Here is a 144,179-nt window from a genome sequence, read left to right as displayed (position 1 = left end):
ACTTTCTGATTTAAACCTTGTGAGTAATAAACTACAGTGGAAATTGGCCCTACCTCTACCTAAAACTTAGTGTCTCAATAAAATTGGTATACAAATGAGGCTGAAAGAATATGTATATAATGGTTGATTTCTTTTAGCAATGTTACCGTCAGGTTTTCAGCCAACTGTAAAAGGTAAGCTGGTACATTGCTGCTACAGGAAATACTAAAGCTATGAAAAGTAACTATTACACTGCTTAAATTAGTCCTGTCGATTTAGTGTAATTCTTTATTTCAAGTATTGTATATTACTTGGTGTTGCACTGAAAGTTACTGAGCTACCAAGTTGACAATTAGTACTTATCATAGGTAGAAAACATTATATCCTTTTATCTGACGAATGTTGCTAGACTTTTCTTCCCGAGTAGATAAAAATACACGTACATCAATATTTAACATGTCATCAACTTCAAAATCCAAAGGGTAAGAAGAAACAAACACATTCGGAATACATACTGTCATCAAATGTAGTCATGTTAGTGATGTCATGAATTAAATATATTGTTTAGATATCCTCAATCATCACCTAAAATGTCTCCAGATTTAAATATTCAGTCGTTGTATATTATTTCTATACAAGATGTGATTGATATGATGTTTATCAAACGTTTATTTTTTAAATAATATGTTATTGGCTTTTTTTACAGAACATCATTGCAATAAATTTGGCTTACTAATGGATTTAGCAGTAGGAAAAGCTTTACATCAACAAGGCGCTAGAGGCTGTGGTGGCAATTCATCCGATGCAGTTCTAATCAAACACTGTCAAGCGCCTTCATTTTCTAGATGGCAAAAAGGGTTGCAGGTTCACTACAATACATTTCGTACATTCATATATTAATGTGTTTATATCATTACTAAAAATGTATTAACTAAAATACCGAACTCCAAAGTAAATTCAAAAAGAGGAAGTCCATAAAAACTGATAGAATCAAACGATTCACTTTATCAACCCAACGGAACGAATGGAAAAACAACCGTGATATTCCTGACTTGGTACTTAGTCATTTATAATTTAACAATATCTAATTTTAAAAATTTAATACCTTATTTTGTTTGAAGTTTTTGATTACTCGTATGACTGATATCACATCAGAAAAAGGAACATAAACTACATGAAAATCATAAGTTAGACCGACGACAATCAATGTATAAAGGTTTATAAGGTGTTCAATACAGTTATTATACATTCATAAATATGTGCACGGATGACACATATTTTTTCATACTTAAGGTTATCAGCCACTGCAGTCAACTTAATCCGTATACACCTTTGGCTGCATTGGACAGCAACAGATTAACTGAAAACATTGGAGTAATGACGTCTTGTCAAAACGGCGTTATTGAGGTATGCTTAGAGTAAATACTATTTGCACTATTTCGACTCTTCATTTTATAGATTTTGTTGTTAAAAAACGCATTATGTGCCTTGTATCATTTGAAATGATTTAATAAGTTAAATTAAAACATTCCGACAAAATTTGCCGATATACAAAATAATCTGAGTAATTTAAAAATCGATTTGCACTAAATGAAGGTAATTTATCGCATCCATCCTTGTTTGTTTGGAAATATTGAAATATTGTAACATTTAAAGCCACTACATACATTAAAAGAGAGGCGAAGGATACCAAAGGGATATTCAAACTCATAAGCATAAAATAAACTGACAACGCCATGGCTAAACAACAAAAAGATAAACAGACAAATAACAGTACACAAAACAAACATAGAAAAACCAAAGACTGAGCAACACGAAACCCATCAAAAACTGGGGGTGATCTCAGGTGCTCCGGAATGCGCAGTGCGAATACAGCAGCGGTTAGAAAAAGGCATCAAGTCAGAAAAGGAAACAGCCTATAAAAATTTAAGAATTAAACGAGAGGAGACCTCAGCAGGAAAGAGTTTGCTTGTGTCATGAGTTAGAAATTATACGAGAGGAGAACTCATCCGCAAAGATTATGTTTGTGTCATGAGTTAGAAATACTAGCTTTAAAATAATTATGTTGTCTGAGTGTCAATAGTTTTAAGTTTTAAATGTGCTATTAAAATACTTAAAATGACTTACTCCGCCTATGTAAATTTCGATCTTAAATCCTAATAAAGAATGAGGTACGTTTTTTTCATTTAATTGACGTTATCGTATACTTTATTTTTGGCGCTGATGATACTTTAGGTACATGTATTTCGAAAAATAGAGATGCAAACGTAGCATTGGCGCAAACGGATTTCCTCCGATCAAGTCATAATAATGAATTTAGATGAAAAGACTTTTTGAGTTATCAATGGCAGTAAAAACATGTACGACAGAATGGCTGAAAGAAAAAAGTTAAGAATGTAATAAATATCATAGAAAACCTTCTGAAATTGATGATAGAATGTTGGTGCATAAAATGGATATCTCACAATGAAAAAGGGGACGTTGTTTCTTTTGCCATAACTTTAAGTTCCTAACCTGTCATCATTGTCGATATTCACAGCGAATGTCATGGTAATAACCAGCAATAGCGATATCTGAAATAGATGCGGTTAATATGGTCAACATAACTTAACTATTCAATAAGATAAAATCATCCCGATTACGTGAAAAGAGATAAGACTATGGTGGTTTTTTTACGTTGAAATATGACACGAATAGACAGTATTTTATAGAAGAGTTTATCTTAGAATGTCAACTGCCATCTGAAAAACATGCTTACCTAACAGTGGAGTTGTTTAAAAAAAAGTTTTATTGCAATGTTGAGTTAGAAATTACTTTTATTAGAAACATTGTGTCTTTTTTTTAAAAAGAATGTTTGATTATGTTTGTTTTTCCAGAATTCCGTGCTGAATAGATGAACATTACTTTTTTCTTTCTATAGTGGTATTGGTGGTAACGAATATTCAGTTCCGGAGGGTACTATCCTTTCCAAAACCATACTTGTTATTTGAATCATTTATATAGTGATGTACATTTTCCAATTCATAAAATTATGAATTAACATAAATGCGCTGAAACATGGGTTGCACTAACACACTTTGGTTTGTTTTATAAACTTTTTTTATATACTATATTTTTAATATGTTTCTGCATTGCAGATGATAGCTCAGTCATGTGGTAGCAAGATAAGCCTCCGTAGTATTACAAGTCCAGCATCCAAATCAGTTTATACAATTGATTGGACATAACTTATTTCATTATCAACACCCTTTTAAATGTATGAATAAATAATTTTGATTCAGTTTTCCTATATATATATCTTAAGATGAGCGAGTTTAAATAAAAGTTCGTATTGTGTCTGTATTCTGGGCAAAAGTTTGTCGGTCTATTTATTACAGTAATTTTTTGTTTGGTTAAGTTATGATTTGTGATTATTTACTATCAGCTGTGTTCGTCAATGCATTAATGTAGCATGATTGACTTCCTGCAAATGATTTTCGTCGAACCGGTGGTAATAGCTGTTTTAAAATTTCTGTGAGATGGGTGTGTTTGATTAATTTTGAAGACTACTATGACATGTATGACTTTGAAATGAAAAACAGCAATAAACGAACTGTTATGTTTGTGTTGGTTTTGAAGTGCGAGGTGTGTTTTGTGTAATAAATGAATCCCCAATATTATATATTCTTATTATCCCTGTGGCGATAGAGAGCAAGGGTCAATTAGAATGAATTCAGAAAATGATCAGAATTTAAATGCTATTAGCACAGACTATATATGCCTATTCGGCTCACTATTGTATATAAATTACAAGCAAAAATATATAATGTTACAATAACGAAACGGCGGTAAACATAACGTGCTGCATACCACCTATAGTCATTATTTTTGGAATCGTAATCAAGTTGGTCCTCAAAAACACTTTACAAAGGCAGCACAGAAAGAGCAGAAAGTTATCTCACTACAATAAAAGGGCCCCTCGATGGTCGATTAGTGCATCTACAGTATCACTAGCCTGTGAATGCTGAGGTTGTAAGTTCGAACCCCGTAAATGACAGGTGCGTTCGACTCCAATCTTATTTGTCTAATATTGCTTTTTTTCACACGCCGAACGTCGGTTTTTCTCTCCGACAATAAAAACTAGACGCCGAGATATAGACAATAGTGTTTAAAGTGGCGCTAAACACCAGATATCAATCATTCAATCTCTTCAATAAATGCAAACATGAATTAAACATTATTCTAAAATCAAAATTCAATCAAAGCGAAATAAACAGCAATATAAAATGTCTGCTTAAACATGTTAAAGAGGACAGTTCAGACTACGTTAGTTGATGAAATAGTAGTGTGTACAAGTCTCTCTGACAGGGCTCATTTGACAAAAACACTTGTCGTTTAGGTTTTGATGACTGTAAAAACTAGGTCTACTACGATTGGCTTACTGGTCATTTTACCCCGATTTCCACCTTACTCTAAGTATAAGGTCGATTATTATATTTACTTATAATGCAAACTAAGCTCTCCAAACAATATAGCGCAAACACTCGTGTTCATTCTATTTTATTATTGGTTTTTTGTTCACATCATGCAATAAATAGTTATACCAATGTCAATAGTTACAAGTTTTTTTACCAATTTGATTTATTTGTTTGTTGGTCAGAAATCTTACTCTACTGAAAAGACTTTTGGTTGTTGTGTCCTCTTAAGCTTAAATGTCAGAAAACAGTATATTGACAGTACACGTTATGCATAAATAATTACATTACATGTATATTTTATTATAATACGTTATTTTGATTGGCTAACAGCAATCTCGTGGCATTCTGAAATTAACCTTCATTTCAAAATGAAATGTAAAATTCGTGAATACACGAGCTTCCACAATAAATTTAAAGTGCACAGGTAAACAAAAGAAAACCTCGTGTTTTCATGATCCTAGAAAAAAATGTAATTATAAGTATTAAATGTTTCTTTTAGTAATTTCATAGGGTTGTTAAAGCGTTGACCGTGCGCACATTTTTAGAATGAAGCGCTTCCGTGCTTCATACAAAATGTACTTCGGTCAACGCTTTTACACTCCAATAAATTTACAAAAAGTAGCATTCAATTCTTAATTAAAACGAGATGTGGATATACGTCTATGAAACATCTAGAGAGTACAAATTTATCGACTTCCTTGTAAGCTATTGAAATATTACTTCAATATCTTTTACCATCTTATTATGCTAAATATCCAGTCCATCGGCAGTGGTATCATTCCAGTGCTAGTAAATGAAATAACTTCTCTACATTTCGTGCGTCCGAAACACCTTTCTTCATCTACCTTTATCAGGGACGCTCCAACAAAACTATTTTAAAACCAGGGATTTTTAAATACGCTGAAACGGTAGGAGCAAGATAACCAAAAAAGACAGAATAGCCAAATTCCAATTTTAACTTACACATGGTAAATTATATGATACATTTGAACTATAAAGTTGAAATTAAAAGCCAAAATGTGTCTTTTGAATCGAACCTCTACATAGGCACTTGATAGTTGCGAATGATACCCTAGGGACAAACTATTTTTAGGCAGCAGTACTACGCTTATGATAGTTTATAAACATATTAAAAAAGTAAAATAACAAAAATACCGAAGTACAAGGAAAATTCTAAACGGAAAGTCGTTTATCAAATGGCAAATCAGACGCTCAAACACATCAACCGAATGGAAAACAACTGCATACGCCTCCAGTTCAGTAGAAGGACTGCTTTGGAATCTATCCAAAAGTATGCTTCTGACTGGTAAGTATGAATGAATAAATAACACCTCTTTAAATGCCAACAACACGTATTTCTTGAATAATCTTCATTAGGGACTCTCGAGACCACATACTTTGAAATGAAGTCAAACATATACTGGGGTTCGTGTTGCTCAGTCTTTAGTTTGATCTTGATGAATAACTTGAGACCTTGGTTGACGGAGAAGGTCCGATTGTATAGGGAGACTATCAATAGTTTACTAGTGTCTCCTGGGCAACAAAGGAGTCTGACACTGGAACTGCCTCATATATTGCAATATCTTGGATAAAAGCAAATTGCGTAGGCATACATTTTCTCCCAAGATATTGTCACGGCATCCAAAGCAAAAGCTTGAGGATGTGGTATACATTAGCTAAAAACTATCGTCTGACGGTTCTCTGCCGAGGCAAATAAATCCATCAAAGGTTGGTCCCTTAAGAGAAAAAATTTCTATACAATTTGAGTTTTCAGTGACCACTCTGTATTAGGAATTTTGTTCCTGCTTAGGTGATCAGCAATTATGTTTTTCTTTCCCATTATATGAGCTGCTTCTAGGGTTATATTGGATTTAATTGGATTGAAGTCCAAAGTTTCCAGGTTTTGTAACACAACTGAACTGATTTTGGTCCCCAATGTTTGTTGATGTACTGGACCACTGTTGTGTTGTCTGATCTTATCAATACCGATTTCCCTATCAGATATTATAGACAATTTTTGATTGCAAGTGCTACTGTTTCCGATTCCAAGTTATGTATGTGTTTTTTGCAATCTGAAGCAGACCATTCACCTTGAAAAATGTGTATTTGTTCATTACACCCCATAATCTGTTTTTGAAGTATCTGTAGTTAAGGTGATACAAGTCTGTTGAAGTTGTTAAGAGTGGCCTTTCAGCGTTTTCGCTAAGTTTAGCCACCATATCAGATGAGATTTGGAATGTTGCGTAACTGGTGCTTGTTTTTTGAACTCTTGACATGCTGGTCTCCACAGAGCTTTGAAATGAAATGCTTGATTTTGAAGGTAAAGTCTTAGAAACTGGCAATGACTTGGACATATTGGGACATGTAAATTCGCATCGTTTAGGTCGAGCGTTAAGGCACAATCTCCTGGATTTACCATATTTAACACTTTGCTCAGTGAGTCTATCTTGAAATGTTTTTTTAAAGATACCCGTGGAGAGGTCTCAGAATTATAACTTGTCTCATTTTTGCCTATGGGATGGGGGAGACCAACCTGTTCTATTGCATCTTTTTCTATTAAGATATTTACCTCCTGAAGTAAATTTTACATATTTTTGTGAGATACTTTTGTTTGTTTTATTCCTTATGAAATCATAAAATTACCCGTATCTCTGAGTCAGCCGGACTGTTTCTTGGGGATACGAAAAGAACCTTAGGAACCTGTACCACTGTTTGAAGTCTTGGCATCTTTGTCTTTCTTGTCTTTATTTCCAAAACCAGCTCTTTGTAAAGACTTATTAAACGTATTTATAGTAAACTGTCTATTAAAAAACGGTTTCTTAAAATTATTTAAATTATAATAAGTGGAGTTTCTGCAAACTTTGATTGTTTATTACACCAATTATTACGACTATCATAGTCCAACTTTCTTTTGTTCCCTTTGTGAAATTCGGGTAACAAATTTTCATATTGTTCCCTTTTGTTCTTTTCTCTTCCCAAGACCTTGTCCAAAAACACCATCTTCAGAAAACGGTAGATAAAGTATCTAAGCTTATATATCATTTAGATTTTTTAAGCCTGGATTTGTTGCATCAAATTTCCTTCGAATCATATGATGAAAATATCCAGCTCTACCTATCTGGCCAAGTGATTTGGTTCACATAGCAAAAAAATCTTTCACTAATTGACAAATTTTTTCACTAGCATTGTCATTTTCTAAATTACCCAACCAAGTACCCTAGGTTAGTTGCATATAAGAAATAGAAATGATTCCTATTCTTGAAGCTACATTTCTTCTCAATTTGTTTCATGGGTTGAGACAATAACTGGTTTTACTTGTCCCAAGATTTCATAGTTTTATTACCATGAACACGTTTTATCATAGGTTTTAGCAAATCATCTAAACTTGGCACTTGTAACAAGGGTGAAAATTTTGCATATACAGGGAAACATGATTTATATTCTTCTATATATATATGAAGAAAAACGTTTAGGATGTTGAGTATCATCTAGAATTAAACCTACTGACCCATCACTGTTGTCACCTAGAAATTCACCCTTAAAAATCTTTGCTTGTCTAACAACGTTACTGTTGCATGTAATATTAATATTTATGTTATTGTTACCTGAAAAATTTTCATCAGCAGTAGATTTATTATTGATTTGTACATTTGAATCTAAGTATTTACTTAACCTGTCAGTTTTCTTTGAATTACTGTTTTATCAAGTAAATGATTATTCACTGGTTGAGTATCACTCTCTTCCTGGTCTGAAATCAGACCCAACAAATTTCGGCTCTCCCTACGATTTACTTGTAAAGATACTTCTGAGCGTTCATCAAAATCATTAATCATTCTTGGACTACCTAAATCTTCATTTAAGATCCACAATAATTAATGGTCTGCGTTCCCTCTGTACATGGCCGTTATCCATTCTCGTAACATCGTTCTGACCCACCAGTATGAGAACTATCTGCACTTTTAAAAGCTGCCTGAAGCAAGCCAAAAGTTTATCAAACCGCATTTCAAAGCCTTCTTTATGCTAAATGCTTCATTTCTAGTTCCGCCGTCTTGGACGAACGTTTTTTAGATTTATTTGTTGATTTATTGCCCGTTCTTGCCATTTTGGTATCATGAATTTGATTACCTGTGCTTTCGGTATTACCGGCAGAATCATCTTCTTATTCTTCTTCGGATATTGTATTAGTTTCTTCCAAATTCATAAAGTTATACAGTAATAGTCAATCTACAAATTCAATACGGCAGTGATGATGTCGAGTCTAATGATAACCTACTATTTATCGAAAAAGGACCACATTTACGCAAACCTAGAAACAATACGCCTTGAACGAGCCGTAACACATTTAACACAAACATTCTGACTTTGATATTGCCTCGATCAAGACCATTTATGATGTTAGAATGCAAACACAATTTCAAACATTGTATTGATAGATGTTTGACGTTTGTTTATCTAGAGAAAAGTATGTCCTTGTGGAAACCTAGCTCCTTGTATCTCCTTTACAATGCAGCACACTTAGTCATGCGCCGTAATTATGTAATTATTTATATACTGTTGTTCCGTGCTTTCCATGTCCTTCTTATCAAAATAATATAGTCCAAGGTGTGATCTTTAAAGTCTAGACGATGGTAAGCATACGCTTTAACAGACTATTCATAATGATATACATGCATGTTAATGAATTGTAATGATTATAGAACACTATTCCATTTAGATGAACGGAAATCTTAACTCATTGTATTAAAAACTGTAGCATTTTGCCATTCATGTCATTTTCTCAGCATGCCTACATATCTTGAAAGGATCTGTAACACAAAGATTTTAAAATTTTTGACCTTTATGATAATCGTATATTATTCATATTTTTCTTTAAAAAAAATAAGGAAAATACTATATATAAATTGTATGCGTCAAAAAGTCATTTCTGGGTATACCTTTATCATGAACATATAAAATTCCTGATACGTTATTAAAATCAAAAGCGGAAATGTCTATGAAAGCGATTTTAGGAAATGATAATCAACTGCACTTTGAAAACCTTAAATTCGAAGGCTATAACACAGTGGTAACTATAAACTGAACAATTCGGTTACCACTGAAACTAGGTGCGAAAATGCGTTCTCTAGAATGGTACAGATTTTTACCAAAATGCTAAATGTAATGAAACAAGAATACAATCTATAACGGAAGGAACCACCAAAAATGGAGTATGTAGCTGCACAAATTAACTTGTGTGGGTTTTTTTTGTGTGTGAGTATATACGTTTAAAATAACAGGTTATTTCGAAATATTAACTTCGTTGTGGATGATGTCCATTAGTGCAAAGACAACCACTAGGAATATCACCAGAATCGTAATCTTACACTCTATTTCAGTGCGCACAATATGTGACTTTATAACTTTATGAAATGCTCTAGAAAAAATGTGTACAAAGAAAACTGTATTTTGTATATAAGAATAGGAAGATGTGGTATGGCTGCAATGAGACAACTCTCCACCAAAGACCAAATGAGGTAGACGGTTAATAACTATAGGTCACCGTTTGGCATTCCACAATGAACAAAACCCATAGCCCAAAATAAGCTATAAAAGGCATCGAATAAGCCGGATTTCTAAACTTCGTGTTGTCATGGATATATAGAAGAAAACATCTTTCTTACTTTAAAATGATTTTTACTGCAGATTTACAATTCATACAAAAAATGATATTTTCTTTGTCGCAAAACGACTTACATGATTCAGTTATATGGTGTTGGTTTTTTTTTTGTATAGGCAAACTGAAATTGAATTATTAGCTCGGCCACCTATCAAAACGTCGTTATTCTAACATATTGTTCGTGTACTTGCGACACACGTCTGATGTTCAAAACTATGTGTTTAACTTCAGGATCATATATATATCTCAGTTCCAAAATGTGTGAATAATATGAGGTGGGTTGTACTATCTGCATGGGGACATTAACGTTCAATAGACACCAAGGACAAAATAATGTCAGACACTTGTTTATCCCCCTACATTCGAAAATCATTATCATTTCAAATCTGCCAAATGACATTTTTCAGATGTTAATAAGACATTAGACTATCTGTCGATACCTGTATCCTGGCATTGCACAATGTCATGTTTTTCTCTGACTGTTAATGACGTCTTTACCCTAAATCCATGGAATGTTGGATGATAAGGTAAGGGGAGGGTTGGCGCCTTCAAACTAGTTTAACCCCGCCACATTCTGTATGTGCCTTTCCCAAGTCAGGAGCCTGTAATTCAGTGATTGTCGTTTGTTGCTGTGTAACATAATTGTTTTTCGTTCATTATTTTGTACATAACTTAGGCCGTTATTTTTCTCGTTTGAATTGTTTTACATTTGTCCTTTCGGGGCCTTTTATAGCTGACTATGCGGTATGGGCTTTGCTTATTGTTGAAGGACGTAGGTTACCTAGATTTCTGTGTCATTTGGTCACTTGTGGAGAGTTTTATCATTGGCAATCTTCCTTTTTTTATATCACTCATCAGTATATATATTTTTGAATTTTGTCTTGCATATTTGCATTAGGATTTTAAACGTATTGCATTTGGTGAAAAACTGCAAAAACTGCTAAAATAGCCTCATCTGGAGATCTTGTCATCAATATTGAGATATGACACAAAAACTACATGTAAAATTTTATGTCAAATATGTCAATGCTGACATGTTTTTAACGTTATAGGGAAGTCACAAATTATCTTTCTGCACAAAAATGTCCACATTATATCAGCTTGTCCATTTATGAACGAAATTAATGTTGAAGGTTGGAACGAATTAACTATTTTTGTCATTTTAAGGGCCAAAGAATGGCTCTTTTTATACATCCTCCTTCGCAGATTATCATATGCTTCCTTATGTTGTTTGGGGGAATTCTTAAAAAAATCTTTCTTGCATTCTCAAACGAGATTTCGTCACAGTAAGTTTATCGCCGCCATGTTGTTGACGGCTTTTTATAGACAGTGGTATCTGTTTAAATAGACATTTCTTCTGTATGCTTTATTTATTTTGTCAGTATGCTTCCACTATTAAACATAAAATATGACGGCTATCTAGTTTTTTAGTTAATGTTGTACCCTAAACACGACCTGTATTATATCTTTTAAGTCGTTTATCATTTGTATTTTAGGCAAGGCTTTCTTGTCACTGGCTTGCACAAAGAGTAATAGTTGCACTTTGTTTTGTTCAATTCACTGTGTCGGAAGTTCACACTAGGACGTATTGTTATTTCTATCCAATTCATGGGGTAATACATAACTGGTATAATCAATACTATTTCCAACAACTTACACATAATGTCTATGGAACCAGCATCTTTGGTAAAAGATCTTATATTCATGAACTTTACTGCCAATATGCAGGACATTACTATAACTATGGCGGTAGACATTACATTCTGGTTTTCTGTCAAGTAAGTAAATTTCTAAATATTCGGGGTAAATAAAGGCAACAGTAGTAGACCGCTGTTCAATAGTCATCGATTTAAATCGATTTAACTGAAACAAATCCGGGTCACAAACCAAAACCGAGGGAAACACGTCAACTATAAGAAGAAAACAACGGAACAACATAAACACTGAACTGCTACAATAACAACGCCAACATACATAGAAACGGACTATTTGATCACAACTGCCATATTCTTGACTTGGTACAGGACATTTTAATGTATGTTGTAATACACTTTTAACAACGAACAACACAATGTTGTGTTTATTAAAATATAGTCATTAACAATGGGTATATGCCTTATTTGGTTTTTGTTTTCATTTTGTACCTAAAACAGTGAAATAACTCAAGTTATATCAAAATTAGAGAAAAAAGTAAAATAACAAATATACCGAACTCTAAGGAATATTCAAATCGGAAAGTCCTGTATTAAATGGCAAAATCAAAAGCTCAAACACATCAAACCCAACTATGTAAAATTATTTTAGCTTCGTAGAAACTGAATTGATTAGATTTTGAATTTCATATATTTTCTAACAGAATTAAGAAATATCAATAACAAATATTGAATCTAGGATAAAATGTCGCTTCAAGAGTAGATTTGTGTCACCAACTATACATTTATTTGATAAACTTAAAATAACAGACCGTCTACAATTGATATTTGACAATTCTACCAAGATCTGAATAAAAATAAAGGAATGTTTTAGATTAGACAGTATCAGACATTGCAAAAAATTTAAACGATATTATAAATGAAATTGTGAAGTCCATATACAGTTTATCAATGGAAATTGGGATACGCATCGAGAGGTAACATGCTGTACTTGAGTAGGGCAGTTTATTGATTCAATCACATGTCGGATGAACCCAATCGTTATAGAATGTACAATAACTACAAAATGTATGTTTATAAGCCCATATCGTTTTGGAATAATCAAGAAGACCAGCAGCATTTCAACCGCTACCTTCAATTTTTAATGTAGATCGTTTAAAACATCCTCTGAGAGTTGTGTTCTAGGAAACACTAAGTTATATAAAAATAAGGAGATGTGATGTGGTTGTCAATGAGACAGCTATCCCCTAAAGTTCAAATAAAGGGGATGTAAGCAATTATAGGCAATCGTACGGCTTTCAACAATGAGAAAAACAAATACTGTATAGTCGGCTATACAAGGCCTTTATATTAATTTGATATACAAGTGTTTTTTGTGATTATGTATATAAAGTTTGTCGCTGGACATATTTAATCCATGGTCTTTCAATAAAGAAATATAAAGGAAATGGTACTCGATATTTTAGACAAAAAGTCAATTAATATATAGATATAGGGGATGTGTAATAATTGCCAAATGAGACAATTATCTATTTGAGACCAAAGGATGAGGTTTCACACAACTATATGTCACTGTCAAGCCTTCAACAATCGGTAAAACCCATATCGTATAGTAAGCTTTAGAATGCACTGACATTACAAAATTTCAAACTATTCAAAAGAGATTAAAGAACATATTAATGCTTATACAATAACAATAAACGGAAAAACAGATATGACAGACAGTAAACACAGACAACCAATAAATAACAGGTTCCCAATTATTTATTCTCCCAACTTTATGTAGGTGTCCTTTTTAAAACCTTTATAACCTATGAAATTCAAAAGGATTTTCAATTCTAATATGACGTTCTTCAATCGCTTTGAATACACACCAGTGGTAAAATATGAATATATTGATATGTCAGGTGATCGTCAACGTCATGGATTGTTTTGGCTGTTCCAATCTTACTCCTACGTCGTTTCCTTTTATGAATGAATTACCCGAGGTCAGACGGTGTAAATGGCGTCATTGTACGATGACGTTAGAATATAAGCATTCTATGGGAAAATGCACGAATTTGACACTGAAAGTCGTCAAAACATGAAAACATAAACAAACAATGATGAGAATTTGTTGAAAGCCCATTTTCTTGAATAAAAGTAAGATAATCAATCAATTTCGTCCAAATCTGTCTTAGTATGTTATTGTAAATCAAGCATATCAGTTTTATTCGTATTTTACGTCAATATTAATAGTGTGTTCAATTATCGTTCGTGATAAAATATTTAGCATAAAGGGCCAAATCGTGGTAAAATCACAATAAATTCAAGCCCCCATGAATTATTTCTTAAATATATAAAATGAGAAAAAGGAAAGTTACGCAAAACTTTAAGAGGTTGGAGGTTAACTAATATTACAAACAGTTTACCAGTATTCCATTGATGTATTAATAGGGTGTAAAATAAATACATGATTTGTTTTATATGTCTTTCAGAACCCCGTTGGTATATGGGTAGATGTTACCGCAGGACATTGTGGGTCACAAGATTGTTGTCGTAAGTAGAATATGACCACATAATTGTGCAAATCTCTCATATTTTGTCTTAATCTATTGATGCGTGACCTCGATACTTTATTACATAATATCAAAACAATAAACGGTTTTAACGACTTTGGGTAGAGTAAACTCTTAAAAATCATTTATTCTTACGAACATTTTTTCTCCATCTGATTTTCGTTTTAATATGAAATACACGCAACGACAAAAAATTCATTTTAGACTCTATTGAAAATATACTAAGATGATTTGAAACTTTTCGATTATCAGTGTATTTGAACTGCTGTTTAAAAAATAGTAAGAAATATAAGTAAAATATCTATAACGAAAAAGGGAAAGAGGTTACAAAGAGCAAATAAAATAGTTAGTAATCATCATTTTGAAATCGTTGGATCAGATGGTTAGGCCTTATTTATGCAAATTATTTCTGTATTATCTATGATATTCACATATATCATCCCTGCATACTATTTGATTCCAATAGAATTAACCAACTGTATTAAGGTGAAAGGTATATAGTATGTATTATATTTGATTTTTAAATGTATTTAAAAACCAATACGATCTTTTGAGGGTAAAACTTTTAATAATCAACCATCGATCAAGGATTTAAATAATTTGTTTCAGTTTCTGTATTTTTTGCCCTGTACATTGAATTTTGCCAAAATGTTGATAGCTATATGAATTGATGCTTTAATATATGTTTTTAATCATTATAAAAATCGATCGCCATTTTGTTTATGGTCGGGATAGCTTACAGTAATTTTATTGCCTGTCTGACAAAAGAGAGGGGCTCACCTTTTTTTTCATGATGAAGTACTGTCCTCTTTATGAAACACAAAAAAAAATGTAATTTAATTGTAACCTTTGAATTAATTGTACTGCACGTAAAAATTCTAGTTATATGACCGCAGATGATATATGCCAAATACACGTTTCAATAGCGAAAAGCAAAATATCAAAAATACCGAACTCCGAGGAAAATTCAAAACGGAAAGTCCCTTATCAAATGGCAAAATCAAAAACTCAAACACATCAAACAAATAGAAAACAACTATCATATTTATGACTTGGTATAGGCATTTCCTTATGTAGAATTGGTGGATTTAACCTGGTTTTATAGCTAGCTAAGCGAGTTTTAGACTCTGTAATTTGACAACTATATAATTATGATTATGTAAAAATTCTTCAGATACAAGCCTTTGAAATTGTTTCGCCAGACGTGCAATTCCTCAAAACTAAACTTATCAGTGGCTCTCGAAGAATCAGTATGCATTTGAGGAAAATGTATTCCAAAAAAAGTAATTAAGATTAAACACAGAAAGTTTATGTCAATTACAAATATATTATTCTAACCGTTAATAGACAGTGGACAACATATGTACAATTACTGTGCGTCAAATCCATGCCAAAATGGGGGCAGCTGCTTAATCGAAAATACTGGATATATGTGTCATTGTCCGACTGGATCCCATGGAAGTAGATGTGAATATGGTAAGCTAAAACAAAGATTAAGTATTTTGTGTGGGTTGCTTAGCCTTTATCTGTGGTCTTCTATGAATAAAAAGAAAACGTCGTACTCCTGCATGTATTTTTTTACAAAACAGATCTTTCTTTTAAGCATACACTTTCTGTTTCATGAATTCATGACTCAAAATGTCGCATGTTGTTTACAAAACCTTAAACAAAAGGAGCGGTCTGTAATCGGTTTCGGTTTTTATAGCAGGAAAAGTTGGGCCTTGTGTATGAAAGCGTACTGTTGACTGGACTTTACGTCTGCAAGTTACAAATTATAACTGTTACAGTGATCTTACATATAACGGCATCGTTGCTAAAAAAATTGAAGTACAAGATTTTTAATAATTCAAATATCTAGGCCAGGATTGGGGTACATAAAAGCTATTTGTATCATAGTTTTTCGGTACTCATATGAATAGGGAAATTATGATATACTGGATACTTATGAAACATCAGAGATGACTGTTTCAAAATATGTGATTTAAGCAAATATAACAAAACAGATATTTTATTTCCGTTTGAAGGAAATGTCGATAAAAAAAAACGAGAAGAAACTTCAGTAAGGCCTTATCCATAATTTGCAAAACTTACTTTTCATGGCTTTTGTATAACTTGTACTTAATTGATGAATATAGCAACCTATGATCTGTGACCTGTGTTTTGGTACAGGGTACATGTAAGACTTAGATCGTTGACATTACACTTTTAAATGCTATGAAAAGTATTCTTGAATAATCATTCACCAAATACGCTCGACACCAAAAAAGCAAAAGGTCTAAATAAAACAGCAAAACCATCTTAGAAAAACATCATCATAGATAGATAGATACGATAATGGCATGCGTTTCGTCTAAGTAAGACTCTTCAGTTGCGTTCGAGTCAAAGCAGTAGGAAGGCCAAAATCTATAACGCGCATAGAAAACTTAAATTTCAACAAAACGTGATCTGGCTAAAACAATTAATGCATGATGGGAAGACCAGCATTGCCATTAGGCGTCATAATCGTAGCATAATGTAATCAAATTAGTTTCTGAATTTATAGAACAAATTGTCATACGAATAATACCAAAACCAAAGAATATTTACGAAGTCATTGTAATTTCCTTTGAATGCTCATAATACAGTGAAAGGACAATAATGTTTACAAAAAATAAATGCATATACGTTTGATTATGATAAAAGTAAAAATGTCAATTCCAGCCGCATACAGATGTCGCAAAGTTTTAATTCATTAATAAAGTTGTAGCAGTTTTGTGTTGGCTCCATGTTTAAATGGATGTGAGATGTACGTTACCCTACTTCCGTCCCGGTATTTTAACACGTGATTGTTTTTAATGAATGGCAAGACAAAGCGTATGTTAACAGAAAAATATTTGTGTTACTTTTTTATTAGTAGTTGGAATGATATTTCTTTCTTTTACAGTTGTGAATCGTAAGTAAATATTTATAATTCTATCTAAAAAATGTCCATAACAACAAACGTATCTTACAAATCTTCTGTATCAACATAAACCAATATTCTTAAATCAAAGATGTATAAAGTTTTGATTTGTACATTCAATTCATGTTATTGTTTAATGAATTCTATTCTATATCTAATCCAAAATAAGTGTAGACTAGTAGTTAACAATCACAAAAAAGCTGTATAATGAGATTCTAATCATTTGAGCTTATTTTATCCGCAAAAAAAAACAATAATGAAAATAATGTATATCATTTTTTTTTTTTTGGCAGATTGTGCAAGCAATCCTTGTATGCATGGGTTGTGTTCAAATAACGTTACTGGCTATACGTGTGCATGTGATGCAGGATATACGGGATATGATTGCGATATACACGTATGTAAGTAAATGTTAGAGACCCGATAACAACAAAATAATGTAATAGGCATAAGATTCTGGCACTGTATGATAGAAACGAAAACAGAAATCCTGTTAATATAAACTTGTGGCATTGTTAGTCAGGGATAGCTCAGATTAGGTAAAAAAACTCTTACATTGTGCTAAGAAAATTCCTAATTGAAATTATATTATGTCAGCCGTTCTAAAATAAATGAACAAGAAGTTTTTAAGGTACAATGTTTTTGAGTTGTCATGTGCGCATAAGTGATAACACTTAGCAAAACTTAATACTAAAGGTACTATGTACCGATATGTCCACCTCTCAATTCCTGAAACCAGAATCTGTCGAACATACATTTCTGAAACATACTTTATATGGGACGTGAAATCCAACGGGTCTGAGTGCAATTCCTAGCAACATTTCGGTGACATTTTCCTAGTTTGTTTTCCTTAGTATATGTTAAGGCTGAGTTTCAGAATATCGGTGATCATGCGTGCCAACCCTTATATAAAATGGTTGGTCGTTACTAAGAATTGTTCTTTTAATACACTCTAGCATATCGTTGACTTGTCGAAAGGGTGTACCGTATTTTGTATTCAAAGCAGAGATTTTCCTAAAGTTATGTTTTTCCTTTGTAATGTTTAGAGAACTGTTGTTTTTTTTGGCAAATTATTTATCACTAGTAAAACAATGTAAAAGATATATCGCTAAAAAAATTGAAATCATCGCAATCGCAGAGAATACGGAAGCCGTTCTAGCTGTTAGCTGTCCCGGGTAAATGCAGCGTTTTGTTGCAAGTATTGTGTAACTTGAAACATGCTAAGGCGCAGTTACATTTAAATCCAAAGAATAGCTGATATATGCGACATCATACTAGTACGAACAACTAAATGATGCATTGCTTTATCGATATCGTGGCGGAATTAAACTACAATTGAACTTTGCATAAACAAAACACAATTTTGAGTTCCTTCTTTGCTGAAAATGACTTATAAATTGCCTTAAATATTTGTAATGTATTTGATAAGATACAATTTACTTCTTTCCTTCAGTGATAGACCGTAAGTAAACCTATCTACTTCTACATTGTATAAGATGATTATACGACATAGGTCATAAATGTTGCTTTTTATAGTCAGAATTGTTCATAGACTTAATTGATAGTTCATTTAATATATATATATATATATATATATATAATTCAAATGTGAGCCTTTTTAAAGACATAGTTCATGCTCATTGAATATTTTTTTCTAAATTATAATGCAAAGGAGATAAGTTACATGTATTTGTCACATTCCAAATCAAGAACAAAGTATGATCATAAGTGTATACGAATTGAATAAAATTATTGAAGGTTAATGAGATTGATCATCAGTGCTCTACTGTCGCCAAGATTTTATCGAGGAGTATAGCATGTATGTATATATAAAAATATCTTTCCCGTACAATTATTTGTGTCCCTAGGTTGTGCAAAAGATCCATGCGTAAATGGTATATGTCAGAATGGTCTAACACAATTTTCTTGTGTATGCAACATTGGTTACATGGGTGAAACCTGCTCTCAACGTAAGTTGGAGATGGATTATGTTACCACTATTCAATAAATAGAATTTCTGCATTACCTCGTGTCAGTGACTCAATGTATATATATAGCATTCGAATATATTTTCGAAAAAATGTTATCATCCATTGAATACCGGTCTCTTATTGAAGAGGTTAGTAAGTCGGCTCATGTTCAAATTTTTGAAGGTAAAGATGTTTTCCGTGAGAAGTATGCTATACATACATTATATCGCTGCGCTTAGTTTAAGTTTAAGTATTATGTGTGTATTTGCAAAATGATGTTAAATGTACATGTGATAGTTTGATAAAAACAAAATTCAACTTTCAATCGCAAAACATGTTGAACACGCTTAATTCTGTTATTAATTAAAACTTGGCGACATAATATCAAACAATGATCAAAATCTTATATAAAAAAGCAAGCAGCACAATTCCTAATTTAGCCAAGCCATGATCTTCAGAGAAGCATTGAGAATACGGAATCAGGTAAAGCTGCTAACTGTTCCAGATCAACGCCGTAGATATTTGGTGCAAGTATTGTATGACTTGAAACTTACAAAAATTGTTAGTTACAATTAAATTCATTGAATAGCATATGCGACAGCATGCTCGTAAACAGAATAAAATGATAAACAGCTTTATTGATATCGTGGCGGAGTAACACTACAATTCGATTTATCATACTAAGTAAACAAAAACAAACGTTCATTCTGCGCAAATGATGACTTAGCCTTAAAAGTTTGTCATAAATTTGATAAGATGCAATTTACTTCTTTCTTTTAGTGATAGACCGTAAGTGAACCTATCTACTCTACATTGTATAAGTATTTTATTTTTTATTTTTAAGAAAACGTTGTGATTCATTAGTTTATAGTTACAACGTGATTTAGCTGTCTGCTTATGTCCTTTTTTGCCATATACTAGAAGCTCTTCGACTGTTTCAGTTGTTATACATCCTTGGCTTTCAAATATTCGGCTTTGGGCGTTCCTGGTGAAGGTAAATCTAAAAAAGCACTTCGTACGCATGAAATTTATAAAGCGTTGTTTTCATTTTTTTTTCTTAGATGACTCTTTTTGCATGTATCAATTTTTACTTACAGAAAGTGGTTATACGACATAGGTCATCATATCACTTTTTATTGTCAGAATTGATCATCTTCTTAAGTGATAGTTTTCTAACAAACTGACATGCATATACATAATTTTTTTCAAATGTTAGAGTTTCATAAAGAAATCTCATATTCATGTTCAGTTCAACTGTTTTTTTTCTAAATTAATGCAAAGAAGACAAGTTAAATGTATTTATCAAAATGTTACATTCTAAATCAATAACAAATTATAAACATAATTGTATACGGATTGAATTGAATTATTGAAGGTGTGACTCTCCTTAAGCGATTTAAGAGATTGAACATCGTTAAACTAGTGTCGACTTATTCAATAGGGTGGGGAGTAGAGTATATATTCATATATAATCATATATTTCCCGTATTATTATGTTTGTACCTAGATTGTGCAAAAGATCCATGCGTACATGGTATATGTAGGAATGGTCTAACACAATTTTCTTGCTTATGCTACAATGGTTACGTGGGTACAACCTGCTCTCAACGTAAGTCGAATATGGATTATGGTATTACTATTCAATAGATGGAGTTTCTGAATTACCTTGCATTTCTTAATGTATAGATATAGCCTTCGAATATGTTATTGAAAAAAATGCTTATTCTCTTCCAAATCCATTGAATATCGATATATTATTGAAGAGGGAAGAGGAATGTAAGTCGACTCGTGTTCAAATTTTATATGGTTAACAAAAAAAAGGAACCTGGAGCGTTCCAGATGAAGCTTTATCCAGAAAGGGCTTCTGATGCATGAAATTGAAAAGGTTGTTTTAATTATTTTTTTCTGAATAAATGAAACAGAATACCTGCATTACGATATATTCATGTATTTCACACAATAAACCAAAACAGATAATAAATACATGTGAAAATGTGTGAAGAACGTTTATGTTACCGAAATTGTAGCAAATAACTTGATTATTTAAATAGCCCCGATCTATTGTATTCATACTAAAAGTCATGAAATCGACAGACATGAAATAAAACCCACCAGAAACACCCTTCATTTAGAGTAATTTGTAAAAGTGATTTAAGCAGTACATCTCGGTTAAGGGAGTTTAAACTTTAAGTCAATAGTGTGTTTGTTATACTAGTAATAATTTCCATCATTTTTGTTTTGCACTTATGTGATACGGACGTTAAATCATCTGACTTTTATGTAAATTAACTTTGGCCTCGAGCATCACTGAAAATACATTACTTGTCGAAATGCGCTTCTGGTGCTATAATATTATTACTGTTAATGTTTTCCAAGTTATTTGTTTTTTGAAAAAACGTTTACATAAAAGTATCAATGATTGTTTTAGACTTATGCCCTCCCTTTAGGTCTATCTACTTAAATACGTTTCGTTTTTTTCTTCAAACAATATGTTTGTTTAAATGTGTAAAAAAAGATGATGGTTTCTTTTTAACATTTCATTATGAATTTTCTTACTATCAGTTATTTTATTGGTTAGAAACCTTGAATTAAGGCAACAGTAGTATACCGCTGTTCGAAATTCATAAATCGATTGAGAAAAAACAAATCCGGGTTACAAACTAAAACTGAGGGAAACACATCAAATATAAGAGGAGAACAAAGACACAACAGAAACACTAAAATGCAACACATACAGAAGCGAACTATAAGATAACAATAGCCATTTCCTGACTTGTTACAAGACATTTTAAGAAAAAATGGTGGGTTGAACCTGGTTTTGTGGCTAGCCAAACCTCCCGCTTTAATGGCAATCTTAAATATAACACTAAAATGACAACATTACATGACAGGACTAAAATACAAATAAATGGAAGAAAATACAGGACAGAGAAACACGCAAATACAATAGAACATAACGACAAGCTAATAGTTATCAAAGGTGCTAGGCCTAAAGATGAAGAGCACTGATGACCCAAAATCCCCAAAAGTTGTGCCAAATACGGCTAGGTTATCCGCCTGGGATAAGAAAATATTTAGTATTTAGAATAATTCACATTTTTGCAAACAGTAAATTAATTGACAGTTATATTTGGAAACTCTACTGCTTGACTAATGTTAACCTTAATTAGAAGGAAGTTTTGTAAATATTTGTATATGGGGTACATATATTATCGTAACTGTGGTACAGGCATAAACGAGAGGCGAAAGATACTAAAGGGACATTCAAACTCACAAGTCGAAAATTAACTGACAACGCCATGGCAAAAAAACAAAGAACCAACAGACAAACAACAGAACATAAAACACAAAATAGAAAACTAAAGGCTGAGCAACACGATCCCAATCAAAAACTTGGGGTGATCTCAGATGCTCCGGAAGGGTAAGCAGATCCTGCTCCACATGTGGCACCCGTCGTGTTGCTCATGTTAGTACAAACTCGGTGATAAGTCTATTTCGGTAGGTCACATTCGGTGAAAAGGGGACGGGAATGTAGTTACGACAATTGGAACATATCCGTTGTCATCTGTGAAACGGATATTACATAACGGTCAACCAATTCGTGATCGCGTCCGTAAAATTTACGAAGTGATGATTTCAACTTCACCGCTTGGAACTCTTGGTTTAATAGCTTCCTTAATCTTTGAATGAAGCAATAAGCAAAGGTAGTCCACTGTGTAAAAAAATATGCTTTAAGGAATGAATTGATGCTGCTATGGGTAATCTGATTCCTAAATGGTATGTATTGATTTTTTTTTTTCAAGCTATACAAACTACAACAGATGCATTACTCACTTCAACATACAGAAGTACACAAGCATTACTAACTACATCAAAGAGAAGTACACAACCATTACTAATTACAACACAAAGAAGTACACAAGTAATACTTACTGTGACAGCAAAACTATGTATGGATGATCAGTTATTTAACTGTCAGAATCCAGATATATGTAAATCACGATTCAGAGACAATTGTCCATTAAGTTGTGGAATATGTGGTATGAATTATTTCATTTTTTGATAAATTAGTTAAATAGAATTCAGAATGGAAACGGGGAAAGCTGTCCAGGAAAGTAGATGTTATATAAAATCTAAAAGGCTTATAAGAAATAACAGACAAAAATGCAATATTATCAGTTTACACGTACCTCACTGCATATCGCATATACCTTTACACAACCGATACGCTGTACTAGTACAACTTTTCTCGTTTCATCTAAACCAATTGTGCAACAAACAGTCTCCGGGTTTGATCTTACTTTTGATCCTTTTAGGTTTTATCATTTCTTCCACATTTTTATTAGGGTTTTGGATTTTTAAATATTTTGGCCTTGTACATCACTTCAAACATTAATTGTCTAAATGTGCATCTAGTGCAGTAAAAACTGGTACAGTTCGTGTTCTTTAACAACGATTAATGCGTTTTGGTATATTTTCATATATGACTTACCCTGAGGTTAGTTAATGAATTCGCACACGCTCAAAGAGGTTGTTATTTGCCCTATTCCTCAAATGTCAAAATTAAGACTAAGATCTAAAAATGGAATCATTGATGACGTTACAGATTTTGCAGATTTAAACCCTTTGTAATGACAAAAAGTATATGATACTACTTCAAAAGAAATCACAAAAACCACTTCACCAAACTAACGAAGAAGAACTAAACAACAGAAAGGGAACACACATTTACACAAAAAAGGTTTAATTAAAAAAACAATTTGGTTGGAAATAGTGAAAAAATGAGATAAAATACTTCTGATGAACTGTTCTCATATTTCAATAAGTTAGAAGCTGAAATAAGAGGTATGAAAAAAAGTCTCAAACGAAAATTTATCTAAATAAAATTGAGAATGAAAATGGGGAATATGTCAAAGAGACAACAACCCGACCAAAGCGCAGAAAACAGCCGAAGGCCACCAATGGGTCTTCAACGCAGCGAGAACATCCTGCACCCGGAGGTGGTCCTCAGCCGGCCCCTTTGTGTACTGGTTCAGTGAAGATGGACGTCACATTAAATTCCAACACATATAAAGAATGCATACGCAGTAAAAAGAGAGGGATGATGATATATAAAAAGAGACAACACCATGTCGATAAAGAAAAACAAACAAAAATAAACAAGAACAAAACACTTAACAGAAAAATAACGATTTAGCAACACTGACCCCGTCAAAAATCGGGTGTAAACCCGGATCATCTTGAAGAGTAAGCAGTTTCAACTCACATAGTTGTGCACTTTGTGTTACTCGTTGCAAGTAAAACAAATACGGCGATAAGTAACATAACTGTAAAAAAACGAGGAGAAAATGCAGCAACAGCATGAACAACGATGATGCGATTGACTTCTGCGGCGTCCATTTTTAAGTATTCAATAAAATCACAGAGAGTCAAGAGAAAAAACTAACAAAAACATCAAGAAAAACGTAAATGAAATCAAAACTTCAGATGTCAAAACATATCAACAAAAAACAATTCACAATTATAATAGAGAAAAAGACACTATCGACATTACAATAATACGTTATAACCAACACAAGCCTACGTATTGTACATAGTACTAGTAAGTGGTGTAGGATACAATGTGTTTTTTAAGACAAACCGACGTATGAATAGTAGTATTACCAATTTGAATTTCCAATATCGAGCGTGTCGCAGTATTTTAAAACATTTTACTAACAAATAGAGTTGAAGACCACTTGAACGTATGTGGAATACACAGATAATAGTATACTGTACATTCAAGTTCCAGATCCAGTTACAACCAAGAAGCCTTGCGTTGATAACATATTCTTGAATTGCCAAGACCAAAGCATTTGTTCTTCAAAGCTAAGCCAATATTGTCCTGTCTCCTGTGGCATTTGTGACGTTTATGGTATGCATTAATATCATGTACTTGAATTGCATTAGTTAAGCTGAAAAACTCGAACAAATTTTATAAAGTGATTAAAAAATGAGACATAATTTTATTTGAATTTAGGTTTGGTCGACACGGGTCGATATTTCTATTTACATTGCGAATGTAATATTTGCTTGCATAGGTTAAACACAACAAAGGAGGGGTATGATAAGAGCAATTATTAAGAACTTCAAATTGAAAAAATATAAGAATTATTCATGATTTTATTTATAAATAAACAGGTAAATACAATCTGGGCATTTTGATGTGGAAATGTCACGTGTAATATCACAGTGACGTTAGAAACATGCTGAAACTGACATATTTGACCAAAAGTCGCTATCTTATCCATAGTTTTTAGACAAAAAAAAATATAAGAGTGAATTTAAGTCTTTCCCTAAAAATAAGTTTTACACACATATATTTTTGACATATTTATAAAATACATCTTGTAGCGAAAAAACTTTTTTGTAAAGTCTTTACTCATATGAAGATATGAATGACAAGATCTGAAAATGAGTCCGCGTTACATAATTCGAAAAAAAAACCCTCAAACTATGAATACTGATATCTATCAGGCTAATGTTTTATGAACACAGATGTTATTTCATTTTGTAGATTTATTTTTTTATTTTGGAATGTATGGGGTCAAAAAAGTATTCTTTTACCTTCTCCTTTGTTCAAAATGTTCTCTAAATTCTTAAAACACATCGTAACACTTCTTTAGAATTTCTTTTTGTTTCATTTATATTTACGCGTTAATATATTTAAATTTTGGTATATAAAGATCTAAGACTGAGAAATCATGTCGATAATGAAACCGTACATATAGATTCTTACTTTAGTAAGTGGATTATTTGATTTATCTAACCAAGATATTTCAATTTTCGAATTCTAAAGTCTGAGCCTCTGTTTCACTAATGATTTTCAAATAAATTTTTGATAATCGAAAATCCCTTCGAGTGTCTTCCACATTCCTGATTTCTACGTCATACAAATAAAAAGCTGTCAATTTCGATTCATCCAGACAGGTAATAAAGGTTATGATAAATAAAGGCAATAGAAGTATACAGCTGTTCAATAGTCATAAATCGATTTAACTGAAACAAATCCGGGTCACAAACCAAAACTGAGGGAAACACATCAACTATAAGAGGAAACAAAACGGAACAACAGAAACACTTAACTGCTACAAAAACAAACGCCAACATACATAGAAACGGACTATGTGATAACAACTGCCATATTCCTGACTTGGTACAGGACATTTTAAGAAAAAATGGTGGGTTGAACTTATATAACCTCCCGTTTATATGGCAATGTTAAAAAAACCCGCTAAAATGACAACATTACGTGACAGGAATACAGTACAAATAAATGCAAGAACATTCAGGACAGAGAAATACATAATATATAAATAATATAATAGTACATTTTAACATGTAAACCACAAAATAACAACGAACACCTAAAATTAATTTAGGACAGAACACAAATATAGCACAATACAATAATGAACTGTGCGTCAAACGAATGTCCTTTTAACTAAGTTATTCATCTACTGAGATCATCGGCAACCACACGTGTTGATTAAAGTGTTTTTAAAGAATAGGTTCAGAAAGGGTTATATTGTCAAAGAATTAAAAAAAACAGATATATATATCGATTCGGTCAACTACTTTTGTGTTGGTAACGGTAAAATTTATGTAGTGTCGATTCAAGTCGTTCTGTTGGGGTGGGTTTTTTGAGTAAAGAGCATACCCCTGCAAGTATATATATATATATATATATATACAAGTCTAAATTGAAAACAACGTTCAAACCTATGATTGCGTTGGATAAAAACCGCAATTTTTATACGTGTGCATGCAAAACAAATTTCTTGGTAGAGGGGTCTAAATACAGCACAAACAACATTTTCCAAAAGACCAAATGAGTGAAAAAGTATATTTTAACCAAACGCATTTGACTAGCAGGTCGAACAACTGATGTTCTTAAACCCTGCTGACTGCCATTGGCGATTGTCAAATAAACGGATCACAAGATATATATATATACAAGGAAATCAATTCCTATATATAGATGTATGACTTGTAATTTACCTTTCTTAATTTTCTGGTCATAAATTTTTAAGAAACTAAGGCCCAACTCCCTCAGGCAAAGCGGACCTTAGATTGATTGGACTTTTGCAAAGCTCTTCGCGTGGTTCGGTACTTGGCTTTCGAATCATGGCTTTGAGCTTTTCTCAAACGTATTTGACGAACAAAATGTATATAGTGATATTTTCGTTATTTTTCGTAATGATAATAACGTTCTATCTTCTAATATTTTACAGTTGAAGGTTATTGTGATTTTACTGTACAGCAGCGTGTGTACGGGGTCAATATATTATTATGACAAATATATCCATGACAACGGCCCTGTTAAATCAGATCTTTGCTCGTGAAAGACGTATACAATGTACGGATTGTGTCACAGTTATACATACAAATTAGATAGATAAAAGACACGGGAAACGTGAAGCACATAAACATAAAAAATAATATCCTGCAAATACAATAAATAAAATTGTCCAACCAGTAAGACTTAACAAAATATAACTGAGGTCAGAAGAATCATGTAAATATATCAAAACGATAGAAGCGAAGACAAATACAATGATTAAGAAGAGGAAGCAATCTTATATCAGAGGAACAGTATGCAGATACATATATCGAGATAACTAAAGCTATATTACAAATATGCTTAGTCTAGTCAATATAATATATTCTGAAAAAGAGGCACCCGTTTTTCCTTCATAAATCTTTTTAATTGTTAAAAGCAGTGTCCTTTGTGTAGCAACATATTGAGTTACATTTGCAGAGCATATCAGATGTCTTTCACAAGGGAAAAGTAAACTGGTGCATTATTATAAGACATTTCAAATGATTTAAATTCTGTACATTTCAGTGTCTACTACAGCTGATGGTAAGGTGAATTAATCGATGAATAATGGATTCATTTGAAATATAGAACAGAAAACCTAGACAAAAAGGCGCTTACGATAATTCTAAAACCCGTTTTAAATCAACTTCGTGTTTGATTTGGCTTTCCATCTTTTTTTATTCAAGCACCACTGCTGAGCCTTATTAATCGAAACGCGCGTCTGGCGTAACAAATTATAAATCAGGTATCTTTGATGAGTTAAAATTAAAAAAAAAAACATATTCTGCAGATATTGATATATTACAACAAGGTTAAGTCATCTGCTCCAATTCTTTTTAGGGACGTTATCATGATTTGGTTTCCCGTGATAGAATATCTAACCACGGATATGTCCAACGTGTAACAGCTTGAATCCAGTCTTCTTTTCCGAAATCGCGACAACATCGAATGCAAGTCATTTCTGAATTGTTTTGCCATGAGAAATTAGACTCGTGCCATAAGTAGTGCAGAAGCTGCTTGCCGTCGCAGGGCAAATCACCAATTAGATAGGGTTCTTAATTATTGCTTAATGTTTAACACTTTGTGTACTACATTGTAGGATGTCGTTTTTCGTAATGCAGATTTTCCTTTTTGGTCATCGTAAAGCTTGTTTTGTTGGACTTATTGTCTGTGACATATATACTAAGCTGTGAAGACAATAAAAACATTGAAATTTGTGTAATAAGAAAAACGAAGTTTAGATAATGTCGATGTCTTACAATTATTTATTCTTGGTTTAAATTGTGAATTATTTGCCTCTTCTGTTGCACTACCCTAAGAATGCTACCAATGTCTTTCATATCATTTTTGTATCTATATTTGTTTAGCAACAACACAAAGACAAGATCACGGAGCTGTGCGTAAGCTAATTTACTTAAATAAATATAAAAAGTCGTTGCCATGGTTGCATTGAAAAAGTATCACATTGTTTTATTTGATTTTGTTTTTAATTTGATTGTTTTTAATTTAATTTTAATTCTAATTTTTGTATCAGTAATAATAAAATGGAGTTTGAAAATATATTTAAGCTATAAACTAATAATCAAATGTTTAGTCGAAAAGTCGGATCTATAATGATATTGAGCTTTTAACCTTTAAGTATTACCAAATTGAATGTCTTTTATATCATTTTTATAACTATATTTGCTTAGGTACAACTGAGAGCACAGAACGAGGGACAGTGCGTAAGTGCATGATTATAAATTAGTATACATATTTTTCGCCATAATAAAAATTTGAATCCTTTTTCTTTGATGTTTTATTTTTTTGCAGCAAAAACAATAGAAATATTTACATATGTTCAAGCCAAAGGGAAGAGGATAAAAAGGTAGCATATAATACCATGTCCATGAATAACAGATAACACCATGGCAAGGAATCAAAGAAAGGACAAACACCAGTCCAAAAACAACTACACAAAAAAAAAAGGATGAGAAACACGTACGCCACCGAAATTCGTGGTAAATCTCATATCTTTTGAAACTTAAACAGTTTCTGCTTTACTACGGACAGCCGTCCTGTTGTTCATCTTTTCGTCGTCTTTCGTTTTATGCCATGGGGTTGGCAGTTTCTCTTTACTTATGAGATTAAAAATTCCCCTTGGTTTCTTCCGCTTTTTTCAAAGACGGAATGCTAAGATTATTTCGGTAAGAAAATACAAAAACAAAATATTATAATTTATTGAAATAAATTGAGTAAGAATCAACCAATAAACATTAAAGCAGAGAAGTTAATTAAAAATTGGTGAGACAAATCGAATGTGAAAGCCTTGATTGTTTATCGATGACTACGAACTTTTTTGCAAGAACTATTCCGAAATCGACTTATCAATACATCACCCTGAATTGATTTTGTTTAAATAGAAATAAAAGTTATGGAACATCAATATCAAAAAGGACATAAAACAGTTGTTTAATTTACAACAACAAACAAAACATTTATAAACAAAACAATGTATTGCGTACATAATTCAAATGCTAAATGTTCTTCGATGGTGGTCAAATAGCAGCATCAGTTTCCTTGTGTTCATATTTAGAATAATGAATATTCATCGTGCACGCTATCAACACTTCTTATACCAACAACATAAATCATTATGTAACATCAAAAACAATTGAAATGATAGGTTTGTCTTGAATGTACCTTGTTTGCAAATATTTGATTGAACATACAGGGTTTGCAAGTTTACCAAGACGTAAAGATCGACATTTTTCTACCTTTTTGTCAAATATTGCTGGACTAGCTCGAGTAGATAGACAAATTATTTTGTTGGTACTAAAGTAAATACAAAACATAGCAATGCTCGAAAATGTTAAACATCTATTCGACTTTTTTGGACGAAATACATATCGTCATCAAGTTAATTCCTGTGTTAAATGTCTTCAATTAATAATGAGAGCCATCATTTGGTTCCATAAATTGAAAAACAAATGAAATTCAAACCTACTTTCGAAGTATTTAGTTCTATCTACTCTTGTATGATTATATGATTATGATGATATTACTGGACTCTTTTGTGTAAAGTTACCTTTAGTGATAAAACAAGTCAATATCAACATATTTATGACGTCATATTAACCCCACCACTGCAATTTATACAAATAGTTTGTGACTGACGGCTTTAAAACTTGTTTCATATCAAGCAAAACTACAAAATTGTCATAGAGGATGTTTGGAGAACTTTTTGTTAATATTTAGATATGAGCCAAGGTCTTGCCCTCATATATACATGATAAATTAAATTCGTATAAACGTCTTTGAATATATCTTTTAACCAAATATATATTGGGTAGAGACATGGCTAATTTCTAAGTATTGATAATATGTTATCAAAGGAATAAGGTATTAAAAATTAACCTGGAAACTCAAAATATACTCTGCATTATCAGTGATAATGAATATCTCTTTTACCAGCAATCAAAACCGAGCTCCATAGCTACTGTGAAATTCGTTCTTTAGGAGCGGTGTGAATCAGATGTGGATTCTAAATTCCAAAAACCTGTTACAAAAGATACATTCTAATTTCTTTTCAGGAAGAATGCATAATAGCTAGCATTATCTTTTGTCTTTTATCTTATGAGCTTCGTGTTGCTCAGTCCTTATTGTTTATGAAGTTTTCGAAGATAGTTGTCTTTTCGCCGTGGTTCGATATTTTTGCTAAGCGTTTTTCGGTCTCTTTCTGAGTTGTGAGTTTTGTTTCTGTCTTTGTGATCTTCCGCCTCTTTTTTTATGAAAGTGTTTCGCAGTTTTGCATTATTGATGAAAATACTGAGATACTCATTAGTCTGATAAATGGTTTCCATTTTCCAATTCGTGGGGCCAAAACTGCATTTAAATACTATCGCCACGTTTTACATATATGTAATCTTCTGTATATTTATAAGACTGACCGCAGAATGAAGATTTCTAAAGAGGTGATTAAAATAAGGTTTATTAATTATTTCCATCAATAATATATTTAGACTTTTTTATAGAGCATACTTGCAATAAATTTGGATTACTGATGGATCTTGCTGTGGGAAAAGCATTACACCACCAAAGCGCTAAAGACTGTGGAGGAAATTCATCAGACGCAGTAGTGATCAAACACTGTCAAGCTCCTTCGTTCTCAAAATGGAGAAAAGGGTTCGAGGTTCGGTACAATGCATTGCTTACTATCATGAAATAGTGTGTTTAATTGATATTTGATAAAGACAAAAAGCGAAACGTAAATATTTAACTTATTTTGAAAAACAAGAATGAAATACTTAGAAAGTTAAGTGTAGATACTTTTATTGCATTTTTCCATGTTTTGACTTGTTCACATATCTTATTGTTTTTGGTTTTGTAACTTTAGGTAACCAGCAATTGTAGTCACATTAACCATTATACACCAGTAGCTGAATTGAACAGCCAAGGATTTACCGATAACATTGGAGTGATAACTTTTTGTCACAGCGGTGTAATTGAGGTATGTTTGCAGCAAATACTAGTTTGCATGTTTATGATATCGCGGTTTGAAGATAAAGTTGTTAAAATATTATAATATACTTTGATATTTTGTATTATATGATTGATGTGTGTTTTTTTGTCAAGTCTGCGGAAGCGACACATAGCAATCTCACATTCCGTCGTCAAGGATTAGGTTAAGTTTTCAGTTAAAGTTTGTTTTTTTGACATCAATAACTTTGCCAGACCTTCATGGAATGACATTTAAAAATTATGGACCTATGGTAGCTAGAATTTATTTTGCTTGATTGAATGAAACTAATACAGCTGAAATATATCAAGAAGGGGAAGAAGATTGTTGACTTCTATATGGTATCTGAATATTTTGCTTTTGGGTTGCTGTCTCATAAAAGTATACCCTAAATCTGCTTTTATTGATTTTTACTTTTCTGACATGCTGAAAAAACTTATTTAAGCTATTGCTACATTCATATAACTAAATGTTTGATATTTTTTCTGTATTCCAGATGATGTCCCAAACATGTGGTGGCCAAATGATCCTTAAAAATATTACATCTCCAGCATCCAAGTCATTTTATACAGTTGACTGGGCTTAACTTTTTGTATTTCGAAATTGAATATTAAAAAAGTTCAATTTTGCAGTTTTAAATTCAATAGAACAAGACAGAGAGGGGTGTCAAATAATCTACATGGAAATGAGATGTGAGAAGGTTTATACAACTTCATACCCAATATGACTGATTTATCATGAGGTTTTTCCCTTAAACTGACATAATCACAAACTTAATAAATTGTTGATTTCAACATTGCACAAAAACAGCACTCATAAGATTTCCAAAACGCAGTCTCGGGCAATAAAAATAGAGGTACCTTGAGCAAAACTACCAAAATGTGAACTTCCATTCCACCATAAAGCAATGGCAATGACAGAGTGTCTATGATTTGCTTTGAATAACACAAAAATAATTCAGATAAATAACAAAATAGAAGTGCACAATAGCATCACATGATTCAGTTTCTCAGAATGTTTCATCAAATTCTAATAACGAAATAAGAGGACAAGTATATACAAATGTGTACTGTAGTGTGTGAATATGGTAGTATACAAATGTGTAGTGTAGTGTGTGAATATGGTAGTATACAAATGTGTACTGTAGTGTGTGAATATGGTAGTATACAAATGTGTAGTGTAGTGTGTGAATATGGCAAAGTCCATTTCATGCCAAAGTAAACCCAAAATCTTTGGGTGAAGAAATGAAATAGAAGGTGCAATATGAGCAAGATGCTGTGAAAGTTCCAAAAGTGGAAAACAGTCGGTTAGATGTATGAATGGACAAAAAGATACACCGCTTTAACTATATACCTCCTACTTCAAAAAGAAAGAGGGTATAACAAAATCTGTATCTAATAAACAGGTACTATAAGATGCTGTTTTTTCCCTAACATGAACAAGAAAATCATAAATAGAAAAAGAAAGTTTATTCTTGCTGCCTCTAACATACAATTACAAATAACAAAACAATTTGAAATGAAGAAAAAAAAAACTTAAGACATTAAAACATGTAATAGATGATTGAAATAAGCTAATTAAATTTGTATGAAATAATTTATGAAGATCAAAATATACAGCAATAAGGCAACAATTTTGAAATATTGCAATGAATCCTGATTAAAATGGAATGTATTGCATGGTGGTGTTCAATAAATCGTTAAACTGGATTTCTTAAAATGAGGATGAATAGACAGGATTATATGCCAAGGGGACAGCAACTCAATGGCATTAAAAAAACTAAGGTACTTATACAATCTGTATGAGTTAACTTATTCATTCGAAATGTCTGTACATGAAAACTTTAACCAATCCCAGCAATCAAAAGAATCTATAAATTCAAATGTTAAACTGATCAAGCAGTATAAATTCTTTCACCTTGTAAAATGCCCGTTTGATACTAAAGAGTATTTATGCAAAAAAAATATGTTTATGTATTAAGTCATCAAAATTCAGCAGCTAAAAATATCGCAACTAACCTGCAAACTCAGAATCTAACTTGTAAATTTATAAATGTGAACTTCTTACAACTGACATTAATGTACAGTTATCCAATGTAACTCCTGTGCATGTTTATCAATATTACTAGCATAAAATAATATTACCAGTATAATAGAAATTATTACTTACAGTAAGTCAGTCGGTAAAATATTCTCATTAATACACAATATCACTTTAGGTTCTAAATTAATAGAATCTGTTACATAAAATAAAATCTTGAATTTCAAAAATATAAATATAGCTATAAACCCCTATGTAAAATTTCTAAAAATAAGTACAGAATAGCATAAAGCTATAACAATGAGTAAACTTTGGAAAATAAGTTCTTTACATAAAATAAACAACATACATTTTTGTGGAAGTGTTCTAATGCACTTTAACCAAAAATAATTGCACAGAGTAAGCCTTCCTCTATTGCGATATCTCTTTTCTCTTTATTCAAATATAAATATAAAATTGAGAATGGAAATGGGGAATGTGTCAAAGAGACAACAACCCGACCATAGAGACTTTATTCAGGTTTTTAAATAAACGTTTGTCCAAGCAGGATATATACATGTATGTTAAATATTATTCAAATTGATTGTGGAAATTGCGAAAAAATCCATTTACATGTTTACATTTTCATGAAAGTGGGCAATTCTCTTTCAATTAGGTCAAGAGTAATTTAAATATTTATGGTTGAATCCAAAATTACTCAGGCAAACCTATATGTGAAATCTAAGCAATTGCAGTGTTCTCTTGACAGCATTGATTTCAATACATAACAATATAACAAAGAACTACTGATAAAATTCTAATTGACCTGGCCCTTTTCAAGGAAAATGGTTTACACATAATGGTTTTCTGTAACTACAAAAAAAGTATCAAGTCATGTAAATGACAACCTGAAATTTAACCCTGATAACACTTAACTATGATGTATACAATAAATATACACAAGATTATTCACACAACCATATCTTTAATGAGGTAAGTACTTTACACACTAGTAGGTGATGCAGGATTGGAAATACTGCAGATTAAGTGGACGGCTTGATCTTGCTACAAGCTTTCAAGTCAATCGTTGAACACCTATTAGTAATTGTGCAAATAGAGGACAGCAATTAATGGCTTGATTTCACCAAACAATAAGCAAAATAAAGCTGCTTGAATATTCCCATGTTTAGTTACTAAATGGCAAAATAAATATTTAAGCCTTGTTCACAAATTTAAAATAATCATACCTTAAGTGGTTTTGACTATATTTTAGACAAATGAAAAATTCCCTAGGAGGGAAAATAGTAAGTTGTAAACTTTCAATAGTGAAACATTTTGTTTTTTGCACAGTTTTTGCATTAATAATCAATCAAAATGCCTTTCTTTGAACATGTCTTATAGGTCTGCTTTGCACTCCAAAAAGTTCTAAATTTTCCTATTGAATCAAAAAGTCTCTCATGTCATGCTCTATGCACATTTTAACATGGGTTGGCATTATATTTGGCAAATTTCACACCTTTCAAATGCTGGATATATAGATATTGACATATATAAAGCTTACACATGTTAAAATGAGCATATAGTATGACATAAAATTAAATAATTATGTGGTCAATTATGATCTGGAAATCTTAAGTCAAGGAAAAAGATGATACTCTATAAACTGAAATCTCACTCATTCAAAACATTCAGATAAAATTTCATTCAGTCAAAAAAATCAACATCCTCTAATCATGTGACCAAAGTTTTAAAAATCATGTGATTTTGACAGGTTTTGTACAGAATCATGTGACAAGATAAGTCTTTGTAGGTTGTATTGACTTTTTCTTGATACTATTAATCAGCCAGTCCACTGTTACACATACTCCTTTGCCCTTTGTGCTTGGAGCCTGGAAATACATTACATAAGTTTTTAAGTCTACATAATGATATAGTTAAAATGTCAATAAGGAACTGTCATAAATTGTCACTGTTCATAATATTGCTATTATATGTTAGTTTCATGCACAATAAATGTAAATGAATTCACCACCCAACCATAAAATCTAGGAGAAACTGTAGTTCTGAAGTATGAACAATTATCTTTTTAACATGCAAACAATCTGCAAGTACTTATCCTACAAAGTTTCGAAATCTTGCATCTGTTTTATGGCCTTTAAAGAAGCATTAGCTATCAAATTCATGTTCACTGATTTGACACAAATTCTCATATTTGATATATAACATACTAAAATGTATATCCAAATTATAAAAAGTCTAAAATAAACAATTTACAATGCATGTACTCGATAATATGTATCAGCATTTCATGTGTATTTTAGTCTAGACGCCATCTAATCAACCATTGAAGTGACCTCCAAAGACTGCCGACGGTCATTTAACCTGATATAACAATAAATATAGATATAAATAGATAGCGAACATGTGTAATGGATTTTTCTAGGTATGTTTGATTTCATATTGAAGGTTAAAAAAATAAGTTAATCATCGTTTTTACCTGTAAAAGAATGAGTTTTTGTGGATCAAATCAGTCAACCAAATAGTTTACCCTGGTTTTACTTTCAATGTTGACATTCTTTTCCTTTTAATAGCTGAACACGCCTTGTTTATGCGTAACACATCCCTAGCTAAGGGGTTAAATTGAAGGTCACATGAATATGGATTCAATGAGGTCGAATTATTTACCTGCATGTGAATCTTTCATCAGAGATGTTTCTTAGCTTATTTTGACAAAATTGAACCAAACTGGCTGCTTAAAGCAAATTGTTATTTCACTATTTCACTTTCATTAATGATAGAACAAATACAAATCATATTTTAATTTTGTTTATATCTCGTAGCTAATTCCCCTTTAATCTGTATATAAACTGAAATTATATATGGTGAACCAATACCCTAAGAGGTGACTGTGTGGCAGGGTAAATTAAGGGTGGATACCTAAAGGTATTCACATTTATCTTTTAACAAGGTAAAACATGGTGAAACATGTAGACCAGAATTAACAATTGCTTGTGGTAATTTATGACGATTGTAATTGTCCTTAATGTCATGTTATCTATATATAAAGTAATTGGTTACTTATTTTGCATGCGTTTGGACATAAGATATCAACTGGTTATAAAATTGACTGTGCTATATAATGTTGATATATTTGGATTTTGATGACTTTAAATATTATTATAGCAACATAATCTCTTTCAAAAAATTACTTAACTTCAGGTACAAATGACAGCTGACCAGGTGATATTGTCTTGAAGATGATTGGAAAAATTTTTCCTCTAAAAGGATAGACCTGTTGCCTGTTACCTGCTAAATGTTCTAGAATAAAACTGTGTAAAGAGTTTCCTAAAACCCTGTGTCTTGCTTGTGACTATTGATGTCAGAGTAAAGTGTAAGTGTAACATTGACAAGTTAATAAATCTATTTTCAGTAAAATTTAGAAAAATCAAAAAAATTGCTTCGCCGAGCGCAGCTGGATACGACCACAGAGGTCCAACCCTGAACAGTTGGGGCAAAAATGGACACAATATTCGCGCTTGATACAGGTCTGAATCTGGATTGTAACTAAATAGGTTTCTGACAAAGAATAACTGTAGAATTTAGAATTGGTTATATGATTTGAATTTATATTCAATTTTTTGCTTTTGTGCAATACACTATGCTGTTGCAAATTGACCCCCCCCTCCCCCCCTAAAAAAAAAAAAAATTTTTTTTTCATAAGCCATAACCCCCCAAAGCCAATCCTAACCATCCCTTTGTGGTATGGAACCTTGTGGTCTAATTTCAGAGAGATTCATACACTGTTCCACAAGTTATTGTCTGGAAACTAGAAAAATGCTTATTTGGGCCCCTAATTCCTAAACTGTTAGGACTATAACCCCCATAATCAATCCCAACCTTCCTTTTGTGGTTATAAACCTTGTGTTTAAATTTCATAGATTTCTATTTACATTTACTAAAGTTATTGTCCGGAAACCAAATGTCTTCGAACGATGCTGACGACGACAACATGATACCAATAAAAATTTGTATAAAATCAAGAGGCGCTAAAAAGCCTGTGTCACTCACCTAGGTCTATGCGCACCTTCAACATTGTAGACTACTGTTTACAGTTTTTCTCTATCTTATTTAGTTTTTGCCCAAAACACAAAAGAGGGTAAAACAAAAATCGTCATTTAAGGGCAATAACTCCTATCTACTAACTTATTTTGCAGAATTTGACCTAATTGTAGATCTTGTCTTGCAAATCATTTTTTTTTATTTAAAGTTTCTATCTATCTTTTTATAGTTTTCAAGATAATAGGCAAAAACGCAAAAAATTGGTAAAAATCGTCAATAAAGAGCAATAACTTCAATAACGAGTCGTTTAGACTTATTTCTAGATTTTGTCTTGCTGATCACTATTGCTGTTTAAAGTTTTCTATCTATCTATTGTAGTTTTTAAGATTTTAGGCAAAAACGCCAAAAAAAATGGTAAAAATTGTCATTAAAGGGCAATAACTCTAATAAAGAGTGATTTACAATTTCCGCTATTATGAATTATTTGAAGATCTTGTCTTGTTGATCAATTTTGCTGTTTAAAGTTTCTCTCTATCTATTATAGTTTTCAAGATATTAGGCAAATGAAAAAAAAGTAGTAAAATTCATCATTTTAGGGCATTAACTCCAATAAGAAATTGACAGTTTTGAGGTGAATAGATAATAGGTAGAGCTCAAATTCTAACATTTCTGCCCCTGTCAGATTTTCTCTATCTATAGAGGTTTTCAGATTAATAGACAAAACTTACATTTTAACCCATATGTTCTCCTTTTAGCCATGTCAGCCATCTTGGTTGGCAAGGGTCATCTGACACATTTTTTAAACTAGATACCCCCAATGATGCTCGTGGCCAATTTTGGTAAAATTTGGCTCAGTAGTTTCGAGGAGATGATCTTTGTAAAAGACGACGAAGACGACAACAACGACAGATGACGGACACCAAGTGATTGGAAAAGCTCACATGGCCCTTTGGGCCAGATGAGCTAAACAGGCGCTATCCTTGTGTATCTGATTATGAAGAAGCCTCTGTACAAGTTTTGTAGAATTCTATGAAGGTTTTAAAATCTTTAGGCTCAGACTGCATCAAAAGGTTAACTGCCAAAAAACTAAGTCCATCAGTAAAATGCAGAAAAATGGTGAATTAGATATTTGCTTCAGATGCAGGCAAGCAAAAAATGTGATTTGAAAATTTTGCTTTGTGCTACAAATAATCCTAAAATATTTGATCATATCAATACAAACCATTCACAGCTGCACATGTTAATCTAAAACAGACTGGCTAAAACCAATTTATACTTGTAATATCTTCTATACAATATTTTCTTAATACAGAAGGAGGAAATTTAATGTTCATTGTTCTAGACTTACTATTACTTACAGTTTTTCCTGATTCTACTATGATGTGACTGGCTTTTTCAGCACTGTACTCTGGTACTACATCACCATCAAATCTTACATGTATTAAGGCAAAATATTGAATTAAAGTGTATTATATTGTAGAAAAGGTAATCTGTTAGATATTATTTGCAACAAAACATTGTATTATTAATTGTTGAGATAGTGTTGTATGTGAAAATTTGTCATAAATCTGACAGTTAAAAGTCCCATAACTCAAAAATTACAAATTTCAAAAAAAAAAATCAAAGCACCAAGGGCGCTATGGGCAGTTAATTATAAAACCAAAGGCAAACTTGGCAGATGTTAAGATGAATATTGTGGAAGAATTGGTGAAAATGTTTATCTCAGCTATTTCTCAAGTATCAAATAATGTTTGTATCGTAATGTTTCTGCTATCCAATCCTACCACTTTCGAAAGTTATTTCCAATTTATTTTTTAAAGATTCAATGTCTGAGATTATGCACATACACTGTCCCATATTAGGGAAGAGTTTTGTGCCAGCTAACATGTATAACCAGCCATATTCTGTATGCACCTGTCCATATTGAGAACCCAACCCACCACATTCTGTATGCACCTGTCCATAGTGAGGACCCAGGAGTTTGGTGATTGTTGATTGTTGCTGTATATACATGTATATATTTAATTTTCATAAATGCTTCGTACATTAATCAGGCTGCTTTAGTTTTATTGTTTTACATTTGTCATTTCTTGGTCGTTTATAGCTTACTATGCAGTATACATGTAGGTTTTGCTAATTGTTGCAGTCTGCATGGATGAATATTCTTATCAGAATAATAATTTCAATAAATGGTGTCCAACAGTGGTGTATGGTTTAATTCCACTATGTACATGTACTAGAGTTTGAATATGCCATATTAGTGGTTTTAGTTGAATCAGCTGGTGCCACTATGCACAATTATCTAATCATATCTGAAACTATCTGAATTGGTGTAATTTACAATAAATGCTGATGTTGTTATAATGGCCTAGCAATGATGCAACACATATTTTTGAAGGCTGTACGGTTGCCTATAATTGCTTACATCCAAGTCATTTGAATTTTGGTGGATAGTTGTCTCATTGGCAATCATACCACATCTTCTTATTTTTATAATAATTGTACTTGTCTAATCTATAATAAGCTGTTAACACAGAGACATGTTTTGCCTATTTGTTATTTTGATAATGCAAATGTTACAATTATAATAGAAATACATTAACATGTAAGCGATATTCAAAGACAATGAACCATGACTGATGGTACAGTGTGTATCAATCTCCATGGAAATGAGATGTGCCAATGCTTATACAACTGCTTACCAAATACCATTGACTTTTCATAAGTCGTTCCCTTTAAACAAACCTTAACACAAATTAAATTTCTAAGTCAATGAACCATAATGAGGGGTTGGGGTTATATAATATCCATGGAAATGAAACTTTTAAATACCAATACATCCTCATACCAAATAGCTTTGACTTAAGATTACTGGTAATCTTAAACTGGCATAATCATAATAATCACAAAATAATTCATGTAAACTAAGTAAAAGTTTCAAAGTCAATAGATCATGCATATGACTGAGGGGTAACGACCAAATATCCTCTATGGAAATGAGACGTACTATTGCTTCTACATCTGCAGGCCAATTATCATTAACCTTCCACTATTGGTTTCCCTAATACTAACCTTATCAAAAGCTAATAAATGAAATTTCAAAATAACGCATGTTTCCAAGTAAAAAGAGCATGATTGAGGGGGCGGGGGCAAATAATCTCAATGGAAATTAGAAATGACAAAGTTTATACAACTGCACACCAAATATCATTGACCTACCATTAGTGGTTCCCCCTAAACTGACCTAATCACAAACTTATACATGTAAGTAAAACTATGCAAAGTTTCAAAGTCAATAGACCATGACTAAGGGGGTGGGGCCAAATATTCTCCATGGTACCGTAATGAGATGTGCCTATGCTAACACAACTGCTTACCAAATATCATTGACCTACCATAAACTATACCTTATCTAACAAGAGTGCACACGCTGAAATGTCTCGCCTTCTTTACTAACCATTGATTTTATGTTTGATAGTCCTAAATATAAAGCTTTACTACAAGTAACACATAAACTTAACATGATCCAAGAAAATGAGGTCAAGGTCAGATAAACCAAACGAGAAATACATGTTCACCTTACAATCATTCAATAAACCAAACATAGTTGACCTATTGCTTATAGTTTCTAAGAAACAGTCTTAACCAGGTAAACTTAACATTGACCATTGAACCATGAAAATGAGGTCAAGGTCAGATGATAACTGCCAGACAGACATATACACCTTACAATCCTTCCATACAACAAATATAGTTGATCTATTGCTTATAGTTGAAGAAAAACAGACCAAAACACAAAACTTCACACTGAGAAATGAACCGTGAAAATGAGGTCAAGGTCAAATAAAACCTGCGAGACTGACATGTTCATCATAAAATATTTCCATACACCAAATATAGTTGACCTATTGCATATTGTATTAGAAAAAAAGACCAAAACTCAAAAACTTAACTTTGACCACTGAACCATGAAAATGAGGTCAAGGTCAGATGACACCTACCAGTTGGACATGTACACCTTACAATCATTCCATTTACCAAATATAGTAGACCTACTGCTTATATTATCTGATATATGGACTTGACCACGAAAACTTAACCTTGTTCACTGATCCATGAAATGAGGTCGAGGTCAAATGAAAATTGTCTGATGGGCATGAGGACCTTGCAAGGTACGCACATACTAAGTATAGTTATCCTATTACTCATAATAAGAAAAAAATTAACATTACAAAAAATGTTGACTTTTTTTCAAGTAGTCACTGAACCATGAAAATGAGGTCAAGGACAATGGACATATGACAGACGGAAACTTCGTAACATAAGGCATCTATATACAAAGTATGAAGCATCCAGGTCTTCTACCTTCTAAAATATAAAGCTTTTAAGAAGTTAGCTAATGCCGCCGCCTCTGCCGGATCACTATCCCTATGTCAAGCTTTCTGCGACAAAAGTCACATGCTAGACAAAAATCACAAACTAATACATTGTTGATGCCGCCAAAACAGCATGCATATATATATATATATATTTGCCTTCGGGTTTATATGATCCGTTCATCCAATTTTGACTCTTTCAAAATTCAAGAGTCTATCCTAAATTGAGGTAAATTATATGGCCTTCCAAATACCGTTTCGATTCCCAACATCACTGAAGAGACATTAATTGTCAAAATCGGGATATGGTGTACAAAATTTTGCACCTCATGTTTGCAGTATACTATCTTTTCCGCAAGTTTATTGTTTTCTGTTTGGTAATAAATTAATAATAAGATCTATGCTGTTACATCTTGTGATCTGTTTATTTGGCAATCGCCAATGGCAGTCAGCAGGGTTTAAGAACATCAGTTGTTCGACCTGCTAGTCAAATGCGTTTTGTTAAAATATACTTTTTCACTCATTTGGTCTGTTGGAAAATGTTGTTTGTGCTGTATTTAGACCCCTCTACCAAGAAATTTATTTTGCATGCACACGTATAAAAATTGCGGTTTTTATCCAACGCAATCATAGGTTTGAACGTTGTTTTCAATTTAGACTTGTATATATTTGTCTCTCTGTTTGACTCTGTCAAGGCAAGACAAAAATTGCAACAAATTTAATACAAATATTTTGTCCATCTTTTTTTAATATTTTCATATTCTTCATCTCTTAGATATATATATATATATATATATATATATCAATGCTGCGTTCACACATAATTCGATTTTGATTCGCATTAACTGATTTGAAATAGTTTAATATGCATTCGAAACAGTTAACATGTTTAATGTCCAAAAGTAAATTCTACTTCGAATTGCAATACGCGTCAATATCGCTTTACTGTCCAAATGATGTTAACTTTGAATTCAATTTATCAATTAATTTATTATAGTTTAATTCAAATTACAATTTAAAAAGTGTCCACACCAGAGTATTAACAAAAAGCATATTTCTAATGAGAATTCGATAATGCAAATTAGCCAATTTGAATTAGATTTGAATTAAAAAAACAAGCGTATGTGAAAAAGGGACGAAAGATACCAGAGGGACAGTCAAACTCATAGATCGAAAACAAACTGACAACGCTATGGCCAAAAATAAAAAGACAAACAGACAAATAATAGTACAGATGACACAACATAGAAAACTAAAGACTAAGCAACACGAACCTCACCAAAAACTGGGGGTGATCTCAGGTGCTCCGGAAAGGTAAGCAGATCCTGCTCCACATGTGGCACCCATCGTGTTGCTTGTGTAATTACAAATCGGGTAAATATTCTTATTCGGTAAGTCCCATTCATGAAAAGGGAAAGGTAGTGTAGTTACGACATAAGGAACATATCCGATATCATCTGTGAAACGGTTATTCCATAACGGTCAACCAACTCGTGATGGCGTCCGTAAAATTTACGAAGGGATTATTTCAACTTCATCATTTGGAACTCTTGGTTTAATAGCTTCCTTGTGAGCAGCAATCCTCTATCAAGAAAATCATGATAGGAAACATAAGCCCGGGAATATCGTATCAATTGGGAGGTATATACTCCGTATGCAGGCGCTGTTGGAATGTTGCTACATATAAATGGAAAGTTCACAATTGGGAAGCTGAAATCATCCTTTTGTCGTAAAGTTTTGTTTTCAACCGACCCTCATTGTCAATTTCTAGATGTAAGTCAAGATATGAGGCAGACTTAACTGTATCTGTAATATCCTTTATCTCTTGTTCGATGGGATAGATTCGTTCAACATAGTCACCAAATTTTGTATTATTTAGTAAGAGAACATCATCAATATAGCGGAACGTAAAGTTAAAGAATATTGCTAACTTCTTATCTTTCTTCCTAAGAAGTTCCTGTATGAAGTCAGCCTCATAATAATAAAGAAACAAGTCAGCAAGAAGAGGGGCACAATTAGTTCCCATTGGAATTCCGACAGTCTGTTGAAAAACACGTCCTCCAAACGTAACAAATATGTTGTCAATCAAGAAATCAAGCATCTTGATAATGTCAGTTTCAGAGAATTTTTTGTTTGAATCAGAGTGATTCTTTACAAAGTAGGATTTATCCCTATCCAAGACAAGATACTTTTATCTACGTTCGCCATTCTTTTTAATGAAACAAAGTAATACCAACTCTTTCAATTTGTCTTTTAGTTTGGAATGGGGAATACTTGTGTAATGTGTAGAAAAGTCAAATGTTTTAATACTATTGCAAGATGAGAGAGTCTTAGATTGTATGTACTCTAAAAGATCTTTGGAATTTTTTAGTATCCACATCTGAACGCGATTAGTGAACTCGATTTGCATTAGACTTTGGATTCAATTCGAAATAAAATAAAGAAGATTGTGTGAACTCGGTTTCGCATTCAATTCAAATTAAACATATGTGTGAACAAGGCATTAAACAAGTGACAAATATGCATTCAGTAAATAATAAAATTGAAAAGAATCCACAATCAAAATACTGCTGTGTAATTATGGTAATAAGTAATTCTCCTTGGTACAATTTAACCTAACTCTTGGACTGTTAATTAGAATATAAATTAAACTAAAATATTTCATGTGTACAATGCATCAATATCATGAATTCCAACTATCTTTATATAACTTCATGCAAAAAGTTTCTGATAACTTGGCATACTTCTTAGTGCACAATAATATATATCTCCTTTTGTAGTAACAGTTACACAGAATCTGACATATCATGATCATAGTTCTGAAAGTATCATTAAACAGTCTCTAAAAATTGCTAGACCGATAGGCACACTTAATAACAAATAATTTTCATGTGTTGTAACTGCTGGCAAGTTTATAATATTTCCTGTCAGAAAGCTGAACCAAAACTTGTCGGACTAGTCAACATGATGAGACCTGGCATAAACAATCTTCAAAATTGATCATATACCGGTATGTAGATATACATGTAAATATCTTCATAACATCATAGTAGTCTAGAGTTTCATTGCTATTATGGAATTATTGTGGTGAATAGACAATCCAGTTGCTACAGATAATCATGTATTACACATGTACATGCATGCCTTGCCTCTTCTAGTATTAGCCATTCCTAAAGATTGGAATAAAGCTGAAATAAAAACAAATACAAATAAATAAATAATGTTTAAACTTGTTGAAAACGTTAAGACTAAGTCTAAAATACAACGTTTGTATACCTTGCCGACTATAAATACAGCTTATTTATCATTTATTTACAATGGTACCTTTGATAACTATTTGCTGAAAGATGCATCGAAATGATTCTAGAACACTTTACGAGTGTTTAAATATGAAAAAATCACAAGAAGAAACACCAGAAATATGAAAAATCATTGTAAATCAAAAACAATTACGGTGTGAGACGCGTCACAAATTCGTACTTAATATTTTACAAAAATATGCGACTTTGGAAGTTAAATAATGCCGTCCTATAGCAAATTATTGATAAAGTATTAATCTAAATATTGTTTGAAGCACCTTTAGCTAAATCAAAGCACATGTAGCAGTCTGTAACACCAAAGCCTGAATTAAAAACACAAAGGAAACCATCTTGAAATGACCTTGACATCGACCAATCAGATCTCTAGTTTGATTTCATTCATAAATAACAACTTGTTTTGACGAACAAGAATACAAATGAGCATATATTTAATTAAGATGATTTTAATAATCACACTAATCTAAAATAAAAATATTAGTAATAATTACCCGTGTATTATCAGAATCCACCAAATTTAAAACGTCCTTGATTTACGTTTTGTCGACGAAGTTAAAATTACCGCCAACCGAGACTTTGTGTCATATTTGTCCCAGCCGTTATACAATATTCCTGCGCTTTTTGCAATTTGTCAAATGTAAACGACTTGTATTTAGAGATTTTCGGCGATGAAATAATTCATACAATTGTTCTTTGACAACTTAGCCAAAAGCACAGGGGATAATAAACTTCATAAGTATTTCTATTGTGCACTTCTTCCTATGTGCAACTTCAAAACTTTTGGGTGATTCGACGATCATTTAAGGTTTTTCTGCTCATATTTTTTGTAATCCAGAATTAAAAGTATGAAAAAAGTGTTTAATTAGTTATAAATAACATAATAGCCAGCTAGATAATAATGATGGCACGTATTTCAGCATTTATTGGGTAGAACACAAATCTAGGGTGCTCGCATAAAGCAGCTTAACTGCTTAAAAATTGAAAGTAACCTTTCTGCCACCATTTCAAATATTCCATGCAAGCTTCATGAAATTTAATCAAAGCGCTCTTCAATCTCTTGTATAATGTGTGGCCCGACGGACTGACAAGGATTATTACTTTGTAATAATGGCAGGGGACAACAAAAATGTTACATGGTAGTAAATTATATACCACTTCAGGTAAATTATATATAAAACAAAGGATGTTCTTTCTCCTGTTTTTAGTGCCGTTTTTCCTTAAACAGTAACAATACTTGAGTTATCTAAGACATGCTCAACCCTTCATTGGCTTTCTTTATATTGAAAAGGATACCCAATAACAAATCTCTTTAATATTCTGTAATCTTTGATCTTCTCTGGGATACAAATCTTTGCTCCATTAAAAACGTCAGGTAAACTCTGTAACCATGTATCATATATGTTTCAAATATAATGAAAAAGTTATTACACATTTTGTAATTATTGATTGATTAATGAGTGCTTTCTGTCTCTAATGTCCGGGCAAAATGGTTTCAATGAGATAAAATTGCATTATATCAGAGGACACACTACATCAGATTCATAACTTACTAGACATTCAATCAGTTAGTCTTTCCTTTTACTCCCAAATGTCATGTGCTTGGTGTAAAAGCAGCAAATACAAATGTAATGTCTAAGTTTTGAATGGGTTGGCAATCAAACTTAAGACTTCCAATTGCAAGTACTGTTACACATGACCACTGAAGTTTTTAAGAGGTTGAAAGTGCTGTACATTTTCTGTGCTGGGTATAGTTAAATCAGCCCTTTAACTACAGATTTCTACCATTGTATTCTATTGTACTGTGGATTCATTATTATTCATGGAATACCATTCTTTTTGGATTTCCTGGCTATAGGTAAACCAGAAATTTAAATAATCAACAAAATACAATCTTCTATAGGATTTTATTCAGACTTTACCAAAAACATGAAATCAAATATCCACAAATATACAATTTTTCCTCAATTCATGAAAATTAATGCCCACAAAATTTATAAATAAATCCACAGAATACAAGACATCAATGTTTCATCCATCTTTCCATTACATCTAGAATGAGCATTGTGATAAATTTATATAAAAGATACACATCTGGTTTGATAAGAGACGTTAAATCAGATGCCCCAAGTAGGGTGAGTGGGACAATATTGTTTATAAGTTGAACAATTTTCTGTGGGTCAGTATGTTGACAGCTGCAAGGCAAAAGTTCTGTCCCTTTCCAAATCCCTCATTTTCCAATGACAGTCCGGACGTCCTGCCTATCACCCAAATCCACCTACCTTGCTGAACCTACATTGCCTTAATAAGTACTTCTTGTCCTTAAATATGCAGGAAATATTTGCCACTGGACATTTAGCAAGTCAATCATTACAAATGATAAATGCCAAAAAAGGTTATGATATTGTCCTTTTAAAATTATAATCTTCCTTTTTGTCAATTTATTTAATTAATGTCTTCCTTCTAATTCTTTCCAAACTAATATTGGGATATACAAATATCAATTTATTAATTGCATTTCTAGCAATATAAAAGACAGTATGTTTGTATCAATGGCATAAAATCATACAGTAAAGTCAGCAAAACTTCAAATATATAAAAAAAGACATTACTAAACAACTGCTTCAGAAAGTTTTCTTTTAGGCTATCGTAGTCAATACAGATATTGGCTTTTGTAACATATGTTTTTCATTCACAATTGAAAGATAATCTCAGGCTTTTCATTTAAATGGAAGAAAATGACTGTCTTTTTATAAATTTGCCTTCTTCAAATTAAAAATTGATCGAAATATCCTTTCTTTGGTGATTTTTTTTACTATTGAGCAAAAAGGTGAATGGGGTATGTCTTCTCACATATGGATCAATGTCTCATGCCTGTTATTTACTTACCTTTTTAGGATGATAAAACTTCTCTAAATGGTCTGGATTCTTTTGGTAACAGTAATCACCATAGTTACATAATGCATTCACCTGAAAACACAAAATCCGACATTTTTGGTTGCAAATACAATAATTTAATTTACAGTATAAAAAAAACAAAAAAATGCATATAAATTAGCATTTAGCTGTTAATTAAATCATTTGATATGAAACGTCTGACAATATACATATTTTAATGTGGTTAATTTTTTTTTTAATATTTACTTCCTGTGGATACATATATTCTCATGGATATCAATTGTTGCAGATTGAGGAAATAATAAAAAATTAAAAATCCAAATATTTAATTTGCGGTCAATCCAATAAGGTTCAGTAACTTTTCAAGCAATCAATATTAATAGTTATACAAAGGAATATGACTATACTTAAAACTTTCTGTAAATAGACTGTCCAGAACTAATATCTACAAATTGCAAGTCAACCTTCTGAACATTACTGTTTTCATATATGTGAAAATTTTCAAAACTTATGCAAGGATTGAATAAGATTTAAAGGGGCATTAGCTACGATTTTGACAAAAAAATAAATTATGATTCTTTATGTTTCAAGTATTAATAAAAGCTGAATTTTGAAATAATATTTCGTTATAAGCAGTCAGTTTGGCCCAAATTTGTCAAAATAAACTCAAAAAATTGCTGGTGTACTCATACAATCCGTATTCATGTGACCTTTAATCTAACCCCTTAGCTGAAGATGAGTTACCCATGTACTAGGCTTGTTCATCTTTAAAAGAAAAAGAATGTCAACAAAGAAAGTGAAATAAGTATGAACAATTTACACACGAAATGCTGATACATATTATCGAGTCCATTCATTGTTAATTGTTTATTTAAGACTTTTTGAAATTTTGATATACGTTTTAGTATGTTATAAATCAAATGTTGGAATTTCAGTCAAATCGGTGAACATGAATTTGACAGCTAATACCCTTTAATGACCTTAAGATTGATTTGGCTATTCTTTTTCTGTCTCTGTTGGCCCTTTAGCTCCTGCTTAAGTATTCCTCATTCATGGTTTTCAATGTTTTTGGTTTGAGTTTTCCTGATGAAGGTATATCTGTAAAAGTGCTTCAGACACAGAAAATATTAACTATAAGTTTCATCTATTGACTAATGACTTGTATATTTAACTTTAAAAGTTTCCATACCTTGCTCTTCTTAGCTGATGATGGTTTATGTTCTCTCTCATCATCAACATCTGAGGCTTGACGTTTAATAGGTGATTTCCCTTTAGTGGGAGAGGCCTTTTGGGGTGTTATTATCACATTATCATCTGAGATATCTTGTTTCATGATTAATTTCCCTTTAGTGGGTGTGGCTGCAAGGAATTTCCCTTTAGTGGGTGTGGCTGGAGGGGTCTCATTGCTGTTATTATTCCCATCATCCTCAGTTGAACTACCGCTATCATCATCATCATCTCCAATTTTCGTCTTTTTTGGTGTGGCTGCAGGGGATTTCCCTTTCTTTGGAGGAAACATGTCTGATGTCTCTTTGGACTTTTTAAACAAAATCTGAAATGAATATTAATATGTAATTAGACATTTTCTACACTTATGCCAAAATACATTGTTAGATAAGTCTCATTTTTCAATTGACAAGATTCAATCACAAAATATGTCATGAAAAATGTAAAACAGAAATGTGAAAGATTGCAGAAAAAAGAGATCACTAAAAATATGTACCACACACACCTTCAGTTTAGATATAAAATAACAAAGATCAAATCAATAGCAGCTTAGAACAAATGCTAACAAAATATATGAAGATTTTAATTAATATTTACAATTTATAACTGTCTATTCCAGAATTTTTTTTTTTTTTATAAAACTGACCTTTAACCTTGGAACATCAGTAGCATTCTCCCAAGTTTTATCATCTCTGACTTTAGCGATTCTTGGGAATCTTATTGATATCCCGTCAGCTGTATGGGCAGAAGACTGACTAAACTCTGCTCCCATGATTTCCCAGATTGGTGACTTTTTGGGATCTTTGACCACAAAGTCTGGGATTAAGGTCTTGTTCACATTCAACCAATTTGGGACTTTTAAAGCATCTTTGCTGATTTTGACAACATCAAGTTCCTTCTGCAATTCTTCTAACGTCTTGTCATCAAAACCACTGTGGCATTTTGTTACTGTGCAGAATTTCTTAGTATGGGGGTCATATGCTCCAAGTAGAAATATGGACATAATGCCACCTGCCATGAAAGAATGAAACTACAGGTTTTAAACAAAATATAGTATATAAAATTGCTTTTATCACTAATGTTGCTACATTTGTATTTCTCATTATATTATAAAATTGAAAAAAATTATACTTTCAAACTCATAGGAAAATTTGGGTATCTGTCTAAAATAACTTCTTTTTTTCAATATACAGATGCATAGAAAAATAAAATATTTTCCTGGTTTGTCTTATAGTTGTCTTTTGGTTTTGCAATGGCCTTGTCAGTTTCTCCTAACTTTTGAATATCACCTTTGTATCTTCTGTTTATTTTTTTTCTTTTATGAAATAAAAATATTTGCAAGCCAAAATTGTCTTGGTCTTATTGAAATTTTGTATTAAAATGAGGAGATGCAAAATCTACTGTGGATTCAACATTATTCATCGAGTTCTTATTTTCATTGATCACATGTGAAAATGCAAATTTTCTAAAGGCATGTATGCAGCGGCCTGCTGTGCATGAATAAGCTATAAAAATTTATAATTCTCTTTTAAAGAGATTATTTGTTAAAAGTTTGACTTATCTTATAAATCTGATTTTTATTTATGACTGTCCTTTTTGTTTTTTTCTGCTAATTTTCTGTGGACAACAGCACTAAAACTCTAATGTTAAGCTTCAATTAAATCCATTTCAGAATAACTACTTTTGATAGACCATTGATATTGCATGTTTATACTTATTCATAAAAAAAAACCCAATGTGAAGTAAAAATTAATTGAATTCTTTTCTTACCTTTGTTCCCTGTACCATAATAAGCTCCAAGAACAATTAAATCTGCCGAGTCAGCCATTGTGCCTTCTTGTAAATAATCTTTCTTCACTTTCAACCAATGCCTCTTTCCAGGGGCATATACACTCTGTAAATGTAAGGTATATATAAAATAAGCAGATGTGGTATGATTGCTAATGAGACAACTCTCCACAAGAGACCGAATGACACAAAAATTAACAACTATAGGTCACGGTATAGTCTTCAACAATGAGCAAAGCCGATACCGCATAGTCAGCTATAAAAGGCCCCGAAATGACAAATGTAAAACAATTCAAATGAGAAAACTAACGGCCTGATTTATGAACAAAATAATGAACGAAAAACAAATATGATATCCAGCAACAAACGACAACCACTGAATAACAGGCTCCTTACTTGGGACAGGCACATACAGAATGTGGCAGGGTTAAACATGTAAGGGGGCGCCCAATGCTACCCTAACCTTGGACAGTGGTGTAACAGTACAACATATGAACAAACTATAAAAATCAGTTGAAAAGGGCTTAACTCATCAGATAGATACAAAGCACAAAAACATGAAAAAAAATTACTGTACTAAATACAAAACAGTAAAGAACATTAAAGAAAAGTTTATAAAAAGAGCAATAAATGAAATTGTAAATATACAAGAAATCAGAGATACCTGTTTTATTTCAGTTTAATACAAATTCAAATACTGAGGGGATGTTATACGTATATTACATAAACTATATATGTCAGTTATATAGGGATATCTAACCAAACAAAAATCACCAAAACTGGTCAAGCACTCTTAGCCTTCATATTTTTAAGTCAAGTAGTAAATACTGGATGCAGAGGTATAACATTTCTTACTTTTAAATCTTTTAACACCAGTCCTTCCAATCCTTGTCTAAATACATCATTCATCATATCCTGCAAGTCTTCTGGGTCCTGAAAATTATTAATGGAATGTTTTTGCTACATTCATTTGGTTGTTAAAAGACAATATACTTTCACTCAGTTTTGTACAATCATCTTTTAGTTTTTGTTCTTTTTTAACTATATTTGACTATGAAAAAATTTGTAATGTACAGTACCTGATCATGTACAAGCCCCTTTAAAGGGCTGTAGGGATATATATGGTAACAATGCTCTTTAAATGGCCATGGGTTATTTTCAAGTATCTGGGATACTATACAATTACTGTCTTTTGATGGGGTAAATGTGTTGGGTTATTCACTTTTGAAAAACTAACATTCACGGAGTCCAACTGGTGAAGTTTTTACATTATTTTATGGCATAAAATTATATAAAATTTATAAAAATACATGTAGTTCATGCTTCTTTAGTGATTTAAAATGATTCTTCTGGGTAGTTTTATAATAAACTTACCTATATTTATATTTAAAAATAATTATAAATAAGAAGATGTGGTATGAGTGCCAATGAGACAACTCTCCATCCAAGTCACAATGTATAAAAAGTTAACAATTATAGGTCAAAGTACGGCCTTCAACACGGAGCCTTGGCTCACACCAAACAGCAAGCTATAAAGGGCTCCAAAATGACTAGTGTAAATCAATTCAAACAGAAAAACCAACGGTCTAATCTATATAAAAAACGAGAAATGAGAAACACTTATGAACCACTGAACAACAGGCTCCTGACTTAGGACAGGTTACTTGTTTAAGTTATGCCCTCGACTGCCTACTGTTGAAGACTGTATGTTGACCTCTAGATGCTGTTCAGGTAATTGTGTTTTTGGGTTGCTGTCTCAATTACCTTTACCATCATCTCCTTTTATTCCTACTTCGCATTATTTTTTTTAAAAGAATGAAAATGGGTATTTAAACAGAATTTCTTCATAAACACAGATCACAGAGCTCCAGAACTTACTTACTATTGTATTGACCTTTATACATGTCATCACTTACTTTAATTAATTTCATCTCTGAAAACATAATTCTGTTTTTAATCTCCTTCATTTCATCATGTAGAACTTTACGCCTTTCTTTGATCGGTCTGGAAATACAGTAAAACCTCTTGTCAATTTATCTTAAAGATTTAAATCAGTCAGCTGTTTCATTTACATGACAGACTAATAAATTGAATTTGAAATGTTTATAGACACACTTTTATGAATACCATATATATTTTATATATTACTGCTCTTGCTACAACATTTTTTCTTTTGAAGCCATTTAAGCTGATAAATATTTCTAATGCAGTAGTTGTTCTTTTACAGTAGACAATAGCTGACAAAAGTGCTATCATAAAGATGTTTATTCATGGAATATAAAAAATAAAAATAACAAAAATATCAAACTCCAAGGAAAATTCAAAACAGAAAGTTCCTATCAAATGGCAAAATCAAAAGCTCAAACGAATGGAAAACAACTGTCATATTCAATATAAACAAGTGAAATTGCAAGCTACTGCTCACTGATGATACCCCCGCCACAAGTGGATAATTTTAATAGTGTAAAAATATGTAAGTGTTTGGTAAACAGGGAGTTGTTAAGTGATGAATCTGAAAACGCATCATACGGTATAGCTGACTTATATAAACCCTGAAACCAAATTTCAGAAATCCTTATGATGTAGTTCCTGAGACAGATGTGACGAAAAATATTCATTGGACGGACTGACGGATGGACTGACGGACGGATGGAAGGACAGACGGACAGGCAGAGGTAAAACAGTATATCCCCACTTTTTTAAAGCTGGGGTATAATTACTCACACTAATCTATATACATATTGATAATCATATATCTTCTCATACTATTTATAGACTCACTTTTGCATTATATTTTCCCCATTTAAATGCAGACAATCAAATATAAACAAACACACTTGTGCATCCTGGAACTTAGCTTTCTGTAAAATATAAACTGGATATATACCTTTAGAAGATAAGCAAGTTATAAACCTAAGGTATAAATGAGTAAATAGCATTAGCTATCTAATAATTCAGCAGGCTGTAAAACAGGATCTCTTAGTCATCACTTGTAAGCAAAAGGTTTTTAAACAGTCAGTCGTTACCATTTTAGAAAAGAAATATAGTATCTGGTTTTTTTTCAGAACTAAGAATTCTCTTTGAAAATCATGTTTTCAAATGCAACTTAACAAACCAATATGAAGATTTCTTTAACAAATCAAAATTTCCCTAAAAGATATTTTATATAAATAAAGGTAGTGTATTTTTCATATTATCTGCTCACTGTTAATTGAGCCGAAATATTCCTGAAAGTCTATTTTTTTAATTTTGCAAATCAACCAAATAGCATCACATTAATGGTGTCACAGTTATGTTGCGACGGCTAGCCTTAACTAATTTCACCATTTAAATATAAGCTACATTCTACATGGATATAGTTGTTTTATTGGCAATAAAACCACAATCTCCTTATTTTCATACTGAAGATACATGAATAATGGTATCATACAAAATTAAATTTTTGGTAAATTCACAGGCCATATGAAGCCACAAATGTACTTCACCTTCAAGTTCTTAATTTTCTTCTAGTATTCAGATAACTTATTTTTTCATAAAACAACTGACCATACCTTTATTATACAGAAAAACTAAACAATATTATAATATGATATATTATAAGGTGAGTAATAAAATTGACAGTTCTAATACCTTATGCACTCCTAAAGAACCAAAAGGTAGAGGCTTGCTGGTTTTTGTATCCACCAATAAAACTTCAGCATCCAGAATGAGGTCATCTCCTGATGGAAATGCTTTTGGAATGTACTCAGAAAAATGCTGCACCTGAAAAACAGATATATATATATATATAACAGAAGACATAAGTAGGATAAAGATTAGCTTTGACCCTTTAATGATGCTGAGCCTAACTAACTATAAATAAAAGGAGAAAGGCTTTGAGCAGAACACACAAATTCATACTTATTACAAATTTTGAACAAACAAACAGACAAACAAATATGTACACAAAAAGATATACTCTCAATTTCATTATTAAACAAAGGGCAGTGCATTAATATATCATTTTGATGTTCATTATCTATAAATAAGGTTGAGTCCTTGCTTTTTAAATTTGCTATATTTTGAAACATAAAATATATACATAGAGTAATATGTATGTACATTCATTCTTCCTACAAAAATGTACCTTGTGAGGCTGTACTGGTTTCAAGCTTCTACTGAAATAGGAGAATTTATCTCCCTTTTTATGCAGTTGAACTCGTTCTCCATCATACTTTATCTCAGCATACATTCCATTTGGACATTTTTTCATGGCATACTCCACAGATCTACAAGCTTCTGCCTACAAGAATAGTTATCTAGTCAACAAGTGAACTGTAAGCTATTGATTGCTCCCAAATATATGGCCACTATAGGAATTCTGTAAACAGGAAGTTCATGAGAAATAAATGTGACAATGCATTATAAGGTATAGCATGCTCATGGGAAGCTTGATTTCAAATTTCAGAAATACCTGATTTGTAGTTCCGGAGAAAAATGTGACACAAATTGTATAGGATGAATGGAGAGACTGCTAATAAAGACACTGACAGACAAGATGATTGTAAATGAGTGGGGGTAAAATACATGATTCCATTATGGATCAGAGAATGAAAACTGATGTTAGAAATTGTGTCACTGAGTCTGACTATATTCAACTTGAGAAATTGTAATGGGATTATCTAAATATTTATGTAATCTGTAGGTGCAGGTACTTTAAAAGCACTAAATTGTAGTATTGTTTAGTGCATAAATTATATTCTTCTTCTAAGCATCAACTGTTTTATTTTAAATTGTATCCCAATTTGAAAGAAAGAGCATTATGAAACTTCTCTAAATCCAACACTGAGATTTTATGTAAATAATGCAATCTCAGTAACCTACCAACATTGGTAGTACAGGAGTCATAAGTGATGCTCGTACACTGAGTTTTTTACTCATTCCTGGTTTGGAGCCCTCTCTTCCTTCCATTACTCTCTCTACAACATCCTTCAGATCCCTAGAAGCTTGGAAAGCAGCATAAGCATTTTCATCTAATCCATCTAAACTAATATAAAAAGAAAAAAACATCTTTATAAGATGACAGATAATCTTGTATCTCTATTGCAGATATGCTTCATATTTATGCAATACTGAAGTGTTTATTTGATTGTACCCATAATCTTTTCACTTAAATGACTGACACATAACGTTTGTCCTTGCATATGTTGTTATAGGGATTTTCAACATTTTTATGCTCATATTTGGTTTGTACCACCAGAAGATGTTTGATGTGTGGTATACATCAACGAGACAGCAACCCAATGGTTTGTAACACCAGAAGATGTTTGATGTGTGGTATACATCAATGAGACAGCAACCCAATGGTTTGTACCACCAGAAGATGTTTGATGTGTGGTATACATCAATGAGACAGCAACCCAATGACATCAATAACCTAATTACATCAATAACCTAATGACATCTAGAGACTAGATGTCTACATACAGTCTTTTACCATACATGTATTGGTTATTTTTATTAACTTTGTCATAGTGAATATAAAAATGACCTTACATATGTTTTGCTCCTGCATTTATTCTCAAGTCATGTTTAATCAACCTCACAAACATCTTTAAATCATTGGATGAACATCTGAAAAGAAATTTTAAAATTCATGAAAATCAATTTATTCTAAACTAGTACAAGTTTTTGAAAAATATGTGTATTCCACCAATGACCAAAGTTTTGCAGCTAGATTGAACAATTAAAACTTAATTTTGGCTGTGAAAGAAATATCAGATAAATCTCAAACTTTTCTAAGATTTGAATCTAAGGGCTGTTCCAGAAAATACTATGTCACCCCCAGGGAAGGCAATTTTTTTTTAATTTTGTGTGGGTGGTTGTATTTGAAATACCAAAATGCAAAAGGAGTGTTGTTCTAATTTATTTTTATTTCTGTGGGTGGTGGGGGTTTAAAAAAGTGCCGTCCCTGGGGGCGGGGGGGGGGGGGGGGGGGGGGGGGGGGGGGGGGGCATAGTATTTTCTGGAACAGCCCTAATAGAAAATCTTTAAAGAAATAATTAACCAACATTTATTATTAATAAACTGGCTTTTTGTGTACTTTAACAGGCTTATCATAAAAACATGTTAAACTGCATTGAGTTTAATATGTATGCATCACGAAGCCTTAGAAGTTGAAACAACCAACCTAATATGACATAAAATTTTGATAATTTCTTTCAAAATTTTTTTAGGCAATTTCCTTTTTTTTCTACAATGCACTATCATTTGAAAAAAAATTAAGAAAAAGCAATTCAACTTAATTCTATTTGCAAATATGTATTCGAAAAATGTATAATGCATTTGCAATTGGGGCTTTGATGTTTTATGAATCACAATTGTCTTCATTGTACGAGACAAAATCTATTAAAGTTGCCTTTATGTTTTTTCGTTGGTGTTTAAAGGGAAACTTCGCAAAAAAATGAAAAATTGATATTATGATCCTTTTTCATAAACAAATATAAATTTAAGAATATTAAGATTTTATTTGGCTGGATAAGTGAGCAAAATTGATTTTTAATCTGACTACCGATTCCAGACTGTTTGCCATTTTGGCGGCATCTCGGGTGCAAATAATCACTTAATATCTTATTACCACAAAGTCCCAAAACCAGCATGACATACAGTTGGTCATCAATCAGTATCGGTATGATTTGCAGACATGAGAGTGAAAACAGATTGTGCAATTCCATAACTGACACCGACTTTAGATCCGTGATTGACAAGAAAGGATGGAGACATGTCACTTAAATATTTTCCTCTGCGATGACAAGCATTTAATGTTTTTTTTTCTATTAATCTATAATATTTTCTTTTGCCTCTAAACAAGGATTTGTGGTGTAAAATCTTACTATACTATTCTTAAGTCTAAATGCTATTTTTTGGGTCTGCATTTTGGAATGAAAATATTATTAAATGCTTCTTTATTCGCAAAACAAATATTTTTTTGCGATGACTTAAAATATCTTCTTGCGTTGAAACATTGAAATATATTCAAACTCCCAACTGTAATGAAAAGCGAATCTTGTTCCATGATTTTCTAACTTGATAGCATATATGGATGGTTCAAATAAGGTAAAGACACCTGTCAATCAATTTACAAGTGTGGATACTCAAAGATTAACGTATTGCATGATTGGTTGTCTGTAATGCAGGTCAATCATCGCACACCTGCTATTATATACAATTCTTAACTCGGGGTCATATCAAGGTACTATGAGGGTTGCCATGATTATGTACTTTAATGATCCCCCAAAAATCCTATTTCAAGAAATAATGAAACTTCATTTCGGACAGACTGATAGTTGAATATTAACGTCTTATCTGCTAAAAGGGTGTCAGATGTTTTTTTCAGGTAGACTTTCCAAGTTAATTGATAAATTTATTCAGTAAACTTTTGGGGGAATAAATCATTCCCGAAATAGTATTTAAGCAAAAAGGAGAGTAATAAGAGAAAAGAATTTTTTTTAAAGTGCATAAATTTAGCATATTTCTGTACATAAAAGGAACGGGTAAACTCATGAAAATTGTATATGTGCTGCAGTTGCATAGCACACACCATAAATCTATTTCAAGTTTATTTTCCTGTCATTTTTATGGGCTAACTCAGAGACATGTATATATCTCTGGCCAAGGATTGTATAGTGAGGAATCCTTGCTCTGGCTAACAAAAATAAAATACTTAAATATTTAAACTTGATGGGACTTACCGTTCATCTCTTTTTTTTTTCTTTTTTTTTTGGGGGAGTATAAATTGTTTGATTCTAGAGTCAGTTTATGATTCTAACTTTACTAAACAAGCATTGGCCCAAAAGGGAATTTAAAAATTAACTCACTTCTATCGAAATTTACAGAAGGAAAACGTTGATTTATGAATTTACAAAAATAATTTTGTTCCTGGATGTATTTTTTAAAACAGCTAGATTTTAGTTAAGTGATTTTATTGAGAGAAAAAAAATATTGTCTAGTCAGAATTTAAACCATTCCCCCACCCATGACCCCTCTTAAAACATGAATGGTCATGCTTTAATCGTGAAAATTTCTTTGACATGGTACATTCTGTATATGTAGTGATTTACCTTGACATTTTCGGGTATTACGGAGCTACATGTATATTACCTGTATATGGTAAGGTGCCGTCCCATGACGTCTAATGTATACAGGTTCATATTTATAATGGCGTTCAATACCTTTTGTCGGCTATTTGTGATGTAACAAAGTTTTATGACATTCACACTTCTGCATGTTCTGTGTACTAAATATATATTTTATTTTCGGACTGAATGAGGGTATGTAAATTTTCAAGGAAATATATTGAGTATCGAATTAATTTTGGTGTTTTTTACAAAGTATCAAATCACAGAAATTTTAAAATATGGCTTGTCTGCTAAGAACTCTAGCTGATATTTAGGAGTATTCTTGTCTGTTTAGAGTGGGAATAATGTGTCCAACTAAAGAATGTGAATGACAAGTCTGGAAAAGGACAGCAATACATTGCAAGATACAGAGGACATTAAAGTTCGATTCCTATGGTCTGTCATTTTAATACAAATCACTAACGTTTTCTTGCACTGAATAATGTATGATTAAAACATTCCATGTGAACTTAAAACATTTATAATTACCGCCCCTTTACAGTTTTATTTTCTATATATATATTCGAGACTTAAAATTGAATAAGTATCAAATCTTACCACTTCGAATCATGAAACTTCCCTTTTTTATTACAAAAGTATCTCCTCATTTAGAATTTGATTGTAATACAGTCACAATGGTTTTTTCGTTAACAATGAATATTTAACAATTTTGAATAATAAACGATTTTCTAAATCAAAAACTTTTTGTTCTATTGGGGAAAAAATGGAAGATCATTAGCTGAAGTAGCATGAAGAACTGTTACACTGTAGCAAACGTATTAAAAATATTCCATTGCGATCTATGTATTTTCTCTGTTCCATTCTGCATAGGCGAAGTTGATCTTAGATGTTTTCCGGTATTGATTCAACACCTTTAGGCCAATAAGCGCATCCCCAGCTTTCAAATATATAGATTTGGGTGGTACCATTTATTTTTAACCATATGAGCTGAATCAAATGGGCTTTTAATTAGATAAACCAATTTTATGAAATTCTGTTTTTTTTTATGTGAGTGAAATGATAAGTGTTTATACTCTTGTTATAACACTTGGGTATAACTTTCCAGATATTATTTCAAAGTTTTTAAAGTGATAAAATAAAAAAGAATCATTTGGATTTTAATATCTTTCCTTTAGATTTAGTATTAACATTGTTTATCATTTTTATTACATCCTACATGTAAGTGAAATAAATGTTTAATATCCGGATTAAGTTTCAACAGACCTAACCCCAAATATAATTAAAAATTCCACAGCGATCTATTTGTATTTGCCACCACCTTGAATATGTATTTAACTTTGTGTATTAAACTCGACCTTCTGTCTTATATACCATTCGAATTGACAGTCACACCTGGCACGGTGTGCCCTAGAGGCCCGGCTAATTGCCGATCTGTAAATTACCTTATACCTTTTTACAAGCCGTCCACGAGTATTGCCAGAGAATAATATACACATCGTATATACCTAGTCCTAGCGTAGATAGTATAAGGTCAATAAGCGTACGCCTATATATTGTCCTTACAGTTTAAATTATATACTTTAATTTGTTCACCATATCCGTCAGAAAAAGCAAATATTAAAAAAAATTAAAAGATTTACTTTATGTGCTGTCAACAAAAATAAATCGAAATATATACGGTAAATATAGAAATTTTTATCTCCTGAATGTAAAAAGTTGTACGTCTGTTCGTTTTATTTTCTTACTATTGGATAATAATTAGCTATCACAATTAGCTTTAGATTACTTTAAAATATGATTAAAGACCAAGACTTTAAATGATTGTACTTTAAATCCCGGCATGCAATACTAGGAGAAAACGTCACATACTACAGGAAGTAGTCAATAAAAAAATTAACTATTCATGATTTTCTTTTTTATTACTTTACATATAGCAATAAAACTTTGTGAATATGTATTTTATGTTATAATGAACATATTTAAACAATAAGAAAAAAATCGTGAATTTTCCCTTTAAGGTCACTTTCGGTGACCGTGGCAAATTAATGGCAGCAAATTTTTATTGCTGAAGGCGCGGTAGTACACACATAAATCCAATGGCTTACAGCTGGAAAACTAAAAATCCTTGTCAGTTAAGATCGGATATAATCTCAGAGTTAGTGATCACTGCAAATAAGCTATTAAGATCACTATGCCACGTAGGCCTTGTCGTTCAATTGTTACACTGAAATCATTATTATGGGTTTCATACTTCTTGCACTGAAATTTAATACAAACTTTTATGCTTAAATCTTTTCTGCACAAAAGTTATTTATGAATTATCAAATATTAAAACTTTAGCAGTTGTGGTATCAATTTCTTAATTGTACAAATTCAAAATACCTTTTTGCAACTTTCTTCAAAACTCTTAACTGGTCATCTTCTTTTGTGACATTGGAAAGATCCTCCAAATACTGGTCAACCTGTAAAAATAGAAAAGGGTCACTATATATGTTCATAGGGAAATATTTTTGTTATTTTATAAGATCATTTCAAATAAAACCCCAGGTCAGCATTCACATGTAAATCTGTTTCCTGATTGGCTTTCAAACCAATGCTATGTTTAACATAAAAACTTATGTTGCTTGTGATGCCTATTTAAATATATTGGAACACAATCAAAAATACTGTACTTGGTCCAATCAGAAATAATATCATTTCTTTTTTATTTTTGGAAATAAATTAAGGATATTTACTCATCATGAATAACCCAATAGTAAAGCAAGAACTGCTTACCCTTCTAAGCCTCTGATTTCTGTATCTATTATAAGAATCAAAAAGTTGTCATAGAACTCAAATTTAGCAGTTTTGAGTAAAATATGGGGAGGGGGTCCTATTTACAAGAAAATAAATATTAACTATGTTGCATATATCAATACACAGAATACAAAGCTAGAAATACTATGTGTACATCAATTTTCATCTTTTAAAACTAAACACGAAAAAGAGAAGAAATATAAGTTTCAATGAAATAAATCTCTGACCATGGAACCATTTTCCTACCTCCTTTAATAAAAGAGTACTTTTCTTTTGTGGCTGTACTGTATCACTTTGTTCAAAGAAAATTCTCACTGTTTCTGCTACATCTCCCTTTAACATAAAAAAAACATTATTTACACATGGCATGATTGATGCATTAAACAGATGGAAATAACACACAGGAATTTTTTTTTCACTTGTAGTCTACTTTGAATATCATTTTTGTGTCTATAAATGACAGAGATTTTAGAATGTAGGCTATTGTGTTACAAACCAGGATAATATACTCATACAGAAATTGATTTACTTTGACCACACTGCAGATTCATTAAAACTGCATCTTTTTTTTACCTCCTAGTTAAACTTTAACATGAAACGCAAATGTAAACCTTTATCAATAAGAAAATAAAAATTGGACCCTTGGTTAAGGTGGTACCTTACACTACAGGGAGATAACTCTGTAAAAATCAGCTAAACGTTTTAATCACGTTGTTTTGTTAAGGAAATATTAAGCTTCTCAATGATCAAAATTAGTGTTTGTCAAACTGCTATATAACCAATGAAATTTTTCTGATAAAGTGGTTGGTTCAAATTTTTTGAAATTTTTATATTTATGTTAAAGGGTCAAAGTAAACATTTTGTCAAAATTTTATGAAAATTAAACGAGCCAAATTAATATTAGTCAAGGTGTTGGGTACCACCTTAAATCATAACAATTTCCTTTTATTCAATAAGAAATGTTTTATTTTAGTTCTTGATAAAAGTTTTACCTGATTAAGATCTTCAACCATTTCTTCTTGAGAAGTATTAAAAATCTGAAAATAAGCTTAGATAATATAGTCTGACCTTTACAGGACAAGCTATGAGCTAACTGGTGGCAAAAATATAAGAAAATCTGAGGAAAAACAACAAATAACTGAAATTATATTATGATGGGCATAATAAGACGTGCAATGAGAAATAATAAAAAAAAACAATCCTATTTTATACTTTTTTTTTAATTTATGGGGAACAAGACAGATTAATCATCTCTTTGAAATATGCTGTCAGGGGAGTTAAGATTTTCCCCCTAATTGTTATCTTTCCCTTTTCTGTCTATAATAGTAATAAGCGTATTTGCTGTCTACATAAAGGCATGCATAACACTTGTATCTTATGTCTCTTTGCTGTCTATATAAAAGGCATGCATAAAACTTGTATCTTATTTCTCCTTGTACTCAATGTAAAAGATTGTTGTTTCTTTTGTTTCAAGATCAACATGATAAATAAGACATGAAAATATATCTAATTAATATTATCAGACAAGCATTTGTATTCAACAATTTTCACAAACTAAAAGATAAAAATTTGAATGGAGAAAAAACAGAAGCACTCACACAAGGTGTAGAGTACTTTTTCTTTGGTTTAATGGATTAAACAAATTCAAAATTTCAAATGAATATTTTGTAAATAGGTTTCATTACCTGACTAAATAATTTAACTAACTGCTTACTCTTCACGTTATAAACCCGCTTCACAAATCCAGGTAACAATAACTTCAACCACAGGAAGGCATCACCTTTAAACCCATCTATAAAAATATGTATGAATATGGGTTTTTAAAGTTATTTTTACTTTATCTTAATTTTTATTATTTACATGTACATGTGGACAGGTTAACCTTTGAGTGCTTATCTGTCAACCAGCTTACATCCATAAGGCTGTCTGTCAGTACCTTCAATGTATATTCCAAGTGAAAAAAAATCAAATAGATGATATTTGAATTTTTTACTAAATAGGGAGGGGGTCATTTGGGACACTTTAAAATAGTAGACTGCAAAGGGCATCCTGTCCACACATTCCTTTGGTTCTTAAAACACATTTTTCCATTCATTTTTTTATAGGGGAAAAGAACCTGTCACTCTTTGAAATTCTAATAAATTCTAATAAATTATGAACTAGTTATTTGTTCAATTTTAGCAATATTCATCCTAACCCACTATTAGAAAAGTTTTTCAGATAATATAGTAATGATACGCCAGGGTTCAAAATTGAACCCAACTACTATCTTCTGCAAAAGCTTAGGGCTGTTCCAGATCTAAACGCATATGGGATGGGGGATGGAAGGCACTTTTTTTAGACCACAAGCACCCATAATATGAAAATGTTCATTTTAATAAATGTAAATTCAGAAATTATTGCTTGCATTTATTATTGAGATTTTAGAATGGACAAAAATCCATAATTAATTATTACGATTTCAAGTAATCTGCATACAGATATATGTATCAGATAGCAGAATGTGAGTTCTTATTATTGCAATTCTCAACCAGAACTTTGCATTATTCACAATAATAAAAACCTAGCAATAATTTCTGAATTTACAGTTTATTTCTTACAAAATTCTTAAGAATATACAACCACACACAATTTATTAATTTGAGTGCCTCCCATCCCCCCATGCAATTAAATCTGGAACATCTCTTACAGAACTAGCATTGCAGCATAAAGGAATGATCATACTTTTTGTTGAATATAAATTTGTTTGTACTATAAAACTGTAAGCCTCACATTTCTATAAATAAATGTTATAGTCAGAAATAGTGTAGGGTATTCCCTAGGTATACCTCCATTTGGCCCGTTTTTTAAGAACTTGGATACTTTCTGTGTTTTTAACAGGTAGCTACTCTCGGCTGCAATATCTGCACACAATTTCCTGTAGTTCCTAAAGTTATCACCAGAATCACCTTTCTTACTGGTACTTGCTTCTGAAGGAAGAACATAAAAATGTTTAGGATTATTTCACATATGGGATACTTCTTACTGGAAATTTATTTCACTATCTTATATTCAAGGTATTCAAAAATTGTTAAATCTAATATGACATTTACTTTTGCTTGTAAACAAAGCCATGTTCTAATTCAAATTGAACATAGGGTTCACATGCACGACATAAAAAAATTGTAACGTTAGTTGTATTTTGAACAAATCTAACGATTAAAATGGACATTTTTTGTTGGTGTTAAAAATGGGCATAGAGCATGGCATGAAAGCTTTATTTCTTAAACAGTGTATTTATCAATTAATACCACCTTTAGAGAATACTTTTTTGCATGTTTAGCCATTTTTTGCGGACTTCACAAAACTTTCTGTTGTAATTTTTTAACTTTAGTGATTATTCGTATAAGAGAAGATACAAGTTTCACATAATCACCACAGTTTATTTTTGTAATTTCTTTTTTTTATTTAGGTTTAGTACTTTTAAAGTTGAGACATTTTTAGTTTCGCACTATTAAAGTTCAGAAATTTTTGGTTATAGCACTCTTAAAGCCCAGAATATTCCTTTATATGTAGTCTACATGTATGTAAAATATTATTCAAATTTAAACTATTTTACCTACCTACCTACTCTCTTTTTTTCTACCAGAAGGCAGGAAACAAGTATATATTTTTTTGGCCTTAAATATCCTGCATTATATACAGCTTTAAAATTCTAAGTTCAAATAATTCTTATCTGAAACAAATACAATTGAACAAATTATGTTTGAATCAAACCTTCGTCACTATCAGCAGTTGATGGTCCTGCCTTTGGAGAAGCTGCTGATTTCGTTGGTGAAGACTTTGGTGGGGATTTTGAAGGTGAAAATGGCAGCTTTGCTTGTGCAGTGGCTTTTGGTGTCCTTTTTGGAGTTTTTGCAGGAGACTTTGAGTTGGCTTGGGAATCTGAAATAGAATAATTGTGAAAATTGCAACAACCATGACAACTAAAAGATTCTTATGATTTTTGTTTTCAAATTTAGAAAACTTAAGTTTAAAAAAGTTCCAATAAAATAAGACTTTCTTGGTAATCTGCTTTCTTCTAATTAACTTAACTATTTATAAACAAGATAAACTCATTGATTATTAATTTTGAAGAACATTTTTCATGCTATCGGAAATTAAATATTAGCTCATGATATATAATGTACATACATAAATAAGGTAAGAGTAATATAGAGATAATGAAGAAATTGCAAATAATTTTTCATGTATTTATTTATCATACACAGAATTTTAAGAATATATAAGCAAACTTAAAAAGATGCAAAAACATCAAATTTTTGCAAAGGCAGTCAAATGCATAACCAAATTAAGATTACAGATAATTATTTTGCAATATCTTATGTTTTGTTTGAATAGATACCATCAATCATTTTATTAAGACGATCTTTATCTTCTTGTTGAAGATCTCCAAACCCATCCATATCCTCTCCTTCTTCGATCTTCTTTGTTGTTGCTCTTGCTCGTTTGAAAGTTTCAAACATACAATCTGGATGATACCATTGTTTCATATCACCCCCTTCATCAGAGAATGGATTAGTTGTAACTTTGCCTATTCTCAGGGCACCTTTTTCAATCTTAGTTTTACATTTCTTACAACTTGATGTTCCTAGTTTGGCATACCCAACAATATACTTATTATCAGCCATCTTCACAGACGTGTTAGCACAAGGTATACAGATGTTCCAATGTGGTTATTGTATGGTTGTCTAATAAAATCTGGGATCCTTTATTTACTGGTAAAAGACAAGTTAACAACCTAGAAATTTGGTAGGCATGGGTTCCCACTCAAAGTAGTGTCATAACTGCAGAAGGGGCATTTAACTTCATACATTCTATCTAGAGTCAATCAGAACATTGGAACACATATAAATCTGAAAAAGTTAAAAAAAAAAAACATAAATGACTTTTAGTTTTCTGACAAGTACACATGGTACATAATCAGCATAAATTGAGCCACACATTACCAGTGCCATTTTACATGTAAACAGTCAAAAGGTCAAAATCCATTGTTTTATTGATACATGTATAAAAATGTCATGGAAGGTTCAGTATCAAATAATAATACGAAGATATTTCATTGATAAATTTCTTGAAATAATCATTGATAGGAAATATAGAAAGTTATGTTCAATGCACTATCTTGTTTTTTATCTCGAAAGTACATGTAGTAGTAAAGGAGATGGAGAATGGATAACTATCTCCAGCTCCATAGGGGTTCTGAGTACATGATTGCAATCTTTAACCTAACAAATCACTCTTGGTATTGATCTTCATGATAATGATGATAATACATAGATCTAGATATGTTGAACATTGAATTGAAATTGTTCTAAGTTTTCTTTTAGTGTTCTTGTAATCATTTGGGTGGATGTTCATATTGTTCATGAGGACAATAATTTTCATTGAATAAATATTTTCAAAGATGTTTGAAACTGTCTAATTTTCAGCTTTGTTCATTTACTTAAATACCCCTCAGAAATAATCAGGTATCTAGTAAACTTTCTGACCCTGTTGTAAAATTTTATCCTATTAACATGATTAATAATACACTAGCATGACTACACTGTAGTCAATATTAATACCAATAACCTCTAAAAAAATTTTGGGTAACCCGGAAAGTAAATTTATACAATTGTATCTCCAAAAATGGGATAATATTCCAAATGAATTATTGTATCCCATCAGGATTTAGAAGTGGTTCAAACCCAAATGTTTCTGTCATATGAAACTTCTAATGCAATCAAGATGATTCATTTGTATCAAGAATTTTAACTGGATAATGTGCAGCAATAAAAAACAGCAATCTACCTTCTGTAACTTAGGGAAACTGCCATTTTGAATAATTGAAATTTATTGAAATGTGATTTTTTTCAACAGTCTTGACAGTTTTATTCTATACTGACATGACTAAAGTGTAACATTTAGTATGCCTGCGACTTTTTTAAATGTTTGTAATAGATGTTTTAAGATTTCTTTTAAGGAAACAATATAGTTTGTATAAAAAATTTGTGATAATCGTGTATCCATTTCATTTTGAAGAATGATGACTAAGGAAACAGATCTTTTATCTCAGTTAATGATGTATTATGAAGGTTCATCTTCACTATAATCACTATTTGACAGAAATAGTTGTGTCGACAGCACAAAAGTACTTGGAGATCAGACAAATCTGTGCAACTGGAAAAGTTTTTTAAAGCCTGACAACACCTTGATATGTTAAAGTGAAACATGTTAAAGGCAATTTAGGTTTAAGAAAGTTGGGTATTAATTCCATTTATGAGCATTTTACCCAAAACAGTTGTCAGTGTTCAGTGATAAAAATATAAACTATGGATTTCAAGATATTTCAGGTTAATGACAACATTTTGCCCAAAGACACCATGACTGAAACATTATCTGGATAAAAGTTAATAGCCTTGAAAAAGTAGGATTTTTGTATACAGTTCTCATGTGAACTTTGGTCTTAAAAGAAAAAAAATGCCATTGTATATATGTATGTAACATTGTACATAGATCTTTCGATTATTCAGAGCACCCTGCGAGAGCTGCGGGGGTACAGTAGAATCTGTGTACATTCCCTATTAGGATAAATGGAGATGTGTCACTAACTTATATACATTTATTTATTTACCTTAAGGGAAATCCCCAACCCAACAAAAAAGGAGTGTTAAGACACCAGGAAGTCTGTTATTATGGTGGAGGAAGCTGAAGTACTCGGAGAGAACCACAAGGCTCCTCAAAGGGAACAGATGACTGAAGAGATACATGTATCTGCAGATTGATCTCCAGGTCAAAGTCGGGGGTCACTTTGACCAACCAAGGCCCCTGAAGTGCCCATTCTAGTTTCAACTCTGGGCTGGGTACCAGAGATGTGTGTGGGAGGGTGAAAATCACCCTACATATACTAATGTACTGAAAATTCCAGTGCTCATTTTATATGAATATTTGCACTATGACAGTCATTATGTTGAAATACAAAATTTGACTTTTTATCACTGTAAATTGATACCCGAATTTTTAGTATAATACCCATAAATGGGGATAGAACAGCTGTGTTTGGGCTGGTACCAGAGATGTGTGTGTGGGCCTTTTCTCAAGAGTTGTCCAACTTAGTGTTTGCAGCATTTCAGTGACTGAGCTGGTGTTGTGGTATCTGTTGCATGTGTACCTAGCTGCTCAGCACTGGACCATCTCAAAGTTTGTGTGTTTGTGATTTGTTATTTGGTATGTGGGTCCCAGACACAGCTGCTGTATTCTAGCTTTGGTCTTAAAAGTGCTGTATATGCTTTTTCTTTTACTGTTTTTGAATTGACCTTTAAATTTATCTTAATGAAGTTTAGCTTTAAGTTTGTGTGGCTGCAGGTGTGATATTATTTAGGCAGTGTCAGGCATGAAACATGAAATTTACACGGAAATTATTGCAATTTGTGAATAAATTGATTAATACTCAGAAGTTTTATAAATATTCATATAGTAAATGAACAGTTTTTCTCAGTTAATAAATAGTCTTTGTTGTTTGTTGGTGTGGTTCATAAGTGCTTCTCGTTTCTCGTTTTCGTTTGAATTGTTTTACACTAGTCTTTTTGGGGCCCTTTGTAGCCTGCTGTTTGATGTGAGCCAAGGCTCCGTGTTGAAGGCCGTACTTTCACCTATAATTGTTTACTTTTTACACATTGTGACTTGGTTGGATAGTTGTCTCATTGGCACTCATACTGTCATGAAATAGAAGTTCCTTCATAATATTAGTTCCAAATGGAAAAAATATTCTGGAATATTATTTCCACTGGAATAAATATTACAGTATATGTTCCTAAGGGAATAAATGGTATGGAATATTTGTTCCAACAGGAACAGATATTATGACATTGTTTATAACAAAGTTTCCAGTGGAACTTCTGTTAAGCGGAACAAATATACGTTGACAATACCACATCTTCTTATTTATATTAAAATGGAAGAGTGTGATATATACATGATATAGGTGGGAACGACATTTAAGAGTTATAATGAATTGAAACAATTTGTACAAAATTACTAAAATTGGTTTATCATGTATAATTATCATCAGCATCTATTTTTATACACATTGAATTTGATCTTATTACTTGCTTCTTTAATTTATGTATACACTCAAGCTTTATCATGTTTATTTTTAGAATTTATTTTTAGTTGTTTTAGATATTTTAAAATTTTGGTTTCTGTTTTGCATTTTACTAGAAATTATTTTCACACTTGAGTTTTCACATATCTTTTTTTCAAATTCTGTATAATTTGATTCTTTAAATGTGCATTTACATTCAATTTCTAATTTTTATCATATTTTCTTTTACAGGGACTTTACAGTTTCATTCCTTTAGTGTGCATCTAACATTGTCTAATTTGCAATGTTTTTTATGTATTTTTAGATAATAAATACAAATCGAAAAACATTAATTGCCCTTCTTTTCACTGAATTAACAAAATCCGCATATTACCGATAATTTCCGTTCATATTTCATGTTTCATTCCCCATGTTCCTGGTCCAATGACATTTTGTTATAAAACTTGATGCGGTTACGCAAAGCCTACGAAGGCCAATTTGGCTACTCGTCCCCACATGCGTGGTCACGCAGACACTGCCTATTATTTACATGTTTGTTCCATTTTAGGTCAGTTTGTATTGTTACGACAAGATATTTTTGTGGATGTTTCTTTTAGCAGTACATGTTGGTGAAGAGTAAAGTCAAATTTCAATGGGTTTTTCTTGGTTGTTATCTGAAGGACTGAGCACTTGTCTGCATGGAACGACATGAGCCAGTCCTTCTCCCATTTTGCTGCTGATGTAAGGTCTTGCAGTTTTTGTGTGTCTATTGTAAGCATACTTTCATTCCGCCGTGTATTTATTCCGGGTAACTGTTTTTCACTAGAGAATAATGGATGTAAATAGTGTGAAAGCGTCGAACCTGATATCTTTGTTTTGTTTATATTAGACTGGTTTATTGTTTACACAAATAAATGGGTTAAAATTAAAATGATTTTCAAGAAACCGGTTTAATTAATCTGAGTCAATCTAGTAAATGATATTGATGATAACATGGATAATGAGGAGGATGTTTTTATAACTCAAAATACTTTATCAATGACCAGAACATTGAACTTGATATAAACCAAATTTAAAGAGCAGATTTGTTCTTACATAAAGTTTCAATTATAGAAGCGTCCTTTGATATTGACATAGAAGATATGATTTTATATCCAAGTCGACCGAAAAGCAAATACACAGAAAAACTTCGGCAATCCAATAAATATAAATATTACAATTAGTGACAATTTAAAAGCATATGATTTTATAGAATTGCATAGAAAAATTATAGCATTATTGTGTTATCGTGTGTTCAAAATGAGTACTAATCACCTCATCAATGTATGGATTTAAAGCACTAGTGTAATTAATCCCGGTATAAAATAACTAGTGCAATCATTCCGGTACAAAATCACTAGTGTAATCATTCCTTCTTTAAAAACACTAGTGTGAACTATTCCTTGGATGAAAACTCTCCACTTTTTACATAAATAAACTATGCAAGTTTCAAATATACTAAAAAATATAAAGCTACATTTTATACACGTTTCCCCTTCAAAAAACCCTTTTTAGAACCTTATAATGACTGGTGGATGTTTTACACTGGACCCGGATAGAAAAACCTAGTGATTTTTTGTTGGTGGATAAAAATCACTGGGGATTTTCTTCCTCCGGATAAAGTACACTGGCGGAATCAAACCACTGTTTCACTATCTGACTCAAATCATCTGACTTCGAATTCATTTTGCACAAACTTTTTGCAAGAGTGCAATGGTGCATACAGGATGACACGCTCGTAGTTGACAGCTAAAAAAACATTTTTCTTTCTTACTAGAAGCTTCAACACAACACCAAACAATTTTGCAGAGGTTTGCGATTTTTCAAAACAATGTAAACAGACAAATTTATCTTCAAAAAGAAGAGCGAAAAGTTAAAAAAAACCTGAGTGCAATCCCGAGAACCTACCCAATTCTAACAAGATTCCAATGGTTATTTACAGAGTTTTGGCATCACTGCTATACATTTAAAACGTAATTTCTACTAAGTAGAATGATTACATCTTAACTTTACATTTTGATGAGCAGGGTTTTGATATGACAAATATATTTTATATAATCTGGAAATGAAATTTTGTGAAACTGGACAGTACCAATTGCAAGATGCAATCGATCAGTCCATTTAACAGAATGTTATTTAATAGTTCTAGGCTGGTTGTGATATATAAAAAAGGCACAGATACTGTTAAATCGCAAAAAAATTGTCATTGATTTCAGCCATGTTGACTTTTCGTTTCACTAAATTTTTCCATTGTATTTTAGACTAAGTTAATTTATCAAATAAATACATTTATTGATCATCAATTTCATATTTCAAGAAGACAGCTTTGATAGCAATATAAACCAGCTATTACTTTTTGTTGTTGTAATTCCTAGATGTCTTTAATATACAATTTCCCACTCCGTTAATGAGATGCAGTTAGCTCACCAACTCTGTATATACTACCAAATAAGATAAGTGCCTATTTGTGTACAACTGCCTCTGCAGGTAGTAAACCAGATATTATGTAAATTGCTGGATCTGCTACATTTACCGGTAATGATGGAATTTGTTTAATTATCCTTTTATATTGTTTTGACTATGATTTTTCCATTTGGCAGTAAACCATAGAACATAATTGAAAATAGATTTGTTTGTAGCAGACTTATGGCAGTCAAGGTGTCTAAACAATTATCTCCATGTAATCTTATATGCATCAAACTTTATGATCCTCTGGCTTTTTCAGGTTTCATCAATTGTATGTCCTGCTGTATCTTTAGGACCCAGTAGATAATGGAAGACAACTACAGATGCCAAGTGATGTCAATTGCTCACAAGTAATCAAAAAGTTATTTTATTAGGTAGGTCAAATGATAAATTATTATCAATAAGATTATAAAGTGAATAAACGTTCCATTTTATACATTGAAATTTAAAAATGAAAGGAGTTTGTCCTGGGAAAGTGTTTTTGTTATTTCATTGATTGCTACTGTTAATGGCAATGACATGTCTGCTATGATCATAAAATGTGAAATACAAATTGACTTTAGAAACCTAATTAACAACTTTTTAATTGGACAAAAATGTATTCAAAAACTTATCAGTTTGTATAATTATATATAAGAATATATATTTGTGATGAGATATAAAATCAGGTATCAAATATGAACTTGAATTCTTTTATAATCAATTTTTGAAGATTTAAAGGGGTCCAATGAACAATACCAAGAAATGACAATTATTACTTCCATAAAAAAACCAAATTGAAATGTGAGATATTTCTCACAAATGATACCATCGATATAATCATTCGGTAAACAGGAAGATGATGAGCAATGGATGTGAAAACGCATCACACTGTAAAGCATGCTTACTTGGAAGCTTGATTCCATATTTCAGAAAGCCCTGATTCAAAATTCCTGAGAAAAATGCAACAACAAAAAAAAAAAACAGACAAGGGGAAGGAAGGACAGACATATGTAAACTATTAAAAGTCTGATTAACAAAACATTTACCTGATTAGTATTTTTCTAATGAATTTACATTAAAAAAATTAAATCTGGTTGAAAAAAAATTGCATGATATATATATGTACATGTATCATGTGTATGATACAGATTTCAGTACACGCAACAGGTATTTTGGAACAATTATCATCAGGGATTCCTAAGACAAGTACCAGTAGTTTTAGAGTCGAATAATAATTATTAACTTGCAATAAAAATAACTAATTCCAAATATGACAATTACTAAAATGACCCATTCAGTCAGCTGATTCAACATTAAAATAAGATTTTTCATATTTTTTTTTATTATTGGTTATCAATTCCAATATAAAATCACCCAAATAAGTATTCATCTTTCATAACAAACTGTCCATTTTTCCATTTAAAGTTCAACCAAGCATTCTGCAAAGCAGAGCTGTTCACAGTTCTTTGTCTCTTGTACTAAAATGTCACCACAAAAATCTACATTTTCAAGCTCATTTCTGATGTGGCTGGACTAGTGCCATCACTTTCCCTATCATCCAATGCCGTTCTAGCAAACATGTTTCTCACTATTGACAGTGGCATCATAAGTTAGGCTATTATATTTTTGTAGAAGTGTCTATGAGGGTTTCCCTTTATTTGGGGTTACTATGTCGGATGCTTCTTTAGATTTCTTAAACAGATCCTGAAATAAATGTGTATAATTATAGGTAAAATCTCACATGTAAAATATATTACAGCTATTAAAAGTATTTATAGAGTAATTCAATTTTTATGCCCCTGCCGTAGTGACGGGGGCATTAAGTTTTACCCTTGTCCGTCTGTACGTCTGTACGTCCGTCCGTACGTCCCTTAATTGGTTTCCGTTCTCTAACTTGAGTTTGCCTCAACCAAATGTTATGAAACTTATTCACAATGCTTATTACCACAAAACACAGATCAAGTTTGAATTTTGGTGGCGTCACTTTAACCGTTCTAGAGTAATGCCTCTTTATAAATGGAAAAATTGCAAAACTTTTAGTTTCCGTTCTCTAACTTAAGTTTGCCTCAACCAAATGTTATGAAACTTAAACACAATGCTTATTACCACAAAACACAGATCAAGTTTGAATTTTGGTGGCGTCACTTTAACCATTCTAGAGTTATGCCCCTTTATAAATGGAATAATTGCAAAATTTTTAGTTTCCGTTCTCTAACTTAAGTTTGCCTCAACAAAATGTTATGAAACTTATACACAATGCTTATTACCACAAAACACAGATCAAATTTGTATTTTGGTGGTGTCACTTTAACTGTTCTAGAGTTATGCCTCTTTATAAATGGAATAATTGCAAAATGTTTAGTTTCCGTTCTCTAAACTTTAGTTTGCCTCAACAAAATGTTATGAAACTTATACACAATGCTTATTACCACAAAACACAGATCAAGTTTGAATTTTGGTGTCGTCACTTTTACCGTTCTAGAGTTATGTCCCTTTATAAATGGAAAAATTGCAAAATTTTTATTTTCTTCTAAATATCAAGTAATTTTTAAAATTGGAGTTATCTTCCTTTGTCCATGATTATAGTTGAATCAACTACAATCAATGCTTTATACAATGCAATGTTTAATTTTGACTTCCACTGATAAAACACAGATCAAGTTGAATTTGGGTAGTGTCACTTTAACCATTATTGAGTTATGCCCCTTTAAAATCGAAAGATTGCAAAATATTTAGTTTCCATTCTGTAACTTAAGTTTGCCCCAACCAAACATTATGAAACCTATACACATTTTTCATTACCACAAAACTAAGATCAAGTACAAATTTTTGTTTCTGTTTTCTAACTTTAGTTTGCCTCAACCAAATGTTAGGAAACTTATACACAATGCTTAATACTACATAATACAGATTAAGTACGAAATTTGGTGGTGACACTTTTACAATTCTTGAGTTATGTCCCTTTATAAACATAAAAATTTCTGAATTTTTCGTTTCTGTTCTCTAACTTTATTTATTAGTTTTTAGAAATAAAATGGTCAAACAGAGTTTTCATTTATTTTTACTGTAAAGTAGCTTATTTTTGCTGAGTCTATATTTCTAATTTCTGAGGCCAAACCAGTTTGAGTGATTTTGGTTTTTTTTTTTTGTCTTATCCTGATTTCAGTTTTTTTTTTATTTGTCTTATCCTGATTTGTCTTTCCTCATATGAGGTTCAGATTTAGTCAAAAATGTTGTTTTTGAGGAGCTCCTGAAATATTTCTGGAGCTCCACAAAAAATCAGTCAAAATTGCTATATTTCAGGGTATCCTTCATATTGATGGATCTTCATAATTATATACTTCAGGACCTACAAAATTCAATTTCAGGATATCCTTAAATATTTAAGGAGGTTCATAATTCTTAAATCTAATTGTGGTGGTCCTGAAATAATTATGGACCTAATCACTAATTTAATATAAAGCTCTGAACATACACAGCATAGTTAAAGCCTGCGTTTGTTTTGTCAAGCATCTCCAAGTTTTATTAGTTTTTTTTCATGTTTTTTCTTCAGTACTAGAGGCAAACATAAAATAAGTTATAGAACGTGTCTATTTCTTTTGAAAGCTTTTCTATACCTGTAGCATTGGAACATCAGTAGCATATTCCCATGTTTTATCATCTCTAACATCAGCAATCCTGGGGAATCGTATTGATATACCATCAGCCGTATGGGCTGGTGATTTACTAAACTCAGCTCCAATAATTTCCCAGATTGGAGATTCTTTCGGGTCCTTGACAACGAAATCAGGTATGAGGGACTTATTGACATGTAACCAGTTTGGTACTTTGGTGACGTCTTTGTTGATTTTTACCACTTCAAGCTGGAACTGTAGTTCTTCTAAAGTCTTATCATCAAGACCTGAACTGCATTTTGTAACAGTGCAAAACTTGTTTGTATGAGGATTGTATGCTCCCATTAAAAATATTGACATGATTCCACCTAAAATGAAGAGTAGAAAAATTATCTTCATGCTAAATACAAAATCTTTTTTTCATTATAATCATGAATAATTTTGCACTTTTCTGGTATTAAAGTACGTTTGTCACTTCAATATTCAATCAAGTTTATTCAATCTATATGTTTAAAATTGAAAAACATGAAATTGTACAAATAAAAAAAACAAGTTCACTCAACACCGTGAATAAAACATTTTTTAAGGAATTGTATTTTTATACTTGCTGATATTGAGTCCTCCATCAATGCAATAGCAAACCAAAAAAAAACCAAAGATATTTGCAATTGTAAGCAAGTATCAAAATTCATTCCAATTAGTCTTATTCTAATGCAATATTTAAAAGTGTGCCTGTTAAACTACTATTTAAATAAACTGTAACATCGTCTGTGATTAAACAAAATATTGTGACAGGTAAACCATGGATTTTACCTCCTCAAAATACACGATCTTGTCAAATCAAAATCAGCAATACAAAAGAATAGCATTTGAACATTCAGTAGCATATTTGTTGTTTGGCATATATATTCTATCAAATTCAGTGAAACTAATTTACAAAATATACTCCTACACCATTGTTTCAGGTTAGGGGAGGGTTGAGCATTAGAAAACATGTTTAACCTTGCCACATTCTGTATGTGCCTGTTTGAAGTAATTGTGTTCATGCTCACTCTTTCTGAGCTTCATTTTCTGTCCAGTATCAATCTTGCAGTAAAAATTCTAATTTGCTGAGTCAGCAATTGTGTCCTAATGAAGTTAACCTTACTAACCTTTATTCCCTGTACCATAATAAGCTCCAAGAACAATTAAATCTGCCGAGTCTGCCATTGTGCCTTCTTGTAAGTAATCTTTCTTCACTTTCAACCAATGTCTCTTTCCTGGTGAATAAACACCCTGAAATCATTGATTTTATATGATTTCAAGAAATCAACAAAAAAGAAATCAACTGTTATAAACATGTTTAACCCTCCACATTCTTTATGTGTCTGTCCCAAGTCAGGAGCATGTAAACATACAGTGGTTGTAGTTGATCATATTTCTTTTTCGTAAATTGTATTGTATAAATTAGGTCGTTTGTTTTCTCATTTGAATTGTTTCACATTTTCTTATGTTGGGGCCTTTTATAGCTGACTACTGGTATAGAGTTTGAGTTTTTCTTATTGTTGAAGGCTGTTTAGTGACCTATAATTGCTTTTATATCTGTCATTTGAACTCTGGTGGATAGTTGTTTAACTGGCAATCATATCACATCTCCTTATTTTTATATGAACTAAATAACTATATCAAAATTTTAATTTATCATATGTAAAATATTTGTTGTGATACATGGAAACAGCAGGTCACTGCTTCTCAAATAGCAAAGAGTAATGACTGATATTTCTATTAATAACTTACATTTATATCTTTCAAAACAAGGCCTTCTAATCCTTGACCAAAAACATCATCCATCATATCTTGTAGGTCCTCTGGATCCTGTAAGTAAAGATTGACAGGAAAATTACAGAAGCACAAAGGGTTCATTATCTAAGTTGCAATGTTCATGGATTTGTAGTAGAAGTAACAGTTTTTTGTGTCAGGTAATGTCATTTAGTACTGGTGAAAAGACTAACGTCTGCTGACAATTCATGTCAAATGATGAAAAACCAAAACAATTGCATAAATTTTAATGTATTTATTGTTGTGAACTTGACCTCAAAATGAATAAGGGTCTTTTTCAACCCAAGGTGCATTTTTCACTAAACACAAGTAAAGATATGATTTATAGCTCATAAGCAAAAGAGGGGTTAGGTTCTTTAGATTTTTTAGAACATATTTTAGTAAACTGTACAAGTTGTGAAATGTACTTGCAATAGGATGGGGTAAGTTGAATATGCTTGATCAAACAACTGATAGTAATTTTATAAGTAATAACTCACTTTAATCAACCTCATCTCAGAAAACATAACCCTATTCTTAATCTCTGTCATCTCATCTTGTAAAATATTCCTTCTTTCTTTAATAGGTCTACAATATAAAGTTACAAAAATTCAATAAAATACTAAAGTTTTTTTTCCGGCAAAATAAAAGAAAGTTAATAGGGTAATAGTCCACTTACATGTATCAGTAAAATATGGGAAAATGTTTTAAAATCTTACTCTGGTTACTGTCTTTTCATCATAAAAAATCTTCTGTCCAAGTTTCAGTCAATTCCTAGAAGATTGTCAAGGTTATTGATGTCTAAAAATACTTTAACCACAGACTGAACCTAAGTGTTGATGATGCAATATATGGAATGTAGGATTGATATGTCACACTTCCAAGACAAGATGTTGCAGGCTTGACAAATATCAATGTTCAAATGGTCTGATTTACTTTGTAACATAAAGAAACCATGTAGAAAAAATGAAGATTTTGAGTGACATACTGTATATCAATTTTTATTTGTGGGATACCAATCTTTGGGGACTTTCTAGGTATACATGGTATATGTAAACCAGACATTAAAATGTTCAACAAAGTTAAAATTAATCATAGGCTTGTATGCCAACTTTGGCAAAACCTCGAAATTAAATATCCATGAAATTACAATTTTTCATTAATCCACAAAAATAAATGAGTCCAGAGTAATTCTAAGTCTTTACTCACTTGTGCATGATGTTTTCTCCATTAATATGCAGACAGTCAAATATAAATAAACATACTTGGGCATCCTTAAATTCAGCTTTCTGCAATATGCAAATAAAATCTATAAACATTTAGACAGTAAAAAACAAAGTAAAAGTAGTTCTTGATAAATATTAGAAAAAAAAAAAAAATTTGATGTAAAAAATGTCGTTAGGGCTATTCCATTAAAATGTATGTGGGAGGGTAGGAAGGGACTTTCAAAATATCAAGAACCATTTTTAGATAATTTTGCATAATGGTAATAGATGCATACTGAAAAAAGACCCATGACCCACATTCAATAATTAAACTTCCCTTCCTACCCTCCCACATACTTTTTAATGGAATAGCCCTTATATATGTCATTTATAATTATTGAAAATGTTTGATGATAATAATTTTGAACATTCTTTAATATAGTCAAACATAATTATAATCATGCCTTCTGCAGAAGATCACTATCTAAATTTCTAGTTTCTTTCAATTAATCCCCATACCTATTTCTTTTCTTATAATTAATAGTTTTTACTTTCTGTTGACTTTTCTTTTCTTATTAGCAATAGCATCAAAAAAGGAAAGAATACAAAATCCCAAAGTGTCATTAGACTATTTAAATTTTTCGCTATATACTAAACAAACATCTTTATACATAACCTTATGAACTCCTAAGTTACCAAATGGAAGAGGCTTGTTAGTTTCATTATCAACCAATACAACTTCAGCATCTAATATCAGATCATCTCCTGATGGGAAGGCTTGAGGGATGTACTCAGAAAAATGCTTCACCTGAAATAACAAGAGTGCACATGTTTTACTGCATGATTGAATTTTACATAAAAGCCTTTAAAGCCATCGTTACCCAAAAAAAATGACTACTACTCATTTCTGTATCCACAACACATTTCTGGAATAAAAAATTCTATTAAACCTTGCTGAATCTAAAAAAGAAATGGGTACATTTAATTATTGTGATTTAAACAGCAATATCTGAATCCATTCCCAAATTAAAAAAAAATATTTTCTGGATTTGGGAAGGCATTTAAATATATAAGTTTTGGAGAAATTAAAGAAAGATTTATGTTGTTTACTGAGAAATGTGAGAAAAAAATAGAAACACATGCTTAAATTGCTTCCAAATATCCAACTTTCAAGATTTTGCCTGAGATCATATAAATTACCTTGTTGTATGGGGGGGGAGGTGGGGGGGGGGGAATATTTCCCTTGAAACGTGGAAGAATTTTGAACACGATTTGCATTTTACTGTGCATCCATTTTAAGGCAGGTACTTTTATTTCAATTCTACATTGCCATAGTTTTTTTTTATCAATGATCATATTTATCAAAGCATCTGAAAATAAAAGATTTTAAAAGTGTAATTTAAAAATATTAATTCAGTAAATAGTAGTAATTATTCCAAAATATACAATCAAAGTCAAAATAATCTATATATACATAGTGGAAATTTAAATAAAATGTTCTCCACTCCTTTACTCAAAATGCACTTTAATATTTTTACTTGGTTAAAGGTACAACAGAATAACAATAATATTACCAAATACACTCCTTTGACTACATTTGCATGATGATTTTCCATAGTAAAATTATACAACAGCAAAAATTACTGCTGGTGGATGGTTCTAGAACACTGACCTACCTTGTGATCCAGAACAGGTTTCAAATTTCTACTGAAGTAGGAAAAGTTATCTCCCTTTTTATGAACTTGAACTCTTTCTCCATCATATTTCATCTCTGCATACATTCCATCAGGACATTTTTTAATTGCTTGTTTAATAGATCTGCAAGGTTGAGCCTGTAAATAGCAAAAGAATATATAATAAAGATTTCCTGCCAACATTTGTAATATACTGTAGAGTCATTGTTATTCTTGGAGTACTCATTTTTGGGGGTTTCATGATATAGGTGAACCAAGAATTTTAATAGCAAATTTCCAATAAACATGTATACAGAATTAGTGAAAACCAAGAAATCAAGTATCCACAAAATACAATTTTTCTGAATTAACAAAAATAAATGAATCTAAAGTTATCCTTTTTTGAGAATTAATTTTAGTGAGGAGTAAGGAAAATTTTGGTACAAGTATTCACAAGTTTAGAAGGATAAGGGATTGTGTTATAGGGGTGTGCTGGCATTTATCTTTCTTTTTTTTTACGGTTTAAAGAATCAGGTTTTCATTGTCCATTTCTTTCTCCATTGTTTTCAATCTTGATGATAAACATAGCTACTTTCTTTAGAAATCTGATGCAAGTATGGTTACAAACATGGAAAGATCTAGTGTCATTATCAATCTTGCTATGAAATCAGTACTCCAAAAGAAATTTCACATAAAATCCAAGCATAGACTAATTTTTATAAAGCGTCCTGACTTTGGAAAGAGCAAATGAAATTACACAGCAATACCTTTGTAAAAACAGAAATTTTACAGAGTAAAACTTCACCCTTAAATGATAACCTACCAACATAGGTAGCACTGGTGTCATTAACAATGTCCTGATATTGAGAGGTTTACTGTTTCCTGGTTTGGACCCTCTATTCATAGCTCTCTGTACAACATCCTTCAAATCCCTAGAAGCTTGGAAGGCATCGTAAGCATTCTTATCTAGTCCATTCAATCTGAAATATGTAAAAACTCATATAAAGATTCCTATTTCTAATTTTATGTAGGGGACAAACATTTGATAGAAAAATGAATATAATAGTGAATTTAAAATCATAATCTTTCTACTTTTGGTAGTTTTTTTATGGCATTGGTGCACATGCAGTAATCCTTTATGTTTTCGCTAGATTCTTGCAGCCATCTTGTTGATATAACAACTGAGCATTGCTTAAGTCAAAGGAAAGTTTTTTAACAGTTTCAAATGCAAATTTTGCAATCCTTTTCGATCCATGGGTTTGTACTACTGTTTTTCTGATTAATACCAAAATGAATAATGGCAATACAAAAATAATACTAGATTTGGAACTGTGAGCAATAGCGGATTGCCAGGGTAACGTGCCTTCCAAAGCCAAGAACCTGTTATCTAGTGGTTATCATTGGCTGCTGTCCATCATATTTGTTTTTCATTCATTTTTGAAGCCTAAATCAGGCCATTGGGGTTTTCTCTTTTGAAATAGTTCTCATTTTGTCACACTGGGGCCTTTTATAGCTCATTGTTGGAACCATACAGTGACCAGTTATGGCTCACATCTAACAATGTTATCTTTCAAGAGATATATTTACAGAGCAGCTGCTAATACTAAGTTAAGGAAGTGTTGTTATTGTGAAATTGTTGTGAATTCCTGCCAATTAACCCTTTTTGTAACTTACATAGTCTTTGCACCCGCATTCATTTTTAAATCCCTTGTAATCAATCTCACAAACATCTTTATATCATCAGCTGTACATCTGTTAAAAAAAAGATACCACATTAATATATTGTCCCTATATAAAGATCATAGTATCACTATTTACATAGAAGTAAATACAATTATTTTCTACGAGAAGTATCATGTCCACAATTGGTCACATGTAAATATTTGGTTTTCTATTTACGATTGTTTGTTCTTCCAAAAATCGACGTCGTTCTTCAAAGACTAGCAAAACAGACATTCATATGGGCAAAAAAATGTTTTGAAGAAAACTTAAACTTGTTATACCTTTTTGTTACTTCTTGAAGAATTTTCATCTGATCGTCCTCTTTTCTGACCTTTGTGAGTTCCTCTAAATACTGATCAATCTTGAAAAGAGTTATAGTGTTTAGTCAGAAATTGTTCTGAAAATGTGATAGGATATAATCATCAAAATGTGCAAGTTTTACCTGGATGATATGTGTTGCATGCATCCTCTTAATTATGTAAGCAAATTCAAGTCCATAATTTGGTACAAAGAAAGTATAAAAATCACTCAGATTAAAAATTAGAATAGCAGTTGAAAAACTTCAAGAATATGAGCAAGATTTGTAGAATTTTCTCAAGCTGTTTTCATGGAGTTGGAGATTAACAAAGCGTGACCTGGATTCTAATGCACAGTGACAATGCAAGATGAGAGAAATGATCGCTAGGTGTCGCTACAACTTCACTGTCAGACAACACAAATAATACTAAATTTTGTCTGATTTTCTTTAATTCTGTTAAAATCGTTTTTAAGAGAGTTGCAGATTAACAAAATTTGAATAGGATGCTGCTGATGTCAACAGGACCAATGGACCAGGAAAGTGATCACTATGTGTTGCTACAGTTTTCTTGCCAGAAGACTCAATAATAATGTATAAAACGATGTTCTTCTACCACAAAAACAGCAATGTTCAGATGGATATGAATAGCAAACAGACACAGTAGCAAAAAAACAGTATGATGCACATTTCGATCCAAACATTGCTGTTTAATGGCTATACTGTAACATCACATAAATGCTTTAAAATACAGTAGTCCCCTTTTGCTTAAGAGTGTCTGTGTTGACAGAAGCCTAACAGCCTAATGTTGTTTTTTTAATGTACCTATAAATCCTGCTAAATGAACATTTTTAATATTCCTTTTTATGAAATCAATTTGAGAGTGTGATTATTTCTCATTTTCTAAACATACAGATTAGACCTGGGTTTCACAAAAAATCTTAAAACAAAAATTGATGATAAATTTAAGTTGTAAGATTTTTTGTGAAACACAGGCCAGGACATATAAAGAAATATGAAAGTTTAATCCACAAATAGTTCCTCTTTAACCATTTCATGAAAGTCCCTCTTTTGAATTTCTGAGTGCTCAGTGCACTTTGAAATTTTTCCTAAAAGAGAACTATCTATCACTTAACTTTTTTATATGCAATATAAAAGCCTTACCCTAATTATTCCTTTCCTACCTCTTTTAACATAAGAGTACTTCTCCTCTGGGGTAGTACCATATGGCTTTGTTCAAAGAAAGTTTTGATTGTTTCTGCTACATCTCCCTGCAATAAAAAACTGATACAAGAATTCCAAAATTGTAATGAATGATAATAAATCACTGAATAAAAATGTGAAATTATTAACAGGGAAACCTGGATTATGGGAGATAACTCTTTAAAGTAGCAATGTTCTATATGCAGTTTAATCAAAATATGTAAGCTCTCATGTGAAATAGGATACTAATAAGTAGAACTGTGAGCTCACTGATGAAACCTTTGCTTTAAGTATCCGGGAAACAGGAAGTTGAAGAAAAATGAATATGAAAATGCATTACACTTAAAGCATGCTCACATGTACCGGTAGCCTGATAACAAATTTCAGGAAGCTTTTATTTGTAACTCAAATATGACAAAAATTTTTATACAAGGCCAGTATGTGTTTGAATAATTTATAAATATTGGGTAAATAGGAAGTTGATGAGCTATGAATCTGAAACTGTGTCACACGGAATAGCATGCTGACATGATGCCTGATAACAAATTTCAGAAAGCTTTGGTTTGTTGTTCACTAGAAATTGCAACAAAAAATTCATACATGGGCATTATGTTTAGAATATAAAAGTATGCAGTAAACAGGAAATTGATGAGCAATAAATCTGAAACCATGTCACACTGTACAGCATGTTGATGTGTAGCCAGATGATAACAAATTTCATGAAGCTATTATTTGTAGTTCATGAGAAATATGAGACGGAAATTTAATGGGACAAGCTGACATATAAATGGACATAAAGATAGATGGACATACAAAGAGGAGGACAGACAGAATTAAAATTTAAATAAATGGAGAATGTGTCCATGGAACACAGATGATGCCCCTGCTTGCATATAATGTTATAAAGGGGCATAACACAATAACGGTAATAGAAATGCCACTCAAATTTAAACTTGATCTGTATTTTGTGGTAATAAGCATTGTGTTTAAGTTTCATAACATTTGGTTGAGGTAAACTAAAGTTAGAGAACTGATGGACGGACTTACAAATGGAGAAGGGTAACACTTAATGCCCCCTCCGGACACCGGGGGCATACAAACCTTATTTTATATACCTGTATACACGTATTTGTACCATGAAAAAACTCATTATCAAAGTAAAATATTACCTGATTTAGATCTTCAACCATATCTTCATAAGAAGTGTCAAAAATCTAAAATAAGATGAAAATAGAATTTGAAAAACCACCTATATTATTATTTTTATATTTGCATTACACATCATGCTGTATGTAGTTTAACTGGCAAGGAGAGAAGAGCCAGTGGTTTCAGAAATGGACATCCCAAATTGATGGTGGCAACTCTTCAAACCAAGGATCCGGAAATTTTTCCAGACAATTTCGGTCGTTTTGAGATGTTTGAAAAGTTGGTGCCCCTTTTCAAATTGTCGATATCAACTTGACTATATTCATAGCTTCAACGAACTTGACGAACTTGTATTGCTGTTTCATCTCATTTACTAAGTAAATGTCTTACCATTAACATGAAGGACAGTTTAGGGAAGGCAACAGTCTAAAATTGAAATGATTTTAATGACTCAAAATGGTTAATTTCTCAGACATTGCTTACGTTTCTTTCGATTTGACAAAAGTTAAAACCGGAAGTCTGCGATATTTTAAAGTTAGAATAATTTCGGATTCATTTCCGGGATTTGTTTTGTTTATCAAATTGACAGGAAATCACTGGCTTTTATATATTTTATTACCTTTAAAAGTGTTTGCATATAACAGATAATAGTTGCACTCGTTTAATTTAGCATGAAATCAATTTGCATTTTACGATTAAATATTAAATTTGCTGAAGACAATTTCACGCATGCGTATTACATAGTAAATAAAGCACATGTGTTACTCATGAAAAAATACTTTTTCTACGTAAATTTAGATTTAATTTTTAAATCAGAATTGATGACTGTCTTTGATGAAAAGTAAATAAATAATGAATACACTTGTCAGGGAACTTTGATGTTTTAAAGATATTATTCTGAGCTTGTGATCACTGTCAAGTGTGAATTAAAACCACAGGTAAAAAGTGATTAGCGATCATTAGCCAATGTTTCCCGGAGGCATTGATATAGATATTAGGAGGGCCCTCAGGATTATCAAACTACTGTAGTGGCAGTTTTATTACAGGAAAGGGATTATAAACAAAAACAAGTGATCACAAGTACAAAATGGCGATTAAGAAATCCGATTTTAAACATTGAGTCAATGAAATGACCGAAATTACTTCTGTAAAAAAATAAAATTTGTCCAAAATCCCATTACTCGTTTAGGACAAATAGTTTCATCTTAGGACATGACTGGCAAATATGACCGTTTCTGGACCCTTGCTACAAACTCTGTACTGTTATTTCTATTCTTATATATGTCATAGTCAGAAAATGTTCAAGATAAAACATTTGAAATAACAAGGAAACTGTGATTGCACAACCTTGTTGCCAATAACTCAGAGCATGGAATGAAAGGCAGACATCGTCCAATCAAAAGTTGTGTTACACATCATATTGCATGACAATTAAGTTTAAATACCCAGTAGGTTTTCTGCATGTGTACTCAAGTACTGTTTAAATGTTTAAATCAATAAGATTTTTTAAAACTATTCTCATCTCATCATAGTGATTTCAAATGGACCATCTAAATCTCAATTTTCAAATCAGAATAAATAAAAGGAGATAATAGGTAAATGTATATGAGACAGCAACCCAACAAAACAAGCATTCTATATCTTACCCGACTGAATAACTTTACCAGTTGTTTACTCTTGAGGTTATAAACACGCTTCACAAATCCTGGTAACAACAACTTCAACCACAGGTAGGCATCAGCTTTAAATCCATCTATAAAACAAATCAATCTAAAGAATGAAATAGTGTGAAAAAAAAGTAGTAATATCGATACATCATGCATGTACAAAAATCAACATTGCATCTTGAGATATGTATTTATACTGACAGAGAAAAAAGAGGACACACCTTTTCAATTTTTTCTTATTAGATCTTTATTTGAAATTGATTAATTGCAGCATTATGTGATATACATGTGTAATAAACATGATAAAAGAAAAGGGCATCAAATTGATGATAATTGTTTTTACCTTGAAGTAACTTTTGTTACATCAAACCAATCAAAATGCTTTTATTTTGAAGGATAACCAAAGAGTTGGACACTAATAACAAGCAAGACTTATGTTCCACTTATTTCTGCATACCTAATTTTCTAAAGTCATTGAGATACAGTTGCAAAAAAGGGCATGCACCTATTTTCATATTTTTGTCCTGGTTGTCAACTCTCTATACTTAGGGACTGTGTCTTATTGAAGATAAATTCAACACACGATAAGGCTGTACAGTGATCTAAAGTTGCTTAAATCCAAGTCATTTGGATAGTTGTCTTTAATATTGGGAATCATACCACATCTCCTTATTCTATATGTATATCCTTTAATTATAACACTTTAAACAACATTGGTAGGAAAACTGGCTAGTCAATTAAGATAGTTGAAAGCAACAGCCATGAACCCTAATAAAAACTTCATATTTTTCATTTCCTCATCTCTATGACATATGACAATTGTAACTGTGGACACCAACCCTCACCCACTGAAATTTTGGTTGAAAAGTAAAGAATATGGTATATAAAGAATGTTTCAGCAAAAACAGTTGCCAAATTATGCAAAATTTCAAGTTTTAACGAAAATTACCTACATCCGTCACAAATACACCACTGATGAAATAATTGGTGAAAATTTTCTTTAACCGAAACAATTGATCATTTAAAAATTTTCAAATGTTTACAGCCTTGATATCGTGAAATTCAAACAATAAAAAAAATACACTTTCAGTATAAGATAAAGTGAGTGGTGCATGATAATACCTCCATGTGGACCCTCCTTTAACAAAGTGGAAACTTTCTGTGTTTTTACCAGATAGCTTTTTTCTGCTGCAATGTCTTCACATAACTTCCTGAAATTCTCTAAGGAATCCCCAGGATTCACTATATTACTGTAAAGTGGTTCTGCAATTATAAATAAACAATGATCAGTGTAATTTATGTCTGATACATAACGAAAAGTTTTGTAAAAAGTGTAAAGAGTAACAAAGATTGTTAAGCTTCTAAATTTTTTCTCTAATTCTTACCTCTGTTAAACTTTTCCGGAATCTATATATATATATATACATGTATATCTGATTGTCACACATAATTTAAAAAAAGGCAAACATTGACTCTGAAAGAGATATTGTATGTTCATGACTATAATTTTTAAAACAAGTAAAATGCTAGCACTGCAAACTGATTCTCCCAGAACTACCCATTTTTATTTCAATGGTTAAAAATACTAGTTTTGGAGGGGCATATAAACATATACTATTTTTGGTAGTTTTTAACCTGTATAAATGTGTTACAATTTATAGGGGGATATCATCCTGAAACTAACTAAATTATACATATCTTAAGTAACAGTGACCTTGACCTTTGACCTATTGGCCCCAAAATCAATAGGCTCCTCCTTCCCTATATCTTTTGTCTGTGTACATATTATTCCAAGCAATCAAGGGAAACTCATGCTACGATCCAAAAACCAACATGTAGCCCATTTGTGAAAAGTCAGTCAACTCGCAAACATGTAAAAGGCAAACTTGACCTAAAAGTCATTATCATACACAAATTAACAAAAAATCATCAGATCAATAAATGCTGACAAAAAAAAGACCACTGTTTGCTATCAGAAGGACTAACATGGGTAACCCTATATACTTTCACATAAAAATCTGAAATTTTTTAAATGTACATTTTGTAAATCTAAATCAAACCTTCATCTCTATCAGAAGTTGATAATTCTATGTTAGCTGCCAGTAAGTCTGTTGGAGAGGAGGAAGAAGAAACAGTGTTTGAGACTTTGGGAGACAATTGTGTAGGCTTAAATGTCTTCTTTTTCTTAAATGCACTATTTATGGTTTTCAAACTTTCTGTTTTCTTGAGTGAAGACTTGGATTCTGAAACAACAATAAAATATAACTCAAATTACAAATCAATAACTTTTCTTCATTAGTTCATTCTAGAATTCATAAGAAAAAAATAGTGTCCAGCATTTTTTTTTTTATTAAAGCTGATTTGGTTAAGTTTTTAAAGTGTCATCCCTACTGAAATGAATTTGCATTAAAAAAAATGAATTTACCACATGGTTAATACAATGGTTGAAATAAACTGTGTGTGTTTTTTTGCTCTGTATATACTGATTTTGTGTCATGGATGGATACCCCATATCCTTTGTTTTTCTATTGAATATATATCAATGTATAAGTATGTTCATTTCATTTTCATTAGGTTTTTTAATGTAATAAATTTTACCTGATTGGAAATGGCTTAATATCATGCATATGTTAGGAAACTATCAAAGCACCTTCTACATTTATGTGGGAAATGGTAATCTGTACAGTACACTCATGTCACAAGGGGGATTTGGTTAAAAATCACTCTATGTATTGACTTTCACAGTGAATGCTTGTGAATGTAGGTGATACATTGTGACGTACAGTTCTGTACAATCCATATGTAATATTTGACAGGGTTATATATCATTGTTTTATCCTCCTAAAATCACCAGCAATCCCTCAGGCCTGTGATTCACTCAACATCAGAATGAGTGATTTTTACCTGAATCACATTGTCATGATTGTGTATACTGTATGTCATGCTTTACAAGTGTTGATGACCTTTATAACATATTTCAATATTAACTCGATGAATAGAAATCAGTTTAGCCATTTACCTTTAGAAAAACTGTCCTAAAATATGAAGCTGTTTAATACCATGTTTCATTGTGTTTTCTGAAGATTATTTTGGCAAAACTTTCTTATTTTATTGTTATACCTGTTTTATGTTTAAGACTCGTACCGTTTATCATTTTATTAAGGTTATCTTTATCCTCCTGTTCAAGGTCACCAAATCCTTCCATCTTTTGTATCATTGTTGTAGTTAGTTTAAATGTTTCAACCATACACCTTGGATGATACCACAGCTTCATATCTCCTACTCCTTTGGACAATGGATTGGTCACTTCTTTACCAACTCTTAAATCCCCTTTCTCTATCTTGGATTTACATTTTTTGCATTTGGTTGTCCCTTCTTTGGCATAACTGACAATATATTTGTTATTCCATTTTACGGGTGTGTGGAAATTATGCACAAATTTGAAAAGAAAATATTGGAATCTCACATGATGGGAAATCTGTGATTCTAAAGGTAATCTTAACTCCCTGAATAGCCTTTGTTGTTCATTGTTTGATGCACACCAGCTAAAGTTTACATCTCTCCTCAAAATACATCTAGAAATTTGTTTTCTTGGCACAGTTTTTCCATTTATACAAGTAGTTCTCAGGAGGGTTTTAATCATTTAATTCGCATATAAAACTGAAAAAAAGAAAAACATGTTCTGTACTCTTTGTTCTAAAATCAATAGATAACAAAGGAAGGATGAGAACATATAACAAAACTTTTGAAAAGTTCAATCATATTTTTTTACCTGAAAAACTGTAGCTGTCACTGTGTAATTCTATCTATATATTTTGTCCTCAATACAGGGATGCTTAATAGGTTCAAAAACTGTTTAGACTTAGGACAATCTTATATCTTCTGTCTAGACTGAGGACAATTTGATATATAATGTCTAAACTTTGGATATTTTGATATCTTCTGACTAGACTGAGGGCAATCTATATCATCTGTCTAGACTAAGAACAATTTGATATATTATTTCTAGACTGAAGACCATTTTATATTTAAGTCTAGATTGGGAACAATTTGGTATCTTCTGTCTAGAATTAGGACAATTTGATATAATATGTTTAGACTTAAGACAATTTTATATCTTCTGTCTAGACTTAGGACAGTTTGATATCTTATATCTAGACTGATAGACTTAGGACAATTTGATATCATAAGCATAGACTTAGACCAACTTAATACCTGCTGTCTAGCCTGAGGACAATTTGATACCTTCTGTCTAGACTCAGGAAAATTTGATATATTCTGTTTACAACTAGTACAATTTGATATCTTCTATTTAGACTTAGGACAGTTCTATATATGTTGTTCAGATTTAGGAAAATTTTGATATGTTCTGTCTGGACTTGGGACAATTTGATATCTTTATGTCTAGACTTACATGACTTAGGACAATTTGATATCTTCTGTCTTGACTTGGATATTTTGATATCTTCTTTCTAGACTTCCAACAATTTGATATCTTATATCTAGATTTAGGACAATTTGATATCTTCTGTCTAGACTTAGGACAGTTTGATATCATATGTTTAGACTTAGACCAATCTAATACCTTCTGTCTAGCCCGAGGACAATTTGATACCTTATGTCTAGATTAGGACAATTTGATACCTTCTGTCTAGACTTAGGAAAATTTGATATCTTCTGTTTACACTTTGGACAATTTGATATCTTCTATTTAGACTTAGGACAGTTCTATATATGTTTTGTCTGGACTTGGGACAATTTGATATCTTTATGTCTAGACTTACATGATTTAGGACAATTTGATGTCTTCTGTCTAGACTTACAACAATTTGATATCTTGTGTCTAGACTTAGGACAATTTGATATCTTATGTTTAGACTTAGGACAATTTGTTATCTTATAACTAGACTTACGACATTTGATATCATCTGTCTGGACTTGGGGCAGTTTGAATTCTTTTGTTTAATTTATTCACAACTTCTTTTCCCAGATTGATTTAGCGCTTGACATATTATAAAGACACATATGCAGTGTTCTAGCTAGGATTTCGAAAGGGCAGGGAGCCAATCATGAAAAGGGCACTTTAGCACGATGATTGATTTTCAAAAAGGGCATGTCAAACATTGTCCTATGTAAACTGCAGGGATTTCAGCTCGGAGTTTTGAGAGGGTTTAGTCACTTTGACGCTAGATGAAAATCAACTTTATTTTGGGTAACAGTAAGGGACCAAGGATGTATATTACTAGCTATACATATGCCCTAGTCCTGCAAGGACAAGGATCTTAGACGGCCTTAGGCATGCTACAATGTAGGCAGTCATGGTATGATTCTACTGGTGTAATGCTTAAATATGAAGATAAGAAAAAGGATCCAGAAACTTAGTTCACAATATCAGTTATTTTGAGGGGACATCCTGATCAGCAAAAGTCGGGTTCCTCTTTTTCAAAGCAAGGAATTACAGCATAAATGAAATTGTAACGACTATTTCACTGCATAATCAATATCCCTGTGAAACGTTTTAAAATCGATATTTGAAATTCATTTTAATGAGCTTGGAATGATTAAAAAGACTGTCTATTTTAAATATATCAAGAGAAGATCATGTTTACATTACTTTCGATTTTTAAGCGAAATGAAAACAGGAAGTGACAAGAGGATAATAAATTTAGATTGAATAGGGATTTATCTACGGATTGGTTCATGTTTAATGTCAAGGCATGAAATTATCGTTTTTTTAAATTCAGTTGCTCAGTAAAAAATATATTTGTCTATCTGGTTAATTTGATACTAAACGATTTTGTATTTTACATTTAAGTGTCTATTTATATAGATACGTTCACGCATGCATGTTTCATGATAAAGAAAGCACATGTTTGAATCGTGAAAATATTATTGAAGTTTTCTTTATAATCGAAATTGTCAAAAGATTTCAATGAAAAATTTTATAAAATGTGACGAAAATACGTTCAAAAGACGAATTTACGTCAACCGAGCTGGAATAAGTTATCGTTTGAGAAATTATGAAATTTATTAAAAATGAACAATTTTGAAAAATGACGAAACTACAAAAACATCTTAGTATGGATAAATGAACTGCAAATTGTGGTCTTTTGAGAAATATTAAAATTGAAATGCTGACTGACCGAATTTAATGGGAAAATAATTACAATGGTCAATTATAAGGTTTAATTAACGGATTAATGACCCATCGATGGCGATAAGAGGATTATCTGTAATCACAACTTATTACCGTAGATACTCGCCTAATAGTCGATCCTACTATAAGTCGGGGTCCCTTTTCAGCTCCAAATTCTAAGGATTTAGTCTTGACCCTCGTATAAGTCGGACAAAATTTGGGCATTTTTTTTTCAGCTGACAGTAACTGAACGCCGGTAAAACCAATGCAAATCCAGGAATAATATTCATTTCTGCATTAATGTTTGTTTGGTTTGAATTTAGTTGATGCTCATCATGATAATTTATATTGCTGTTAATAATAAAGATGTATTCATTTCTCTTGTTTTGTTCACTGTTCAAATGTTAGATTAGCCATGTGTTGTTTACGTAATGCATCAATGATTTTGTAGGGTATGACTAACAACCTATTGTTTGAGAAAAGCGAATATAAACCAATATGAACCTGAAAAATTTAAAGTCAATCAACACTTGATGAAAATATTTTTCACAGCATACAAAACTCGGTGTTAAATGAGCATGTACACTTCATAATTCTTATTATATTGTGATGATTAAAGGATTAAAAAAATTAAGTGAAGCTAATCAATATATTAAAATAACTAACTCCAACTCATTAGTGTCATCTGTTTACCTATCACTGATAGTTTTCACACCTTTAGTGAATACAACTCTTTGTCTCTTAATTGGGGTTATCAATGGATTATATTGGCTTGTCAATCAATTTTGTAATTTTTGTTTACCTGAGACACTATAATGAATAATATTTTGATTTTGGGAATGAATCTTAAAATTATTTTTTGATTATTATATGATTTATAAGCATTGAATTGATATCATGATATCACAATAATGACACAATAACTCCGCTGAAAACATCCTTTCACATATTTGGTACATTGTTATCTCCTTTTCATTTTTGGTTCTTGGCTCTTCTTTTGGGTTTATAGGAAAACCATGTGACCATGAAAATCAATACACAAACCGGAAACAGTAGAATTTCAACACGAATTTGCAGAAAATGTTTACCAAAGAACAAATAAAACACAAAGACAGTATTGAAGTCATTTATTTTCAACAAAAAACTTTTTATTTATTGATTTATGTAGGTTTGGCAATCAAAAACGTAGTTTTGACCAGGAAATTCACTCCTGACCACTTTTCTCAAGCTTGGATTTTTCCTCTGGTCGCTAGATCTCGTCTATTAGTCGGCCCCCCTCTCTGGATTATGAATTTTACTCCCAATTTTCCGACTAATAAGCGAGTAGGAACGGTACACCTGCTGTAAATGTTTTAATTAGCTGAAGGTAATAAACCTGTCACCAATATGAAAACAGGTAGAATAATAGTATTTTCATCAAAATATTACGACAATAAAGGTATGGACTTGAGAAAAAGGGCACAGGGTGGCACTCAGGAAAGGGCAGGCGGACCGCCCTGTGAAAATGACCTAGCTTGAACACTGATATGTAATATAGAAAAAGTGGGTTAAATGTCCGTAATAGTTTATTCCATATTGGTATTATTTTAGTAGGCTTCTATATATGGATTGGATATTGAATAAAACAGCATATTCACCTAGGGAAAAGTGATATTCACCCTGCTAAATGTCATGCACGTTTACATGTAACGTTATCATGGTTATGGTAAATTTTTTGATGTACAATTGGTTTTGGTAAATATTTGTCATTAAATATATTGTTTTTTTCTCGGAATATGCAACAAAACAATTACTGTCTTTGGATCGGTAAATATGTGGTTTAATTGACATCAGCCTCTGTGAATATTAGACAGTTATTAAAAGGTCAATAAAACTGCAAATTTTTCAAAAGACAGTAATTGCATAATATCCATGTCAAGAAACTTATTTTGGGAATCATTCATTTTACTCTTAAAAGAATAATTTAAGCTGGTTATTTCCCTAGTCTGGAGGTAGAACTGCTTGGCAAAATGAAGCTCAAAGAAGAGTCAACTATAAGCAGTTTTTAATCTATGTTGATGTACAGATATTTAGTTTATATAAATATAAAATTATTGAATGTCTTTTGCCTTTCAACGTTCTTTTTTGTAATTAAACTTGAGTATTTTAAAGTTGGAAATGTTTCTACATTAAAGTAACACAATGTTTTCTATTTACTTCTCATCATTTCTCTCCACTGCAGCCCACCAGTATTTGTACCAGTAATACTTCCCAACAAAAGAAATAATTTGTATTCCATAGTAATATAAAAATCAGATTCAGGCTTTTAGGAAGTGAATTTCTAGAATGTCCTATATATATAAATCAGACAAAATAATTTTTTATTAAAGAACATCTTAGAGGTTAACATACAGGTAACAGTAGATGAGTGGTATCAAGTCAATGAAAAATTCATAGAAAAATTATAATTTGGAAGGTCTCCTTTAGGCTATGAAAATCGAGGATGTCATCAAGCAATGATGTCATGTCCACAGATATCGGGTCCGTTTGCTTCCAATACAAGTTCACACCCTACACGTTTGCACCCAACACGTTCGACCCCTATTTCAATTCAAATACTGGTTGAACCATTATATGCTTTTTACTGATGTATTTATCAAAATATCTAAATTTTCATTAATAAAAATTCTGGAATTTTCAAATGAAGTATTTTTTTTTTGTGGTTTGTCAGTGTTTGATGACTTATTATTAAATGTTAATTATGTATGATTACTGTTAATTGGTATTTACAAAGCCAAATTTGGTATTATTGTTCTGTGTTTGAAAATCATGACTGTTGTTATAACTAGCTTTGAAGTAAATACTGCATGTACTGCTTTGTATGAATAAACTCAATGAAGATTTGGTATCCTCCGTCTTTCTTTCTAGTACAAGTCTTAGATGAATGAACTTTGCCTTAATCTTCATGACAATCTTTTATTCATGAATGATTTGTTTCGTCAAAATGATTTATAAAACACTAAATGAAACCTGTTTACATTTTGAGAACATCATTTTATTTTGAGGAAACAGTAAAAAAAAAACTGATTTATAGCAATACAATTATACATATACTTAAACATATTAATCAGGATTAAAAATGTATTCAACACAAAACCAATAAAAAGGGTGTGAACCGAACCAGGGTGCAAACGTGTGGCGTGTGAACGAGAAAGGGGGTGAACATGAATGGGAGCAAACGTGATTTTGGACGAATGGACCCAGATTCATGTCCACACAAATCTTCCCAAGGCTCGTTTAATTTACAGAAAATTCAGCATTTTTCCATCATAATCAGATCAAATAAAACAGAATTTTTTACAAATAAAGTAAATATTTGTCTGAAGAAATCAGCAGTCTGCTGTGTTTACGCAACACTTCAGTTATTAGATAAAACGGCAGGTTACTGTATGTCATTATTATATATTTACCAAGTAAAGTTTGCGTTACATAAACTTGAAATAGTCTGTTTGCCTTTTTCTTTGGATACTAACGAGGAAGGGGAAGGAAATGAGCATATACATTTCAATTGCCCTCTTTATAACTAGCTTACTCCTATACATAGGTGAACCGCACCAGAGGTCGCCCTTACAAAAAAACTTTTTGTAGCTCCAAAGCTACTAGTTTGAAGAGTAGGGACAAATTTAGTTATTTTCCGTAAACTGTAGGTCATTTCACAACACGAAATTGTACTTTTTACAAGTACAATATTTTTGTAATTAATAAATTGGTTGGTTACAGAGAAGACAGGATAAATATATATATGACATATATGATCTTTGAAGAAAAATACACTTCAAAACCATATACTGGTTAAATTTTTTTCATTTGTTGACAGAAATTGCAAATTTAGACATTTTTCAAAAGAATTGAAAGAAACCCCTTTTTTGTATAAATATTCTCTGATTAATACACTTTGGTATGCTTGTTTTACTTTTGGCTTTATAAAAAAGGGAAATATAGAAAATACTAATAATGTTTCAAGAGCAGAATGCTTAATTTTAGAAGAATAGATAATTTTTACAGATTATTTAAAGTGCATTTTTCCTGGATTATCTCCATTTGTACCATAAATCAATATTATGACATCAGATGTAATTATACTATGATAAATGTTACTTTGACCAATATAATTCTTTTGACAAAGTAACACTTTACATTTCCAAAAAATTATCTTTAGATAAATGATTCATTGAGAGAAATTGTAAATTTAAGTATTTCTAATCTTTATGAGAGTTTTAGAAAGTACTAAAATAAGAGCCAACAAATTGTACCAGTTAACATGTATTATTAACCCTTTCACTTACAATAACAAATGGAGTTATGTTTACATTTTTAGTTGATAAGCCCGAGTTGCGAGTTACAAAGTCGAGTTGCGAGTTACGAAAGTCGAGTTAGGGGTTACGAAAGTCGAGTTGGGAGTTGCGAAAGTCGAGTTGCGAGTTACGAAGATCGAGTTGCGAGTTACGAAGGTCGAGTTGCGAGTTACAAAAATATTATGTTTCTCTAATTTCTTAAGAATTATATACTAGTATATATAAACTGTCGTATATATAAACGGTCGTGTCGTCTCATTTTTGAAACAGAATTTTCAGGTTTACTTTGCATTTAATAAACAAAGCATACATGTATCCGAACTAAGTTATACACTGCATGAAGAAGGGTCCCGGTATTTTGATTACAGGATTAGAAAGAGTGATGTGATACTTATTTTTTAGAGTCTATAATATTTATAATTTTTTCTACGCCAGACGCACGTTTCGTATATACAAGACTCATCAGTGACGCTTGAATAAAGGATATTCATTAGCATACCAAGTGCTAACTCTTCGTCTTTCGCAAAGGTTTAGGTTGATATAGGCACAATTGCACATTTAACTTAGGAAAATATCTCATGAATTAGTCAGAAATGTGATATGCTATGTGCTTTATGTGATAAATTAAATAATTTTGAACTTTGTTAACTTTGCGATTCAACCCCAAGCGCGGAGAGTGTACATATACATACCAAATAGTTAACAACCGAGTTGTTCAATGTATGTATATCTGAATACTACAACGCAAAAATAAGCATGCTACAGATGTCTTTCTATGGCATAATGGTAAATTCTTGGCATAGGAGATCATAATATGGATTTTTTTTATTTGGGAAGACGTTATTCTACAATAAGCTATACCGCTGTTACAAAAAATAAAGGAAAAGTTTTAAGGAATGTTATGGCGTGTGTTTTTACGGTATGAACACGGAAGCCTTGTCTGTCACAAGTTTACTTTTTTACCTGCATGCAGCCTTGATACAAATGTTGTAGTTTCAGATATCAGCTGGGTATTGTACATTTTTGTATGATTAACCCGGTTTTTAGAAAGAAATAACATATTCCAAAACTGCGTCTTTTGTCTCTTTTACAAAAGTATCTTTGACAGCTTCATGTATAGAATAAAGAATGGAAACGGGAAATGTGTCAAAGAGACAACAACTCAACCAAAATACACAAGTCAACCCAAGGCCACCAACGAGTCTTCAACACAGCGAGAAATCCCACACCCAGAGGTAGCCCCGAGCAGGCCCAGAAACACAATGTACACTAGATCAAGAAAATGGACGCCATTCTATGCTCCGAAACATATAGATGAACCAAAATTAAAAATATACAAGACCAACAAAGGCTGGAGGTTCCTGACTTAGGACAGACGCAAAAATGCGGCGGGGTTAAACAGGTTTTATGAGCGCTCAACCTCCCCCCTTCACCACTATAGCCAATGTAGACATATATAGCTTAAACGTCCACAATTTTGAGTGTCACTGCCAAAGAATAAATTTTGGGGTCCCTAACAAATATTGCCTCTGCAGCTGCACCAAAGTGTCCACTCTTAACGAAATCTGCAGAAGGGGTCTTTTATTCTGTTGTTAGTCCCCACTTCGGTTTTATCATGTATATCTATTATATAGTCATTTTATAAAATTTACTGTTTGCAAAATTATAAATTATTCTATATAATAAGGATGTTCTTGTCCCAGGCAGAAAACCCTGGCCGTGTTGGGCGCAACTTTTTGGAAGTTTTGGTCCTCGGTGCTCTTCGGCTTTGTACTTGTTTTGGCTTTCAAGCTTTTTTCATCTGAGCGTCACTGGATGGTCTTGTGTGGACGAGACGCACGTCTGGCGTATTGAATTTTAAGCCTAGTACCTTTTGTTAGCTATTATTCGTGTGTTTCTTTGTCCTATATGTTCTCCCATTTATTTGTATTGTGGTCCTGTCATGTGATGTTGTCGTTTTGGTGTTGTGTTTGACGTTGCCATTAAAGCGGGAGGTTTGGCATGCCACAAAACCAGGTTCAACCCACCATTTTTTTCTTAAAATGTCCTGTACCAAGTCAGGAAAATGACCATTGTTATATTATAGTTCGTTTCTGTGTGTGTTACATTTTTAATGTCGTGTTTTTGTTGTGTCGTTGTTCTCCTCTTATATTTGATGCGTTTCTCTCAGTTTTAGTTTGTAACCCGGATTTGTTTTTATCTCTATCGATTTATGAGTTTCGAACAGCGGTATACTACTGTTGCCTTTATTTACATATACCATGTACTATAGTTTAGTTGCTATCTCCCTTTACGTTTATTATGACGGTGCTAGCTATGAAATTTAATAATGATTTAAAATCTACAAGCCATCCGCTGTATTTCAAAAGGCTATCTGTTTCTTCAGAAAATAACCATACTTTGCGAAGTGATTATGTAAGCAATCCATTCATTTTTTACACGAGACTCAGATGAAGTCCAAACAATAAAAAGAATCAACAATACTGTATACAATTCTATAAGTAATCATCATTCAAAAATGTTAACGAGGTACACCAAAATATTAAAATAGTTTTCCCCCATTTTCTCGCAAATCTAATTTCGTAACTCGCAACTCGACTTTCGTAACTCGCAACTCGACCTTCGTAACTCGCAACTCGACTTTCGTAACTCGCAACTCGACTTTCGTAACTAGCAACTCGACTTTTGTAACTCGCAACTCGATACTCGACAACAAGTGAGAAACAAATGAAAATGGTAAACAGAATATTATTAATATGTTATTTTCCAACTTTTTGTGGATAAAGAAAACAAAAGGTTGCCTGAATCTCAAATGACCTTGAACTTTTTTGTGTAACACAGAGACTACATGTACTCAGATTTTATAAGTTCCCACAGTCCCTTCTTCAAAAGGGATCGGAGTAATCTTTAGACTCAATCTTTTTTGTTCGTCCATTTTTTTTTTAAGAAAATACATTTTTAAATGCTTGACAAAATGACAAAATACTAAATAAATAAGCAATCACTGGCGACAGGAGCTTGAGGAATGGACTCCCCCTTTTTTCTAAATATTGTTGTGTGTGTGTTTTTTTTATAGATATTCTGTAATATTTTTAACCTATTTAATGTGTCCTGCTTTTTTATCTTTATTGATCATACCTCATATATACACACTACAATTATTATATACACAATATCCAATACATAAACACACTTTTATATACATTATTATCACAGCTCTAAACCACTCGGCCACCTAGACTGAACAAAATTCAGCTTTCGGTATCCTAGTGTTACCTTTCCTCGTCAGTAGAATCTAGAGTTGTAACACAGTACATGATATATAAGGCATGAAGATGGAATTGATTGCAGATTAGCTAAATTATCTATCGTACAAGATCGTTAGTATCACAATATTTTATTTTAAAGTATTCATTATCAGGTAACATCTTAACGAGTAAAGGTGTGGTCAGTTGTACATATGTGTAAATAGGCGCAAGACATATGAGCTAAATCAAAAGCGTGACTACGGGAGCATTCGGGTAATAAAATTTGGAGTCAAGTTTACATTTGAGCTAATTATCTTTTAACCTATATTAAATGGGAAGAGAATACCAGGCTATACAAAAATATGGTCATTGGAAAACAAGGATAGTTTGAAAAATAAAGAAGATTAAGTTTTATTCATTTAATTGACAATCAGCCAGGATCACAGTATCACAAGATTACAGCTTTTAAAGGCGTTAGATTTAAATTTAGGACCAAAACTAATATGCTAAACAAGGGTTTCGAGCCAAATTTCGATCGTGCGAGCAGGGCATGGTCACGCCTGGTAAACCATCAAATCTCAACCATATGGTTAAACGAGAAAAAAGTTTACTAGCACTCCCTGTTGATATTGATAAACTCACTATCATTTTGTCAAAAACTCACTGAGGTGGCCGCACTAAGAAAGACAAAAGTCAACCTACCCTATCTATATTTTTGATATTTTGTACCAGAAAAGCTCAACAGCAGGGTTTAAGCTAGGATTTTGAGGGCTTTAGTCACTTTTGCGCGAGATGAAAATCAACATTATTTTGGGTAACAGCAAGGGATCAAGGATGTATGTATATTACTAGCTATACATCTTCGTCAGACTTTGAAGGACTAAGGCATCAATTTACTAGGCAGTAATTGCATGATTTGACTGATGTGTCACTTAAATATGAAGATTAGGATATAAGATCTGAAAATCTAGTTCAAAATTTTACTTCAGTTAGTTTCAGGGGACATTCCTGATCAACAAAAGTTGGGTTCCTTTTTTTAATACCAGGAATCACAGTATAAATTATAGTCCAAATAATTATGACGTCTTGCAAGGCTATTTTAATTTCATAACGAGGCGCTCTTTAATTATATAATCTTAAAACGGCGTCCCAGAAAAAAATTAAAATAGCCTTGCAAGACGTCATAATTCTTATATGATTTGCATATTAGAGAATACGTTGATATGATCGGTTGAGAGGACTTCCGGTAGTTGTTCTTGACGTTGTTTATTTTTCGATAGACGACGTTGACCGAACTTCTTTTCGTAACCAATGTAAACAAGATAGCGACGATAATGACACAATCCGGATCGACGTTAACAAAATTTATTTTCAATTCGCGTTAATATGTCTTAATAGTTAAATTAAATAATAAACACAAAACATTCGTTTGCATGATAATAAGAGTTTTTGTGGTTATTTTTTTATCAGATTGCAAATTTCATGGAGTACATATTTTTGCGCCGGTTAACCAGCAAATATATTCATGCGCCAGGCTATTCAATGACACAAATATACAATTTACGTGTGATAGAGGTCTCGAGTGTGGAAAAATAAATTCTTTATCTCCAATTTTAAAGAATTATAAGGATTAAACGCCTTTTTAAAGGAATTCATTGGTGTATAAACTGTACATATCATAAAAGTCCTTCGGACTTTTATTTGTTTGTGAGTGAATTGGTCGAGTTTATACACCAATAAATTCCTTTAAAAAGGCGTTTAATCCTATAATAATTATTTGGACTAAGTATAAATGAACTTGTTGAACTTTGTAAGACTATTACACTGCATAATCATTATCCTTATAAGACGTTTAAATCGATATTTTGAATTAATTTCTATAAAGTTGGAACCAAGGATTTGTACTGAGTCAACAGGAAGTGCCAGTAAACTTTTTTCTCGCTTAACAATTTGGTTGAGATTTGATGGTTTTAATACCAGGCGTGATGGTGTCCAATGGATACATATTCTTGTTTAAATTTGTTTTGCGTTAAGTAACATTTTGAAAACCCAATAGCAACAAAAAAGCAAGGAAGAAAAACATACACAAAACACACCCATATTAACTTTAACATGCATATAATTTGATACAATTTTTTTATCATACAAAAATGAGTTTTTCCACATTCAAAAGATAATTTATTTTTAATCCCAAACCACCAAAAACCCACAAAAAAACTGATGCCAAACAAAACAAAGCACAACTTCGGGCTAGTCCATCGTTGAATAACTAATCGTTTATTTTGGTGAACTTGTGTCAATGTTAGTTTTCTGTCTCATCGAATGTTACCCTTAATATATCTTTTTTTTCTATTTATACCAGTAGACATAAATGCAGAAATTATTCAACTCATAATATTAAGCATCCCAGTTATTTTAAATCTCGAAATGAAGCTGTAATCCCGGTGTATGCATGTGTTTCTGTAGGAACCACAAGGTTATATGACGACAACTAATAACATCGATGCTCTGTATTTTCACTACTGCTTGCATTGATCCTGATTTCATGTGAGTGAAACAAATACAATCACGTATGCAGGGGAAAGTTTTCATACATCTATCTTTCCTTTATTTCAGTTTCCCACGAGTAATGCTTAAACATAATGATGACAAACTTTGACGTAAATTTGCACCGCAATGGCAAAATTAATCGGCATTCTTAAACCATACAATTCTGGCGACATGTTTAACTAAATAAAAAATCAAAACAACACCTATAAATGCCATGCATCCGAAGCGCTTTTCTGGATTTACCTAGTCATCATGAACGCCCAAAGCCGAATATTTGAAAGCCAAGGAAGTATAAGCTCCGAAACAGTTGAAAAGCTAGATGACCAAAAAGGACCTTGAATTATTGCCAAATCCATCCAAGGTCAACTTTGCCTGACCGGGAGATGAAACCGAAGGCTTAGTTTTCTTAACAAATTCTTAAAAAGTACTGGGCTTTTATATATATACTAATAATATAGTATTAAAGACCCAGATAAGTATCATTTCGTGAAACCATGGAAGTATAATATTATAGTCAATTTAATACTTTAATGGTGAAACATGATATTTAATTAATCCGTACAAGCATTTGACAACAACAAAATAAGAAAAGGGACAGTACAATTATGTATAATATATATTTCTGTTCTAGGCGTCTACTTAAATTGTGTAATTTATCAAACATTCCTTCTATAAAATGATATTATGACATACCTCACCCAAACCCAAACCGTGCAGATTAAATGACATATACCGATTTGCTCCTTCAATAACTATAACTAAGCACGTTAGACAGAGTACAGCACACATAGAGATAAAACAGATACATGTATAAGATAATAAATAAGCAACATACAAAAATCAAAGCACTAACAAGAATTTTCTGTATTTGAATACACCTATAAATCTGATTAAGAACAAGAAATGATTGTAACAGGATGCTGTTACGAAGTCTCCCAAACGAAGCTCCCATAATTCGTAATTCCCAGGGTCGTCTGACATTGGGCAAAGTCCAGTGAAAATTGGTTTGGTAAAGTTATATGCATTAGTGATGTCTGGGGACTAACCCTGTATATCATTCAAATCATCTTGGCATGACAAACCAGAATATATATGGTTTAGGGGTGGGGATCTCAACCACTTACAAGATACAAGAACATTGGGGGTGGGGGGAACCCCTGGGGACTGACCCTATACGTCATTCAAATGTTTGAGACATGACGAACAGGAATATATATGGTTTAGGGGTGAGGATCTCGACTATTTACAAGATATTAGAACACTGGGGGTGGGGGAACCCCTGGGGACTGACCCTATACGTCATTCAAATGTTCGAGACATGACAAACAGGAATATATATGGTTTAGGGATGGGGATCTCGACCATTTACAAGATATTAGAACTTTCTCAAATGGCAGGGGGTGGGGTGACCCCTGGGGACTAACCCTGTAAATCATTCAAACCATCTTTGCATGACAAGCCACAATATATATGGTTTAGGGGTGGGGATCTTGACCACTTACAAGATATAAGAGCCTTTTAAATGGCAGGGGGTGGGGGTGACCCCTGGGGACTAACCCTGTATATCATTCAAACCATCTTTGATGACAAACCAGAATATATATGGTTTAGGGGTGGGGATCTTGACCACTTACAAGATATTAGGTTTTTCTTAAATGGCAGGGGGTGGGGTGACCCCTGGGGACTAACCCTGTATTTCATTTGATTTGCTTTATAATGACAAACCAGAATATATATGGTTTAGGGGTGGGGATCTCGACCATTTACAAGATATTAGAAATTTCTCAAATGGCAGGGGGTCGGAATGACCCCTGGGGTCTTACCCTGTATATCATTCAAACTATCTTAGCATGACAAACCAGAATATATATGGTTTAGGGGTGGGGATCTTGACCACTTACAAGATATAAGAACTTTTTAAATGGCAGGGGGTGGGTGTGACCCCTGGGGACTAACCCTGTAAATCATTCAAACCATCTTTGCATGACAAGCCACAATATATATGGTTTAGGGGTGGGGATCTTGACCACTTACAAGATATAAGAACTTTTTAAATGGCAGGGGGTGGGTGTGACCCCTGGGGACTAACCCTGTATATCATTCAAACCATCTTTGCATGAAAAACCAGAATATATATGGTTTAGGGGTGGGGATCTTGACCACTTACAAGATATTAGAACTTTCTTAAATGGCAGGGGGTGGGGTGACCCCTGGGGACTAACCCTGTATATCATTCAAACCATCTTTGCATGACAAACCAGAATACATATGGTTTAGGGATGGGGATCTTGACCACTTTCAAGATATTAGGTTTTTCTTAAATGGCAGGGGGTGGGGTGACCCCTGGGGACTAACCCTGTATATCATTCAAACCATCTTTGCATGACAAACCAGAATATATATGGTTTAGGGGTGGGGATCTTGACCACTTACAAGATATTAGGTTTTTCTTAAATGGCAGGGGGTGGGGTGACCCCTGGGGACTAACCCTGTATTTCATTTGATTTGCTTTATAATGACAAACCAGAATATATATGGTTTAGGGGTGGGGATCTCGACCATTTACAAGATATTAGAAATTTCTCAAATGGCAGGTCCCTGTGGTCTTACCCTGTATATCATTCAAACTATCTTAGCATGACAAACCAGAATATATAAGGTTTAGGGGTGGGGATCTTGACCACTTACAAGATATAAGAACTTTCTTAAATGGCAGGGGGTGGAGGTGACCCCTGGGGACTAACCCTGTATATCATTCAAACCATCTTTGCATGACAAACCAGAATATATATGGTTTAGGGGTGGGGATCTTGACCACTTACAAGATATTAGGTTTTCCTTAAATGGCAGGGGGTGGGAGTGACCCCTGGGGACCAACCCTGTATTTCATTTAATGTGCTTTATCATTTAGAACATTTTCAATTAAAAAGATTGTGTCTATTACAAACGGTTTTCAATTTATAATCATTTGAAAATTTAAAAAAATAAAATCCCATAGGGTTCTATAGTAAAACCCTCCTTTCTTTTCGCCCCTCAAAGTACCCCTTTATAAACCCTATTGCACAAACAAAACCCTGCTTGCACCACTAGACATGTTAGTCTAATATATTGTGAAACCCTAAGTTAATCTGACTAGCGGTTTTGGGGAACGGGTGCGGACAAGTTCAAATTTAAAGTGGCGGAAGAGGAAGAGGAAGAAGAAGAAGAATAATAATAACAAGTAATCCTGTGTTAGGATGCTAACACAAAAGTCGCCAAAACGGCCCCCAACCATTGTTCTGCTGTTTCATTGGTAACGGCAGCCATTTTGAAAATTCCAAAGTCGGATGGCACTTCTACACATGACAGGTCACATTACTGTCAAGTTTCATATCTAAATACACTCCTTAACATCTCTGTAAAATTTCATTAAATTTGAAGCATTTAAAAAAAAAATCACATTTTTGCAGTTTCCATGGTAACGGCGGCCATTTTAAAAATTCCAAAGTCGAATTACAGCTACATATGGTGCTACCTGTAATAATCTATCATTATATAACATAAAAAGTACATAAGAATAATTCAACACTATCACATGACTTTTGTTCTAGAATGTTCCATGAAAATTGACCCCCTAAAATAATGCCAAGATGACCACGGGCTGAAATAAAAAATGTGGAATGGACACCTGGACATCGGTCTCTTGTATTACACAAAACTTAAAGGTTCTACCAGTAGCGAATCAATAGTCGAAAAATGACCCCACCCATGTTCCGGCCCCCAAATAGTGCCAAGTTGACCCCCATTTGAAATAAAAATAGTGAATGCACCCCTTGGGATACTACCCCATCTTCGTACCAAATATAAAGTTTCCATCATTTAAGGCTTGAAAGAAAATGGTCGGACAAATTAGGGTTAAGAATAATAATAATAATAATAATAATAATAACAAGTAATCCTGTGTTAGGATGCTAACACAAAAGTCGATCGCAAAACGGCCCCAACCATTGTTCTGCTGTTTCCATGGTAACGGCATCCATTTTGAAATTTCAAAGTCGGATAGCACATCTACACATGACATGTCACATTACTTACAATTTTCATAAAAATTGGACCAATTTTCAAATTTAGGCATTCGTGTTTCCATGGTTACGGTGGCCATTTTGTAAATTCCAAAGTCAAATGCCACATCTACATAAGACAGTCAACATTTGTGTAAAGTTTCATTAAGTTTGAAGCATTTTGAATTTTTTACATTTTTGCAGTTTCCATGGTAACGGCAGCCATTTTGAAAATTCCAAAGTCGGATGGCACATTTACACATGACAGGTCACATTACTGTCAGGTTTCATAAAGATTGGACCAAATCTAGATTTTTCGCATTTATGTTGTTTCCATGGCAACGGCGACCATTTTGGAAATTCCAACGTCAAATTCCAAATCTACATACACTCGTTAACATCTCATTAAATTTGAAGCATTTTTAAGAAATTTCACATTTTTGCAGTTTCCATGGTAACGGCGGCCATTTTAAAAATTCCAAAGTCGAATTACAGCTACATATGGTGCTACCTGTAATAATCTATCATTATATAACATAAAAAGTACATAGGAATAATTCAACACTATCACATGACTAATCACATGACTTGTTCTAGAATGTTCCATGAAAATTGACCCCCTAAAATAATGCCAAGATGACCCCGGACTGAAATAAAAAATGTGGAATGGACACCTGGACATCGGTCTCTTGTATTACACAAAACTTAAAGGTTCTACCAGTAGCGAATCAATAGTTGAAAAATGACCACACCCATGTTCCGGCCCCCAAATAGTGCCAAGTTGACCCCCATTTGAAATAAAAAATAGTGAATGCACCCCTAGGGATACTACCCCAACATTATACCAAATATAAAGTTTCCATCATTTAAGGCTTGGAAGAAAATGGTCGGACTAATTAGGGTTTAGAATAATAATAATAATAATAATAATAATAATAATAATAATAATAATAATAATAATAATAAGAAACGGGACAAAAACATAAAGTCCCCAAAACTCCGTTTTGGCGACTTAATAATAATAAGAAACGGGACAAAAACATAAAGTCCCCAAAACTCCGTTTTGGCGACTTAAAAACCCATGTTCCGGCCCCCAAATAGTGCCAAGTTGACCCCCATTTGAAATAAAAAATAGTGAATGCACCCCTAGGGATACTACCCCATCTTCATACCAAATATAAAGTTTCCATCATTTAAGGCTTGGAAGAAAATGGTCGGACAAATTAGGGTTAAGAATAATAATAATAATTAAAAACCAATTGTTCAGAGAACAATTGAAGGTCTTTCCACAAAAAAAACATGTATTTTAATATGAAAATAGTAAAATTCGTTTTAAAATGTCATTTCCAGCTTCAAATCATAGCTTATTGTACGCCGATTCCAAAAATATATGGTTTCTATACAATATTTGTTAAATAAGGGAGATAATTTGTTACTTCCGGTTTGAAAAATGTTACTTCCGGTATTATTCAAAAGTTTAATTGACACTGATACCAAAAATATCTGGTTCTATAAACTTTTACATTAATTAAGTACAAAAAAGAGCTACTTCTGGTTTACACAAGGTCACTTCCGGTTGGCTTTTCTAAGGTAAAATGGCTTTAAAGACTAATGCAAAAAGTCCCATGGATTTATCATGTATACATGTGAGGTAAAAGCAAAGGTCAAAATCTAGAACGTCAATTTAACCTATGACCTTGAGCTCAATTTCAAGCAAGGACCTAAAATCAAAATACCCTAGGACTTAATTATATTTGGTTCATGAGTTATATCACCATATGCATATTTTTAAATAAAAGAGGGGAGAAAACTCTAATTTGATGTAAGCGTACCCTTTAAACCGATATGTATGTGTTACGACATGTCACAACTAACAATTAAGTAAAAATATGTTGTTGATGTGATGTCTTATATCGTGTTTGAAAAGAGGTGAAAATAAGCCAAAATCCAAATTTAAAAATGACCTTGACCTTTGACCTTGACCCTATTTTCTTTTTTTTGGACCAAGGACCTCAAATCAAAAGACCCTAGGTCCCTATCACTTATGGTTTACCAATTACAATTACATTTTACTTATTTTAAATACAGAAGGGGAAATAACTCTCATATGGAGTTTCTGGACCGCTTCGGTCAAAATTATTCTTAAGATCCTGAGGATATAAGGAACAAATTTGAGACATAAATTTGTCATAATCTTTAACGGTTGCGAAGGAGATGCGTACACAAGAAAAACAGTATTTGGGGAGATAACTCTTACAATAAAAAGTATTCCGCTAAACAGGGTCAGTTCCAAAATCGCAATAACTGTTCGATATCATACACAAAAAATCTAAGCGACATCTTGCGAAACAAAAAAGCACCGTCAGAAAAAAGTGGCGGAAGAAGAAAAAAATAATAATAATCAGAAGAAGAAATCCAATAGGTCTTTCCACAGAAAAGTGGAAAGACCTAATAATAATAATAAGAAGAATAAGAAGAAGAAGAAACGGGACAAAAACATAAAGTCCCCAAAACTCCGTTTTGGCGACTTAATAATAAGAACTGAGCAAAAACAGACTTAATTAAGACTAGACTGAATATGACGCATAGCAACATTGTCCTTTTTTTCTTTTTTTCGATTTTCTTTAATTGATTGACATATTATATTCTATGATGACACGTGATTTATTTGTTTTGGAGCAACAACAGGTGCAAGTACAACATATTTTAGATCGTTACGAAAAATAGAAATCTAGTTTTTCGAAAGTACAATGTTGTTCAAAAGGGTGATAACCTTCAACCATTATGGTATTTTAACGTTGATAGTTATTTCTAAGGAGATATGTCTTACAGAAGACTTCAATATTCTGGATGCACAAGTATCAAATATTTCTTTAGAATAGTTGGTATTTCAAAGTCATCTACAAAGTTATTGTCTGTTAATTTTCTACCAAAACTATCGATAATACTATTTCTGACTACTCCAATCAACGGCTGTGGATTTACAGTAAGGGACATCAAATAGGCACGTTGATCTTGGGTTAAATTATCACTTTTCTTGATTGCTTCTCTGTCAATACACTTAGCTGTAGCGGGCAGTAGGCGTAATATTTCTTCACTACACGAGTCAGACAAATAAGGAAGTATCCCAAAGGGATCGACCTTGCCACATGGCAAACAAGCACGAATATTTATATTTCCACCATATTTTAGCAACAAACACAATATATTACTATCTAATTTGTTTTGGTTGTTTTTAAAATACTCTCCAATAACGGAGATTGATGCAGTTGAATATGATGAATTATTCTGACAAAAATTTGGACTTGCTCCAAAATGAAGTAATAGCTGTATAATCTCCAATCTATTTGATAGCCGTGGAGAATTGACGGCAAGCATCAAAGGAGAAACCCCGTCTTCTGATACACCGTCAATGCTTGCACCGGATGATAATAACAACTGACATACTTCTGTTCTTCCCGCAAGAACTGCTGTGTGTAGCGGACTGTATGTACAACCCGTCTCCATTGACACGTTGGCACCATTTTCCAGTAATATGTTTACAATATTAAAGTCACTGTATTCGATTGCAATATTAAGTGGAGTTTTCGTATTGAAAGACGTACCAGATCCTAAATTTACATTCGCACCAAATTTTATAAGAAGGCATACTGCTTTTGTAATGTTCTCCTTACAAGCTTTCATTAATGGCGTTGTACCGTATCGACTAAGTGAATTCGGATTTGCTCCATGCTTTAGCAGTAACTCTAAACACGACAAGTGATTCAATGGCATCAAATTTATCTCGTATCCCATGTAGTAATGTTTATTTGCATGTGCTCCATTTCCAAGCAAAAGCTTAACACACTGTTCGTGATTATTTTCAATGGCCATATTTAGGGGATCATACGTTAGATAGCCCATATCTCGTATACTTTTCGGAACATCTGTTCCCTCTGCACCACAATAATTTACTATCGCACCATTATCTATCAGCATTTTCATTACTTTGAAACATCCATTACTTGCGGATAAGAGCAAAGGGGTGAATCCGTTGTCGTCTGCAAGATTAACATCCGCTCCTTTTGATAATAATAAACGTACGCAGTCAGCAAATTTCACGTCCACGGCAGAATGTAATGGGCGAACTCCGTTCTTTGTTGCACCGTTTACACTAGCGCCATCTTCTATTAACTCATCTATTTTACTTAGAGATGATTTCTGAGATATGGCCTCCAGAAGTAACAGTTGGTGCCCCTCTGCTATTTCATGCGCCACATACGTCATCCTTTTCTCCGCCACAAGTTCTACCTAAAATTGGAATCAGAAATATTTATCATTGTTGTTTTTATATTTCTTTTTATATTGCAGTCGTTCTATTTGAGTAGTCAAAATGCGTTGACTGTTTAAAAGTGTATAATATTGATGTACAGTATGCCTTTATCCGCGAATACCACTGTAAAATTCATAATACCTCCGATGCGTGCTCCGACATAAACTCATATATCATTTGAATTTAAAAAAAAAAACATAAATGTTATTCTTATTTATCGATAAAATAATTTTATTGTATATATTATGGCGTTCTTTCAGTATTTTTGATATTCTATTCGAAAATTGGCTGCACTCGTTTGTTCGAAAGATTTTAAAAACACACATTTTTTACTCCAAAAAAGTAAGAGGCCTTTTCTAGGATCAACCCCCTAAAAGCAGTTTAAATATATCTATAAAAAACAAAATTAAAAAAAACGAGATTTCAACATGTGTATAAAATTATTTTTACAACTTGAGAAAATAAAAGAAGTGTAGTGACTTGAAATAATAACGATATACGGCTTTGCCACGAAACGGAGAAAATGCTACGCAGAAACCTCGCATTTTCCCCGTTTCTTTAGCCCAATCCGTTGATCGTTATTATATCAAGTAAATACTTTAATATTGTCTATGTATTAACATGCCATGATGTGTATAGTCTTACTATATAAATCATTGTATCAAGAAATTATAAATTTAAATAAATAATTCCTCTATTATTAATTTTGTGAAATATTTTCCTAATAGAGTTTGGTACCTACTTTTACATATGCATTGCTCGCATCCGACAGATAAACGTCACTCAAAATAACTTTTGAAAAAAAGGACTGAAATTGTTCTTTTGTAAAAGGGGGATTTTAGACTTATTCTTACTGGTGTAAAAAAAAATATTTAAAAAGTTAGGGCTGAAGTTTATACCCTTTGAAGCCCGGAATAACCGCTACCTCACATATTTCTTTTGATGATGCTATTTGAAAAGTGAACAATGTTAACCTAGTATGTTCTTTTAAAGCATGACGTCAAAGAAAATCTCAAAAGTATTGCATCATATAGTTGATATGGATATATATGGTATTTTTTCCCTTAATTTAGGAAAAAAACAACAAATCAAAAAATAGAAAAATTAAATATACAGTCTTTTATTTTTCTTCTTTTTTTCATTGTAATAAAGTATTTTATCAATTAATTTAATCATTTTGTTAGTGTCATGAATACTTGTTTTAATATGTTTTTAAAAGCTTATGGAACAGATTAACTTTTCGTTTCTACAATCTTTAACTGTTAAAAAAACATCAACATTCACTTCTTTTATATTATTATTAATTAAGTGTTACATACATAGATGGTCATTTAGTCATTTGCGGAACAATAGAAATAACATGTCGTGGCATATATTACAAATGCATGTTTAAAGTTAAAAAAAAAATAATACATGTTGATATACATTCATTGAAATTTAAGGAGAACACATACAACGAAACATTACATTTCATAAAAAGAGGTTCAATGTTATAATTACTATGCCGAAAAATCCTAGTTCTCTAGCTGTATACCATAATTTGTAAATAAAGTTTATGCATAGGCGTTTCCAGAGTGCAGAAGATGGCCCGCGGCCCCTCTGTGGATGATTGTTTGTTCAGGTTCTCACTTTTGACTACCAGTCCCCCTTTTAACCAGAATAATTCTCTGAACCCCTCTACTCCTTTTGAAAATCCTGGATTCGCCACTGTTCTGTGTGCACAAGCCATACATATGTTCAATGTAATAATTAAAATTATCTATACAGGTACGTGATTGACTATAGATATTCATAAAAAATTAAATATTTTCATATTAACAAAACTAAAATTCACGCGTGTATACTACTTGAATATATAATTAAAAAAAAAAACATTCAAAAACAATTTTAATTTGTCTACGGCCTTTTTAATAGTAAAAATAACACTAATAATATAGGTTAACTTACCTCAAGACCTGCCTTGAAAATCATCATAAATGCCAACGATTTTCTGTATTGTAAATATACAACACATGTCGTCCACCCAGATCAGATAACTGGACTGTGCCATAAACATGATAAACAAAGATTGCGTAATAAACAAACCGGTATTATGTATTATTATATGAAAGTATACTTGTTTAGACAAAGATTATTAAACCGATTGCCCGAAGGTGCTAAACTTCCTATCTATACATATTGCCGCGTAGTGTGTGTAATTATTCAGACTAGTGTAGACCTAAGACTGTAAATAATAAATATATTTCAACGATGTCGACTTCTGAAATGATTAAGCAGAAAATTGGAAATATCTTTCTAAGCAATAATGATATTTCACATATACAAACGTAATCTATGTATTACTGGTAAATTATTAAGTCAGGGATTTCGTTACCACAAATGACATAAAACCTTTACTAAACTCTTCATGCCAAGAAATTGCCTCCGTTGAAATTGTGCAAACATCCCATAGAGCAAATTACATGGATGATTAATTTTGACCATTTGGTATATGGCTGTGTTTTAAGTGAGACGTACACACGGGTCATAAATTAATTTTTGAATGAAATCAAATCTTTAACTACTAATGGATGCCGTAGGAGGTCGACCGGAATTTTTAGCGAGGATTTCTTGGCATGTAACAGATAGAAAACTCAGGGTAAACATTCATAGAACCGAGACAAGGGGCAGTGGCAAATATTTCATGTATATTTTGAACACAAAGAGGATTATCCCGGTACCCTTTGCCAAAAATAATCTTCTTTTTCTTCTATTTGCTAACGGACTTTATGTTATGAATTGTAGTTTCACTTTCCATATTCGGTATTTATTCTAATTTAAGCTCTACGTAGTAAAAATCACGTGATTCAGGAATATAGTATCTTGGAGTTAGACTATTTCTTTCTTTTCGGGCGGGGACTCCAAGCAATCAACATGCATGTGTATAACGGCACTGTAGATTTTCTTATTAAATAAAAAAAAGTTGCCGGTCCGGTACATGAATAGATCGGTTAGAAATCAAAGTTTTAATTTTAATTAGATTAGAGGGTTGAAAAAAGAGAGCACAAAAAAAAAAGGGGAGGGGGTGGGGGTGTTCCACAGGGAATATTTCCTTCTTATGAACTCTACATCTGAAGGGTTTAATTTTTTTTTATTTGATTGAAAGAGAGAAAAACAAATGTAAGACAAATTGTGAATGGTCTTTCTTCCTTTCTCCCATGCCAAGAAATTGCCTCCGTTGAAATTGTGCAAACATCCCATAGAGCAAATTACATGGATGATTAATTTTGACCATTTGGTATATGGCTGTGTTTTAAGTGAGACGCGGGTCATAAATTAATTTTTGAATGAAATCAAATCTTTAACTACTAATGGATGCCGTAGGAGGTCGACCGGAATTTTTAGCGAGGATTTCTTGGCATGCCATGGATACAAAGATTTGGTTTGCAAGTTCGGCTGTACCAGTCCTGTAGACAACTTATTTTAAACGGAATAGCTCATCCTATTTTAATTGTTGCTTACCGAGCCCGGAAATTTAGATACGATCCAGGTAAACTTATCAATCATCTAAATAAACTTATTTTAAAAGGTTACCAATTCAACATTACGGAAGCGTATTAGCGCCACATTTTTTTTTATATTTCTTCCTATATTTGCGAAATAACACAACCCTTTGCGTTATAACGCAAACATTTGTTTTTATCTTATTTCTTATTTAAGTTTAAAGGGAAGAAGTTGTTAAAAAAGGAGAAGGCTGCATGTATTAAAATTTATCAAGCTTTGCACTTATTGCAAAGTAAAATGATTCAGTGTTTAGCACATACCATTGCATAATTATGAGCAGAAGATTGCATGTATATATATATTACAAGGAAAATTAAGTAAATTGAGTACAATGTAGCAAATAACCGTATGCATACAGATAAGCTGGTGGTGTACAACCATAAACTATACTGCAAGCGTATGCTTTAGATGATCAAAGAATCACATATTTCATGTCATATCTACATGAGATTATTTCACAGAAGTAAAAGCGTCACTACTTCGAATAGTCTGTAAAATAAAGGCAAAATAAATGATATTCGAGAGACGATATACAAGATCATGTTTTCAAAGTTGTTCAATATTGTCTTATTTAAAGATAATGAAAGTATATATCATAATATTGTTGATTTTCTCTGTTGGTATGTGTAAGATCTATTAACTGATGACAAATCAACTGCTGTCGTTACTTGCTTTCGTTTTGTTTATAGGCTAGTATATCCCCCCCCCCAAAAAAAAAACAGTATTCAATTGTAAAACGTAAAAAATCAAATCAAATTTTACCATAGAATTGGCGCGATCGTATACTAAAGTCTACAGTGCCGGAGACAATCTGTCCTTGAACTGTATGAAAAATAGACTTAGTTTACTGGAAAAAATCGAGCTTGAATATGCACTGATTTGTAAATACCGTTTTAGATCCAGGAACTGTAAAATTTATATATGCAATCCATTGTTTAGATTGACTGACCCAAAAGTATAAGTCGAATAGAAAAGTATATAATTTACATAAAATGTTCAGGATGTTGAGCTCTACCTACTGTCAATGTATATCAATATTATCATACGTCTTCTTGTAGTTAAATAAGAATCTATAAATCGATGGAAATTTTAAGATAAAAAAAATATCAGTACTGCAAGATCTGCAACATGGCCGAAATCGTCGGTCGTCTCCTTACTGGAGTTATTGCCCTTATTAGCGTTTTTGCAAATTATCTTGAAAACTATAATAGATAGGTAGAAGTTTAAATGGCAAAAAACATCAGCAAGACAAGATCTACATAGAAGTCAACTTTGCCGAAATCGCCAGTCGACTCTTCAAAGGAGTTTTTGCCCTTGAATGACAATTTTTACTATTTTTACTTTTTATTTTGTTGTTGCCTACTATCCTAAATTCTATATCAGAAAGATAACAAGAAAAAGCAAATATGATCTGTAAATAGGTCACTATAGATGAAATTGTCATATGTCTTCTTATAAGATTTAGTATCCTCAAATGACGATTGCTTGCCCTTTTTTGTGTTTTCAGAAACAAGTATAGAAAATAGAGAGAATTATTCAAAACTGCAAACAGAAAAAATTATCAACAAAACAAGATCAACAGAAAGAAGATTTTTGTCATGATTTATATTCTTGTCTACACAAGGAATTGTATATTTAAAAGGAATGGAAAGGCGGCTCGAAATCAATTGGGACTCTCGCGGAGCGATAATTCATGTCTGTTTCGGTCAGAAGTATGATAAATAATTCAAAGAATATTAACGGAGGTACATTTCCTGTTATATTTATCGGTCAGCTAAATTCACAGTGTCATCTTCCTTGAGAAGACATAAAGGAGGATAAAAACCAAGACAGGTAGAAACGGTAAACGGACAGAAAGTCACAAATTTAATAGGGAAAAAAGTCACAAATAATTTGTTTAAAATTGTTTGAATATATAAGAGAAAGTTCTTAAAATTATTTCTTGTTAATACATATATTCATTTTACAGTTAATTAATCGTTCATAAGCCTTGATAAATGAAGATTTGTCAAATTTTAAACATTCAAATGATATATTTCTTGACACCATGAAGCCATTTAAGTACAAGTCACTCAACAATTTGAAAAATTGTTTCCTCAACAATTATATGACATTATTGTTTTTTTTTCAGAATAAATTGTGTTTACCAAGTTGCTTTATATCGGAAACCGGTGCTTTGCTTTTGCGCCAATTGGCATTTCATTTGCGCCACAAACCATATTTCATTTGCGCCAAAAATAAAACATTTCATTTGCGCCAATAATACAGGTAAATACAGGTAAAAAGTATAAAAATAGTTTTATTCAAAATAGACTTTTAATAATAACTTTAAAACACAATTTTCGATTGCATAATAAAACATATTCCTCCGAAATAAGTCATCGTAACCATAACGAAAGCACTATACACTGATACGTCCTAATAAAAGACTTTTCATAATAATGTTAAAACACAGTTCTGTTATAAATTAACGAGATCATAAAACCTAAAAGAAAGCACTATACATGCACTGGAGTAAAACCAAAAGTTTGTTCTGACACAAGACTTGTGAGCAACGGCTCAGATGTACTCATGTACACCGGATAAACTATATGTGTGGTCATAAAAAAATACAGACTTATTTCCTCTATATAAAAATAAGGAGATATGTGTGGTATGATACGCAATGAGACAACTGTCCACCAAAGTTCAAATGAAGTGGCCTGCAAAAATGAGGAAAACCCAAACCGTATAGTCGGCTAGAAACAGCCCCGACATGAAAAATATGAAACATTTCAATTGAGAAAACTAACGGCCTGTTTGTCTCAGACAAAATACGATTCAGCTTAACCTTTGTTCTATAACTTCGTGTTGGTTTTATGAAAATGGTAGGCCTAATAACAATGAGTTTTCTATGATTAAAAAAACATGTTTATAGTTTACATTGACGCCATTTTGTTCAGTCAAGTTCCATGCCGACGAATTCTGAAAGTACAGACAAAATATATAAATATAATAGATTTTCCTTTTGGAATTCATGGTTTTAATTTAAAATACACGACTTAATTATATTTTTTTTTTAAATACTTCTTTTAGAACTTAATCATTATTCGATATTGCAGTTTATGTCACAGTTAAGTGTTGCTGTAAAATTACCACAAGACAGCATAGTCTAGAGTTCCGCAAATTAATTCATAAGTGTTAAAAAAAATGTCAAATGTGTGAATGTGTGAAATTTTAAAACTGTTTCTGATGGAAATGTCTATTGCACCAAGGCATTAATAAACAGGTGTGCCGAGTCGTCGCAATTCCTTTTTCAAATCTTAAATATACGACACGAATTAGCATATCATTGATATCTTTGTCCCGTTTAGTTTTTCGTATAAATGTTAGATTATACCTGCAAATTGGAATAACCCATACCGGTGTTTATTATAACACCTCTGTACTCTTTAAGTACTTTATCTAGAATACTACATATGATTACGATCTTCTTCCTTTGAACTGACGAACTACATTTTTACACCAGTCATATGCCAAAATAACCAAATTTTAAAAGAGTGATTTTTTTCACTTTTTGCATTACCTTTGTTTCGGATGAAACTCGTACATGTCTGATTTCATCCGATCATACTTCATACCTTCGTGAAATATCAAGATGAAAACAGAGATAAAAGTGTTTTTCATCAGATACTTTGCATGTGGTTGCATTGTTTATGTTTTGTGTATTTCATTTATTTTTATATTTATTCATAATTAATATATCACCCAATATTCTGTTTTCGGACTGCACAGTTGAATACACAACATAGTCCGACAACTGGTATCAGATTAAATGACCAAGTTCGATAACTGATGCAAGACAAGTAATTGCCTAGTTAGAGCTGCAGGGTGTAATTAACGCATCGCCCGAAACAGAGATGTCTTTGAAGTCGACCGCGTTTCCATTCCTTTTAAATGGTTTATTCCCGATTGTCCCACTTTTTGAAATTTTAGAGTTCTGATTGTCCCACATGAAAAGTTTTGATTGTCCCACATTATTTTATGATGTAAATGTTCTTAAATAAACAAGGTAGTTGTTGTTTGTTTTGCTAAATAATCAAGAATTGATTATTGCATGTTCAAACTATAATTTGATATAAATTCTGTAAATAAAATATGATTTATTTTTTTTAAATCATAAGATTAATGCACTTTTGATTAAAAAAATTATATAACATTTCTGGGTTATCAAACAAATCTATAATGTTATTAAATCATCAGATTGATGCACTTTGATATTAGGACTCGTCACCAACTATAAAGGAGAACCAGACATTCATCAACTTATACGCAGGGCAGCAGTTCTTCTTCTGTTCCTACATACAGAAATAGAAGACATCATTGGCTTTGAACTAGCTGTCAGTAACTGCGAGTACTCTCAGATCTGTACTTAGTGTCTTTTTGTTGTGGTGATATATAAGTACCCTGCCACGTCCACTCTGTGTTTTTGTTAGATGTATTTCTGCTTTGTATCGATCTGAAAGCTAGCAAAGCCCATACCGCATAGTCAGCTATAAAAGGCCCCGAAATGAATATAGTTTGTTCTTATGTTGTACTGTTACACGACTGTCCCAGGTTAGGGGGAGGGTTGGCGCGCCTTCAAACTAGTTTAACCCCGCCACATTCTGTATGTGCCTGTCCCAAGTCAGGAGCCTGTAATTCAGTGGTTGTCCTTTGTTGCTGTATATCATATTGTTTTTCGTTCATTATTTTGTACATGAATCAGGCCGTTAGTTTCCTCGTTTGAAATGTTTTACATTTGTCATTTCGAGGCCTTTTGTAGCTGACTATGCGGTATGGGTCACAAGCCGGTTTACTCATTGTTGAAGGTAGTACGGTGAGCTATAGTTGTTTATTTCTTTGTCTCATTAGAAATCATACCACATCTTCTTATTTTTATATCTGGTTCAATGCTCTGGAAGACCTGGAAAATTCGGACTCAACAGCAAGTACCACTCCATTTACTGAATACGTCACAACATACTTGGTTGAAAACAATATGCAGCTATGGAACCAATACCTATACAAAGGACGACTGAAAACCTCGCAGGATGGCACAGCAGATTGAAGAAGATGATCTAAGTACCACACCCAAAAATATAAACTCTACTCAACTACTCAACGTCTTCAGAATGGTGAAGTTAGTGTGTTTCAGTATGCTAGCATTTATAGAATAACTAATCGAAGAATTCAAATAGAGAAACAGTCGGAAAGCTGACCCCGGTTTGACCCCATTTCTTAAAGCAACAATGGAAGTCATGTGATTACCATATATGGGCATTTTTTTACCAAAAAAAGTGAAGCCCGTTTTTTGGAATTTGTAGTTTTTTGCATGAATTAAAACTAATTTGCTTTTAAGTGAACATTCTTGAGTATATAAGAAATATATTGATCCACGCAATTATAGATTAAACTAATTTTTTCTCTCAAAATGTGTCTTCAAAGTCTAGGTGTTGACCAAAAAAATCGGTCACTGGAAATTAAAATCGTAATTTTCTTTCTTAACTTCTCGGGAAGCTATGCTGAATTTAAATTATGTTATGTAACATAACTTTGACTGTGATATGTCAAATTTGTGCCACTTAATACGCTGTAATACGCAAATGTGCCACTTCGATGTGTCGATATTTCTGACGAAGCGGGGCCGATAGTAATTTACGAGTTACGTCCCTTTGTTTGACACTCTCATGATCAAACTATTATTATATTAAGCACCATATGCTGTTATTTACATGAGATTATTATTAAAATAATTTTATTGATTATATTTTGATACTAAAGACATGTGCAAAAAAAATTAGCGAAACACATTTTATCACTTTTTAGAACTCAGTCTCAGTGAAATACTCAAAACGCCCTATAAGGCTATATGTCAGTATGTGCCATAATATAATTATTCCAAGAGTTAATTTAATATTCATATTTTGGTAAGTATTTATACAGCTGTAACCAAATTATTTCAACACAGAAATAAATTTCTACTTTAATCATACAAGGGGTAGACAAAATATTCATGAATAATGGATCAAGACAGGATTAAAATGATCAAATACAGGAACTCCTTTTCATTACTGATACCTGATCCTACCTTTTTCATGTAAACTTAAACGAGACCATAATGAAAGTATTCTGAATGTAAATTCTTCATTATTTGAAATAAAAGGAAATTAGTTTGCAATTCTTGTATGAACAAACTAAATATAACAATAAATTTTGTCTCACTGATTCCATGCAGATTCTAATGAATGGACTCAAATTATAAAAAAAAAACACTAAACCAATAAATAAATGGTTCTAATCATGAACTTGAATATAGATAAGAACAAAACAGACTGGGTCTAATATTTTTCTTCTTCTATTTAATTTTTTTTAACAATTATGCATTTTTATATTTATATAAAAGTATTTCAGAGCAGATTCTGAGTGCTAAGTCAACAATATTATGTTTTAGATCACAAGTCATAAGTAAGTCACACTTCATGTCAGTATGAACATGCTTTGAATAAGAGTGATTAAAATGCTAGTCTGAAAGAGATTGTTTTAAGTTCATATTTAGGACAAGACTTTTTCATTTACCTTTGCCTTTGCCTTGGCAGTTTTGCAGGATTACTTCATCACAAATTTTTTTATAATATTATAAACGATGAATGAGTTTTGGTTAAGGTTGTGTAAAGACAGTATACGATTTCCTTACCTTGTTTTAGTTAAGTCAAACAATTCACTGACTTAAAGAGAATAATTAATCCAGTCAAATATTCACAATCACAGCTGAACTCGCCATTGATTTTTCAAACAAACACACTAAATGTGTGTACATTGTGTAAAGATGCAAGTTGACTTCGATGTGTAAGATAAAAAAAATTACAATGTCAAAAAATGTCTTTCGTTTGGAATTTAGATGTCTAGTTCGAACGGGGTTTCCTAAGGGGTGATAGAACGTTAGACTTGATTTTTGTTTTAACTTTGAGATAGGCCTACTTATTATTAATTTTTTATATAGTTTGTATATTCTTTGTTTATCTGGGAAAAAAAAAAGAAGAAAAAAATAACAGACAATTTCGCATAATTCTTAAACGACGATCAAAGGTATTACGTTATTTTTAAAAGACGGACAATTTATAACATGTTTAAGTATTATTTTCTTTGATAATAAGAACCATGCTTGAAAAATCGAAAGAAATCTATTTCTGACACTAAAGACAAGTAAGAAACAGAAAAAAGAAAAAAATCCAAATTGGCGCCAAATTATTTTTTTCCGCGAAATTAACGCAATTTCAGAATGGCGGGTTTTAATATCAGTCCCATTGTTGTCTTAAGAAAGTAGCAACAACGGTCGTTTTTAAGGGCTTGCTTTCCGACTGAAAAATATTCAACGAGTGACCGAACAACACATTAATTCACGAATATGCGTAGCGCATGAGTTAATTATCAGTGTTGTTCGGTCACGAGTTGAATATTTTTCGATATTTGAATTCTTTGATTAGTTATTCTTTTTATTACATTGGCAAATGGCTTTTTTATGAAATTAAAGTAGAAAACGTAAGGAACTATTTCTTTTTCTACACATTCACAATTTGTTTTGATCCGACGTTATCGACGTCTTGACAACGCCTATTGTTGTATGACGTCAAAGGAGTGAAATAACCACGTTTATTTCACATCTGAAATTATCGGTTTTTATTTCACTGGGAAATCAATGAAATTCATTGCAACCAATGTAATAATCCCTCTTATCTGTTACACTTGGACTGATGTGATGTGATGTGTTGTGATGTTTATGTCATGTTTTATGTGTGCTTTAATGTTGGTTGTGCTAATGTATTATTATTGTTGTACCTTATGTGTGCTTAATAGTAACTTTTTATAATTCATGTCATATGTGTGCTTTATTGTATTAAGCTGTCTATTATGTGTGCTTTATTGTATGAGGGTCTGGATGGGATGGGAGGGGGGTGATAGGCCTTCATTTCTCTATTCTTGAAGTTTTAGCCATTGTATTTCAGCACCACATTATTCTCTATTATTTAATCTCTTTTTTTTGCCTATTTTTCTCTATTCTTAATTTGTTTATCCATATTCCTGTAGTATCGGCTTATTATTCTCTATTCTGTAAACCCCATCCAGAAACCTCTTGTATCAAGCTGTTTATTATATGTGCTTTGTTGTAACTCTTTATTATACATTTATGCTTGATATGTGCTATTTTATGACTTTTATGGCTATGTTCAATTACAAATTGTATGTGCAAAATAAAATATGTCAATATTATTATTTGTTTATGTTTATTTTATATTCTATATAAGTTACATTGATTACATAAATACCTGTAATTAACTGTTGTACTATTTCATAACAATTAATCTCTGTCAAAACAATTCCCGATTGTCCCACATTTAAAACTTCCCAATTGTCCCACAAACATCTTCCCGATTGTCCCACAAAATTTCATTACTTTTTTACCTGTAATTTAAAAAAATTGGGACAATCGGGAAGACACCTTTTAAATATAATACAATTCCTTGGTCTACGATGTTTGATAGGTCCATTATGCCCATTGCACATATACCTAGGTAAGCCTCACAGGTTCTTTATATCATCTAGTTTTTTCTCTTTGCCCCTATTTTATCAATATTGATAGAACCTCTGGTGTCTGTGTTGTGGAATAGCTAGTTTAGAATCGATAAGATTAATAATAATAAATGCATAATTTGTAAGTATCGGACGTATACTGCATTTGTAACGGAGATGATATATACAAGATTCAATTTGGGTTATCTCCCTTTTACCTTTAAATAAATCTAAAATTACAAAAAAATTACAAAACGCATTATAAGTATGTAATGCCTCGTTCACACGTACATTTAATTCGAATTGAATTCGAATCGAATGCGAATCGAATTCGCTAATCGCGTTCATCACACACTCTTCGTTTTTAATTCGAATTGATTCGAATTAACTAAATCGCATTATCTAATTCGCATTAGAAATGCGTTTTTTTTAATACGAATTAAAAGTTAACGTCGTTCGGACAGTATAGCGAATTTGACGCGCATTGCAATTCGAATTAGAATTTACGTTTGGACGTAAAACGTTTCGAATGCGAATTAAACTAATTCGAATTAGTTAATGCGAATCGAATTCGAATTACGTGTGAACGCAGCATAAGATACTTTAGTAAAGTATAAGCTATGTCACTTTCCCCGACGTTTTTCCTGAAACCAGTTGCATACCCTGTCACTTTAAACGTCTAAAAAGCGAGGATTCACCGGCACGGAATTGGCGATCAGGCGTACATGTACCACCACCCTTTTTAACATTAAAAAAAGGTAAAACACAAGATTTTTGTTTGAAAGGAAATTAAAAAAATAAAATACTAATAAAAGTGATACAAAACCCACCCATAACAATTGCATAAACGTGTACAAATTGAAAGAACTCATACGTTTTGTTATCATATGTTTTTCATTCTAATTGTCATCTTTTTTGAAGTACTCGACGAAAAAAATTCTATGTTTTACTATTGTTTTAATTTCAAAGAGAATTAGTAGCTCACTTTGCCGACAAGAAATCTAAAAATTGACCGAAAAAGAAAAAAATCTGAAACCAATTACCGGTAAATTACAAATTAGAACATATTTGGTTTGGTGTACAAATTCTATTTAAAATACGTTCTGTCATTCAGAAAATAAAGTAATTACAGATTTAGTAAACTGCGTATGTCACTCTTTAATGCTAAGTTATCATTTGCATTCATGAGATACTTTCTACTAAATATTTGACATACTTAGGATGCTTTTCGTAGTACCAAGACGTCGTTTTACAACTTTCCACAGAGGTACGAAAAATTGACAAATTGTGCAAGATAGTCATTTTGTAGTAATTCAAGATTGTAAAATGATTTTGCAATTTGCTTTCTGTCATTTCAAATAATTCAATAGCCATCAATTTTCAGCATAGTCTTAATTCTAAGTCATTGTAAAAATGAACGAAACCTTGCCGAAATCGACCTTCACCACCTATTTATGCAACTTGGAAATACTACCTATATAATTTTAACAAATATATTCCGCCTTGTATCAAATCTGTAGTTAATATAACAATGTATGACGATTGTGACACGTTCTTGATTTCACAAGAACATTTACTGACAGAATACAGCTAATTTCCATTAGCATGAAAAGCACAATCTCTACAGTAACTTGATGATATAGTAAAATTATAATTTCGTAAAAACAAGTAATCAACTTATTGTAGTTTGTATTGTTATAGATGCGATCTTTTAATATATATATATAGATTCTACCACTGCATCGAGTGTGATACGATATTTATCCACTCGAGACAGTTAAATTTTCAAATTTAAAACGCGAGGCTCGCCGAGCGTTTTAAATATTTAAAATTTAACTGTCGAGAGTGGATAAATATCGTATTACACGAGATTTGGTGGTGGAATCTGTTTCTCTAATGATTTTCAAACAATACGCAGGCAAATTTATTCCTTCTTTTCGAATGATCTGCAAAAAGATGTGTTCTTTCTATGTGACGTCATCAGGCATGGTCGCCTTTTTTCATGCCGTCACAATAGGAAATTCAGAGGAAAGCAAGAAAATTCGACGTCATAATCGGATTTTAACCAATGAAGAACTGAGATCAAACGAACCACACGTTGATTAAATTTTTTTTATACAATGGGTGCAGAAAGGGATAAATTGACGAAGAATTAGAGAAATATATATATATATTGAGCTGGGTCGGATAGAAATCGACCTTATGCAAGTGCACGTATACATGTATAATAATTATGTATAAGACTATGATTGATTTTGAAAATTGAAATACGAAATAAAGGATGAATGTTGATCTGTTTTGTAAGGGGTTCATATATCAACTCAATTTTCAAACAGTAACAGACTTTGCATTGAGATTTTTTCAAACCGAAATAGGTTAACAGATGTATTGATATTCATTTGCATAAGGTCGATTTCTATCCGACGCAGCTCAATTATGTTAATACGTATTTCTGACATTTTTTGTACAGTAAAAGCCTGATAGGGCTGCAACTGATTTATACAGTTTAACTCCGCCACATTCTTTATGTGTATGTCCCAAGTCAGGAGATGCTGTAATTCAGTAGTTGTTATTGGTTCATGTCTGTCATATTCGCTTTTCGTATATTGTATTGTTATAAATTAGGCCGTTTGATTTCTCGTATGAATTGTTTTGCATTTTTCTTGTCAGGGCCTGTTGCAGCTGACTATACGGTATGTATTTTTCTCACTGTTGAAGGCCATACGGTGACCTATAATTGCTTATGTTTACGACATTTGAACTCTGGTGAATAGTTGTCTCATTGGCAATCATACCACATTTTTTAAAATTTTATATGTATAGTGTTAAAAGCAATTGATTCTTTGTACGTTACTAGTATACCATGGAGGTACTATATTGATATAGTATTTCCATGAATGCATACTAATTAACAATTATGGCCACAATAGGCTTGCAAGTTCGTCTGTGACATTGGATTTTCTCACACCAGTATAACTTTCTAAAGTACCTCGGCTTACATTAAGGTCAATTCGTTCTTCATACGTGACTGCACCGAATAAGAGTTATCACCGAATTTGTACCTACCATGAACATAGCGGTTGCCACATATGGGACATGATCTGTTTGGTCTTCTGGAGTACCCGAGATCCCACCAGTTTTTTGGTTGGGGATCGTGTTATTCAGTCTTTAGTTTTCTATGTTTTTTTTTATATATATACTGATGTTTGTCTTTTGGTCGTTTTATGTTTTTTCGTCCTGGCGTTGTTAGTGTGTCATCGACTAATGATATCCCTTTGATGTCGTCCTGGTTGTTAGTGTGTCATCGACTTATAATATCCCTTTAATGTCGTCCTGGCGTTGTTAGTGTGTCATCGACTTATGAGTTTTAATATCCATTTGTTTTTCGTCCTGGCGTTGTTAGTGTGTCATCGACTTTTGATATCCCTTTGATGTCGTCCTGGCGTTGTTAGTGTGTCATTGACTTATGATATCCCTTTAATGTCGTCCTGGCGTTGTAAGTGTGTCATCAACTTATAATATCCCTTTGATGTCGTCCTGACGTTGTTAGTGTGTCATCGACTTGTGAGTTTTAATATCCCTTTGTTTTTCGTCCTGGCGTTGTTAGTGTGTTATCGACTTATGATATTCCTTTGATGTCGTCCTGACGTTGTTAGTGTGTCATCGACTTATGATATCCCTTTGATGTCATCCTGACGTTGTTAGTGTGTCAACGACTTATGATATCCCTTTAATGTCGTCCTGGCGTTGTTAGTGTGTCATCGACTTATGAGTTTTAATATCCATTTGTTTTTCGTCCTGGCGTTGTTAGTGTGTCATCGACTTTTGATATCCCTTTGATGTCGTCCTGACGTTGTTAGTGTGTCATTGACTTATGATATCCCTTTAATGTCGTCCTGGCGTTGTAAGTGTGTCATCAACTTATGATATCCCTTTGATGTCGTCCTGACGTTGTTAGTGTGTCATCGACTTGTGAGTTTTAATATCCCTTTGATGTCGTCCTGGCGTTGTTAGTGTGTTATCGACTTATGATATCCCTTTGATGTCGTCCAGACGTTGTTAGTGTGTCATCGACTTTTGAGTTTTAATATCCCTTCGATGTTTTCTGTCTTTCTTTGAGAAGAGATCTCAAGTATCCACAATTTTGAACAAACATCTTTAATTTTGATATAAATTTGTAACTTTCCCAAGCATTTTAAGGAACAACCTTTCTCAGAGGGAAGTGAAACCTGCTACGAATATGCGTAAAGTTTGGGGAAATACACAAGTGAACAACGGGTCTTTGTTTTGGAGAATTTCAATGAAAAAAATGAATGATTTTGGCATTGTTTATTGAAAAAGTCTATCGACAGTGTTAGATTTAAACTTTAGATGTATGTAGATTTTGTTTACTTTTTTCTATTTCAGCATACAAAACTTTAGGTAGTCTGAGAATATTTATCCGGCAGGTGACACAACCCTATATACCCAAAAATCTGGGTAGTAAAACCCCTCCGGTACATGAACCCACTATCCTGGTTCCGTCTGCTAATAAATAGACTAATTCAGGTCAAAATGTTGATAATTATCATATCATTCAGCCTTATAATATATAAGATACCTATTCATTTGTTACAATACATTGCTGAAAAGATAAAACATAATTTATGAAGAAAATAGCAATATTGAATAAAACTATTGTCAAAAGTTCGCGCGCCATGTGTCATAAATATAATTAGTATGTGATAACCTGAAATTACAAAGCATTATTTTCAAAATTTTTATTGTGTTTTTTTTTTATTAAAGTATTTTTGTGCCTTACACTTTGATATTGAAAGTATTAAATATCTAACAAAACATCTATTTGTTATTCTCACATTTATTTATAATACAATTTGTATGACATACTAGGTATTTTTTTTTATGAAAAATGGTAAGTTGAACTCTCATATATTTTTTCAGACTATGCAATATGTCAATACTAAGTTCATATAATACTGAACATCTGGTGTGATGTTATTAACCATCTTAAGCTAAACAAGAATTATTTTTCTTTAAGATTTACACACAACGCAAAATGTTTAAAATGAAAAGAACGAGGTGTGGTGTAATTGCCAATGAGACAACTATCAAGCTAGACCAGCAGGACGAGACTGTAAACGACTACAGGTGACCATACAGCCTTTTGCAATGAGCAAAATCCATGCCGTAGAAGTAAAATATACAAGACATCAATTTAAGGTATTTACATTAAACAAAAAATTCGAAAGATCCAACGACACTATGATCTACTGGATTACAGGTTCGGCTTGGGAAGCATATAAAGAATGTGTCGGGATCTAGTGAGCGCTCGCCCTAAACTGGGACAGTAGTGTAACAGCACAAAAATAGAACAAACTGTAAAAAAAGGTAAAAAGGGCTTGCTTCATCAGTTCGATATAAAATACAAGAAAAAAACTAACAAAATGTCATTTAAAAAGTGAAAACAACTTTATAAATTTCATGCATTCACAGCGCTTTTCTGGATTTACACGTTCCTCGTCAAAGTCGTAATGACACACAGTATCGTTCTAAGAGTACTCACAGAAATTCATGTAAGCTAGTATAAAGTCGCTTTTCAACTAATACATACAACAAATTTCAAGTCTAAAATATCCAAAATTACATCTAAAACAGATTAAGTGTTAAGACGTCATAAGCAGTGCGAAAAAAAGTTGATCTTGTGCAATGCATATATAGTCAAGTGAATGTTTCACTTAATGTTTTTTATGTTGACTCCTCAATGATAGCGTTGTTAGTTTTATATGTGGTCTTTGTGCATAGAACATGCCGAAATAACAATGTCCGCCAGGAATCAAAACAACGTGGATGTACGCAACTGAATGCCATCGTACTGGTACGACGTCAACAATGGCGGCAGAACCAATACCGTATAGTAAGAGATAAACGGCGCAGACATGAAAAAATGTGAAACAATTCAAAAAAGAAAAACCAACGCTTTATTCAAAAACTGATATGTCAGATAGCAACCAATGACAACCACGAATTTACCAGTGCCAAACTTAAGACAGACGCATTTTTGTGCCTGACCCAAGTCAGGAGCCTCTGGCCTTTGTTAGTCTTGTATCATTTTTAATTTTAGTTTCTTGTGTATAATTCGGAGTTTAGTATGACGTCAATTATCACTGAACTAGTATACATATTTGTTTAGGGGCCAGCTGAAGGACGCCTCCGGGTGCGTGAGTTTCTCGCTGCATTGAAGACCCATTGGTGGCCTTCGGCTGTTGTCTGCTCTATGGTCGGGTTGTTGTCTCTTTGACACATTCCCCATTTCCATGCTCAATTTTACATAAATATTTAAATTATGTTTTTGCAGACTAAAATATTTCAAAAAATAAAATATCATTTGTTTTTCGATAACCACTGCAGCTACGTATAATCGTTATGTTTTAAATAACGAAAATATATAAATTTTTATGTATATCACCATTTAATGTATTTTTGAAAGTTAAATTCGAATTGGGGAAGGTATTAAATACCAAAGGAACTTCACGTTATGTTCATTTTATATAATTTTAATGCAACATTTATTAGTGTAAAATATGCAACAATTCAACTCTATATATAGCTATTTGTATCAGAAATAATTATAAATGTTAAAAAAGACAAAACAATACAAAAAATAATACAAAAGCACATAGAATTTCCTCAATGCTGAATGTTTTTTTTAATAAATCTGTTGTATTAAAAACTATTCGATAGTATAAAAATTGAAGCCAAGAGTATAAAACAATAATGTACGGTCGAATGACTGTGACACAGTAGATCACAGATACATGTATGTTCCATTTATTATATAAAGTCACATTCCTGTCCTCCTTTTCTTTTATCACATCATCAGAAACCGGATTTATTCTTCAGCAACAAGACGGTTGCCACTTGTGGAACATGCACTGTTTCTTTCAAGAAGCTCATGAATGATTGATTGATTGTTGGTTGCATAACGTACAGTGGCAAATACTTTATAGATATAAGAAGATGTGGTATGAGTGCCAATGAGACAACTCTCCATCCAAGTCAAAATTTATAAAAGTTAACCATTATAGGCCAAAGTACGGTCTTCAACACGGAGCCTTGGCTCACACCGAACAGCAAGCTATAACGGGCCCTAAAAATTACTAGTGTTAAACCACTCAAACGGGAAAACCAACGGTCTAATCTATATAAAAAACGAGAAACGAGAAACACTTATGAACCACATCAACAAACGACAACTACTGATTCCCGACCTAGGACAGGTGCAAACAATTGCAGCGGGTTTAAACGTTTTAATGGTACCAAACCTTCACCCTTATCTGAAACAGTATTGTAACATCACAACATAGAAAGACACACAATAAAATATCAATTGAAATGACTTAACTCAATCAAAAGACATATTAACACCAGTGAGCATACACTGAACAAATAAATTTGATCTATGATACAATGTAAATACAAAATAAATAAACTAAGGGAAGAATAATTAAAGTAACATGTTATACCGCTGTGAAAATGTTAAACAATTTAAGAAAATAAATATGCTTGAACAAAAATATCAGCCGTTTGCTATTTCTTTGACCACAGGTAAATGAAAATAATTTTGTAGTTAGGTATACGTGTACAGTTCAAATGGAGAAAGGAAATATTTTTACAAAATAAATAATTTTGATGTTCAAAGTACGAAGAAGTGAAAATCATGCATGTTCAGAACGATCCCGGAGATCCCTGGGTTCATGTGTGGTTAGTGGTAATTAGTATTTAGGTTTGTGGACTGTTGTTTGCCTTTTCGTATTATTTCTATAAATAAAAGCTTCAAATCTTCTTACTAATTTTACTATGCGTGCATTCCCGACGTAGTGATGTGATTTTGTTACCGATACATGATATGCATACACAGACCTAGATATAGGCGATTGATATATGAATAAAAAAATATTTCAACCCAACCACATATTCATGGCCCTGACCCAAGTGAGAAACCTCTTCATCTATTGTTATATGATTTGTTTTCGTTTTTTTTTTTAAAATTTGGTGTTGATGAAAGATTTGTGATAGTCTCTGTTATAAATTTGTTTACAACTTTTATCGCAGAGCGATTAAGGGCATACGATACAGTTTTGATCCTACAGTGATTTTTTGACGAAAATTTGCATACAAGCTATTTTCAACCTAGTCAACTCAAATATGTAATAAAAAATATATCTTCATGTACTACTTTTAGAGATAAATGGGGTCGAAATTTTAGACATTTTCTCAAAATTTCGGTTTCTTGAACATTTCTATCCTTTGAACAGACATACCTTACTTTTTTGTTTCAAAAGATAATCACAAGCGGATTTTTGTAAAAACATTTGGAATATCGGTTTTACATATATATATAAGTATATCCTAAGTTTTTGTCTCAATTCTTTAGAAATAATTTATTTTCATTATTTTTTCATGAGTTTAGAAAAACCCGGCATTTTTTGCTGTATATTTATCCAATTTAACAAAAATTCTTTGGTGATTTCTTCACGAAAATAAAAGTAGATATAGATTACCGAACGGCCTTCAACAATGAAAAAACCCGACCTTATAGTCAGCTTTAACAGACCTTAACATGAAAAAATTGGAACAATTAAAACGAGAAAACTAACGACACGACAACCACTGAATTACAGGCTCTTGACTTGGGACAGGCATATAAAGATTGTGGCGGGTTTAAAATGTTTGTAAGCCCTCAACCCTCCCCCTAACTTTGGACAGTGGTGTTACAGCTCAAAATAAGAACAAACCGTAAAAATCAGTTACAAATGGCTTTACTCAATAGATCGATACGAAGCACAGACACACAAACTAATATAAAAACAATCGATACAAAGTATCGATATAAGAATACTCGCGGTTACTGAAAGCCAGTTACAACTTTACATCATGTTTTCCCAGAATAAAGTATCAAGCAGTACAATGTTGGATTGAGACGTACGTACATTGTGTGTGTTAAACGGGTAATTGTATTTTTTTTAACAGAAAATACATCCTAGATGTTTCATTTACTATTTGTCTTGATGGTAATTTGTTTTATCGTTCTTTCCACGGTTCTTTGAATGGAAAATGGTCCCATGCCTCTCTTAGAAGAATATTTGTGGTATATTGCATTTTACTGAATTTATAACTTCTGTCCCTTTGTTTTCTTAACCCTGTTTTTAAAACTCCAGGTTTCGCCACTGTGATATATATAAATCCTAAACTATTATTTACTGTAAAAAGTATTGTAGCAAGAAATGATATTGAAAAGATTATGAGTCCCCTGTTCTCGGTTCTACAGACAGTATTACAAAAAATCCAGTAATTTCTAATATATCTTAATACTGAAAGGTTATGGTAAAATGATTTCAGAACAGAAAATTATCATTAAATTGAAATGGATTGAATTTGATCAACATAGTAATATTTGTTGTAACTTATTAGGAATATATATAATATTGCTATTCGCTAAATTACAGTTACAAACTAGAAAAAGTTAGCTTTTAAGCCCAATAATGACTTCTTTCTTATTCACATTTTCTTTGAAAAACCCGGACCATTTGTTTAAAAACCCGGACGTTTTAAATGTTGCTCTCGAAAAAAACAAGGACAATGTAAAACACTGAATTGTTATTGATCTACAAGGACAATGTGCGTCGTTTGTGCTCAAAACATGTTTAGTATTCAGAATAAGATGAACCATCATGAATAAAACTATAATATACGCGAAATAGCAGTAAATTGATCTGATCGCATGTATTATCACTCGAAAAAACCCGATCTGCACTCGAAAAAAGTGGACCGATTCATCGATCTCCGTCGGACACAATACCTACCGTGACGTACATGTGCTGCTGTCTTAAAGGGGTATAACACACGTTTCTTTGTATTTTTTTTTTGTCAACAATATTTTGCAAACCAATTATAAAAAAAACCCGACCCGTTCACGCGTATCAATGATAAAATTGAAAACTAAATAAACAAAATTAGTAATGAGTACACTTTAGAGAAAAACAAACATATTCATAAAAATATTCTATCTTGTGGCAGGTTTAACCACCTTTTATTTTGCATACATTTTTTGCCGTATTTTATTTTGCGAATACATTATGTATATATACATGTAAAATTAAGCATAATGGTCTCTTGTTCCTACTAAAATGCTTACAATTTTTCATGAGACAAAAATCAACGTAATTTAAGGAATACAAGTGATTATAGGATACCACTTGCCAGATTACAAGTATACTAAAAATCATTGCTCCCTCTACTATAGGTCTATAGAATAATTAGAGTTGGAATTACAAAAGTATAACAACAATTAAAATATTAAAAAACAACTCTGATGTCTAATAATGACGAAACACCTCTTCTGTAAAATGTTAGAGTAAGTTGTGTGGGTGATCCAAGGTGTGCCTGCAGTTGGGTTATTAGGTATTCAACACCCCCTTTTCCTTGAATGTAATCTACATAGCAGGAGCAAAACAACAATTAAAAACTATCTTAATTTTACTTTCTAAATAATATAATTATTTTAACCTTAATATTACCTTATCTGACGAGCTAAATTCAAGAATGTTTTTATTTTTCTAAAACATAAAATGCATTTGAATTTTATCTATTTAGGGTAAGCTTTGCCTTAAAACTATCACAGATTCACAGCTTTGTCTGTATTCTTTGAGGTGTAAACACAGCCATTTTAGCCATAATGTCAACATAAAGCACACTAAGAAGACGAAACAATTTAAGGTGGTACCAAATACCTTGACTAAATTTTTTTTTGCTCGTTTAATTTTCATAAAATTTTGACAAAATATTTACTTTGACTCTTTGACAAAATATAAAAATTTCAAAAAACTTGAATCACACACTTTATCGGAAAAAATTTCATTGGATATATAGCAGTTTGACAAACACTTATTTTGATCATTGAGAAGCTTTAGCACATACTGACAACTTCTCGTCCAATCAAATGGCTTTTTCCGTGTACTAAGTAACTACGCATGAATGACCACAAGTGTAAGATTTCATTGTATCGTAATCAAGTCTTAGATATTAAAACAAAAATTGCTACTGGCTATTTTGAAATAAATGCTGTGTTCTAAATTAAACTAAATAGTTTGTAATTAGTTTTCAAATTGATTTTTAAACATCCTACTTATTAATCTTTGAATCTTAATTTTTTTTTGACGATTACAAGTTTCTTTCATTTAAATAAAAAGTAGCAAATACGGTTCTTTATACCTTGATTAGAGAACAACGCCATCTAAAAAATGTAATCATTTATTTTCAATGCAATTACTTTGTACACAAAAAAGAGTGAACCACGAAACCTTGTGAAGGGAAATTAAAGCAATTTGATCTATTTCGTCATGAATTGATTGATTATTGGTTGCTTAATGTCCAGTGACAAATATTTCATGAATGTAAACTATCCACAAGACTACCCATGGGGCAATTACAGCTATTTTTAAAAGGGGTTCCAACCCATTGATCATCACGAAAAAGGCGTTTTCCACCACCAACCCCCTCCCCCTTTTTGGATCCGTCACTGCAAACTATCTATATGTGTAAAATTTATTATAATTTTAGTTTTAATGTGAAATAGAAAAATGTTTTTAAGGTTCATCATAACAAATGGACAAATATGGCCGTATTTTCACCTCAAAAACTACTCTGTGTACAGGCTTACCTGTGCAGTTTGGAAAGTTTTAAGGCCTGGCATCCACTAGATGTATAAAAGTTAAATTTATTTTGCATATCAGAAATATAAAATCTTTTTTGGATTATGATGGGCATTTTTTTCCGTTCCTGCTGAAGGTGTAAAAATAAACTAAGTTGGGATATAACTTTGAGATGCTCCATCTCAGGTAACAACTGATTTGTATTGTATTGATTGTCCTTGATTGGCATGGACAATAGATATCTACACATCTATAGGTGAGTTAAAGGTAGTAACTGAGTGGACAGTATCAAATGCAATTCAGGTGTTTGTTTATTTTTACACCTTCTGCAGGAAGGAAAAAAAATGCCCATCATATTCAAAAAAAGATTTTATCTTTCTGATATGCAAAATAGATTTAACTTTTATATATCTAGTGGATACAAGGCCTTAAAACTTTCCAAACTGCACAGGTAAGTCTGTACACAGAGTAGTTTTTGAGGTGAAAATACGGCCATATTTGTCCATTTGTTATGATGAACCTTAAGAATGTAAGCTTCCACTGCAATTTAATTATTGCCTGCTTTTGGTCAATTTATTTTGTCATCTTACCATGTAAAGAAGTACTTGTGTCGTAAAACGCCGCTTTATATCAATAGACATACTTACACCAGCAGCTACCATCTTTTCATTCTGGAGTTCAAGGCCTTGTAAAATCACATATTTTACAATGATACTAGTGAGTAGATTTACAAAACTACGTAAATGAGCTACACCTAGTAAGCCAAAACATATCAATAGACTAATTACAGGATTACTCAAGTTGTAAATATGTGCTAAATTGGATAGTGTATAGAAAGTTACACCCCAGTTCTATTGTTATACTTCATAGTTTCTATTTCTAAAACAAGTGTAAATTGAATAGATCTATTGTTACGAATAACAATGGATGTTGACCACAGGGTGTGACGAGCGGGGTTTCTAGAAACCCCTGCTTCTACATCCCGCAAACAAAGTCCATTGTTATTCGTAACAATAGAAATTGATTATTTTTTAAATAGCATGAACATAAGGAATTACTAATAGTGTTCACTCCAAATTGTTTCATGATATTAAAAAAACACATTTTAGGAAATTCCAATAAGCATCTATATGGAATACAAAAATAATCCTTTAAATACTCTTTTGCTTGAATGTATTTTTTTTTTATCCCAGTCATATGTCTCTATTCTAAAGCATTGATCTTTTAAAAAATGGGGATTCTAACTCCCGGCCCCCCCCCCCCCCCGGTTACCCAGTGGCCGATCCGGGGTTGGGGTTCCGCGGGTTCGACCCGACTTTTATTTAAAAGATCAATGCATTTGAATGGTTGACCCCCCCCCCCCCCTTTTTCTCTTGAGTTTGGAACCCCCGGTTGGGTCAGCCCCTGATTGCACCAAAAAAGGGAGTTCCTCAATATTAAATACTGTATGTTGAGCGTGTCTGGTAGTCGGGTTTCTAATGCAGACACACCTATCTATCCCTTAGTATGTTCGAATATGAATGTTTGTTTATTCTCGAAGAGAAGAGGGGGGGGGCTTTTGATTTTGATAAAATCGTAAGATATAAAAAATACAGTTATGATTACCTTTATCTGTTTATTAAACTGATACAGGTAAGTACTTTGGGTTATAATATTGCCTTTATCTTTAGTCTTCTACCAAATCCAACGCTTGCCACAAAATGTCGTCCGTCTTATACCCGTCCATATTGACAACTGTATACCAGGAGCATGATGTATTTTTTTTGTAATAAGAATACACGAAACAGTCAACCTTGACCTGCTGATCCATATTTGCACATGGATTTAACGGGAATATGCAAAACAACTTGACATTTGTAAAATATACTCACTTGTCAAAGTTTGAACGAAGATAACCAAAGAAAGGTTACTAGTGGGGTTTCATGTAATAAAAAAAGAATTCTTATAAATCATGGTTTGATATTGTCAATAAATATGCTATCTTTTTTTTTTCATTTAATAATCAATGTTAAATATATATATATATAGGGTTGAGAATGGGGTGTAAGTTAGTTATACACCTCGGGATACGGCGTGTCTGAATATAACCCCTCCGGCCGACGGGGTTTCTTATCCAGACACACCTATCCCTCGGTGTATAACTATTACGTATATACTATGAAATTAAGAGCTCGGGGCAAGCCCCTCGCTCTAAATTTCATAGTATATTAAAACGTTCAGCTGAATTTTAAAGAGTTATTTTCCTGTAGTGTTATGTACCACCTTAATTTGCATTGATCACAACTTTATTTTATTTGAGTTTTATCTAATGTTTTTAATAAGCTTTCTTTCTTTCTTTTCATTTTTATTTCAATATGCAATATTTGATTTCTAAGAACTCCATACATTTTCTATTTATTATGCATGTGTAAATATTTAAGAGGTTCAGTTTCTAAAGTTGTATTGTTATCACATGATAATACTTGAATATATAATTATTGCTGAGACATGTTTACTAGTATATTTATATTGTTGGGAAATAAGCATCGCGAGTTGTGTTAACTTGTATTCGATTCCATCATACTTTAGCAATAACATGTATTAAACCTATTCAGAGTGTTCATAATTTCTATTCCCCCAATAAAATACAGTTCACTTTCAGAAGAACTTCAGCTCAACTAAGTTTCCCTTGTTCTCATTTATTTATTTATTTAAGTGTGGTATAACTGTTTACCATTGTGTATTTAGAAAATAGCAAAGTGCTCTCGACCAATGAAAGTGTAGAATTTGGTGTTCCTTAATTGTGAAGAATGAATGTAAATCATGTTCTTAGTAAGGGATTATCCTTTTGTTTAGGCCTATTTACTGTTCAAATCAAAGAATTTCTATAAAATGAGTTACAACTGCCTGGAGCACATTTATAAGGATTATTGATTGAAAGCTGAATTTTGAAACAAACAAAAATGATCAAAATAAGTTTGAAGTTTACTTGTGCAGTACAATTCATACCGTTTGACTTTGAAAACTAAAATTAAATATAACCTAAATCTTTAGCTACATGTATTACGCTTATCAAAACTCAGATTACTGTATTCTCAGTTAGTAAGGATAGTCATTTCCGAAATAGGTACATACGTTTGAATTTCCTATAAAAAACAATTTCTTTCAACATTTAACATTTATTTAATTAAGTAGTATTTAATGTAAAGAGCTGGAATAAAATTGGCCATGGAATACAATTTAGTTGTAACTCTGATTTTGAATTTATTAAATTGAACTGTAAATAAACAAAAAGTTACACTCATACTCACAATTAGGAAACTTATACAATTTCATTGTAACGCTGTGTCATCTCATGTCTAAAACAAATTATTAAAATTTCCCAAATCAAAAGTAAATCCTTACATCACTAAGACCAATACATAAATGAAATGCCTAAAAGTCATCCATTAATTATAAACATTGCATTGACAATGAAACAAATTCTTGAATAAAACCAATCAAGAGATCATTTGAGCATTAAGCACTTTACAATATTCTAAGTTTGTAAGAAAATGATAATCCCTTTCATCATGATAAGTACTCGCTAACGCTCGTACTTAATCATGAAGAAAGGGATTATCATTCTCTTGCATATACAGTGTATTTTGGTCAAATGATCTCCGTTGAATATCAATATGTGAACACTTTTATGTTTGATGTCCTGAAACAAGAACACTATAATTGTTTCAGCAAATCATTTTTTTTTTCAGGAGGTATCACGAGCTTTGCTACCTTCTAATTTGAAGATTTAACAAATAACCCACTTATCGAAAGTTTTTTTGTGCTGGAAACATGGATCAAAACGTCGTTTGCGTGCAGTTACTGTCTATTTTTTTCTGATATCCTTGAAGTTTATCTAATACCGATATTTATCAGTTTTAAAATCGAAAAGAATGTGACATTTTTAACAAAAAGAGCAAACGTATCCTTTTAGATAATTGAAAGTTTGAAAAAAACTATACTTGATCCGTTTTTAGATAAAATCAAAAATGAAAGCAATAGCGTTATCTCTTACAATCAAACTTCGCTGATGAAAGGCATAGCTGTCTCAAAGGTATAAGATGAGAGGGAAAGTCCTCAAATTAAACACTACGATGATACATATGATTAAATCTAATATTAATATACCGAAAAAGATAATATTTTACCGAAATATAAAACCACGAACATGTAAAACTTTCGCAGTCAGTACAGTGAAGGAAAATCCAGTTTTTAGTTTTTTGTTGAGATTCAAAAAACCGAACTTTGAATGACAAGGATTATTCATTAGTTTGTCTCGTTGTGGGTATTATGTAAGGGTTAATTTCAAACTAAATTAATGCTAGGGATCATCAGCTATGAGCCGTAGTTTCATTGTTTCCTTCCATATTCAAGTTGAAGACTTTCAATAAAAACTCTGTTTCTTTGAAATGAATTGGTTTTGTTTTTGCTGGTATTCATTGGACTTTTGTCTTCAATACCTCATATCTCTATATCATCGCCTGCTTTTTCAAATATCTTCCATGAAATTTTACGCTAAAAGAAGTGCATTGTCTGTTTAAAATGAAGATAGTTATCTATGACATACATTACGTTCATTACTTAACATATAGTTTTGGTAACATTTTTATTACAAATCATTTATATTGAATGATATCTAATATATAACTTCTCTTTTTTTCGATGTTATAGATCAAATTAATGTCGTTACAATTAAATATATTATATGAATTTTGGCAAAACCTACCACAATCTTAATTTCAACTGACGGGTTTAATTTCGACGGTTTATCTTCTATCACATCATTGATGTATAGCAAAATTTCATTAAATGAAGAATTGAACGATAATGTTTTTGCGTAGTGTTATGATTATCTGTGTCACGATCTGAAACGTTGACAGGGACAGGAAATTACTTTGAGTACCACTGGCAAGTAGAATGAAATAACTTTATATGAAAGGAATACAACAGGAAAAAAACATTGCTCCAAAATGAATGCAAAGAGCTGTGTTCGTTTTCGCCTTTTGATATGTCATAATAGAAAAATGCGAAAACGTGAAAACGTGAAATGGCCGTCTTGCCAACTACAATGATACACAGAAATTTTGTTTGTCTACCTTTGTGTATCTGTATTTTTCCAGAGGAGTCGAGTGTTGGTGATTGGTGTGGTATGTTTTTCTGTCCAATATCATGTTGGTTACTTAATCCTGGAGTATCATTAGGTTATTTAATTTTATAATACAAATATCCCGATTTCAGTACGTGTTTCATGAAGAAAAATCGTATAATGTATATTTTTACTTACATACAGTACTGGTGGAATTACTGCAAACACCATCAATGTCCTCAGCCGAGGCCATCCGTCATCATGTGTTTCGACCCCTAGCTCGGTACACTCTCAGGATGGGGGGTCCACAGTGGTGATCAATCACTGCGCATTGGTGGTGGGTTTCCAGCTACTACTGTCTCTCTTCATCCATATCCAGCAAGACGCTTTCTCTGCTGCTTGGCCCAGTTTCTGAATTGATGCTCTTCTATTCTGGCCAGTCACTCCAACTGCAGAAAACATCCTCCACACTGACTGTGCAGGGAAGCCTCTGCAGCCAACCTCAACAGGAAAGTTCCATGTCTGCCATCCTCTATCTCTGCACTCTGCCAACAGTCCATCATATTTTGCCCTCTTTCTTTCATTGGCTTCGCCACATCTCTCCTCCCAGGGAACCGTCAACTCTATAATTACCACTTTTTTACTGCTGGTGGACCAGAGAACCATGTCTGGTCTCAGGTTAGTAGGTACAATATCAGGAAATTGCAGCTTCTTTCCTAGATCTACTTCTAACTGCCAATCTCTCGCCTGATTTAGCATTCCTGATATATTCTTTTTACTTTTCTGGCCTACTTCTCCCTCCTTCACAAACTGGATCTTGATAGGTTTGTTTCTAATATGTTTTGCATCTTTCCTCTGTTTCTCTATAACTTCAGCAAGTTCCCACAGTACTTGGTTGTGTCGCCATGTATATCTCCCCTGTGTAAGAGCGATATTGCACCCTGAAAGTACATGTTGTAAAGTTCCTCTGTTTCCGCACAAGGGACAATCTGGTGTTTCTGAAAGTTTCCACCTGTGCAGATTTGTAGGTGTTGGTAACACATCATACACTGATCTTAGAAGGAACTGTAGTTGGTATTGAGGATATCGCAATATTTCTGACCATGTAAGGGATCGTTGTTCTAATTCCCATCTCGACCAAGCGCCTTGGTTCCCTTATTCTGCTGTCTTTGCTTGTCTGTTTTCTTCTTCTCTAGATTTTATCTCTCTTTGGACTAGACTTCGTCTTTCTTGGGTGTTAGCGTTCTTCCAGTAGCAAGCTTTTGATGTACCAAGGCCCTGTCGTCCTACTGCCACTGTTCCTACGATATCTTTATGCCTCAATCTACTCTCTGCCTCTGAAACTGCTTTGGAGGCTGACCACTTTCGTCCTGTTCTTACTTGGACACCTGCTGTTCTTACTTTGTCATCTCTAGATTCTTTCAGTGTCATCACAAGGCGAGTTTTGCTAACTTTGAATTCTTCCACTATAGATGTTAATGGTAGCTGCAACTTAGCGGTCCTGCTGTACAGTCCTACAGTTGTAAAACTTGGAGGGACACCTAACCATTTCCTAAGGTGTCTGTTGATGGTTCTTTCAAGCTTCTCAACTGTTGTCAATGTAATTTCGTACAACATAAGTGGCCATGATATCCTTGGCAGGAGTCCATGTTGGTATATCCATGCCTTTAATTTCCCTGGTAGACCTGTCTTGTCAATGTTGCTCATTCCCTCTGAAACCTGTTGTTCGATTCTCCTGATATTGTTTTTGTCACTTAAAGAGTCATCATACCACTTTCCTAAGCACTTGATGGGATTGTCAATTATTGATGGAATGACTTCTCCTTGCACCTTCAGTTCAACTTGGTGTGTGCTCTTCCCTTTTCTTATGATTAGAGCTCTAGACTTCTTTGGCTTGAAAGCCATCCTTGCCCATGTTACTGTCTCTTCCAAGGCCTTTAACACCCATCTAGCCTGGACATGGGTATCTGTAGTGATGGTTAAATCGTCCATGAACCCTCTATTTGGTGGTTGCCTAATATCAGTTGATGTTTTTGGGCCTTTAGTTTCTCTCTCTCCAGATTTAATAATCATATTCATTCCCATGACAAACAAGATAACTGAGACGGTACATCCAGTAACTATTCCTTTTTGTAGTTTCTGCCATGTTGTTGTAAATGTACTTGTTGTAAACCGCAGCTCAATCCCACTGAGATAACTTCTTATTACTCTCTTAAAGTGGTCGGGAATATGGTAATGATCTAGTGACTGCTGTATCAGCATATTAGGAACAGTACCATATGCATTGGCCAAATCTAACCATACTACTGTAAGATCTTTCTTGTTCACTTTGGCCTCTTGAATTAGTTGTGAAATGATGCTTGTATGTTCTATGCATCCTGAGAATCCTGGTACTCCGCCCTTCTGTACTGAAGTGTCTACATAGTTGTTATCTGTCATATATGATGTCATCCTTCTAGCCATGATAGAGAAAAAGATCTTTCCTTCTACATTTAGGAGGGAAATTGTCCGGAATTGTGTGATGTCTTCTGATTTTTCTTCTTTTGGAATAAAACACCCCTCTGCTTTCTGCCAACATGATGGTATCTTCCCTTTCCTCCACACCACTTTCAGTAGCCTCCACAGGTGTTTCAAAATCTTTGGACACTTCTTATATACCTTGTACGGGATGCCATTTGGTCCTGGTGATGATGCAGACCTAGCTTTCTTCACTACATCTGACACTTCTTTCCATGATGGTTCCTTAATGTTCATTGGTATTCAGGTTCTGGTACATTTTCTATCCTTTCGCAGTATCCTAGATGTTCCCACTGCCTTTCGTCACTGTGTGTCTCTGATAGATGTTTTTCCACTTCCTCTTTTGTGCTTTTTACTGATCCCGCCTTTGTTCCATCCAGTGTTGCTTTGGTGAACTTGTAGGGATTGGCAACAAACATTGCTCTCTTCTTCCCTCTTTCTCTCCTTGCTTTCCTGATCCTTTCTGCTCTTTGTAGATTGTTTCTTCTCTCCCTCAGTATTGATCTTAGCTC

At 32.3% G+C, this 144,179-nt stretch overlaps 4 protein-coding genes across 4 annotated transcripts; all 4 read right to left on the bottom strand.

The window, feature by feature from the left end:
• Nucleotides 1-33,527: 33,527 nt before the first annotated feature.
• Nucleotides 33,528-72,659, bottom strand: LOC127719753 (DNA ligase 3-like). Its single transcript, XM_052226001.1, has 22 exons — nucleotides 72,585-72,659; nucleotides 67,052-67,562; nucleotides 66,424-66,591; nucleotides 65,496-65,636; nucleotides 64,353-64,459; nucleotides 63,660-63,704; nucleotides 62,914-63,000; nucleotides 62,254-62,333; nucleotides 57,290-57,367; nucleotides 56,618-56,780; nucleotides 55,881-56,036; nucleotides 55,385-55,516; nucleotides 54,536-54,615; nucleotides 53,671-53,758; nucleotides 52,610-52,687; nucleotides 51,737-51,860; nucleotides 50,613-50,977; nucleotides 49,929-50,291; nucleotides 48,731-48,811; nucleotides 47,138-47,223; nucleotides 39,510-39,582; nucleotides 33,528-35,981 (listed from the first exon to the last, which is right to left on the bottom strand). Exons 2-22 carry the CDS (start codon nucleotides 67,335-67,337, stop codon nucleotides 35,877-35,879), a joined length of 2,886 nt encoding a protein of 961 aa, XP_052081961.1. The 5' UTR covers nucleotides 67,338-67,562; nucleotides 72,585-72,659; the 3' UTR covers nucleotides 33,528-35,876.
• Nucleotides 72,660-74,365: 1,706 nt separating this feature from the next.
• On the bottom strand, nucleotides 74,366-97,229 carry LOC127719754 (DNA ligase 3-like). Its single transcript, XM_052226002.1, has 18 exons — nucleotides 97,166-97,229; nucleotides 90,725-91,240; nucleotides 89,641-89,823; nucleotides 88,703-88,843; nucleotides 87,560-87,666; nucleotides 85,937-85,981; nucleotides 84,749-84,835; nucleotides 83,551-83,630; nucleotides 83,222-83,299; nucleotides 82,371-82,527; nucleotides 81,551-81,706; nucleotides 80,551-80,682; nucleotides 79,879-79,958; nucleotides 79,170-79,257; nucleotides 78,649-78,726; nucleotides 78,024-78,147; nucleotides 76,876-77,240; nucleotides 74,366-74,962 (listed from the first exon to the last, which is right to left on the bottom strand). The coding sequence occupies exons 2-18, from the start codon at nucleotides 91,221-91,223 to the stop codon at nucleotides 74,897-74,899; spliced, it is 2,466 nt and encodes an 821-aa protein (XP_052081962.1). The 5' UTR covers nucleotides 91,224-91,240; nucleotides 97,166-97,229; the 3' UTR covers nucleotides 74,366-74,896.
• A 13,224-nt stretch (nucleotides 97,230-110,453) lies between these two features.
• On the bottom strand, nucleotides 110,454-114,226 carry LOC127720969 (ankyrin-1-like). The gene is made up of 2 exons (XM_052227693.1): nucleotides 114,148-114,226; nucleotides 110,454-112,178 (listed from the first exon to the last, which is right to left on the bottom strand). The coding sequence occupies exons 1-2, from the start codon at nucleotides 114,172-114,174 to the stop codon at nucleotides 110,727-110,729; spliced, it is 1,479 nt and encodes a 492-aa protein (XP_052083653.1). The 5' UTR covers nucleotides 114,175-114,226; the 3' UTR covers nucleotides 110,454-110,726.
• A 28,079-nt stretch (nucleotides 114,227-142,305) lies between these two features.
• Nucleotides 142,306-143,613, bottom strand: LOC127720835 (uncharacterized). Its single transcript, XM_052227583.1, has one exon. The coding sequence runs from the start codon at nucleotides 143,611-143,613 to the stop codon at nucleotides 142,306-142,308; it is 1,308 nt and encodes a 435-aa protein (XP_052083543.1).
• Between the last annotated feature and the right edge of the window lie 566 nt (nucleotides 143,614-144,179).

This window comes from Mytilus californianus, unplaced genomic scaffold (genome assembly GCF_021869535.1).
Source record: "Mytilus californianus isolate M0D057914Y unplaced genomic scaffold, xbMytCali1.0.p SCAF_11, whole genome shotgun sequence".
NCBI classification, from domain to species: domain Eukaryota; kingdom Metazoa; phylum Mollusca; class Bivalvia; order Mytilida; family Mytilidae; genus Mytilus; species Mytilus californianus.
This window is presented reverse-complemented; position numbering and strand designations above follow the sequence as displayed.

Bases quoted from the DNA above. Each gene is read 5' to 3' on its own strand.
- LOC127719753 (XM_052226001.1), bottom strand. From the start codon at position 67,337: ATGGCTGATAATAAGTATATTGTTGGGTATGCCAAACTAGGAACATCA. The intron at 65,637-66,423 runs GTTTGATTCAAA...TTCTTCCTTCAG, and splicing joins AACTGCTGATAGTGACGAAG to AAGCAAGTACCAGTAAGAAA. The intron at 63,001-63,659 runs GTAAAACTTTTA...TTTATGTTAAAG, and splicing joins TGGTTGAAGATCTTAATCAG to GGAGATGTAGCAGAAACAGT.
- LOC127719754 (XM_052226002.1), bottom strand. From the start codon at position 91,223: ATGATTAAAACCCTCCTGAGAACTACTTGTATAAATGGAAAAACTGTG. The intron at 83,300-83,550 runs GTATAACAAGTT...TTTTTTTAACAG, and splicing joins CTTCAAGAAGTAACAAAAAG to ATGTACAGCTGATGATATAA. The intron at 78,727-79,169 runs GTGAGTTATTAC...CTTTACTTACAG, and splicing joins CTGAGATGAGGTTGATTAAA to GATCCAGAGGACCTACAAGA.
- LOC127720969 (XM_052227693.1), bottom strand. From the start codon at position 114,174: ATGATGATTTTCAAGGCAGGTCTTGAG. The intron at 112,179-114,147 runs GTAAGTTAACCT...TTCCAATTTTAG, and splicing joins TTTTCAAGGCAGGTCTTGAG to GTAGAACTTGTGGCGGAGAA.
- LOC127720835 (XM_052227583.1), bottom strand. From the start codon at position 143,613: ATGGCTAGAAGGATGACATCATATATGACAGATAACAACTATGTAGAC.